Source organism: Gambusia affinis, linkage group LG16 (assembly GCF_019740435.1).
Source record: "Gambusia affinis linkage group LG16, SWU_Gaff_1.0, whole genome shotgun sequence".
Taxonomy (NCBI): Eukaryota; Metazoa; Chordata; class Actinopteri; order Cyprinodontiformes; family Poeciliidae; genus Gambusia; species Gambusia affinis.
This window is the reverse complement of record NC_057883.1, coordinates 18,516,555-18,660,733: the sequence shown is the minus strand read 5'-3', so window position 1 is coordinate 18,660,733 and position 144,179 is coordinate 18,516,555. Positions and strand designations below refer to the sequence as shown.

The following is a 144,179-nucleotide window of genomic DNA, read 5'->3' as shown; positions in this document are numbered from 1 at the left end:
TGGTTTCATGTGACAACTTTCTTACAAAAGCCCTATATTTACGTGAGCATGCAACTGTGAATTTATGGACAGAGCTGCAATGGTGTTATTGCTCACAAGGGTGACTAATGAGCACAAGGTGAGAAGTGAAACTTGTCAGAGTGAATAATAAGAGGAACAAGCTGAGAGGGTCAAGTCTGGTGTGAAAGAAAATGGAGGTGGTGATTGAAACTGCCATGGAAAACTTGAGATATAGGGTTGTGATTATACTGAATGGAGAGACATTTAGGCTCACCTATCATCTAACACCTTGATTGCATGTCTGTCGCCTCCCTGTCAGACTGACTGCTTCATCAAATGTCTTTGTCTGCTATGATTCTCCATTTGGTCCAGGGCTGTTCTCTGGGGACCATATGAGAGTAGTTGGTAAAAAATGTGCCAAACCACTATGAGGTTTTACTAACTGCATCTGCTTTTTTATTTTAACTAGTGTTCGATCAAATGAAACTACTACTTATTTAAGAGCGTTTCATTTCAAAAGGGTAGAAAAAGATTATTCTATAGGAAAATAATGCAAGTTGAAAAATTCTTCTAATTGATTTTTTAGCTCTTAGATCTCATGTATAATGGATGTGTTGTTGTAGTTCTACAAAACTGAAACTGAAATACTGGAGAAATTACCTAATAATAAGATTGTTTAGTTTTGTGTTATACTATGTAGACAGTTCACACACATTAGCATGCTGGAGGCTGACAACATCCCATTTTTGATTAGTATGACTAATAATTATGTAAACACTTAAGGACACTCTGTGCATTGAAATTTTATTTCCACAAAGTCACTTGTAGGTGCCTTCATCTTCCTGAAATATTTTTCAGGAGCTAACAGACTTTCCAAGATGGTACCCTGTAAACAGTTTTAGGTCACAGCCAGAGGAAAGAGATGACGAGGTGGAAAATACAAGTCAATGCTGCAGTTCAGGAAGGCTTATGCTACAAAGTTTCTGTTTTCCTATAAGCAAGAGAATCTGACTCAGCTTTATTTGCAAAGTTTGTGTGCACAAAGAAGTGATTTGACTCGATTCTACTTTGCTCTCAATTTGTGCAATATGCATGGTTTCAATCTGGGCATTCTGTTAAGTTTAATCAGACACAGTGGGGGAAGAATTTGTTTCTTTGGCAGCTAAGGGTGCTTCAGGAATGGTGTGGCATGGATCGGTTGTAGAGGCCACTTTTACAGTTGTAACACACAAAATAGAGTGCTGAACCAGAAATATGTGTGAGGCAAGAATTCAAACCGAAGACCTTCTTGCTGCAAGGCTATCAACTGCACCACTGTGCAGCCACAGCAAATGCCAAAAAGTCTATATTTTCTATTGAATTTCTTAGTCAACTAAACCATACCAGCTCATTTAAAGCACATACATTTAAAAACTAGATAGTCTTTTGAATAGCTCTGTGAAATTGACAAATCTAAAAGATCTGGCTCCGTCCAAAGAACCATAAATTCCCAACTGAACCCAAGTTGCTCAAAAGGAACTGGTTGCAGACATTTCACTAAGTACTCAAATAATAAATAGTAGTAGCTTTAAATTTACTAAAACAGCTGTCAAAGAGCAGGCATACTGACACGTAGCAAAATTAAAAAAGAAAAACATTTTTGAGTGAATTATGCCTTTAAAATGAAGATTAAAACCCCATTCTGAACTGTGTCAAACAGCAAATTATTTCCAAATCGCTTCTTCTTTTAATGTCTCCAATAAAAGGCCTCACAAACGGTTAAGGGGTCATAGGGTCCCTCATCAAAATGACAGAATAATTACAGTCAAGGCTGTTTGGCAGAAATAAAAAGAGTAAGAAGGAACAAGGAGGGTACAGAAGGGACACTGAAGTGGCTAACAATGACAAACAAAAATGCACTTTTTGAACATTTAAAGGACACATTTTAAATGATTTTGTTTTGTGCTGTGAGTTTTTGCTATTTGGTTCTTATTTTAGCAAGGTGTTTGTAGGACTGAAGCACCCCACGCTATTCCCCAGCTAGGAGGTACGGCTCTCCCGGTGACCTCGGTGTGCTCAGTCGGGCTAAACAATGATGCTGGGTCACCTCCTCGTGGCCCAAGACAGATGGCTGGCCAATCTCTGCAGTCCTGACCACGGCCAAGGTCATCTCCCTGGCGCATAGAGCACCTGCACCCCAACACCTCCCTGAACACCTTCATCTTTATTCCTGGAACATCTAGCGTGCACATACACACACAACCCCCAATGTTTAAGAGGAAAAAATAAACAATTGAGATTCTGCTCGTGTGTCTCACAGCTGAAAAACAGCACAGATGCAAACCCCATCAGTTTAGAGAAAGATTACCTAGAAGACATTTTTCATTTTATGCTTTTCTGAATTTCGCACCATTTTGCATGATTTCCAACAATAACAAAAACTGTTGAACAAAGACTTAAATTGCAATGGATGCCTCCCCAGCAATACTGCAAATCAATTGGCACCTGTGTCGTTGCAGGAAATGCTTCACAGCACACTACTGAAGAGGAGGAATAGTATTGACGAGAATCTGTGATCCATGAGACAGACTAGCTGTCACCGTCACAGAAGTACCTCCCTTACCCATTCAATACAGCAAACCATCAGATCAATGTCCACAGCCACAGAACCCCCCCAGCAAAACTAATTATCTGAGCAGTTTTTACTGCCAAGTCCCCTCCACGCTTTGTTTATGCAGGCTGCAATTAGGGAGGCAGTCAATAAGCGGAGGCACCGGTGAACAATGGCTGGAGGTTGAGTCTTAAGAAAGCTGCCACAGCATACATGCTGGGAGCATAAATGAAAAGGCCCAATGTGTGACCACACACAATTTTTCATAACTTCAGAAAAGGAGATGAACAATTCCTGAGAGTTTCTCACAAATCACTTTTGAGCAAAGTTCTCAGTTCTGTGGCATCAGCTTCTCTGGAACGGCAACACCAGTGGGTCTTTATACCACTTCAGCACGCACAATTAAGCTGCTGTGAATATTTATGACAGGTTTAAAAGATGTCTTTCTCAGTCCCCCAGGTGTCACAAAGTGGCTGTAATCAGGATTCAGAAGAGGCTCTGGCTTTCAATCAATAGCCGGTGAGTCACCTGAGAGCTGTAAAATCCAGAGTTCTTCTCTGCCTCTAAAGCTGCAGAAGATCTTAACATTAATTCTACCATTAACTCTGGAAGCACACTGATCAGGCAAAACATTATGGCCACCTTTATAATAGTGTGTTAGTTCTTCTGACCCTTGAAGGCATAGACTCCGTTGGAGTGCTGAAGGTACGGCTCTAGTATGTGTAGGCAGGGCCTCCGTGGATCAGACTTGCTTTGATCATAATTTGGGCAATTTGAAGCTCAAGTTAAAATTTTCTCTGGGATCCATTCCTGCAAAAAACTCTTGAAGCTACAACCAGCTGAGATCTACATGCTTTTCACAATGCATAAGTAGGTAAATAACATCTACATGCCTGGACAATAGGGTTCCCAACCGGACACAGCCAAAAGTATCACATACTGTCATCATAAATTTTACAAACATTAACAAGTGCAAAATTCCAAGTCATCCTAAAAAATAAAGATTTAATCTGAGCTGCAAGTAAAAAACTTAAGCAATGCTGGAATTTAATTAATTTATTCATTTTTACAACAACAACCTAACATTTATTATCATAGAAAGCAGATTTTAACTTACAGCCTTTAGAAAAATGGGAATGAAGGCTTGCTCACCATTTCATTATTCACCACCAGAATTGCAGACTACCTATTTTCAGATGTTAGGAAACATTTAAAAAAAGATTGCGTCATGGTCCTGTTAACACTGCGTATCCTCACTTAGGGTAAAAGACCTTCATGTTAGAAGTGGAGTAATCAGCTTTTAATTGTCCTCTAGAGACGTACTGAGCCTGATCCAGTTTGCAAGGAGCTTCAGACCTTTACCATGCAAACGATGTGTGGTAATATCCTTAATTAAATTAAAACCTTAATTTTCCTCAGCTGACAGTTGATTTCCTGATGGTGTAATTAAACAGGTTTAGAGAGGGTACTGGTGTGGTCATTGTGACATTAGAGCACTGATCCCTGAACATCCCTGAGCATTTATTATATTTAAATCTATTGTTGCCTCCAACTGCTATGATGCAAATCTTCTATTGTACCACATATGAAAAATTTGGTATATCATTCAGATGGGATACCAAATTTCTGCTTTCACATGGCATTTTCATCCACAAAACAACCTTTCACTGGACACTGTCATTTTCTTGCCCTTTTCTGTAAATCCAAGAGATATTTCTGAGATATGCTGAGCAACCTGCCTTATTCCAACAACAACAACAATGACCAGTCATTTAAATTCCCTTTCTCTCTCATTCTGATGCACAGTTTGAACTTCTGCAAGTTGTCTTTATCACATGGAAATGCAGGGATGCTGTAATGTGACTGGCTAACTCATTACATGTGTACTAATTGATGTGCTTAGCGAATGTAAATATTGAACACATATTTCATGTCCTAATATCAATAAAACAGTATATTTTCTGGAAGATAATCTATGGTAATTATAGATGAGTCATGGGCATTTATCTAGTGACCTTTTGCTGCCAGTTCACAACTTAAATATGTTATGCATTTTTGAAGTGCTGCAGAATTGAGTTACATCATTAATGAGGAAGATTGATAGGTCATGTCTGTGACGGCATTTGTGGATGCACATTGGTGCAAGGTGCTGACACGCTCACTGTTTTTACACTACTCATACAAATGTGCTTTGAATATGGGCAAATACGGAAAACATCTACCACAATACATAATCCTAAATCTAAAAAGTCTAGAGAACAAAGTGGCCTCAGACTAGTTCCACTTACATCTCTGCTTACAAAGGTTATTGAAAAGCTTATAAACAACATGGTGGTTACCCCTATAGATGCCAAATTAAGGCATCTATAGGGGCATCTTGCAGCTTGCTTACCAATCTGGTCGAGATGTCAAAGATGTAAAGCTTTTCAATTTGGATTCCAAAATGCCTTGGAGAAACCAAATTTGCATGTAAGGATTTTATTTGCCACATGTTCTGCATTTTAATTGATGAGCTTTTATTTTCTTTTGAATTACTAGACCACCTTTTACTTTTGCTGTTAGATCTTCTTTCTAACAGAGACCAGTGGGGGCGGGAGGGGTTTGCACATGTACATATTCAAGTTAAGGCTCACCACAAGGCTGTGTCCAATTCACATCCTTTTTTAATTATACACAGATAGCAACAGAATGTCTCAAGATAGCTTTTATAATGCAAAATGTCCTGATGACACAGTTCTCCCTTGTGAAGGGTTCAGAATCAAAGCACAGCGAGATCTTACCTGTCTTTGCTAAGTAGTGTAATCTTAATGTGACTAAAACAAAAGGGGCTTATTATTGATTTTAGAGTCAGACTTTGGAAGAGGCAGCATTCACAATGTGAAGGCTGAGATTCCGGACTCCTATTAGTGTCTTGGAGCTGTATTTGATTGTCAGTTAAATTTTGATGTAAACACGAAAAGGCTGAACTCTTTTTATGTTTCTATCTTTAATTGAAAGTATTTTAACCTTTTCCTTTGTCTATTGGTGTAATGGGATGATAGTAAATAACAAAATCAAAATGAATATTATAATATGAGTAGTTGCTCCAATATTGTGGGATTTCACCAAAGAGGCTTCAGCATGCTTTGGAAAAAACAGGTGTCCGTAAAAGCAGAGGATGAGTTTAGTCAGTTAATGCAAGTTAGTTCATAACAGCATGACTTCTGCATCATGTATTATTCTCTGCAACAACCTGTCTTGTGTCGAAGAGGATGCTGTCACCTTCCCTTTTCATTGCTTCCACATTGCTTTTCAAACACCGATAACACTTGCAAAATTTCAGACACAAAGCTTTAAGTGGGAACAGTAGGCTGCATGACAGTCAAAGCTAAAATTAATTTCCTCCCCCCCATTTATTTTCTATAATTGTTTTCTTTCATGCGCAGTAAGTAAACAGTGCATGGCCAGCTAACCAAATTCCACTGCCCTACAGGTATGCAAACAATTACAAAAGCCTGTGTTTGGTATTATTCCCTGCAGCTGCCCTGATGAAGGCAGCAGAGTGGTGGTGCCTTTTAATCAGCACCAATGTAGGGAGCTTCCATGTGTGACCAAAACCCCGCCAGACAATCTAAAATGCGTCAAGGCAAATAAGTGTTAGTTCCTTAATTTTAACAAACATTTTTGCTCTGCTTCTTTCCCTCTACGAGTGTTGCAGTGGACTCAAATATGTCCAGCCTTAGTCATTTCAAAGCACCTTGAGAGACTATTGTTTTTAAGGTGAAAATCGCTCCCCCTTCCTTTTTTAGTATATCTGAGACCAGAAAAGTAATGGCAGCTTTGTTTTTGAATTCTCTACCACTAGAATATACAGAGAGATCCCTTCAAAGAACAATTATTTTTGGTGTTGGTATGGCGACATGTTCTTAAGAATGGGTATGTCAAAAAAACTAACTTCTAAGAGCTGAGTCAGTGATGAAGAGTAGATGGTGGTGATTGGCAAACAAATGGCCGGGGTGCACTGACTAGTCGACCGAATGAACCAAGACGTCATAGTCCGACTAACCAAGCCTTTACCATCTTGTTAAATATTTGATTGAACAGTTTATGGTAGCTGGGATAATCTCTAATTTCAAATAGATATTTTATAGCTTACAATTTGCTTTTGAGTTTCAAAGAAACAGCTGACCAAATTTATATATTCTTATTTAACAATTATATTGGTCTGATCAATAATTGTTTAACTGTTTGATTCATTTAGCAAATAGGTATTATTCAATTTGAAATAGAAATGTTAATCTGAGATTTAATATATGATCACAAAACAATCCTCATTCCATTAATGCAATGTAGGCCTCTGACAGAATTTACTTTTCAGGCAGAATGATAAAAGTAATATGCTTTATTTAATAAGACTAATTTGATTTTTAAACATTAAAATATCTCCCATACAATTATGATATCTCATTCACTACAGAATTTCACGTTTTTATTGTTTTTCATATGTTTTTCAAAAGGCTTTGGTATAATTTGTCTGAGGAGGAAAACAAAGACTTCTAGCTTAAGGAGGAAGCGTCATCCTCCCTCGTCTCAAAGGAAGACAGGCTTTGTTCTGAACACTGTTGTGAGGATCTTTGACAACATCAAATAACTCCACTGCATTTCTTCAACTGGTGTGCTAATGAGAAACGACTGTCTTGCACAAGTATGATTATAGCAGCTTCATTAAGGGGCGAAGTAATATTTTGCATCTAGCTCTGTGTCTGCCGCCGAAGGGAGCTCCTCTACACAGACCTCACATTCACTGAGGATCAGTCAGGATGAGTGACTCTTAAAACACTTGTGATCCATTTTGATCTTTTAGAGCTACAATTAGAGGTGCTTTCTGTAATAAAAAGACCTGTCAACCAGGTTAAGAGCGGTTGACATGCTCTGTAAAAATCTGTATTGCATTAAAACTGACAAAGTTTTCAGCTCTGGAGAAATACTCAGTTGTGTGTGCAGCTGAGCTGTTTATTATTGCTTTGAGAGCTTGAGAGCAATTCACTCGAAACAGAGCAGGAGCAGGAAAAACTGAAATGAGTGGGGTTAACACTACATGTCACACAACATAAACCCAAGAAATCACCAGAAGCCAAAAGAGAGCAAGAACAATGCAGAGAAATGAGATCTTGACCCTGGGTTTAATTCCATTTCTAAGACACGAGAAAGAGTTTATTTTTTTTCAGCAGCCATGCATCACTGCAGCTAGCATCTGTATTTACAGCCTAGTCACCTCGCACCAATATTAAAATGGATTATACTGTAAAATTGCTCCTTGTAATTTATTAGGTTTACGGTCATATTAACTGTGTTGCCTTTTAATGTTAGTGAATGTGTCCGATTATGTCAAGACAACTAAAACCAGAATTTATGAAGCAGTGGGATCAGCTCCATTGTTCTCGCCCCATTTGCTTCATTTCTCCATCAGAATCACAAAATTATTTACTTGAAATACCTACATGAAGAATCCCGCCCGTAAAGTCCCACAGGTGAGAGTAATTAAGAACCAGTTTTTGCATCCGGTCACAGTTGTTCTCATTTTACCCACAAACAACAAGCGCAGAAGTACGGAAAAAATCTTTTACGATTTGATTAATATTTGATTCAACTTGCTAAGGAAGGTTATTTTTGTTGCAGATTTTCTGAAATGGGAGCACTGGGAACCTCAGGAGTGCAAACATTTACTTGTTTCAAATAGCAATAAGCATCTGCCCTACAAATGTGCTCTACTTAAATGTGGATAAAAATAACTAATGTGTAATGTTAAGGCTAATGAAGAGTGGGTTGAAAAGAACAACAAGAATATCTGGAGTTGCTAACAGTGTTAATTTTGGGTTATCAAATAATTCAAGCAGACAGTAACAGTGCATTTTCTTTTTATTTTCTCCACATTTATGGGTCCATTTAAGGATTAGTAGTTTAAATTAATCAGGAAGTAGATCATGTCAATGGTTTAACTTACTGTGATATTTCAAAATATTTGGAGCATCTTGGCTGATGATCAAATTATTTAAGTAAGTGTTAAATACGCAGAACGAAAATGCTGGAGTGTTTTTACCTAACAAAGCCAATTTTATCCTGCCAGTGAAACACAGAATAAAATGGTATGATGGGAATATAAAGATGACTCAGCTAACAATAATTTCAGAATGAATGGGGATCACCTAATCACATCAGAACTCATTCTACCCTCTTACTTGGGCTCCAGCTGTCTGCAGAAAATCACCTGAAGATGGTTTCATTATTCAAGCCTCCTTTAACGTCATTGTCTTCACCCTCATACATTCTCTTATAATTATTTCAGATGCACTGATTCCCCCCCATTACAATTAGCTATATTTATGGAAATTTCTCTTGAAAAAGGCAGAAAACCCCTCTTGCTCAGGGAGATAATGATCTTGATTATTATTATCTCTTAAAGATGCAAAGGCCACAACCTCCAGCTTGCTTGAGGCTAGTCTCACCTACAAGTGGAAATAATTTCCACTCTAAATCCTTAATTATTCCTTACTTTGTACACAACAGCATATAATGATGAGAGATAATTAACAAGTATGCTAATCATATCTTACTTGATAGAGCAATTATTTATAATTTCAATGTAAAACCAAAAATATATTTTTTGGATTGCATTTCATCATTAAAGTAAGTTTATACATTTCTAGGTTCCAGTCAGAATGCATATTTTTTATCTTTTTTATATAAAGAAATGCTACATATTATACAGAACGCAGGAGAAAAACACACAGGCGGATGTAAGAGAGGTGCAATAGCAGCAAAAAAAGCTTCTAGTCTGACACCAAAGCCAACTGGTCTGATATGATCTGCTATTCTCTCAATACCAAGTGTAGACACAAGGGCTCTGGCCTCAGAGGGCATCTATAATTCATCAGAAGTTTTCATGAATTAACAATGAAATAATACACCCATATACAGTATGCATTACATGTGAAAAAAAAAAAACAGGAAATACACAATTATCGCTAATGTACCCATTCCTTTTGATTGGAATCAAAATGGGAAAATGTGCTCTGTGCAACAAAGGTTTCTAAAATTAGCATTTAATTTGTTCAAAACGATTTGAAACAGAAAACATGTCATTTTTCCTTAGGAAGCAATTGTCGTATTTCTCATTTTATTTCCTAAAACTACAAAACAGTTCCAGTACGTGAGGGTGATTATTCTTAAGACTGAAATTACCTTCCCCTCATTGTTTTTGATAGAACTAATCTCCTAAAAAAATTTAACCACAATATAGTGACAGCCCATTCTCACCTGTTATGAGAATGGGCTGTCACTATATTGTGGTTTAATATAGTGACAGCCCAATGAATATATACAAGACCAAAACTCATTTTATTTGTGAAAATAAATACCAATCTGGATTTGGTGGCGGACGCAGCATCCTGGTCTTGGATTTCTGTATGTTTCTGTTTTGGTCGGGCTATAGGCCTACTGTGTCCTGGAGAAGTATTGTGCACCCCTTTAACATTTTGCAATGATACAACCACAAATTTCAATGTATTTTGGGGATTTTGTCTTTTGTGAAAGATGATCTAAATAGGTGCATAATTGTCAAGTGGAGGGAAAAGTATAAAAATCTGAAGTGTGATAAGAATTTGCACTCAGCCCCCTTTACAACACTCCAGTACAACTTACTGAGTTTAAATTTATCACTTATTTTTCAACCTTCCTTCAGTTTCAACACCAGTTAAGGTGTCCAGATCTCAAAGCTTTCATAAATGTGTACCCATTCAGGAATAAGGATGAAGGCATCAGTGAAAATTTGCTCTGGGTGGTCAGCATGATGAGAAAATGTGTAAAGGAAAAGTCAAACGACAGATTCGTGAAATCTTCATTACTATTATGAAATATGAAGGTGGCAGTATCATGGTTTGAGAATGGTAGGATACTGGAAAGAAACTTGTTAGCAACAGGCTCAGTCAGAGTCCAGAAATAAATATAATTAGGAGTTTAATTAGATTCCTAATTATAGTCTAATTAGATTCTATGAATGATAAAATAATTTATTTTCATTTCACTTCAGTTATAAACTCTCTGTACCAATTTCTTTGTTGTTTTTTACTTATGCACAAAGTTAAAAAATGGAACACGCTTATCTTTTTCATATTCATATTCACTTGTGCGTCCAGGTTCTAAAAATAATCTGATCTTAACATTCATTAACATAAAAGGGCCCCACAAAGGTGCCCATCTGTCTCTGTACTTGTGAGGGCAGATGCCCCTCACCCTATGGTCCAGCTCTCACCCTCTGAGCCTCCCTCCTCTAAAAAAGGTCCCTTAATTAAAACATTTCAGCATCCTTCAAATTTCTCCTACGAACTCTCTCTTCCTGTGACATGAGCCAATCCAGTTGAAGGTAGTGCAGAAAACCTGCTGGGACTAAGATGGGATAAGAGTTGACATTATACAAGCACTTCACAGCAGGATGGAGAGAGAGATTTGAGATAAGACTTAAAAGTACAGCTGGCCCTCACCTTAATGCCAAAGAAAACAGTTGAGCACTGCCAAATAGGAAGTTTTTCATTAAGAATTAATCAGGAATAACATATTATTTAGCAAATAGGTTCAAAAGAAGGGAAAAATATACAGTTGTCATCTGTGGTAAAATTCTTGTTCCCAAATTTGGAAATAAAGATAGTGAAAAAAAGTACTCTCCTTTCTTAGTTCATTGTTGTACCAGATCTTCTGTTGTCTTTTTGCAGTTTTTAAATTCTGTCATGGTGAATAGATAGCCCCCACGGTAAAAGTTAAAATGAAATTCTAGGTTCATAAAATGGTGTTTTCATCAGCTTTTATGATGTTTTTGAGATGATAGATCAGACGTGGCTACTGTCTCTCTGACTAGCAATTAGATCCCTCCTGCTGGACGAGGATGTTGCAAGAATGAAAAGAACTATGAAAATTTAGACATAATTTGGAGCCTTGAGGTCAAGCAGACATTGACATAATCTGTGGGGAAAATTGTGTGATGAAATCCAAGCATGAGTGCATGTTACCCACAGTGATATCCTCCTGTGGAATCAAATTAGCATGTCGCTGAGGCTCGCCAGTTAAAAAGCAGAAAACGACAGCAATCAGAAGAAATATTTATCAATATATTTTGCATGGAAAATGTGTTTAGAAGTACATAATCAAAGATGTTGGCTCCTGACACACCAATGCAGACTGTTCATGCTAAAATACACACCCCTGCAAATCAACATTCATTGTTTCCATTTCTAATAAAGATACACATCATATTATCGAATGTGAAACAAAAAAATTCTGAATCCATTCCTGGTTAGAGTTGGTTTTGGATATTGCATTTTAAGATGAATGAGATGTACTTGGACTATATAAAGTCATTGCTTTGTAAATGTGACAGAAACAAAATGCATATAAACAGTCTCAGCTAGGATTATGCTAATTGACTTTTAATGACTACGTAGCAAATTAATTACAATCACTACACAAACAGAAAGACACAAAAACTAAATTAAAATGTTCAATCAATCTTAAAATACTATGTTTCCAAAGAGATACAACATTTAGATGCTCATTCTGGGTCTTTCATGCCATTTTGGCTCCAGATAAAGCACCAATGAGTAAAGTAATGTCATCACACCAGCCTGTCTACCATGTCTAACTCTCTTCCTGGCTTAAATTAGCATTTACTAAGCATACCCACAGCCTCTGAGCAAATGATATTTAGAAAACACTTCATTATGTTCCACAAAATTAAGCCAAATTCTGTGGGCTAAAGCACTAAACAGATATTTGAGTGAATTAAGCAGGTAGGTGTTACTCTTTAGGCGCATATGGAAGAAAATTTTCATACAGGGTTTTGTTTTCTGGCTAATGTGATTATGAAGCAATTTACACCCTCATCGGGGTTTTGCGCTATATTCATCTTCAGTAAAGTGCACACGGTTGAAATAAGGCATGATGATGCCAGAGTCTGTTTTCGAACGCAATGAAAACACTGCTGAATTGTCTGCCATATGCTCCACTGTGCTCAGGTTTACCATCGAAACAGCTTTAAATTAAAGATAATTCATCCCTCATGTTCCTGTTTGATTTGAGCTTTCACTCTAAGCCTACTTAGTCTCAACATATGACTGCTAATTAGTGTTTTTTCATTTTGAGAAACAGGACATCACATTTCTTGGTGGTGAATGTTGACAAGATGTGATTCTTGTCAACATGCTCTAAACTATGCTCTCAATGCTGCAGCCAATGGAGTTTTCCCTCTAATGTTTCTTTGGATGAGTGACTGAAGAGCAGCGGTAAATCACCTGAAGTGGAAATATGTCTACAAACACCATTTAACAATGCCTGATGAATATTCAGTGCTCTCCAGCCCAGGCAGGAAATCCCCATCAGCCATTTCACAAACTATAGCGGATAATTATGCCACCTCTAAAGCAAGAATCCAACACTCAGAGTTGTCTGATGCCCCCAGCTTTTAATTAGCAAAATTACCACATACTTCGCCCTCCATTGATTACTGCTGTGGGGATTGATTATTTCCATTCGTGCACACATGGACACACACAAAATATTGCCACGGGTGGGAAAACTATGCTTCTTTAAATACAATTCTAGAGCTTAAGGTAGTTGAAACTTTAAAATGAAATATTTACTTAGAGAAAATGGAAATAAAGCACAGATATTGTGTTGCCTTTGGTTTTCATTCCAGTATTTCCAAATGAAACCTTTCTTTTAATTTACCCAAATGTACAACCCACCAAGATCCAGAAAAACTGGATTAAACAGAAACACCAAAAATGATTTACACCGCTCAGATTATACAGCTTTGAGTTACTTTGCTCTTCAGCTATGGATCAAAAACATTTTCCGTTAAGTCACTGTTTAATCAAATAATCTAACTAGGGAAATGTTTGTAGCATTTGGTTTTTGTATGCCTTTATGTCTACAGTTTGAATTGACTAATTAGGTTGCAGTCAAAGTGTTTGTTGCTAATCTACTCCTTACCATTGAGTATAACAAAATATATTAGCTGGTCTATTAGTCAGGCTATCTGTTGAGATCTGGTAGAGAACTGATGCTTAATAGGCTTGTCATTCGTAGCTAACATCTGTAGATTTTAAAACAGTGTTATCTTGATAAAGCTGTGTTGTGCTAATTTGGCTTCCACTATATAATTCAAGTTTTTTATTAGCAGAAATAGTTTTTGGAATAGGGCCTACTTCTACATATTGTAATTTTAGCCAACAGCAGCTCCTCTTTGTTTTCCAAGTCACAGTAAAGTCATCACCAAACAAATTGAGGTAAAGATAAGTCCAGATGTCACTTCAAAACTTTTGGACTCATTTTAGTACCAGCTGGTGTGGACGCATAACATGTTTTGAACCCAATGCCAGACTGCCATGTACTATGAACTTTTGACTTGTCGCTAACATGAGAGGACAGATTGGCAGCCATCACATTTGGCCAGTGGCTTACTGGCCATTGTTTTCAATGGAAAGAGCGAAGGTTGTAGCTATACAGTCATGGCACCTTTTTGCGACATTTAAACGATAAGGGTATTTGCAGTCTCTCCAAACATCCTGACATTCAACAACACTGGATCCATGTTATGTTAGGACCCCAGCCCCCTTCTTGTCTCGCTCTTGATTCAGGTTGCAGCTGCCACAGCCCTGCTGTCAGACTGCAACCGCAGCATCTCTCTTTCTCTCTCTCTCTCTTTCTGTCTGAGCCCATGGGGTACAGCTGACAACACCGAGCCAGACAGTCAGCTTGAGCACAGCAAGAGAGCCCTCAGCTAAAGCTGACATATTCCAGGCTCTATTTCAACAGATGGAGTTTTTACAGGTACCGTTTGGGGTAAAATACCTCGCTGGAGGCTATAGCATCTGGTCCATCACAAATTGGATGGCACACCCCGCCTTATTCTCCTCACACTTTACAACCAAACCCTATCACCTCACCCTTTTTTGTTTTCCCCTCTATTATGTAGGAGAAAACCAGCAAAACACAAACGCACATTACCAGAAACTGATACTTTTAAGTAGTAAAAAAATTAATGAATAAAAATCTTTCAGTGTCTTGCCAAAACATTCATATCCCTCAAACATTATCACATTTTGTTATGTTATAACAACAAACTTCAAAGTGTTTCATTTCGGAGACCAGCACAAAGTACTGCCTAATTGTGAGGTGGGAGAAAAAAAAATATGCATGGTTTAAATATTTTTTACAAATGAAAAATCTGAAATGTTTGGCGCTCCTATGTATTCAATGCGCTTTACTCTAAAACCCCAAAATCAAATCTTGTGCAGTATAATCTTTGTAACCATGAAATGTTCAATCCGACTTAAAAATTTTAAAAGTATGTTAGAAGGACAATAAATGCCCAGGCCAAACTCAATTCAACAGACTTTTATGTCCAATCTCCATCCAGTCTGAATAAGCGTCACCTGTTTTAAAAACTTAAACACATTTCAAAACACATTCACCTATGCACTACTTTAAGCTTTTTCTCACATAAAATCCAAGTAGAAACACATTGAAGTTTGTGGTTGAAATTAAAAAAAATATGTGAAAAAGTTTATGCATTGTGAAAACATTCACAAATGGCTGTAAATTTTTTTAAATCTTTCAAACATTGAATTTGCGGACACAATTCAGTCCTATTCAAACGTTTCTCATTCTGCTCCTCGGGTATGGCAGATGTGATGACACGCTGTTGAATCTCATTTGTGGAGAAACTTGGACCAGTACAACCCCCTCTACATCTCTATCACTCACGCAATGCTCAATAACCTTGGAGTTATATTTCTCTGGCAGTGATTTAACGACTTGCAAAATTACACCGCGCTGGGATGAACCAGCGTAGCTGTTGATATCTCTACTCTTTACTGCCCTGTGCGTCGTCAGCCCTGCTTGTGTTATTTATCATGACGTACGCCGCGACACACGAGCAGTGCCCAAACGACCATTCATCTCCACGTTAAATAACACGTGCCAGGCCAGGCAAAGATGAGAGGGCCAAGGTGAGCTATGAGGTTTTGAAAACTGCGGCAGGTGAATTACAGCCATCAAGGAGTTCCTCTGAAGTTGTGCTGCTGTGTATTTTCCTGAGGCCTGACAGGCTGTAAAAGGAAATTTACACTTGTGAGGCATTTACTCTGATTAGATGAGAGCAACCTCATACTGCTGAGTGCAGTTTAAGCGTTTTTATATTGCAGGAAACCACACATTTACCATTGGCTTATGTGGGAACTGATGCAAATTCTGAGGAAAAACACAGAATAGACACTCAACAGGCTTACAGCTGTACTCTGTGCTTTCAGCAGGTTTGTTGTTTTACATAAAAACAACAGTGAAACAAGAAAGAAAAACTCTATATAGCGTTGATGTATTAGTGAGGCAGAATCACCTATTTGTAATGCTATGTTTTTAAATCTTGAGCAAACAGGAATCAGCAGCAATAGTATACTGCACTGTATTTAAGTTTTGCACAAGCTTAGAAGCTGAACTCAGCTGATATTTTTATATAGGGTGAATTATACCAGCACTAGAGTTTACTATAAATATCAGTTATTACATGAAAATACCTCCCAATTCAGATTTCTAGTGAGTATTTATTCACACCCAGTAATTATAATTCAGTGCACAGCACCTCTTCACGGCAATTACTGCATACTGCACATTGCAAGTAATCATTCACTGAAAATGTGGTGCAGCAGCTTGAGCACATAAAAATATTGTATATATTACATAAATAGTTTATCCATAGATTGATACACATTTGTGCTGCGGATATTTGAGCATATTATTCAGGTCCACCCCACCTTGCTGCAGCTTGCTACAATATATCCCAATTTAAAGGACTCGCATGATTACATTTCAGAGCCAGAAAAAAATATTGTAAGTACATCCATCCATTTTCTATACACCCTTCGTCCCTAATGGGGTCAGGAGGGTTGCTGGTGCCTATCTCCAGCTGCTTTCCGGGCGAAAGGCGGGGTACACCCTGGACAGGTCGCCAGTCTGTCGCAGGGCAACACAGAGACACACAAACATTCACACACACACCTAGGGAGAATTTTGAGAAACCAATTAACCTAACAGTCATGTTTTTGGACTGTGGGAGGAAGCCGGAGAACCCACGCATGCACAGGGAGAACATGCAAACTCCATGCAGAAAGACCCCGGGCCGGGAATCGAACCCAGGACCTTCTTGCTGTAAGGCAACAGCTCTACCAACTGTGCCAGTGTGCAGCCCCTTGTAAGTACATAACATAAATAAATTAGGTTATGTACACAATCTGTAACACAATCTGCCATTTATGTTTTTTTGTCTCAAGTTATTTTTGAAATTACACTTTTCTGACATGCAAAGAGCCTTCGGAGTCAACAGGAAGGAACTATAATAATCATGATGATGTGGGGTATTGCACCAGCTGAAAGTTGGCCCCTTTCTAGGTTATAAAAGTTCTTTGTCAAAAGAAGACCATTTAGTGGCAAAACGTTAAGTAGATGTTTAGACACTTATTGGAAACACTGAAAGATGATGTTGAGAACTCTTGCTACAAATATCAGACCAAGAACTGGTTGACATGACCATACATGCCTAGTAGTACACCTTGGGATTCTCGAGAATTGAAGAGTGTTGCTGGGTTCTTCCCTGCTCCCACATCGCTCTTAAGCAGCTGACTGCAGGCTCACGACTCAAGCAGACAGCTTAGCTAATCAACCGGCTAGTGTCAGAATGCTATTATTGAACTGGGCAGGTGTTTAATATATAGTTTGGTTTGAGTTTATGTTTTAAAACAAAAATACTATTGATAAAACTATTTGTCAGGCTTATGACATTTTTGAGAATCTCATATTGACCATAATCTAATCTATTTTGCCATCAAAGTTATAGCCCCTTTTTGAAGGATAAATGGTATGGAAACCAACAGTATCAAATGGGCTTCCTAAAAACAATATTAAAAAAATATGTCATTAGGTCTTTTATTTCTTTGTTGCATCCCAAGAAGATGTGATGGACAGCGCCCATAACAAGATTAATACGGGTATGACAGCAAGACAATCATGGCAGAGAAGTGGCCCTTAATTCAATCACTGGTGCAGGACATGTCATGTCAGTTAAGTCTATTGACTTTGACAGGCTGCGCGAGGTGGTGGCAGGCTCTTATTGACATGGGGAGGCGCACAAAGTGCTGAAGCATCATTGTGTAAATGAGGAGGGGTCTTTTCTCCTTCACCTTTGACCAGCAGCTTAGAAGAGACTGGCCTAAAATCTGAAAAAGAGGGCCATCTCTACATATGAGGTTTCAATGTTCTAATTAGGTTGCAGAGAACAAAACAGGCTGTCCTCCATGCTCTGTTGGAAAAATACACATTTTTTAAAAAATGCACTAAACGACGAACATCTCAGATGGTGCATGTACAGCTACAAATGGCTTTATGTGTGCCTCAGCTCAGCTGCATGCACAGCCACACAAAGTCCAGATGCCATTCATTAAATAATTAACGTCAGACTGAGATGAACTTTGATTTAATGGATGTAGCCAAGCCTTGTGGAGAAAAATTGATGGGCCACATTGTTTGGATTTCCTCCCAAACTGTGAGAAATCACTTTGGAGGTTTTATCGAACAAACAGCAGCAGGAAGCAGAAGCATAGCTTCTTAATGGCAAGACTAAAATTACTAAAAATTGAACAACATAGCTTTTGTTTTGGTAGACTCACAATAATGGGCTATTTAATAGCACCTAAGATCAACAATTTTAGTGTGAATAAGACATGTTTGTTTACTTATATGTTGCTGCTAAAGCTTTGTTGAAAATAAGCACTTCATCAACATACAGAAAAGTACAGGTGTTTGAACGGTTCAGAATAAAGTCACAAGAATGGTTGCGGTAACAGTTAGGAGTGTAATGGCATATTGAATATAGGTTGGTCAAAAGATCCAGCTAAGGCTGGATTTTAGCAATATTAGTTCAACAATAATTGTTCATATTTTAAAAATGTAATACAGATTTAACTAAGGAAAACATTTAATACTAATCAGAGTAGAATATTACAATCTAGAATTGTATTAAAACCATGTCATATAAAGTGTGTTATACGTCTGTCTAATTTCAGATGTCATAAAAATAAAAAAAATTAAAAAAAATCACAATGGTTATTCTCTGTTCAATGGAAATTATCTGCTTCAAGCGTGATCAACGTATTTTAGATCTGAACTCAAAACTGTCTGCTCAATATCAGAAAAAATATAAAATATGCAGCAATGTTGCAATGATGAGATGACTTGCAAAAGTTTTACAAATAAGTATACAGTGGTATATTCTTTCTGCTTCACCAAAAATATTGACTAGATCACCTCAATAATTATTCACCTTACTTATCCTTGTTTGGCATCATGATTGGTAAAGATAGATTATTTTAGTTTAAAACAATGTTGATTTTTCTTTAAAAAAAAACAACAAAAAAACAAGAAAAAATCTCACTGTGTTTGTTCTGTTCTGCATGGACTCCAGAGTGATTGACAAGAATTTTACCAATATTCTATTGCAATCACACTATGGTGCTTCGCAAGACAATCTTCACTTTGACAAGAAATTTGTGTACCGGTAGTTTGAATTTCACAAGCTCTCTTTATATCCCTACTGAAGCCTTTACGCTCACCCATCACACCTTCCGCGGCTGGACTCTCCTCCACCACACTGTATGATAGGGTTCCTCTATAACGCATGCAGAAAGAAATACTGCACACACAGACGTGGGCAAACAAGTCTACACAAAAAGAACTGGAAGGGGGGAGTACACAGGCATGATGGAGTAGACGGCACCGTGCACAAGAAGCTGCTGCATGTGTAAATTGACTGGTGCTGCCCACCCGCCACCCCCCTCAGTCAGATTAACTCCACAGGGCAAGAAAGATGAGAAGGGAGGGAAGAAGTGTGATTGGGGGGGCTGGGTTGTGCCCCTCATCAAAGAGCTTTTCTTTTCCAATTTTGCATTCATTTTGTGGGTGGGAGAGCCATCCACTCCTACTTTTATACCAACAGATTACTAAAGTCTTCAAAACGTTAAACATGGAATAGAGCATCACAGAACTATTTAAATCTTCTTCAGTAAATGAATGGAAGCTGGTGCTGTGGTTGTGCTTAGCAGAGCACTAGAATACCAATGACTAATATGCATCTTCCTCATGACCTATTATTTGAATGTCAACTTCTCTGCCATGTTTTGGTTTGCCAGTTCCAGGCCCCCAGGCCAGGATGTTTTAATCTACTGTGTGGGGCCCAAGGCCATGAGGGCGACCCGCACCCTGAGAGGCAGGTCTGCTGACAGTCCTCTGCTTTCTATTGTGAGGCTGTCACATCCCACCCTCTGATCCCCAGCCCATATCTGTCTCCTTCGCTCCCTTGAGTGGGTGTAATTACATTTAGGAAGTCAATCCATGCCCTGCCTTCCTTTACCTACATCTTCACCCAAATGTATATCTTGTTAGGTCTCCCATAATCCTCACCCAGGGCAATAATAATGACCCCTATCCAGGAATAAAACCCCCTAACAATGAAAACATGACTTGTTCACCTTCTCTAATGGATCAGTAATGGTTGGAGAAGAGAATGTACGAAATTATTAATTGTTTCTCTTTTGGGAACAATTTTCCCTAAATACGTCTCATCTATATAGTCAAACATTTGATTGTTCAGCTGTAGCGACATTGATAAAACATGCATGTTAAGGTTTGAAAGCAGATAATTTAATGGACTCAAGTCATGACAAAGTTAGATTTAAGAGAAGCCAGTGAGAGATCATTGGAAACCAATATTGCTGTGAGAGACAAGTCAAGGATAAATCGAGGCATGGCTATGTCCTGCAAAGATAAATCTTGTTTTAGACAAAGCAGAAGGGTTGAAGTTCACCATCCTAATTTGATCAGGGAATATTCACTCAGCTTGATAATAGCTTTAACAGCCAACCTGTAGTTGTAATTACATCATCTGCTTAATAACCGAATATGGCTTCAGCTAATGTAATTTGCAATAAAGTGGGTAAGGATTGCTCTAAAGTTGTCTTAATTGAGTTAGAAGGTATCATTTTCGGCAAATTTGCTGGTTTCTATTGTTTTACATGGAGGATTTGCTCGTAAACCGAGTCTCCGAGGAATTCACTGCCTGATCAAACATGAAGAAAGAAGCAGCACACCCAATAATAAAACACTCATTACCATGGTTGCACAGCAGCTGCACAATGACGCACACACATTAAACAATCAGCCAAATGTTGGTTGTGATTAAAACTATTTTACAGTATTAATTTAAAGAAGTGTAAAATACAAATTAAAAACATACAGTGCCTTGGAGAAGCAACGAGATCTGTTGAACTGCATGATGTGAAGTTCTTTTGAAGATTTCATTTTTTTAACAATTAAAAATCTGAAAGGTGTTCTGTTCAAATGTATTCAGCCAAGTAGACAGTTTGGCACAAGCTTTGTAGCTGACACGGCAAAGACCTGAAAAAAAAAAACTGCTCCAGACAGACAAGATTAGAATTTGCCTTAATTAAAAAAATGGCAAGAGTTGAAAACTGACCTTCATAGATCCTTTCCAGCCAATCTCTGGGAATTTGAGGAAAGACGTAAAAGTCAGTCTCTAGATAAAGAACCTGCACCACAAGTGAAAAAAGCTTCTACGAAACATAATGACTCAGAGAGATTGAGTAGAAATGCATGCCACATGTTCTGTTTTGTACGAAATAAATAAACACGTGTATGCATATATTTCTTTCCTTTTTACAATTAGGCACCACTTTGTGATGGTCTTTGATATGAAATTGTGAAAATATTCATTGGTGCTTTTAGCTATTATATGAAAAAAAAGAGTTCAGGAGATTTAAATAATTTTCCAATTACTGTAATGCAATATTTTGCAAATAATTTAGAGCAAGCACAAGCAGATACAATGCAGCTTTTCACATTTCATAGCTACCTAAAACCTGCTCCTGAAAAAAAATAACAACACACAATTGGAAACATGCATTTATCTCAACATTTTGATGCCTATTGCAACCCTGAAATAAAAAAATACTTTTAACTCCTTTAAATAAAACAGCCAGTTTCTATAATTGATTATAGAATATATTATCTGAGTATTTGAATCATGGATACTAGCTTTTATTGGAAAATATGGGAGATAGAAGAAAAACATTCCAGCACAAAGCCATGGCACCATCCCTCTCTTCACCTTAGAGAGGAGCTTCAGAAATCTTGATCCATCTTTTGCAGGGTGAAAACAATGAATTTTACATGGCTTCTTTCAAAGGGAAAACTGCAAGGGTTGTGAAGAGAGATGGCACTGTGGCAGCCCACCCCCTCCAATCCCAGAACTCACTGCAGACCCCCTGCAAGGAACTTTGTCTGAAGTTACTGAGAAGAGAGGAGGTGCTTGAAGCACTTCATATTTATGGCTGAGTTTGAGTGGAGAGGACTCATCCATCAAACCCAGCATTTCCTTTCATCGATGTTTGTGATGTTTTGAAGAGGTGATATAAGCCAGTAGTAAAACTTACCATACAGTAGGCGCTGAATATGGGTGAGGGTTATAGCATTTTTCCAAATAAACTTCCTCCTGTTTACACTGAATTCAAAAGAATGTAGAACAGTGGCCTTAGTTTGTGTCTCAGGAGAAAAAGGAAAGTGTTTTTCTGTACATCACACTGAGGACGGAGATCAGGTACACAGACAGATTTTTTATTTATTTGGCTTTGTCACCGTTAAAGGTTTCAAAGGCATTTCAAATAGACAAATATAACCTCAGAGAATATAAAAAGTAGTTCAAAAATTATTTCATTTGTGAAAGGGAAAACATACATCATGATTATTGGACATTGCAGATTTCCCTTGCCTCAGAGACACCTTCATTCTGGGAATCCCAAGGAGTTTCTTAGCCATAGGGGATACACAGTCGTTCTGGCATGTTCCGATCCTGCCTCAGGAACTCCTTGCCTCCAAAGGGAATTCCCCAGTGGGCGTCTTTGGGCATCTTCTCCAGATGCCCAAACCATCTCGCCACTCCTTTCGATGTGGAGGAGAAGAAGCTCTACCTTGAGTAACCTGCTTGTTTTGATGCAGTCATCACTGACACAAAGATACTGACCGCCGTGAAAGAAGCAATCCACTTTTAGTGTCTTCAGTTACCTGCTTTTCAGGTGATACTAAAATGAAATGTGGCTGAACGATGTGCTTGACGCATGCTGTTACAGTAATGAAATGTAAAGTCAGATAAAATAGTGGTAACTGGGGAACAAAAATAAAAAAATAATAAAAGAACAAAATAGGAAAAAAAAAGACTGGAGTCACTTCAGGTTGGAAAATATCTGCTTTGAAATGGGTCCTGGTTTTGCACGCTTGACTCCCCTGTCAGAACTTGTCTTTGTTTCAACAAACACCAAGCACCATTTACCGCCTGCTAACTTTTTTCCACACCATTGAATAAATTCTGTCAATTACTAATGTCTTAAAATACACTTACACACTTAGAACTTATTCCAGTTACCTGCACTTATAGTTCACACTATTTTATGTACCATAACATAACATAAAGTGATTGTATGATTTGTAAGGAAACTCTATTGTAATAGTTAGCCACACTGGAGATGACTGTAATGTTTTAGTCTTTCATTAAACTAACGATTGGATCTTTTTTCCCACCCTGTGTGGATTTTGCGGCATCTGTGCACAAGTGCTTTTCAGCATCTCAGTAAAGAAGATGCACGAGTGTGACTGCGACCGACCTTGTAACACAAGCTATCTAAGGCTTTTAAAACCATTACACAACTACAAAGTCATTCAGGGACTAATCAAACTGTGGAACAAGACGCTAACCAACACCCCACTCGGATTTTATCTTCATAAATTATTTGTCATGTTAACTCCAGCTAGTTGTTACCTTCCCTATCAGAGCATTTGGAAATTTTATGGTGATGTGATTTATATGGGCTTGTGGCACATTAATGATGCCAGGGAGCCTTTGCTTGCCATCCATATTCATGAACAACTGTGTTTAGGGAGCAGTAGAGATGGAGGGAAGAGGAGGGACCGCTGCACATCCGCCAAGTCTCCCAGGCACAAGGTCTGGATCACAGAGCTGCTTCAGGTTCACATGCCTGTGGCTACAGACCCACCTGTCCACCTAGATTCATTGCATTCCCTAAGACATGATACAACTGAACAAAGGAGCTACAGTAATAAGTATTTGAATATTTGGTGCGCTACGTCTTTCTTCAGGTTTGATCAGGCAGTGTTATAAAATTATTAATTTTTTCAAGGTTTTTAAAATGGCACATTATAATGCTCTAAGAGATATAAACTTAATACACAGCAGTCATCTTCCTAATCCCTTTGCGATATTAAATCACCACAACTCCTAAAACGCAAAGATTTTGTTTGCTTGTGGATTAACAGGCTTTTCTAAATAAATCAATAAACAATTTTGCACATTAATCTGTTTAAGACATTAGGCAATGAGCAAGAGTTATATGTCATTAGAATATGTTGTTTGGTAGCCGTACTGCTCTAATACCAATTCGTTTTAGTAGATTTTCGTAGCTATTTTGCTGATATAATGAACAAAACACAATGCTGAGTTCAATTCCACCGTGTAACATTTTGCTTTTTTATTTTGGCATAATTTACAGTACCTTGCAAAAGTATTCCTAACCCTTTTGAAAATGGAAAGAGTACAACAATTTACTCTGGAAAAGAAAATTATTGATCAGAACAGCATCCATGTTGCGGTTCATTTTAGTTCTGGACAAGCAGCAAATATGGATGCAGCAACCATGTGAAGACCAACATTGAACCTTTTGGCTGACATGCAAAACATGAGAATAAACAGCACCCTGAAGCATGAAGTACAGTTAAGTATGATGGTAGAATAAGTGGGAATGATTTACTTTAACAAGGACAAAAAAACTGGCTGGCCAGAGTTGATAGGAAGATAGATGGAGTTTAGAATAGATGGAAATAACACAAGGCTGAAAAGCATTGAGAATCGGGGGGCAGAACAATATTACACATAAAGGAGTGCATCTTTCATAATCTACATATAGTACATAATATCATAAAGTACTATCGGCTGTACTGTATGAATACAAAAAGCAGTGGAATACACAAAGTATGAGGAAGCCAAGACGGATTCTTGGATGTAAACAGTGCATGATTATAGACTTTGAACAGTATGCGATTGAATTTGACTATATTAATGGACTGGAATGAAATGGATTGATCTAAACTGAATTTTGACCTATGTAGACCAAATTCTATAATCTCTTTATTAGATTGGATCTCTGAGTTTTGTAAAGTGTCTGGAGATGACATTCATTGTTCTGCACTATACGGATAAATCTGCTTTGAACTGACATGCAGAACGTCTCATTCAGGTTCTATTAAAAACTCTGAAGAAAATTTTGCCCAAGATCAGTGGTCATATTTCTGGCAAAATCCAGACAAAAAAATTCAAGCAATACGAAACTGTCTTCTGCTGTTCTCCTATAATGTTATGCTCTACCATGGTTTATTTTGCCCATTTGAGTAGAAAAACTCAAGCGGTCTCTGCTGGTGATATAAAACCTGGATTTATTGTTACCTATATAAACACAAGACAGCAAGATTTCACGTCCTGTTAGCGATCATGATCTAATCAATGAGCAACACCTTAAAACTGCTGACAGGTAATTATGAGGGCAGCTCACTCTGCGACATGCCATTCAGGTAACCTGTGGTAATTACAGAGGAGAAGAAATATCTGCTGAAGGTTGCTCACGGTGCAACAAAAGCCGCCAAGAGTGAATTGCATGTCTGCTCCTGGGTGAGGCCTAATTTGCTTCTGAGGAAAATCAATAAAAGCTTTTCATGTTGGTTGCTATGGAACAACATATACTAAAACACAATGAACATTACCTTGGGGAAATTGGCACCAAACATAATCTCTCCATTGCCCTCCTGAACAATGCCTTTTTTTCTTTTGGAATAGAAACAGACGTTTCAATGATATAGTGCTGATTTTCTTATTGACTGTAAGAATTATTCTTACCATGGCAAACACCCAGGCATCATTGATGTAAATTCTGTGGCATCAAACATAAAAAGCATAATAAAATAAAAAAAAATCCTGCAACTCAGATCTTGATGCATCAGGGAATATGCAAACTTCCATATGGGCCTCCACAGAGACAAATAATCATAAAGGAAAATAATAGCATGTTCCTCCAGTAGAATAAATGTCATCCCTGGAGTCTATGATATTCCTAAATCATAAAGTTATTGTTTCACATTAACAGTACGTCATTTACAAATTTACAGATACAATTCAAAAATGTATGCCTTCACTGTTGTATTCCAGTCTGTCGCAGTCATATCTGCCTGTTTAAGTAGTTCTGCTAGTTACAGCTGTAATCACAGGTTGTGCACCTGATGTGAGAAAATGCATGTGGGAATCTGATGCAGGGAAAAAGGTCACACTGGTCTAAAGCAAACTACATAAAAGCAGTTCAGAGAGCAGCATGCTGGATGTAATAAACAAGTACTGACCTCAGGTCACCATAATATTTAAACTACATGAATACTTTGGTTAAAAATGATCATTTAGATTCTAAAATAAAAGGTCATCATAGTTTGGCATGTGTTAGCAACTAAAAAAAAAGAAAACTGACTCCTTTTTAAATAAACCAAGTTTTGGTGATTACATCATGTAAACATCATACATTGTGACATTAACTAGGTGACTATATTTATGCTGAATCAATTTCTTAATGCCTTTCTTTGTACATTAATTCAGCTCACAGTTAAAATATACCACTGAGAACTGTGAGTCTCCTGCAACTGCCTTCATTATTTTTAAAGCTTGTTTAAGAAAAGCTGAAGCCAAATGTGACCACATAAAAATGTATTTACTGTAGTGTATTTAAATGTTTTGACAAAGTATTGGTCAAATACTAACAAAATGTCAAGATAGCTGAATCTGCCAGGAGCATACTCTAAGATGTTTGTTTCTCATTAGAAATTTTTATATATTGTTTTATTTACATTTTATCCAAAAATCTCAAATCAATAAAAAAAATCTTTATAAGCATTACAGAAATCACGCACTTCTTATAGTTGCTGATAAGCATTTTGCTTAATTTTGAAAACCAACAAACAGTATTTTAGAGATTTAAGTTTTCATAACTTCCATAGTGTACAAACTAAACAAAAACATTTCACAACCAAATTTTGACAATCTGACTGGAGTTTTGGCAACTCAGTAAGCCAAAGGATCTTCCCTTTTTGTACATGTTCCATTTATATTCCATGTCCCCAATTATTCTTTCAGGTTTGCGGTGTCATACGCCCTTCCTCACCTGTAAAATGGGAAGAGGAGGAGGAGAACTCGTCAGGCAGGTTGTCAAGCCATCTCTAGCTTAATCAAATCAGTAATAAAAAGTTTCTCACAATTAGAAACAATCGTCAGCCCAGTTTATACTCCGTTTTCCCATCTAATTACTTGGATTAAATATTAACCTACTTCTGTGTTAGTGTTTGAACAGCAGACAAAACGGCTTCCATTTTTACGACTCCAAGCTTTAATGAAGCACAAACACAAGCAAGACTGATGCAGTCTGTTGGCAATTCAAAGAACACATTTATTATCCTCTGGCTATGAATGAACAGCAGTAAAAGAGAAAGGGGGGATTGCACCACCAGCCTGCCAACCAACTCAAAGAGACAAACAGCAGGACGTGCACATCCTGCCAGCCAAGCCGCCATCACAGCAACTGTCGCCACGCAGCAGAGCTGCCATCACACGTTTGATTTGTGCACATGTTGGACGTGACTGGCTACGATGTGAATTGTGAGGCAAGAAGGGGTCTTATTTTTTTGAGTAATTAACCCTTTCACTTGCATGTATTCCACTTGAGAAATTACAAGTCCTGACAGGCTCCTGTCAACAACCAGCACCAATCCCACTCTTAACAATGTGTGAGACAGAGAGTGAACACAAAGACAGCGTTTGGGCTGTCACCAATGGGTGCTTCGGAAACTGCCAGCAGACAATACACTGTATCTCAGCAAACCAAATGAAGGGGACACTCACTGCTTTAACGGAAGTGCCTACAGAGAAAGGGCCTGACAACTCATACAAAGTGACAGACAAAAATGATGCACAATTCTGGCTTATTCAATCTAATATTTGAAGATGTAGCTTTATATGTTACAGCCTTATTCCAAATTAGATTAAAAGACTCAAAATTCTATACATAAATACCCCTCTGACCACAAAAACCAAAAAAATAAATAAATAAAATTACATTTACACAAGAATTCACAGCTTTTGTCATGAACAATTGAGCTGTTCTCACTGATCAGCCTTGAGTTGTTTCTACAACTTAAATGGAGTCTATCTGTAGTATATTCAATTGACTGGAGTTTTTTTGAAAGCCACACTTCTGCAAATAAGCACAAACACCAGGCATGAAATCAAGGGGATTCTCTGTTGACCTCTGAAACAGGATTGAATTGAGGTACAAATCTGCTGAAAGATACGGAAAATGTTCTGTTGCTATTACTACTCTTCCAAAGAACTGTTAAAGTATTAATAATTGCTGAATATATTGTGCTTCTTTGGAGAATTATAACAAAACTTCATGCAATATGGAAAGACTGATTGCAAAGCCAATTTCCTTCTTTTAAAAGTTGAATTGTTATTGAAGAAATAGTTTCACATCTGTCCTACAGAAATAATGACTATCTTGTTTGAATTTTGTTATCTGGCAATTTCTCATAGGCATCAGCTGCTGTTTTAAAACCCTGGACAGAGCATTACAATTTGGCTTTCATTTTCAAAGTGAGAAAACAAATGTAAGGGAAAATTTATCACATTTAAAGGTCGTCAACATGTATGAAGCCATTCATCTTGGCAGACAGCTTTATTCAATGCATAAAGGTTCTTCACAGAGCAATCAAAGCTCTGGGGAGAAAATAAAAATCTGATGTTTCATGAACAATGCAACAGATATGCATTCCAATTATTTTATAGTAACAAAACATATGCCTATTAAAGTCTTATTTCATCAAGATCATCCAGGAGTGAAAGCATGAGGATAAAAAAAAAACAAATAGGTGTTGAAAAACTGAAACCATTCAAGCTAAAACTAGATGTTTAATAATCATCATGTAAATGTGTCCGAAAATCTTTCAAAGCCTTCACAGGTGGCTTCCTCTATAAGCAATCTGCATTAGGTAAATGGTTTCACAAATAAAGAGTCACTGACAGACTTCAGATTACATCCCGATGAGGCTTTTCGTTTAAAATGTACCATATGTGGAAAATAAGGCAGTTTACATGTATTAAGTATTTTATGGCCGGTGTGTGAACAGATTGTAATGCATCCTTAATGAGATCCTGTGACTTTCCTGTGCTTTACATAGTCAGCACAAAAGTGCTTCTCTTTTGATAATCTCTAAATATAACTTCAGTTTTAATTAGAATTTAGCTTAAGGATCATTTATTGTTTAACTTGGAAAGACCTTTTTCAGACCAAAACACAAAAGCAACAAAAAGACTCACAATCACATCTTAAACAGGATGTTGAATGATCAAATCTTTTAAATGTCACTTAGAGAAAGAGTCACTTTTAAAAGAAACACTTTAAACATTGTTTTTGTTTGACAACCTGAAGTAAGATAAGATGATACTCTTTGTCTCTATTAGTTTCCACCTGCTTCCCTTTTAGATTCCTTTTGGAACTGAATTCATGTGCCAATAGCCCCACTGGGACATTAAACCCATAACTCTTTATATATTGGATATTTAAAAGAGATAAACAATACTAGAGTACAGTTTCAAATAAATAAAACTATCAAAATGCAGAACACAAGACAAATAGATAAACTATGCTGTGCAAAATAAAGTATTCAATGAGAAAATGATGGGATTCTCTCAGAGTGTAAAGTAAATACCTTTTATGATCAGCCTCTTGTTTGTGTCCTCGGTGGTGTGGATCGCTCCCTGTAGCTGAGGTTCTGTTGTCCACCAGATGGTGCCCACTGGTGGAAGAGAGCCAGGTTTCTTCCTGGTGATCACTAAAATTTAAGACCAGAGGTGTCTGTTGGTTATAAAGTAACTGACTAATTAAAAAAGTTGTTGTTTTTCCCCTCTATTTATGTTTGCACATCTGTTGAGCATCCACAAGCTGGTAGGATGACTGAGGGTTCAGTTTTTCGCATCAATGTTTCCAGCAAATATTTTTCTTCTTGGTTTTTAATGGCAGTTGGTTAAAAAAAAAACAAAAAACATTAAGTAGGATTAACGCCACCTACTGGCATGGAGTGTGGTTTAAATATTTTACCTCTTCTGTTAGATTATATTTTTCAACTATATGCAGTGGTGTCCAAATTCAGTCCCTGAGGGCAGGTATCCTGCAGATTTTAGACTTTTGCCTAGTTCAACACACCTGAATCAAAATGATATGTATTAAACAGGCCTCTGCAGAACTTGATGACATACCAAGGAGGTAATTTAGCTTTTTGAATCAGTTTTGTTGCAGTAGGGAAAAAGCTAAAACAACACCTTATTTAAAGAAAATAAACCAAAACAGGTCATCAAATGCCTCTAGATGCCTCTTTGATAAACGAATGCACACAAAACCAGTTGTTTCAGGGACTTTCAGGATCAGATTAAGAAAATTAAGACAGATCTTCCGGCTGGCGCTGTAGCCTGTTGAACTGGATGTGCCAAACATGATTGAAACTGATCAGATGATCCTAAAAATATGTTAGCCCGCTCTGTATATAAAAAAAAAAAGTTAATGTCAAAACCTAAAAAACTGTGTGCATGGTGGTAACGGAGACAAAGTGATTAGAAAATACAGGGCTGAGGTGTCAAACTCTTGTTTTAAAGGGCTGGTGTACAACTTTAAGATGACCACACCTGAATCACATAATTAGAATATTAACAAGTCCCCGTAGAGCTTGAGTATATGAGTAGATAATTCAGTCTGTTGAGTGATGTATGTTGGATTTGGGACACTTAAAAAGTTGCAGCATAGGACCCTGAACATCGAAGGCTGAAGTTTCACACTACTGACAAAGGGCTATTAAGTGAGAAACAGAAAAAAATTAAATGAATCCTGACCTAAACTCACAGCTTGAGGTCATGTTCAATGTCTGGATTATCAAAAGCTTTACCATTAGATCACAGAAGAGAGAAACCCAGCAAGGAAGTGAAGTAAATCTCTTGGATTGAAAATCAGCCCCAATGGCAGTGAGGCAGCATGAGTTCTAACAAGGATTTATTTTCACCTCATAATTCCAGCATCTGTGACTTTCCTCGAAAACCTGCTCCATTGAGTAGACGCTTTATAATGCATACAAAGTCCAAAATTCATCTTTTCGGTTGATGATAATCATGTTATAATACAAAGAAATACAATGCACACCCCAATCTTTAAACTTTTTTGTTTTGTTTTGACAATTATTTATTATGTTGTGTTTTAAAGCTGTTTAAGCACTTATTTGTTCAATTTAATTAAGCTTTTTTCACTGTATTGGCCTGCAGCCCATTTAGTCCGCGTTATACGTTGTAAAGTATTTATATCAAGTCTTTATAAAAATTATTTTTATAATTTTTTTGTCAGTATTGTCAGATGGTTTGGATTGTATTTTTGTTTTTACCTGGGTCATCTTATTGTGATGACTTACTTTTCAGTCCAGCCTTAAGAGCTTTTGTCTACATTTGACCTTTAAAAGTAAAATGTAAAAAAAAGTAGGATTGAGTTAAGAGAATAAAATATCTTTTCTGTACATGCTGTGTACAAGCATGGGCAGCCCAGACAGTAACAACATATGAAAGTACAAAATAAAACCAATAAATCATCATATCATTGGCAGAAAGAGAAACTTTATGTTCTGTGTGACATTTCCAAATGGCCTGAATCTGAGAGAGAGGGAGTTAATGGATATATTACTTGGGTCATAAAAAAAAGTCAAAACAAAACCACATTTTTTCAAGGCTGTGTACAAAGCAGCTACCATCCAAACAGTCAGTTTATTTCTACGGGTAGTTTATCCGGAACCTGATCTGCAAATCATTTAAAAAGGAAAGTAGAACATCAATCCATTAACCTGTAGATAATGTTCTGAAAGACAGTAAACCGCTGGCAAACCAAAAGACTTTATCTTGTGTTCACTTGCTACGAACCTATACTACAATGAATATTCATTGCACATAAAATCCAACATCAGCATTCTGAAAGCGGTTTGAAGCAATGTTTCAAAAAAAGCCTTTATGTAAATCAGTGGTTATCTACAAGCGATCTGGACCAGGGGGCCACAGAGCACAGATTAAAAAACAAGGTTAGTGCTTTTTTCGACAAGGTCAGCGCATGATGTACTAACCAAAATAATAATGCAATGAAAAAGTAGTTTGCCACAGACATTTTAAATAACGTAAGCTTGTCTCTGTTTAGAAATGTTTAAAAATCTTCCATGTAAACCCACTTGCTTCTGATTTATTTCCTTATAGTTTTAAGGAGACATTATGAAGAGAACAGCACTGCCTGTTCACAGTCAGACAGCATCAGTGGCGGTCTGTGCGGGTGTCACTGAGTGAGCGTCCTTATTACCTAAACACTCATTAACTTGGCAACTTACAGGCCATTTGAACTCATGACCCACATCCTGCTTCTCATTATTGTGCAAACCAGATAGGCCGGATGACAACTCAGGAAGTCAACACACGGGGAAACAAGGGAGCTAATTCACATAATTTATATTAATATGTTAAATTATGAGCTGTGCGTTATCTACAGTGTTACAGCTTCTGACTGCAATGTCTTCCTCCCTTATCTAAGTGTTTTGTTGCATTAAACACATCAAACATGCTTAAGCAATTTTCAAAAAGTTTGATAAATTAAATTCTCAATGACTAGATTGTTTTAATTTACTCTCTGTGGCAGCATGTTAATAGATCTGAATGACCACTCATCCTAGAAGAATTTACAACAGAGACGGAGGAAAGCTTTCAGGCGAGGTTTCTGTGAAACTCCATACACATGCAGTCTGTTTTGTGGATGGAAATGTCAATAGTTACGACCCCCCCGCCCCACCCCCGACCCCTGCTCCCTGAAGCACAACTGGAGACTGTGTGTGTGTGGCTAGCGTTTTGCCCAGCCTCTGATCATTTAAGGACTCCCTTCCACACCAGCTTGTTGTAATTATGGTGAAAAAGTGGCAGCATGTGGTCAGGTTTATGACTCTTCTTCAAAGAGCGAGTCTGGTTTGCTCAGACCAATCTGGGTGACTGCAGAGCTGTAAATCCCAATCTGAGCCAGCTACTGCCACTAAAAGTGAGTGTGGTGAAGTGAGAGTTCAAAAAGCCCGCTTTCCTCATAAAAATGCATCTGAAGCCCATGATGCTGATTTGTCTCCAAACATGAGGTAATTTAATGTATAATTAGGGAATGTATGAAAAAAAATACATAAAACAGAGACGGAAAGTTGTTTTCTTTGAAGTGTCAATTAAAGAAAAAGAACTCATTTCGAAAATATTTGACTGAAAACATGAAATAGAGAATAAAGCAGCCTTAAAACTGCAATGAGATTTTAATGGAAGAAGAAAATATAGATGGACAATTCAGAGCATCACAACACTTGCTTATTGCTACATTGGTGTAGGAAGGAGGTCTTGACTTTTGAGTGAACTCATTTTTATTCTCACAAACACCCCGGCTCCCCCGCTAATGATAAGAGCCCTGAGGCAAGTCAGGTCATATGGGACTGGCTGTGCTCAGACAGAGACCGTCAAGACATCTGGAACAGCCTCAGCCAACTGTTTCAACTCGGGCACACACAGTGTCTTGTAAAGGTTTTTGCAACCTTTGACCTTTATATATCCTGTATCGTTACATTCTCAAATTTCATTGAATTTTCTCTGCATTTTTCAGCAAATTTGTAAGTATGAATTAAAAGAATGTAATAAGTGATGATCACAGTTTCAAAAAACTGAAAAGTGTGTCATAAGTGTTCATCTTTGACTGGACCATTCTAACTCTGTTTACTAGTTTATTCTCTACATCCTGCTAAAGGGTGACCTTCTGGCTCAGTTCCAAATCTTTTGAAGCTTTGAACGGGGTTCCTTCCAGAATTGCCATGCTCCCATCAAATCTCAGCTTATGTATCCTTCTAAATTTAAGAATCCCCACAGCATTGTACTGCCCCTATCATATTTCATTGTGGAGCTTGTCTCTTCAGGATGTTAGGTTTTATATGTTAACTATAACTGGCATGTTTACATGGACATAAGCAATCAGAATGAATGGCCTATGGGAATAAAAATATGTCATGTGCCCCAAAGGGAATATTCTGAAATTGTACTCCAAATGAGAGGAGTGGTTTATGCCGATTAAGCATCCAAACAGCGTAAACACTTGATTTGATTGTGGCACAGTAACCTAATTGAACGTTACAGAGGGAAGTGCAGTGGTTGGAGTCAGCACAGAACTTTGAAGGATGTTTCTTTCCTCTCAATCTCTCGTTCCATAATACAAGAAGACTAACAGGGTGTGATGCTTAATTTATAATTTAATTAGCGAATGGAGTAAAATCTCAATCATTATTTGAACCTGGCACAGAACAAACATTCTACTGCTTTGAGGTTTTCTGCAGTGGAGGTTCAACACAGATGGAAGAACAACTTCTGTGTTTTTTAGGAAAATTTGACATGTGTCAGTGATTCTATTCTGAATAAAGCCTGGTGTATGAAAACACATCATCTGATTAATTAATTTTGTGCCCATACAAGCGATAATTCAAATTATGTAATCTAAACACATTTTAAGCCATTCAAGGAACCACTGTCTACATGTTTGCTGTGTATCCAACATTGTTTAGGACAAACTTAGGAACTTTATCTGGGTATGTTTAAAAAAAATAAAAAAATTGGTTGTCCGATACTCAGCAACCTCTCAGTCCTGTTCTTTCTTCCTCATGATGTTGTTTATTCTCAACAAAGTTCTGAGTTCACAGAACAACTGTGTTTATACAAACATAAAATCACAAAGCATAAATATTCATTAGGAGCACCTGATTTTATTCAGTGATAAAATAAAAGGAGCAAAATACAAATGTAGGGCACAATTATCTACTACTTTGCATTGATCTTTTCCACAATAAATCCCAAATAAATACATTTAAGTTTATGGCTGTAACATGAGAAAATATGAAAAAGTTTTATAGAGGGAACACTTTTGCAAGGCACTATGCGATTTAAGTTTAACAAGGTAATAAAACAAACTACAAGGGGACAAAAATAATCAATTGGAAATAAATGTATATCCTGTGCAAATTATGTGTTTCACTACACACAGTTTGATAAGATTTGTCAACACAATGAGCCAATCTTCACAATGATGGGAAAAGTGCCAAACTCACCAAACCAGAAAGAAAATGTCACCCCCAGCATCTAAAACATGGTGACCAGCTGCTCTCTCCAGTCAACCAAATTAACCTCTCAGGGTTTTGATCAAAATGGAATTAAAACGGGGGAAGCAAGATGTTATTGCACAGCAGGATTAAGCTTCAAGCTGAATTTATCCACAGAGATACAGTATATTAATGAACAGGACTCTGTATCATATTGAGCAGCAGGTCGTTCAGACAGAGTTATTAATCTCCCCAGACCTGCACTTTCTCTTCTAATCTCATTTCCCATTTGTCAAATTCAACCTTTTTAGAAGTTCAGTATTTGGCCTCTTCTGACTCAGGTTAACAGAAAAAAGTACCGAAAATGCCACCAATTTCACCTCCTGTAGCACATTGAACACTAGAAATGAGAATATGTTAACGTTATAACTAATCCAAATTTGTTTGAGAATTTAAGATATTTATAGGGGAATGGCTAAAAAATGCATTATTGTAGAATTAGGTTACACATTTATAGAAAAGTTTCTGTCATCTTCCTAACTTCTCTGTTTCTATAAATTGAAGGCTTCTTTCTATGCATATCACTAACATATTAAAACAAAAACATACTTTAAAACAGACTGGAGAAGATTTCTAGAACAAATTTAATATGTGGTCATAAAAACAACTGCTCATTTCTTTGCCAATAAATTTAACTGAATACAAATTTGGGTTTTATAAATGAGTTTTTGTTGAAACAATATAATCTTAAAGATTAAACCTGCAGCAGATAACTCCCCTGGCATCTTTGTTTAGTCTAAATTCAGATTAATTGGTCTTGCAGGTTGATGCAACAGCTAGCCCAAGACCAAGCCAAAACAGACGCCTTCCATCGTTTTACAAGTTCACTCTCAAAAACATTTATGTGAGCAGTATTTTATCAACTGAAAGTCACAATGGGTGACTACTTAAGAGGGCGCTGGTGATTATTTACACAGGAAATGGAGGTATGGGGGCGTGCACTAATGATGTGTGAATCAGATACTGAGAATGGAAAAGATATGCTAAAGGTTTTCTGGTGATGACCTTTTCTCGAACAGCAACACTGTTTTAGTTAGTTCAAATATTGACCACTTAGGTCTCTCGAATTATATAAAAAAATTATTTAAGTACTTAACTGATTAAAATTTATTGGTCTGGAGGAATTTTGAATTTAAATATTACTCCTTGAACTGTTAATTATCTTGCATTATTTTATCCCGGGGAATGATTTTTTACGTTCAGCTACTTTTTTTTATTTAGTCTTTGTGCATCATGAGCAGCAAACATCAGTTCTAAATAAACATTTTTTTTAAAGTCATTTCACTATCTTGCGCATGTATGCTTAAATAAACTATAGATCAAATTGGTTTAAGAATAAGTCTGTAAAGTAAAATTATCTTATCTTTAGGAACTGAACCTCAGTGGTTCATCATTGCTAGCGGGCTGCTCTCAGAGAGATTTCCAGGAAAATCATAAAAAATCTTGGTCCAATGGGGAACAGGCAATCCTGACAGGCCTCTATACCCCAAGCGTGTAGAGGGTGAAATACAGTTGATTACATTTCTAAAACCCAAACGAGTCTGGAATATAACCCTTTAAATGGATCAAGGCCTGCAGTCGATCTCATGTCCAGTTGAATGAAACTATGATCAAAGAAACTACCACATGTTCCTCTGCAAGAAGGCAACTGGCACTAACCCATTTTTATCACTTATTGATAGTCAAGTTGGAGATCAATTAGTAAAGGTAATATGCTTGATTTTGTATGCAACTTCAGCATTTGCACTTAAGCACCTTTTTATGCTACTGTTTCTTTTTAAGCAGCTTTTCACAAGCCATTACTCACCCGCTTTGTACGTGCAAAATGCACCCGCCATAGCTTTCACACTCACATCGAGTGAGTTTGTTTCTTCGTCTGGCTGCGAAAATTTGAGCTTTAACTTTGAATTGCCTGTTGTTTCCCGGAAATAACCTTACAGAACCGATGTAAGATTCGTTGGAGAATGTTCTTGCCTGCCAACTTTGCTTCAGTATTGACTGATAAAACCAAAATAACTATACTATTCATCTCCATAGTCCGAGGTTTGCTCTACTTTCGCATGTAATCTTCTGCTTGCTCTTGTATTTTATAGGCTGATGGCAAACCAGCTTAACGTTTACTGGACTGGAGTGTGAATGCCAACGACAGAGGGAATGTATCAATACACAATGGTGCGTGTGAGCATATACATATATATATAACTATTAGGGCCTGCATGACCAAACTTAAGACATATTATTACTTCTTCCATTCCAGCATCATGTCAGTTTTCCTGTGATGAATTATCATAACCTCATTTTAAAAAAAATGTACTAAGCAGATTTGAGGTGATTCTGTGAAAGAAGACAAATTCTTGTAATTCTGTTACCCAAGTTCCCAATTGTCTGGATTTGTATTTTCTTGGCAAAAGTCCTTCAATTTTGGATGATGAAATGATCAAACTTATTCACATCTGTAAGAAGAAACGTTTTATTCACAGATACTGGGAAAAACACAAGCTGCCATATTATACATCTATACACAAGGTTTGAAAATCCTATACAAAAACAAAGATCTTAGAAAATATGGGTTTTGATATGAAACGAGACCTTACATATTATCACATCTTGGAAAAGAAGCTCTTTGTTTGTTTGTTTGTTTTTTTTTATTCATGAGCCCACCCTCTTCCTTTTAGTGAAAACTGAAATTATTGTAAAAAATTAGAATGGTAAAAATGGAGAGTAGAAATCATCTGTAAAAATGGTTAAAAAATCTCATGCAGCATCTTCTGTGAGGGCCTGAGAGAGCACATCTTTGTAAAAGGAAACAAAACAAGCACACCAAGATAAATCATAGCCAGTCTGGTTTTTCATGTTTTTGGAACAATCATTCTCTCAGATCTCTCTTCTTCTCTGTGTGTCAGCCATTTGATTCATAAACGCATTTGGGTGGCTTCAAAGAGCCAATATGATTGATTTTTGCTGGACACCACTACAATCACCATCCATTCCTGCATCCTTTCCCGAGAGGAAGCAGATTTAGGCATTGTGGGAGATGCTTATTAAATGTTGCGATTTTTTTCTAAATAGTCGTGTTGCAGATAAAGATTAACGTTGCTGCTGAAAACCTTAAAGTAGTTACAGTGTAAATGTGCTGGAATGCATAGAACTGAGGCTTGGTAGCACTTGGGAAAAGCACTGTTTAGGAAAAATACTGTACAGGAAGAGGCTGGCACATTGGCACTGTCTCATTTGTGTCTTACATTACACAGTCCAAACCATCTGCAGAGAAATAAGGCTCAAAGATGAGCATCCATAGACCTACTGTCACAACTGAGGGTGGAAAAATCTCTCAATGTCCATCACAGTGCCTTTCTGATTGTTTTTGGCTTCAGTTTTTGATTTCCAGGGAGATAAACATCAGTTAGCACATTTCAAATAAACTTTGCTTGCCATCAAACACACCAGCTGATCCACAGAGACCCATTTTGATAAAGGCAACTGTAGGAAAAACAAATCATTTCCACGCTGTGAGCTTTTACAGACCAGCTGACAGGAGGAAAGGCGGTCTGTGATGAAATAATACAGTCCAGTTCGAAAGTCTAGAAAACTACAGAAATACAAATCAAACTTAAGGCGCAAAGAGGCTGAATGACCATGGAGAAAATGCTGACTTGAGGTTAGAAACAAGAGAAAAGGCAAAGTCTGGGACCGCAATAACATTAGCTTATTGCTTCTTATTTTTTCTTTATTTTTCCCACTTAAAAAAAGGTTAATTGTACACACCACACATTCATTTAAATACACTATACAATGTGGTATAAAATATTTTTTTTCTTAAAAGCAACGTGTTCAGGGTTATGTTCAGGTATGCTTAAAACACCTGCGTTGTATGAAAAATAATGACTCAAAAAGAACATTAAAAAAAGGCACTTCAGGGTGTTTGTCGACTTTTCAGTAAGTGATAGCCACTGCTTTGCCATGAAGACAACAGCGTTTGTGCTCACGCTTCATTCCTCTGCTTTGTCCTAGACAACGAGGCACTGTAGCTCAGATGGTCGAGATCTCCTATGTTTTTCAGTAAAGCTCCACTCTTGTCCCCCATCTGTCTCTTTTGTACTTCATTCCAGTGATATCTATAGACTGACTGCTACATCTCTTCTACCTTTTTCTTCTCACTTCCACTTTCTTTTAGATTCCTACTTGCTTTTGTCCTCAGACTTCAACTTCCCGCAGTCCCTCTTGAGTGCCGGGTGTAGACGGCATGCTGATGTCGAAACAAGTCACCATCATGACGTGGGACTTGCAAAGATTGACGCAAAACTCCAACTCCTCTGTGGCCTGTGCCAAGGCCTCCAGGTACTCTGGAGACTCTTTATCCATACTCTGGTCCACATCAACTGTTGAGACAAGAGATCCTGTCTTAGGGCTTAAAACAAATGTATTTTTTAGGCTATGGACAGAAATATCAGTACACCAAAAGTAACAGTGACTTACATTCTCCAACCCACTTGCTCGGATCCATCATTAGTCGAATCTTTGTGTCCTCTAGCTCCTCCAACAACACTTGATGCTTTGCTCTTAATTCCCTCACCTGCTGTTGCCTTCTCTCAAGCAACCTCCACTTGCTGTTAAAATACACCAGACCCTAAAACAGAATAAAAAGGGGATTATTCATTGTAGTAACCAAAGGATTCTGTAGCATCCATTAAGAGAAAGTAAACAACCAGTTTCTCATTGTGATGAGTATATCAGTAAAGTAAGCACTTTGAATCAAGCCTGCATATTTTCTTTTTTTTTTTGTCTATCTAGACGACAAATTGCATATTGAAAGTGTTATATTTTAAATAAAGTATCAATGTAGATTTGTTTAATACTGAATCTCAACCATTATGAAAAATAAGCGTACCTTTTCAACTTCTTGGAAGGGTTGCTGCAAGAAATTGAGACAAAAAGTTAGATCAGTAAATGAAAGCCATGTACAAACCGTGTATAAATATTGATTTAGTAGTAGCTTGGAGTAAGATTTTGCAAGCCAGTAAAAGAAAATCACATCACTACTTCTGAATAAAGCAACAAGACAGATTTAAAATATACAGTCCCTAGAAAAAATATTTAATTAACTTCAACAAACTACAACATATATTTTAATGGGGTTTGATGTAATAGAGCAACAAAAAGCTTAGCATGACGTCATTCTGAATTCCCTGATATTTAGCTAAATTCTTCTTCCCTACAAATCTATTTCTTTCCTATTACTGTAGAAGAAACACATTGCCACAGCATGATGATACCACCACCTTGTTTCACTTTAGGAATGGATGAAGTGCAGGGTCAGTCTTTCTACTATATTTAGGTCAGTTCTGTATTTTATTGAAGTATGCCAAAATAAAAGATTCTAAATTTAGATTTTAATCTGATCCCAGAAAAATACCCTGAAGATTGTAGTTGTAGTATAACAAAATGTTGAGTGTGCGAACTCTTGTGTAAGACAGTGTAATGGTTTTTTTAATTGGTTTTTCAATCAGAGTATTCCTTTTTTTCTTTTTTTAAAAGAAATATATTTATTATTTTCAACAAATTATTAAAAGATTAAAATAAACCTAACAGGAGAATTCATTTGGCAGTGGTTTTAGTAAAGTGAGAATGTATTTGCATATGTCCACATGGTCACATTATTAATGTTCGTCTTTTGCTTTCATTTTTACACACCTCCCTGGTCTTCTCACATTCAAGTCAGGAAACCCTTATCAGTGCACTAGACTTCTGACATTCGTGAGGAATGCTACCAAAATACCAAGCCCAAAGTCTTGTTACAGACATTTTAATGCCAGGATTTTCTACTGAGCTAACTGAAGGTCAAACGTCTGGGGCATATTATTCTTGTCCTTCTTGTTAAAAGGAAATTAAGTGGAAAAGATTCAGTTATTTCCACAAAGTCCTGTAAATCTTTGTGGCATATCTTGACAATGTGTGGTAATAATGCTGCACTTGCAAAACAGGCTTAACAAGCAGAAGTCACAAGCCCTTCACCCAGACATGACGAAAGTTTAGCAACATGTGCTGCAAACAGTCTGGATTGACCCTGCACTCACCTCTGTGGTTTCCTCCTGACGCCGTCTTTGGAGCCGTTCCACATCATCAATCTCATATACTTTGATCTCAAAGGGCTCCTTCAACTGTCCAGACATAGGAGGCAAGTCCACCCACTGGCCTGCTGGGGCCACCTTTTTCCCCAAAGACGATGTGTCTGGTAGGGGTGCAGGAATAAGTCGCCTTCTCTGGAAGCCTTCAAATACGCATACCATGCAGTTAAATAAGCATTTTCTATGTTTGGTTAAGGACAAGGCAAGCTTACACAATGCTATTCAAAGTGTCTCACAGGTAAATAAAGTGCATTACAAGAATAAAATTTAAGCGTCATTGAAGAAGAAGAAGAAGAATTGAAAACAAATGAATAGCCAAGACAAAAATGAACTAATCAAACCATATTTACAGGAAGGCTGTAGTAAACAGTAATGTTGCAGTGGTTTGAAAGAGTGAACAGTTTCTACACATCCCAGCTAAAGGTTCAGCTGCCATGCTTAATACCAGTTTTTGGAGTCAATATAAAAGTTTCAAAAGCTATACTTTAAAAAGAGGGAACCAGGGCAGTGTTTAAAGACTAATACAATATGATTCATTTTTGAAGTGTAGGTCAGAACTCCAGCATTAGAAATATGGAATGAGCTGCAGTTTTTATCTGTCCTATTTTTGACTTTAATCACTACATTCTGTCAATGTTTTTAGGATGGCCAAAGGCTAATTTAGCAGTAAACTTGACATCCATAACAATATTGCAGTGTATCGCATGCTTTGTGGTCTTCAACCAATAGTCTTTCATTTTTGGACTAAAACCAACAATTTATGTCTTTTCTCTGTTATTCTCTGTGCGTCCATTACATCTGTTATTTTTCTTACCATTAGCTCTTTTCTTGGGATACTTGGAGCTCCTTGCTCTGCCTGAAGATGAAATACAATCAAGGAGCCCTGTGGAAGTGGAGTGGAGCTCACTGAGTGAGCTTTGGATAATTTAGATGTAAATTGAAGGGACCCTTTGGTTGATTCTGGGGATTGGGGGCATCTTGTCAATGACAGTTTACTTGATGTGGCACTGTCACTGTCTTGTTCAGAAAAACTGAATCCACTGTCATTTAAGGAGCTCTTGGCATCTCTTGTGGATGACATACAATGAAACATTTCAAGGGAATCGAAGTAAAAGGTGGACTCTGGCCCTATGTGTTGGGCCTGTGGAAGGAAAACATCTGTTGAATGGGCCCCTTCACTTTCCAAGGTGCAGACACTGACCTCACTCAACCAAGAACTGATAGACGAACCCCTGCTGTCTGTACACTCCATTGTGCTCTCCTGGGAGGGTGTCACCATGGCAATGTTGACCTCAGACCCTCCCATAGTTGATGTGTAGGCATCAAATTCATCATTGATGCTGCTGATGATGCTGACAGGCCTAGAACCAGAGGCCAGGGCCTGAAGTGAGCAGTCACTGTTAAAGCTAATAATGCTTGATGGCCGACCCTTATCTACAATACTGCCAATGGAGAGCTCTTCCACAACAGTAAACACTAACTCATCCTCCCCATTCAGCTCCACTGGCTGCTGCAGGGTGACAGTAGCTCTCAGGATATCTCGATCCAAACACCTTTCCCTTAAAGTTGAGCGCACTTGACACACCTCTACAGGTGCTCTGAACATAGGCGATGTGCAAGGGTCCCTTCTTTTAACAGCTTGGTGGCTCATTCCCACCGGTGGCATCCTGGTGGCTGATCGTTCTCCTTTTTCAGCATTTTCCATTTGTTGTGAAGGAGGTGGAGCTGGCTTCGGCAAAGCTTTCTTGTTGGGATAAACTTTCTCCCTTACTACAGGCTCCGAGCTTATGGCTATGGGAGGTGTTGATCTGTTTGTGGTGACCTGGCTTTCAGACATCAGTACCTTCTCACCATCTGCACTGGTTCTGCATACATTTTGGAAAGTCTCTGCTGGAACCCTTTCTGAAGGCATGCATTGTCTCTTGTTGGCATCAAGTTTGGGTATAACATTGGCACTGCAGGATATTTGAATAGGGATAGATTGTTTAGTTGAGATTCCCTCTTGGTTGTTGTAAAGATTTACTCCAGTCTTTGGTGAATTACAGACTTGGTTTTCCTTAGATTTTTCCGTTTTAGGGCTAGCCTGGTTTCTCTTGCCTTCTCCAACAAAGGCAGTGGGCTCTTCACTACCATCTATACACTCCAATCTCTCCTGCAGCTCAGCAAATGTGTTGCACTTAAAGAACTGGTCTCTATCCTGAGGGCCCTCTTTTGCAGATCTCTTCTTGTTAAGCGAGGGGATTATGGGAACAAAGGCAGGTGGGCCTTCATTGTCACTAAGCTCTCTATCTGAAATTGCAGTTCCCCCAGGTCCGACATAAATGACGGTATCACAAGATTGTTCACTACTTGAAGAGTATTCTGGGTCGCTGAGCAGAGCTGGCAGGTCTGGATCCAGGGCTACTGTCCGAGGGTGGAACGGTCTTAAGTGTGGTGGCCGTCGAACTCTGCCTTCCTCACAGGAACTTTCCCCTCCAGATGAACTGGATGCATACTTCAAAGAAGAGCAAAATCAAAACATATAAGATTGCTATTATAAAGAACTGCTGCTAGCTGTTGCACTTAGCTAATGCTAATCCAAGGTTAGCTAATGCTAACCTTGGATTCTTACTAATAAGATGAGCTGTGTCACAGAGTCAGTTTTAAGTCCTACATTTAAGTCACTCGGTGTAGAGCATGGTTTGTGTACAGAGTTTAAGATTTTTTTTAACACTCTGATGTACATACTTCAAATTTACAGAGGAATTAGTATCCTGTAATTACTGCTTATAGCGATAAAGGCTGTTGCCATCCCTCAGTGTACATTTTGTGCTATAATTACAGCAAGTGACATTTTATTGGTCTAAAACATTAATGTGATGACCATTCTATTTTACAAAACCTTTTTAACTGTTATGATGGATTGCAGATGGGTTTTTAATATTTCAACATGTTTTACATTGCATGTCAATATTTATCTAAAGGTTAAAAGTACACATCAATAGACACATGGAAATTAATGTCAGTAAAACAAATTGCTGTATCTGAACAGCATAATGATCACTGGGACCACAACCAAATAAATACAGGCTGCTATTGGGCCTCATTAACTTTCCCTAATCACATTTACGTAGCCAGTGCTATTGATTACATGCAGAGGAGCTGAGAAAAACTTAATCTGTGATATGGAGTATTATATGGGTGCATGTGTAAGAATCTCATTTTGATGCAGATTTTATCTTGATTAAAAATAAATTTATACCTCAAGGAGACAACAAAACTGAACATGACATGTTCTTATATTGGTGACAAACTACTTTTTCATGAGTACAAAAAAGTCAGATCAATTGCTTTAATGGCAAATACCATAGCAACAAAAAGGTAAAAAGGAATGTAGTCTTACATATATAGAACAGATCTTCAGCATACCTTTGATTTCTTCTTCCTCATACGGTGAATACGAGAAGCCAGCTGGATTGTGTTGAGTGAATCAGCGTAGTGGGCTGGGGAATCTGAAATATGGGCAATCATGGTGGTTCTGCAGTTGATGTTGCCAAGAGACTCCCTCAGCAACATTGTCAGTTTGCTGTCCCTAGAGAATGAATTAAAGTTGCTATTAGAAAGCGGCTCTGTCATGTTTTAAACAATGAAAAAAGTAACTGATGTGTTGTGTTGTCTGGGGAAGCGTCCTTAATACATGAAGTGAAAAAAGCTCCCAGGTGACAAACTGTTAATATTTCAATAATTAAAGTACTATTACAATCTTGTGTTACACGAGGAAAAATTACTGTCTAAAGGCAAATAAATTGTCAACCCACACACTGAAACAAACCCATGATCAATTATGGTTTTCTTACCTATAAGGAACATGTTTTGCTCCATTTGTCAAAGCCATTATGACATTTCCCAGTGCGTTCAGGGAAAGACACATGCCTCCTCCTCCATCTCTGCTTTTACTCAGGACCTTCTCACAGCTTCCCAAATCAATAAGGTGCAGTCTGCTCCGTCCACCTGACACTGTGCCAATGGAAGAAGGGGAACGAGGTAAGCAAAACAAAGACATTCCCCTTTTGAAGTTACAGTGACAGGAGCAACACAGCACTGTGTCAACTGTCCAGTTTGTTTAGGAGAAAGATTCCCACTGAAGTGATTCAGTTATGGAACAACTAGCATTGTGAAGACAAAGGAATATAGCAGGTAGATCAGTAAGTTTGTGGAGAAGTATAAACAATATCCAAAGCTGACACCATCTGAAACTGCTAAACCTACCAACTAACAAATGGAAATGGATAGATTATTGTAGCTGTCGCTATATTGATCAAATCACACTTAACAAAACCACTCTTAATCCAACCAGCTGGATTCCCAAAAAATGTATAACTCTGGCTTTGTTGTTTATGTTATGTAAAAATAATAATAAATCCACCACAATCAGGATTAAATATCTATTCTAATGAATGAATAAATTAAATAAATGATTCCATATTTAGATATTAAATAAGGCATTCATTCTTAAATCAAGCACATCAAATAACTATTATTATCAAAGACAAATACACTCTTTTAATCTATTGCGGTGCAGGAAAATTCACATTTTTAGTGTAAAGTGAAAGCCTGATATGTCAGCATGGAGGCTTGAAGATTTTACAGAAATACTAACTTCCTCCTTTGCCGCTTTTCTCCATGCGATACTGGTAAATATGTAGTGTGAACAGCATGTGCGAGTTGCGCCTTTCATCTTCATCTGCATCTGGCCTGCTGGTGCTGCGTGCGGCGAGGGCTGCGTCCAGGAAGAAGGCGGCTTTCTCAGCAGTTGGGGCTCGAAGCTCGCTCTGGTTCTGGAGCTAAAAGGTTAAAGAGCAGTGGTGATGTGAGCAAAAGAAGGTGTAAAAATGGAGGCGCAGTAAAAGGATAGAAGCCTGTTAATTGGATCCCAGCATACATTAGAGTGTGTCTCCGGGGCAATTAAAACAGCAGATATGCACACAGAAGGAGGAGGATTAGGAGAGTTACGTAGGAGATGGTAGTGGTAGGACACAAATATAAAAAAGGGGGTGGACAAGAATGAAGGTAGAAGAGATCATACAGAAGCCCATGCGAGGCTACTGAGAGGAAGACAAGCTTCACAGGACTGCATTTCCTTTGAAGTCAAAGTCCACAGTTGCCCCCAAAAACAACATCTGTCAGCAACACCTGTGAACACCTTCAAACATCCAGTTCTTACCATCCCCCAATATTATTTCTATTGTGCTACAGAGGCCTGATTCTAATTCATCCATAATAGATGCTGACAGGAGAGTCCGCGTGAGAGAGAAGAAAGCTATCAATAACATAGATGAGTTTGGCTTATACATAAAACATGGATAGAAGAAATATGATCGAGATAGATAACTGGGAAGTCCTGGGAGATGTGGAATAAAAGAGAAACTCACACAGATGCACTAACAAGAAAGTTTAAATCTCTTTGGAGGAAAAAGGAGAGGTGGATCACAGAAAAAAAGATCAATACTCGGATAATACTGGGACCCACAGAGAGAATGAAAGGATCAGTGAACAAAGGAAGAGTGAAGAGCTGTAGCGATACTCACCTGAGTGCCACAGATGGGATCCTCTCTCAGATGGATTCCCGGGGACTGGCCCTCCTGCAGACTGCCTGTTGACACCTCAGACAACAGGTCCTTCAGCTCTTCATCTTTCCCAAAGATTTCCACAGCAGACACACGGACTGAGAAGCGAGTGCCCGTCTTCTCCTTGCGCTCGTTGATGAGCTTGAAGAGCCAGGAAATAGCACAGGGCACAATGCCCAAGCTCTGAGTGGAGCTGTCTTTGCCAATCATGGTGTATGTTTTGCCTGTTGAGTTAAAGAGAAAAGGATAAAAATGAAAATGAAAATGTAACTAGAAACATTTATTCTCACATATAAAATGGCTTGTATTTCTGAACCTTGAATTTTGTTTTTGCATCTTGTCACATTACAATGGCAAATGTAATAGTTTTTATTGGGATTTTATGCAAAATACCAACACAAATTAGTGCCTAGAGGTGAAATTAAATCTTATTTTAATAATCTAAGAAATATGGCACCACCTTTGCAGTTAGTATAAGCCAATCTTGTTGTGTTCTGTGTATTTATTTCTAGTTTTCTTGTGTGTCTGAGTCTCTGTGTTGTCCTGTCTCCCCGTGATTAGTTCCCAGGTGTGTCTCGTTCCCTGATTACCTCTTGTGTATTTAGTGCTCCCCCAGAGACTCCTAGTGCTCCCCCAGAGACTCCTAGTGCTCCCCCAGAGACTCCTAGTGCTCCCCCAGAGACTCCTAGTGCTCCCCCAGAGACTCCTAGTGCTCCCCCAGAGACTCCTAGTGCTCCCCCAGAGACTCCTAGTGCTCCCCCAGAGACTCCTAGTGCTCCCCCAGAGACTCCCTGTGCCAGTCCCGAGCCTCCTCGTCGCCGCCCCCGTGCGGCCCCAGAGACTCCCTGTGCTCCTCGTCACGCCTGCAGGCGGCCCCAGAGACTCCTGTGCTCCCCCGCCGCCGCCTCTGCGGCCCCAGAGACTCCCTCAGCCTCGTCGCCGCCCCCGTGCGGCCCCAGAGACTCCCTGTGCTCCTCGTCGCCGCCCCCGTGCGGCCCCAGAGACTCCCTGTGCTCCTCGTCGCCGCCCCCGTGCGGCCCCAGAGACTCCCTGTGCTCCTCGTCGCCGCCCCCGTGCGGCCCCAGAGACTCCCTGTGCTCCTCGTCGCCGCCTGCGCAGAGACTCCCTGTGCTCCTCGTCGCCGCCGTGCGGCCCTAGAGACTCGTCGCCGCGACGCCGCCGCCGCCTGGTTCCCGCCTCCTGCGCCGGACGCCGCCGACCGCCTCCGTGGTTCCCGCCTCCTGCGCGACGGCCGCAGGACAGCCTCCGTGGTTCCCGCCTCCTGCGCCCGACAGCCTCCGTGGTTCCCGCCTCCTGCGCCAGCCGGACAGCCTCCGTGGTTCCCGCCTCCTGCGCCAGACAGCCTCCGTGGTTCCCGCTTCCTGCGCCGACAGCCTCCCCCTGACCTCCTCCGTGGTTCCCGCCTTCCAGTTGGGTTTGGTTGGTTTTGTTTTGGACTCTAGACCTCGTGTCTCCGCCTATTTACTAGGTTGTTTTTGTTGATTATGGACTTTGGACCCCCATCCAGCTCCCTCCGCCCACCCTCGTTGGGTTTCCGTTTTGGGCGTCTGGGAGCCGCCCGTTAATACTGTTGTGTTCTGTGTATTTATTTCTAGTTTTCTTGTGTGTCTGAGTCTCTGTGTTGTCCTGTCTCCCGTGATTAGTTCCCAGGTGTGTCTCTGCTCTGATTACCTCTTGTGTATTTAGTGTCACCTGTGTGTCTGTCTTGGGTCCTCACGTCAGTGTCAGTCTGTGTACGCCTGGTTACGCCCTGTATTGTCGAGTCCTCGTACTTTCCTGTTGCTACCTGAAGTGAGCATTAGCCTTCCGCTCAACAGTGCTGCCAGGTCTGTGGACTGTTTTCTGTTACTATTCATCATTAAACTCCTCATCACACATCATCTGGAAGCACACCCCTCAGGACGCTGAACGGTGAGGCCTCATGACCCACAAAAGCTGCAAACACGATGATACAGATACCAGTTGATACAATGTACACACTCATGGACAGACACAACAGGTGACACTAAAGAGGATAATCGACACTGCACAGTATTTGTTTCAGACACACTAATTCTCAGACACTTGGGCCTCTTTACCATAAATCACACAGCAAATAAGACCTGTAATATGAACAGCTTGCTGTAGCTGTTAGCCACCAGACATGTTCAAACAGATCTTGGACTGGACTTTGACTGGACCATTCTTGCACTTAATTATACCCATTCCATTGTAGCTCTGGATGTATTTTTAGGGTTGTTGTCTTGCTGGAATGTAATCCCCCACCTCAGTTATTCAAGTGTTTTTCAACCCCTAACAGGTTTTCTCCCAAGATTTTATCTCAGATGTAAAGTCAACTGCCTGGGTTGGAATAAAATTTTGGATAATTAGAAAAAAAGTCCAAATGCACACTTTGCAGATTCTTGAATCCCATGTTAATTTCCTTCTAATTAGCAATTATGTGTTACTATGTGTTTGTCCAATTCAAACCTAATACAACCCATCAGGGTTTGGGATTCTGACCTAACAAGCTGTGGAGGTCTTACGAGGTACAGGTAGTGTTTTGAGGCCTGTAATTTGAAGCTGCAAATATTACCCCGGCTGTCTTTAATTGGCGAGCGTTTTAAACCACATTGAAAATTATGTGAAGGTTACAAGGTTTAACAATTAGTGAAGGAAAAGAAAATGACTGGTGCGGGGCATCAGAGGTAACATAAAGTTAAAATAAAATCAAATGCTAATCCAAGGACTTATTCCAGAAGCAGTCATTCTGTGGAGAATTATAGCTAACAGCACCAAGAGAGAAGCACGCTCTTCATCCTAGGAGCACTGGCTGGACCAATTACTAAGATTTTAATTAGAGACTGAGCCCTGAAGCTTGTATGCAGCACTTTAGCCCTTAACCCCCCTCACCTCAAACCAATTCTTTCTTCCCTCCAATCTCCTATTCCTTGACTCACCCCAGTGCACTGCTAAGCCAATTGTGGACATCAAGCGTAGCTAACAAAGAGCAATGAGAGTTTTTTCCCCGAGACTAACAAAGGCTGTTGTCTAATCTGTTGCCGGTGGAGAAGCTTACCGAGCTTGACTTGGCCGAAGCAGAAGATGCAGCCGTCTGCACCGTTCACCACAGACTGGATGACCTCAGCTACTGTCCCTGAGCAAACCTCAGCCTGTGAGAGAGTGAAACATATACCTGTCACTGTCGAAGTCTAGCTATGACACATCTGAAACAATAAAATAAAACAGGGCAAATACCAGGAAACATGTTGATTTCGGAAGTATAAAACATAAATGAACCACAATCAACCTGTTTTAAGAATTTCTTTTTCTTAACAAAAAAGCCTTTGTGGCCACAAAGTGAGTACCATACATGGATGATGTCTCACTTTAATCTGTCTTGTTTGATGCAATACTGTAGTGCACAAATTTATTTCCAGTTTTAAAAACAAATCTTTAGAAACAAACATAATTTTTGCTGTAATATTATCTTTGCAGAAAACGTGAGTCAGCTCCATGGAAGCAACCAGGTGACGAGGGTGGAGTTCTCATCACCTGCAAGATCTCTCTTCGAAACACTATTTTAAACACCTGGAATATTTTATGTAAGGAAAGTATCAACTCAAGACCAGGAGAAGACGCAAAGCTGCTCATGGCACACTTCATTTTTTTTTCAAATTTTTTTTTAACCAAGCAGATTAAAGCCTGATCTGGACTGAAAAGGAAAAGTTGCAAAAACGATGATAGATACCAGTTGAGGAATTTCTATTACTAAGGTGAGTGTTTGTGGAGGTTGCACTGTGTATTTTTGTTTCAGCATTGGCCCTCTGGGAGCATTGGGCCCTTACCATAAATCACACAGCAAACAAGACCTGTAACAGCTGAACAGCTTGCTGTAGCTGTTAGCCACCAGCAGAGTCATCCCAGAGGCACAATCCAGCAACTTGGCTTCAGCTCTACAGCAGAAACATTTTGACTTCAGCTATCAGCACCATACTTAGAAAAATAATTGTTCCATGTAGGTGGTATGATGGAAGATCTGGGGCTCTCTCTGCTATGGATATGCTCCTCTACACCAGTAATCACAACCTCCTTTACTTGAGTTTATTGTGCCATTTGGAAAACAAATAAAAGAATAAATGGTGATATAAATCTTAATGTTAAATTGCAAATCTGTGCCAAGTAGAAAGCTTGTCTAATCCTCTTCTGCAACACAGTAAATATAATGCTGACCTTTTTTTGTGTCTCAGCGGGAGTTGTGTGGTTACATATAGAGTTTGGATATAAATGGAGTGGATTCAAATCATTCCTCAGACAGCTTAAAAGCCCCAGCTGTTGGGCTCACACTGGTAAGAATGGCCCCTGACCCAAGACAGGCAATTTTCTCTAAGCCCCTAGTCACACCCTGCAAACATAAAGATTGTCCCTTCGTCCTTGAGAGGCTAAATTGCCACCCAACACCTTAAAAAAAAAACACCCACGTGTACATACATAGAGGCTCTTACTTGTGAGGCATCGTGGGTAAAAACAGCATCGAAGGCAAATATCTTTGGGACGGCCACAGTGGCGGATCTCCTGTGCCCTGAGCTGGAGTGTGGGCTGGATGCAGGGTCATAGAGGGTCAGCTGCTTTTTCCTGCTGTCAACTTTTAAGAAAGACTGAGACTCTGAGGAGTCCGCAGCTTCCAGAGACGGACAGATTCGCATCATCACTTTCACCTAGAAGGATAAGCAAAAACCAGGAGGGAAAAAGCTGGATTAGAAAGTGGGAAAATGCAAAATGTATGAAACAGAAAAACGGAAATGGAGTAAGCAGAGATTTATTTCTTGTTCAATGTGAAGGTGAAGAAAAAACTTAGTCTAAGAACCTTTACTCATCTAAAAAAGAGGAAAAAGCATACTGAACATTCTGAATGCATTGTGGGATGCGACTATTTTTTTATTAATTCACCAGTTCCATTTTTTTAATAAACTGGGTATTCAGACAAACATTCTTTGTTTTCTTTTAGACAATACACTTTTTCCTTTTTTGCATGTTACAAACAATAAAAACAAGTTGCCACCCTTTAAAAAATGTATGAATAGTGTATGCCTGCATAAAAAAATAGTCATATACATAATGTTAATTTTATTGACAAATAAAAAAATAGAAAGAATAAAAATTTTAAAAAGATAGGCTCTCAGTTTTGTCAGCCACTGGCAGTACACACAGACACAAATACCAGATTTTTCTCTTCAGCTGTAATCGTAATTTAAAGTTTAAGACAAAAAATGCATTTCTGTTGACTTAAGATATTATTGTCGATGGAAAGCTACAGTCGCAGCAGTATTAGTGTATTTTGCATCAGGAGTCCTTCGACGCCACGTAGACCATTTCAGAGCTGAACTATATCTCAGGTTACCATGGAGACTTTCAGTCTTGCATTGACTGGGAAACTCAACGGGTCAACACATTGCTTAATGGTGTTAGTAAAAGGCACCAAGGTGAGTATTGAAAGTCACAGCTGAAAATGCTGGAAATTGATGTGTGTGAAACGCCCTGCTGTAGGATTATCCGAATCCAGGTTGTTTTTCTAGACTGCAGGCAACTCAACAGCATGGGAGAATACCAGCATCTGCCCCCCACCCTCCAACACCTCCTCCATTATTCCACCTACTCACTCTCCTCCTTCTGTTGTCCTTGCCCTCAGTTGCACAGAAAAAAACAGTTCACTGCTAAAAAGCCTGAAAGCCACCCAGCTGCATTTTGTGGCTTCACATTCATCAAGTGGGCTTTACGGTTTAAACAAATTCCACAGGTCAGCATACGGTTCATCGTGCCAGCATGGAAAACTGAAAACGATGACAGCCCATGCATTAAAGCGTTGACTGAGCACGGCTTTGACGAGACAACTCATGTCACAGGAGTGGAGCCAATCTCCTGGTGGTGTGCAGTTCAACCTCCTCCAGACAAGAGCAGATGAATTTTACAATTTCCTGCTGCAGAGAAACATTGTGTGTGGTTTGTGTGGCTATATTTGAACATGTCTGGATATAAAACACTACGATTTACAAAACCTCTGCTTCAGAAATCCAGACAGCTCCATATTGCTTTACAATCTGACGGTCAGATATTTCTCACTTGCATTTCTCCAAAGGCAAAGTGGAAACATATCTGTGACTGACAGGTGACGGAAATAGCTCTGGGGATGTGTTTAACAGTCCATTCATCTCTTAGAGCCTTTAGTGTTACATTATCTAAATAGTCTGTACACAACTGTTCATTCAAGATGCAAATCAGTCCAAATCAGTCATTTAAAGTACATGTGTTTTCTTTTTGGTATCAAAGCAAAACCTTTAAAATAACTTTGTTCAGCCTAGGGACTCCACAGGACTTCTATGTAAATGTCCTTTCAAATGTTGGATACAGAACTGTAAGGTGTTGTTACTGGAGTGAGTTTACAGCACTTTATTGAAGTATTCAAACTCTGCAGACAACATTGAATACTTACTGAAGTATTCGATGTTGCAAACATTTGTTGTTGTTACACTACAACCACAAACCTCATTGCATTTTATAGAGTAGCAACATGAAGTAATGTGAAGTGATTTTTCACAACTGAATATTTCAAGTGTCTTGGATTTTGTTTTTGTTGAGATGTTGAAAATTATGCATTGTCACCAGTTAACTTGTACAAATGTTCAACAAGTATCTTTTGGAAGGCACATTCGTCTTAATTTTCTTTGCCAAGATCAAACATTTTTTGTTATTTGAATCTTATTGTTTTGTTACAGAAACATTCAAATAAAGACTAAATTACATTTGCTTTGACTTTTAAACTGAGTTTCTCTGTATGACTGCTGAGGTCATTAGAAAAACAAAAGCTAATGTCTCAGCTTTACTTATGTTGGCAGTAATATTAAAGATATTAAAGGCCACAGTATTTTAACACACTGCTAATGGTTTTGGTTTCCCTGCACCTTGATCCCTTTCTGAAATCCATTTGTGTTGCTTGGCACGACTCCATATATAAATGTCTGCAGGTAAGAAGCAGAGAAGTGGAAGTGACCTATATATGACTGATGGAAACCAGCCATTCGCTCAAGTGTCACAGCGCTGCTGATATAAACCAGATGCAGGCAAAGTCAAGCTGGAGAGGGCAAGTGAAACTGTTCTTTCAAGAATCTTTCTGGATGGCAACAAAGAAACTAGACAATGTATTGGTGTATTTGCTCGCTAATAAGATAAAGCTGTGACTCTGATAGGCTAGATCAAAAAATCCCATAAAAAGTCAACTGTCCTGTTAGCAGAGCAGATGTAAACCGCCTGTCTTGTTAGGACTTGAAGAGGATTGTTAACAACAGTTTTTTTTATGATGTCTGCATGTTGAATGGTGATTTACAACATGAGGCAAAATTTCAACCGTCTGGATACCTGGCAGCAGAAGCGAGGGTTTCCTATCCAGGTGGGATCTAATCTTGTTTCGGGGGACTTCTGCTTTATAAATACAGGACGTCGGCTCAGACAAACAATACCCAATAAACCTCAAAGGAAGAGCGACTTGTTTGCACAGCTTTGTTTAATGACTGTCCTATAGCTGCCAGGCCGACTTTCATCACCCTGTACCACATGTAGAATGGATTCAGGAATCCTGCTGTTGTGGTGACCACAGATATGTGAATTACAGCTTTTACTGGCTCTCGGTGTTGATACAGGAATGCTGGTCCCACAAACTGAGTGAATTCATGGCATTCCAGCAGGCTTATCTGACTGAATCTGCATGAACTGGACCAGACGGCATGCTGCCTGTAGACCAGTCTGTCTCCACTCTGCATTTCACCCCTTCAAACAGGGGTCTCTCTGTGTATCTGTGTATGTGTGTGTGATGTTGATGAGGACAAGGATACATCAGTGTGCATTTTAAGTAGAAAAATGTGTTTCTATGTGCGTGCTCTCACCTTTCCCATCCCTGGGTTCTCTTTCACTTTGGACACAGCTCGGAGGACACATGGTGGAGTCGGGGGTGGTGAGACCTGCAGGATGCCACTGAAATTAGTTGGGTAGATGGAGGGCTCCTGTGGGTGGAGCAGGGAGGGTTGGTGTTTCTTCCGTTTGGAGGAGAGGTTAAGCTTCTGAGCTGCCCTAAAAGAGAGAAAAATAGGAAATGAAGGTATGGTTAGATCTAGCATGCCAGAAAGGTTATGCTTAAGGAAATCTTTGTTTCTGTGAGGTGTCATGTTAAGCACTCACACTATGCCACCTCCATAAAGGTGAACACTTTCCCTTTTAGTTTGCCAACATACACAAAAGCACTAAAGTTGCTCTTCTAAGAAACCATTCCCTTCCTTTCATAATTAAAACACACTTATTTTCCAATCTCCCAGTTTATATTCTTTCACCACATGAAATTAGTAATCAGTGTCAGCTGAAAAACATTGTTTAAACTACACCACTATAATATAAACCATCACCAGCCAACTTTCTCAGTCCACTGGGGACTAAATGTAGGCTGCCATAGCTGGAATACAAAGTAAATCTAATCACTTATCTTGATCAGACACAACTGGGCTGCCATGGACATGCCAGGTGAGCACTACTGAAGGACAACCAGATGGGAAATGCATGTCGCCTTAGTAACTGTAGGATGGCTAAGCACTTGTGACAGAAAATGTTCATTCATCATTCAAGTCGCAGCAGAAGAATGAGTTTTCCTTAGGAATTATGTGGCTGAGGCTGGTCTTTACATGAAATACAGATGCATTAGAGATTTACCTGGAAATAGGTTTGGTACATTCAGCTGAAAATTCTCCTCTGTTCTTCAGTGCAAATACAAAAAGATTTCCAATTTCAGTGTGAGTTTAAAGTTTAGAGATGAAGTCAGACATGGAACAAAAGGAGCCTCTGTATTTCTTTTTTTTTTTTCTTTTTTTTTTTGCAGCGTTAGATCCATTGTTCATTCAGGCTATCACAATAGAGAGCTGAACATCGGTAGACAAGAACAGCTCAAGGTATTACAGCAAAGTTAAAGTAATAGGTACATTTTAACCACAGAGCTCTTTCACACACGTGGTGTAATGTCTTCTCCAGTCCTAAAAGGCTATTTCTGATTGATTGCAATAGAAACTGCTCTGAAAGTTTCTACAATACTTACAAAAATAGTCCTTTTTGGAGGTAAATATGTGATACAGTATTTTTGTTTTACCACATTTAACTGTATTTGTAGATTTTTATTGACAAAAAGAGAGAGAAAACTATCTAACTTTGATTTGTTTTTACGAAAATAGAGAAACTAATTTCATTGTAAAATCCTTAAATTGACATCAGAACCAAGTAAAATTGGTAACAAGAGGCTGGAGCTTTACAAAATCGCTGTATCAGCTAAAGCTCATCTGCCAACAATTCAATGTTGGCATATAAAGTACGCCTCCCAGGAAGATCCAATGAACTCAAGTGGTCTTAAGCAGTCAGATTTCAGAGAATGTTTGGGAGGACAAAGAAGTGATTGTTTAACATGAAGGAACAAGTAGCTCAATTTAGCATATGGGATTTAAAAAAACAGATAAACTAGCTTGAGCTAGTAAATAATGTTCAGGTATAAAGTTACATTTTCAAAACCACGATTGATTCTGTCACACTGTCCTTACTCCTACGCGGATTTATCTGAGATGAAACAGCAAATCGCTAACCTAATAGCATAATACCTAAGTCGTTAGCCTAATAGACAACATTTAATAACATAATAACATAACATAACATAAGCTATTTTATGGAGGACAGTGTGGTGTAGCCTTTCCCCTCCCTAACCTATTGCTGCACACTGTCCATCAGAAAGAGGAATATTCCACTTTTACCTCACTTAAAGTCTTTATTGTAAGTGAATGATTTCACTTACAAGATGTTCTGAAACAGAGCATTTCTGTTTTGTTTCAGCACAGAAATGTTTCTGTTCTGAAACATTTCTCATCACAAGAATCAGACAATCATGGTTTGAAGAGGAAATGAGCACCAGGCTTCACTTTCATCCTAAACTAGACTAATTAGCAAGCTAATATAATTGAACTTGAAAATCTAGATAATAGCATCTTTTTAAATACAGATACCATTACAAACTCAAAAATTAATTTTACATTATTTCAGAATCTTGCAATTCTTTCATTTTCTGTTGGATTCAAAACTCTTTTATTCAAAGAACCTTAAGGATTTATTTTTCTTTTATGAATTACAGCAGGTCTGACCAGAAAGACAGCCAGACATTGATCTAGGCCAAGAAACGCCTGACTGGTGCACTCCTAGATTTTAGAGGCGGTACTCTTAAAAAAGGGAAAGGCAGTGATCAAAATGAAATAAAGCTACACGTCTCCAAGTCAGCAGGAGTTCCTCAGCGTCCAGTTTCAGCTCATTACTCCTCTTCCGGGCTCCTCTGGACAGAACTGGGTGGTCTGCTGCAAAAAACCTCGCCATGTTCCCATTCCTATCTAACCCCCCAATCTCTACTATTCCCCTCTTCACTGTAACACCCCCTACAGCGACAGCCGAAGAGCACAATCATGGAACACGCTGCTGGCTGATGGAATAATTATTGCATCCAAGAAGGCTGCAGGAGAAGCGTCTCCCTGGGGAGCTGCCTATGTGCGATAGCGTGCGAGACGGATCATGTGACTGAAAAAAATGAATAAAGACTGGATGGAAGAGACGAGTGTGAGCCAGAAAAAAAGGGAAGGCAATACTACGCCGGAGTCCACGTGGCTGCATGCTGCAGCATGCATGGGTATACATGTGGGAGGTTTCTGAAACCCATCCGTCTGTCTCTCTCGCCCCATTCTGTGGTTTCTCTTCCAGCAGCAGAATAAATCAGATGTGAGCCTAAGACACTGCACAGAAAAAAGGGCACCAAAATGATTTGTAACTGTCCTGACCACAGTGGGCTGGTTACATCCCAAAGCTGAGATGGTAACCTTGAAGTTTAATTGATGCTGCACAATGACAGTCAGTGCGCAGGTGTGCTCATGAATGAAAGGAGAGACAGATTCACATTCACATTTTGAGATTAACTGCCTCTTTCCCTCTCTGCCTCTCCCTTCTTCCTATCTTTGCCTCTCTTCGCCTCACCCAACTATGAACAGGGAAAAGGTGGCGAGAAGTGGCTCAAATTTCATCAGCCCACAACAGCTTATCCACCTGTTCACTCTCAATCTCCATGCAAGTAAAGCTGTTTTCACACACAACTTGCTCCAACTTCTCAAAGCAGAATGTCACACTGAGTAAACCAGTACCTGGGATCTCTCAATTTTCTTTCAAAGTATATTTATTTACATTTGTTTAACATGCACCAATAAGAATGTGCGGCAGTCATGTACTTACAGCTCTTTCCAATCCATCATCTAGTTTATGCTCATAGTCAAAAAACAGACAACTGATTCAGATCAACTTTGAGGTCCGTGTCTGTGCTGTCACTGTTCTCCATTATTTACACATTTGCTACGCTAGCGCAGTCGCCAAGAACACGGCGAGGAGGAGGGGGTTGCTCACTAGTCAGGGCACGGGGCTCCTTCCTACTCCGATCGCAATCATTGAGGTTCCGCTTGATTTCACAGAGGTTTGTAAGACGCCAGAGGGGTGGAGGGAGGACGATCAGGGTGAGGCGTGGGCGTCATAGTAACTAAATGGAACAAGCGGCAGGTGGGGCAGAGATGAGGTGGGCAGGAGGGGTGACCGCTCTGCAAGAAAAAGTAGGATAGGTGCAATGGTGAGAGAGGTGCATAAAATCCAGAGAGTTTCCAAAGAGGAAGCAAGAGGTGGAGCACCCGTTTAAAAAAACATCTCCAACTCTCTTCCACGTGAAAAAGTTCTGCACCACTTCACGGTCTTAAAAAAACAGCTTGAAGCAGTTCAGTTCCCCTCTCCGTTTCTTCATCCAAGTCTTCTCTCGTGCCACAAGCTGCACTGTTTCCTGTCATGGAGTTAATCCTACACGCTCTGTCTGCTGAGTGCGGCTGTACATCCCGACGGTCTTCCCCACAGCCAGAAGGATTGGAAGGGATTCTCTACTCCTGGCTCGGCTTTGAGAGAAGAAGGAGAATTCCTGCTCTTGTTCCACCTCTTGGTCCTTCTCCTGCTATCGGAGAAATTCTGGCAGTTGTCCTGCCGTGTCCTTCTTTCCCTCTCTCTCTCTCTATCTCACATACACACATGCAATCCCTCCTCCTTCCTCTCCCTCTCCCCTTTTTCCCTCAGCCCAGCCCCTTCTCCCTCCGACTGCCAGACGAGGTGTCAGCGCTCGATTGCTGGGTGCTTGCGGCGCAATTTGCCAGCACTCTTTTTCTCCCTATACCCGCACACATACACACACATGTATGTACCTCAAAACACGTCACATGAATACTTAATGCATACAGGAGCCCTCTCTTCTTTTAGGGTCCCACACTTCAAACAGATTTGGTTAGTATGCCTACAGTGCATGCATGCATGAACCCCAGTGTGCACACGTGCTTCTTTTTTTTTCCAGCACTTTTGTGATTCGCTGTCATTGTTGAAGGATGTAATTAGCCAGAAGAGTGAGGGTCTGATTAATCAAAAGTAGAGACACGCAGATAAGCCAAGATATATGGACTGCTCGAATGAGTGATGCTGGGACTCAATTGACAAGCTCTGAGAAGGTAAAAATACCAGAGCAGAGGAAACAGAAGAAGACAAGAGACAATGAGCAGTTGACACACTAAGAAAGCGGATTTATGTTGGCCAGTAAGAGGGAGTTCAGACAGTCAATGGTCAAGGGTAAAAAGGGGAATGAAAGCATGTGAGTAGGTGAGTGCCGGGGTGAGAGTACCCTGTATTCCCTGGGCTGCCAATTTACCAGCAAGCCCTCTCAGCCCCCCTTCTCCTCCCGAATACAGCCAGAGTTGTTTGAAAGGCTGCCGCGTTGGCTGCAGAGAGCCCACTACAACACATCGGCAAACAGAGTGGGTGTGAGACTAGCCAGATGAAAGTACATTCAGCACAAAGCTCTCTCTGACTCTCCTTCTGACACACTGCCCCACATATGAACTCAGCTGGATTAAACTTTAAAAGAATAAAAAGAGAAAAATAAAACCAGAACTCCATATAAATCTGAGGATCCCTGATAAATAATGAAGCTGTTTGATATATCTCGTAACCTTTACAGTCGTCTCTGCAACAACATGCTTACCTCTGCTGTTCTGAAGCAAGTCCAAATTACATCAGCTGAGGTGTTATTGTTTGAGAAGTGAAAAGTCTGGTACAGTCTTCAAAGAAAATGCTGGTGTTGATATTAGAGCTGCTCAATTATGGAAATAAATTATAATTGTCATGGTTACTCACTGAGTTTACAAAAAAAAGTACTGCACATCATGAACATTTTTCCCTATTTTTATTCATATTTTTTTCTGAATACCATGTTTTGCCATTTTTTTTCTTATCACAGGAGTAATATAGTCACTTCAGCTCCTGTTATTTGTTAACACAAACCGCAATCATATGGCAAATCAATGCACCTTAGCATCCATATGTGGTTAAGATAAATTACTAAAATTCAAACTGAGGAATATAATAAAAACTAAAGGATGACTGAGGAAGATGAGCAGTAGCTCAACAAATCACTGCTTATGTAAAGTGTGCAAATAAAAACACATTAAACTGTTCCAACACAATCAATGACAATACTTTTAAAATCATTCAACGTTTGAAACTTTTAAGCTTAAAAATTTATTTTATGTACATAAATAATTTTTACTAACTGCTATATTGTGGTGTTAATAGGGTAAACAACAACTAATTTAAAATAGATGGAGATCTACCATAATTTATCATGTCCCTTCCAAACATCACACAAACTGATGAGTTTGTCAAGTGTGTTTGAGGAAAACCATATTTGTTAGGTCACATCCAAAAATAAGGCATTGTCACACTGCTTCCCTGTATGCCATCTGTGCCTGTAGTTCTAAAGCACATTGATTTGCATGTGTTCCCGGTTTGAGTACAGTGAGCATAATGGGGTCAAGGGTGTGGCATTCAGTGTTCAGGTGGATTGAGGTTTTGCCATGATGTAACCATCTCATTTTTTCTTTCCCATAATTGATGCTCAGGTAATTAAATGTCAATGTTTAATGGGTGTTCCCAAATGTTGAGATAATTATTGTGACCGACTTTGAATAGTTTCACCTTCAGCTTTAGAAATCCTAAGGTGAATAAATAGAGCACACACACACACACACACCCACACACACACAGTGTTGCCTAAGTTGAGGTTATTCTGTTTTTCAAGTTGAAGTTTGTTTTTTAAAATGGGACACTCTGAACACTTACATATAACTACATGATTATAGCCATGTGGATAATTTCCATCTCTAGTCCGATGTGTTGCTTGTTCATTCCTACAATATTTAAGTAGCAGTTGGGCAAATGCTGAATCATGTAGCATACAGGAACATTTTTGGCAGCTTAGCTCAGCTGTGGAATGTTTAGGAAGGGCTGTCTGAAGTACATTTTCCCTGAGGCAGTGTATCTTCCTACACCATTGAAATGCAAAGCAGATGTACATTAATGCGATACAACCTTGTTAGTTTCACAAGGCACTCCTCAGTCAGAAGTCAGGCAAATGTGGCCATCAAATTTAATTAACAACGTTGTTTTGTCAGTTACTTTGTTTTAATGGTTGTTTGGAGATTTGATTAACTGCTCAGCCTACGTTGGCATTGGTCACTCTGACAGAGTTGCCTCATTAGTCCCATTCCCACTGCCATTCCCCTTAGTGTCCTCTCACATGTTATACATCACGAGGACATTAAAAGAAGGAACAGTCACAGTCCGAACTGTCCTGATCGCCTTTCAGCTCAATCACTGTCTCCTTTATGAACAGACCTCAGGGACAGATAATGACTGCAATATATATAAATGAGCCAGAGCAAGACAGATGTAAAATTAAGCACCTTTTTAAAAGAATAGGTCTACTGGTGGCTTTTTTGTCCCTGAGGAAGAAAAAAACAGATTTTGTCCTCACCTATAGAGCGAGAGGACAAGGAGCAGGAGGTCAATGACTGCAGAGAAAAAAGCATAGAGGGGCTGTGTTTGCCTCCAGCTTTCAAAGCTTCACGTTGGCTTGTTGTCAATAATCACCCCAGCCTTTTTCTTCAAGCTTTGTCAAACTGGCTGGAGAAATTCCCTTACCCCACAGAATAATTTGCTGGCACTCCCATCAGCTACATTGTGCAAATTTATCTCTGTTCCCTGATCATCTATACAGTTTCTTGGGTAGGTTCGTTCTGCAGCTAATTAACATGTTGGAGGCATTTCCTATTCTTGACATTTTGTTTCTGTGATTCCCAGCTTTTATTCTCCCTCCATGCACAAGATAAAGCTGCTGTGGCTATTCATGCGGGGATCAGATCACTGGATATGATATCATACTGATTCATCCTCAACTGCCCCTCCCGCTCCACAGTCTGCAAGTCTCCCACTGTTGCTGATTAGCAGCCCTGCATTGCTGTTCGTGAATGGAGATACATGAATGATAATGACCACAGCACAAAGAGCCAGGCACATTCACTCTCAGAAACACTGAACATTTATCCTGGACTCAGTAGTGCTGGCATTTGTGAGATGTCTTTTGTTCAAAAAGTGGTGCATCTTGAAAGCGTTGCTCAATGCCAAACCCAAAATGCCATATCAGCAGTTGGTCACGACTGATTGAGCTGGACTTGTGTTGCTTTATCAGGTGGGGCGCTATGTTGTTGCATGGAAAGATAATCATTACCAATCCTCCCTAGAGCTAAAATTGACTGTCTTGTTGATGGGCTGTCCTCGATGCGATCAAACAGCTCTCTGCACCAGAGGTGTGGGTGAACAGCATAGATCACCAAACTGTGAGAGAAACACAGACTTCAGATAAAGTGAGCACACCACACTAATGTTCAGATAGGCACCACTGCATGGGTTTATGCATGACCAAATTTGGGGAGGATTAAGGCAAATCTGGATCTCTGCATTGCCCTCGTTGGCTGTGATCCCCATCGCCCCACCACCCCCACCACTACAGCCTGATCCAGCTATCACAGAGCCTTAGGGGTAATTAAGCGGCCATGACATCAGCCTGTGAGCACACAAATTCAGAGAAGAGGAGATGATGTCATACACTTAACCGCTACTCCTGGCAGAATAAATAGCCCATCTAGAGAGGATTTACTTGTAAGTCCAGGATGCCAATTGCTCTACTTGAGATACACAGTTTTTCACCTATAGTAGTTGCTTTTTACTTCGAAAGAAAACTCTGCTAGTTTGATGGCAATTTGTATATAAACATGATGCTGGAAACTAGCTTTCTTACTTTAAAATTTACATCAGTGTAATAAATGAATTTGTTCTATTCTTGTCTGATTATAGAACATAAACTTATTGTGAAATAAGGAAAAATTTATACACATAAATAACTACATCTAAAAATAGTCTAATGATTTGTGTGTGAGAAGTTTGACCAAAATGTAAGTCAAAAATCAGAGGAACATTAGGAAATAAGATTTAATAAAGAACTCAAAACAACTTACAAAAAACATGGAGGAATAAACAAGGAGCCAAGGATTAAACAGAGCTTAATAAACATGAGGCAAACAGAAAGAGCCAGTGAGGAGTGAGTGAAGGAGAAGTGGTTAAAAGCTAAATTTTGAAAGCTGGAACAATGTAACAGGGTACAATTTTGGAACAGGGAGCCTCTCAATTCATATTATTTTAATTTTGAACTCTCATCACTGTCGATAGGGTTCCTGCATCTTCCATCTTATAATAAACTTGATTTTTTATGGTTCATAGATTTTTCTTAAATATCCAAATGAATTTACAATCAGAGGTTGATTGTTTGGTCAGATTAGGTTTCCACTCATCCTACACAAGCATCACAATTGGTTATCTTATGCATAAAGAAGGCTAACATTAAACCTTTGGAGTCCCACTGACTTCCACCTTGTTGAAACTGCAGGATTTATGCTTAAAAACAAGATCATTTCCTAGAAACCTATAAATGTGATGCCAGAAGCTTGTTGATTGCCACAAATATGCAATATTTCACCAAATATCTATAAATGTTTGAGTCTGAATGTATACATTTGAACCCTGCTTGTCAAATGATTATTTTTAAGATTAGTTATCTTTGTTGTATCATATCCCAAAACGGGAATAGTGTGAGCGCATCATTAGAAATTAAAAGACATTAAAATAACAGTCATGAAGAAGTCTGACTGGAACTGCATTTGAATTATAGTGGCACTAAAAGCTCTTCTTTTGGTACCTGTCTCTGAGGGCACCTTAGGTCTTTATTCATTAAAGAACTAATTAAATATGCACATCTATGTTACACATTAGCTATAAAATGGGGGATACCAAAGGGACAGGCTGTCTAGTGCATGACAAAGCTAATCTTGTCCTCTTGTGTGGCTCAGACGTTTAGTCAGGTAATGAGCCCATTTCTTTTCTAAAATCTCCCTGCAATCAAGGGGCTCTTGGTGTAAACATTCATTTAGTTTTTTTCTCACGTCCTCTTCCCTGTCCTAAAAGGCTCGAAACTACTGCCTGGTGCTTCAGCCTTGTGAAAACCCAGATTAATCTTCCAATGTGGCAAAAAAAAAGATAATTGAAGAAAAAAATGTGCAATCCCTTCTTAAAAACAGAAAAAAAAAAAACCACAACGGCTACTACCGGGAGATGCTGGAACAGATTTTCCCTCCGTTAACTGGGGTTTTCTTATCATTCAGATAGAGATTAGCTTTGGCCAAATCAGAGATCTTTTCAGACATTTTGAAAATAAAATCTGTTTCCTCTTTTTTTTTTCTAGCAAGCTTCTCTGGCTGTCTGCTGAGTCTTATCAGTCCAAAAGATCTGTAGCTTTCAAATGACTGGAAGCTCGTTTTCTGCTGTTTGGCAGTTGTAACGGCAGTCTGAAGGCTCTTCTCCTGTATGTCAGGAGCCCTTTACAGGAAATACACAGACAGCTACAGGCTAAGATTAATGGTCTTTCTATAAATCCTTAGAAATAGATAAACGCATCCCAACAGAACTACACATCAATAAATGGGATGTCCATTTTGCTGAGCAATATCCGGCCTGGTGTGTTCCAAGCATGTTGGACCAAGCCTTCTGGAAAGGCTCTTTGTTTCAACAAGGTGTTCAGCAAGCCTTTTGTCCCTGCACAGTGTCTGACCTTGCGCACGGAGAATCAAATGGTACATTATTTGTGTGCCGACTGCTGACAGCCCAAGGCTGCTCACACATCTTTGCTTCACCAGTCTCTAGCCAATTAGGTAAGGCCAAATGCATTCATGTAACATCTGTGAATACAATGTGTTGTCACATAAGAAAAGATTCCCAACAAAGACTGGCATTGCCTTCTGCAACTGACTTGTCATTTCTGAATCACTTTGCGTCGTCAAGGAGTGCTGCTATCAGAATAAAACAGCAAAACCCCGCAAATAAAATTCCTATTTTTGCCAGCGGGTTGTAAACCTGTTCTGTCACAGTCTGATTTTCAAAGGGGACTGTGGACTGAGGTGGAAAACGGGACATTAGGGCATCCTCTGGAGAATAGCTTGAATAGCAGGGGATCATTAGAAACAAATGGGAAGGAAGGGGCTGTCACTGATAAACGTTGAAGTAGGCAGTGCAAAGGTACAGCTGGGATTAAAAAATGAATTAGGGGGAACGGACATTAAGAGAAGGATGCAGAGAAAACAGAATAAGGCAGCATGAAAGGAAGCAGCAGGGTGTAAAACCAAGTCCTCTCTTCGATCAGTGAGCCTGGCTCTGTGCCAATGAAGCGCTGTCCACAAGGAGGTAAATCATTTTCTGCCTGAGAAGAAAACTGGGGAGAGAAAAAAATGATTGCTGGGACTATGCCACAGCCAGCTTGGAATTGCTTTATTCCCAGAGATGGGAATCCCCAGTCGGCCAAGAATAAATGGAACAGTTGGTGACAAAAAGTGAAAAAAACTCATCAATATTCAAGAAAGTCTGGTTTGGTGCTACAGTATATCAGTGTAAACAGAAATGCAAGCATTGGCAAGTAGCAACAGCTTAGTGTATTTTGTACATATTTGGATGTAAAGTACCCTGGCAACATGATACGTACAACAACCGTATTCACACCACTTTATTTTTACCATGTTAAATTCCCAGGCTTGGATATATTTCTGAGCCATTTTGTGTCATAGACCAAAACAAAGTAGCACATATGTGTGTACATTTGCATATAATGCTTTGTACTCTGATTCCCCTAAATATAGTGCAATGTAGCAGTCACCAACTGAACTAGACTTAATTAGTTATTTATTCTTGGGATAAATTTGAGTATTCTGTGAAGCTCTCAGCAAAGTGCCGTGTGTAAGGAATAAACACTGTACAGCACCCTACACACCATTTCCAGGTGAGACATGGAGGTGGCAGCATCATGCTGTGGGTAGATGGTAATTATGAGGTGGGAAAACCATGTACACAAATTTGCACTGTGTTGGTCTGTCACATAAAATCTCTGCAAAATACATTGAGAATTGTGGAGAAATAAGGGCATAGGCTCTGAATGTAGATCTTGAACTTCAAACATATGTTTGCTTTTACAATCAGAGCTATGAGTCTGTGCTAGAAAGGCAGACTTATTTGTGATGGATAAGAAAATATTATAGTCCATAATCACCTAGAAACAAGGTAATTTTTTAAACTGCTTTCCTGAAATTGACTGCATCTCTACACACCCTGCACCCATTGACTGAGTCACACATCCACTTATCTGTCACATTCCCACACTGAAAAGCCATTAAGACGTCTCGCCAAAAGGGGGCTTAAGGATGGCTTAAGACAAGCACAGGAAGGAAATATGTGGGTATAATTCCATTCACCATTCACTTTATTATTCTTTCCAGCATTCAGGATCTCATCTTCCTAATGTGGCCTTAACTGGCCACGAAGGGTTGAACAAAGCACTGGGCTTTGACTTGGCAGGACCTTTTGTATGTCAATGAGATAAGCTTACAATTTTAGGATCTATAGAGGAAAAGAGCCAAAGGGTATTTGCAACAGGAGACAGACGTGTGAATGAAGATTTGCAGCAACAGACTACCTGCAGCACTAAAATACTCAGCCTTTGCCTCAAATTTTTTTCCGGCAGTTGAAAGTGAAAATTTTGGAGGTAAGCATGCTTTTCAGCTGATAGGTGACACGTGATGATGAAGATATGCTCTTGCCATCTTCACAGACGGCAGTCTCCCCACCTCTGGCATGCTGATGAAGATTAACAGCTGCTTTCATCTCTCCGTTTTTTGTTGAGGGTTTTTTTTGCATTTTCTCCGTGCTCCTGAGACATTGCTCCTGGTATTCTGCTGTACACTCCTCTCCACGGCTGCGGGGAGGTTGGAACAGCTTCACATCCTTCACACACATGTTGAACTCTAGTTTACCCATCATCCCACCCACATCTTCCCTCAGAAACCTCCCTAGAACCTCAGGCGGTTTTACTCAGGGCACACAAAAAATGTCTTGGCACTCACCTCAAGTCATCACAGGCTGAATGATGTTTCCTGTCTTGAAAAGACATCAACTGGAAGCAGGATATTGCAGACAAAAGACTAAAGAGGTTGATTCACATGAGACAATTCTTCAATCAAATATATTGTCCTTTAATTTAATTCATAACACAACTTAAGACCTTGATGAGCACAGGATTGACAGGCAAAGGGGTAAAAGTCAGCTTACTTCTGCTCCACTTCTCTGCTTCATTAATCACTTTCTGCCAGCGGAAGACACCTAGCGATTATTTATTTGCACTTCTCCGCATAGAGGCTATCACAACAAACAGGCCCACAGGCAGCTAGGAACATTTGGGGGTGATTAATCAGCACACTGACGGGACAGACAGAACGCGTTGGGGGAGGGGATTTTCAACACATGCTCTTAATCTTTTATCTATATTCCAGCCAACATGCAACCCAATGAAAACTAGACAGAGGTTCAATCGAAATGAACTGTACAGTTGTGCTGATAGCCATGATAGTAGGTGCAGGTGTGCTGCATGAAAAAGATGGGTCTAGATAAAAGATGTTAAGTATTTGTATCAGGGTTCAATAAATGCAAGGTGGAATCAATGGAATGGAAGGTTACGAGATTCTCAAGGTGTGATAACCTCAATGCCAACAGTAACAATACAAGTAAAATGTGACTTTCTCTTAGAATTAAAGTCTGGAAGAAAAGTTAAGAGGCACAACTTCTACGATGTTTGAGGTCCAGTGTGAAGTTTTTCCAGTCACTGGTGATTTAACCCATGTTATCTGTGGGTCCACTATGGTTTATCAAGTCCAAAGTTGATGCAGTTCAACAGGATTTGTTACCTGCCCACACTACAAGAAGAACAAATATCTGCTTTAATCATCATGAAAGTGATGATTTAAACCTCTAAACCTCATTGAGAATACATGGAGCATTTTCAACAGGATACTGAGAGGTACTGTAGCAAACAATACAGAAGTTAAAGGCCACTAATAAAAGAAACCTGGGCTTCCTTAACACCTGAAGCAGTAACTGTTAAAAACCTCTGTCCATGTTGGTACGGGTTAGTGGCCCATGCCTAATGTAATCCTGATCTTGAAGAAATGTGTTTGCCGATGTCTCATTCAAATGAAGCAGTTCATCCGCTATCACATACCCATAAAGCCAACAAGCACACACAGGGAGCCACAACTGGAGTATGTGCAGAAAGAGATTAAAAAAAAAAAACCCTGTAGCTGCTTCTCAAATACAAGGTCATGAACTGATTACAGGGTATAATCCCTTCTGTTCAAGACAATGCATGTGGTGACACAAATATCAGGAATAAACTCCCTTTGTAGCTTTTAATTTTATGGTGAGATGTCAAAACATTGAGAGACACAAAAACATTTTTGCATTTTCCTTCTAAAATGTGCAAAGTGGTGGATATATGCAATGCAATTTGCATTAATCACTATGTTTCCTCTATGTCTGTACCTCAATTTATATTAATTACATTAATTTAGAGAGAGGTCAAAGGTTAATTTGTACATTCCCAGATAATAATATATGTCAACACAACAATATGTGCTGCAGCATTCTCATTAGTCCAATAATTTCTTAGTTTGAGTTCCCCACAGTTGCCTGTTTCAACCCTTCTGCAGCAACACCAGCAATAGATGGAGATTAAAAAAGCAGCAATCACAATTAAATGATCTGGCTTTGGAGGATGATGAGACAAAAGCTAAATCGCCTGTCCTAACAATCGCCAATCCACAGTGGTAATCATAGCGCCTGACTATCAAAAGACCAGTCCAACCAGTAAACATTCAGCAGAATAAGATCCTCCAAATGTGCATCTCTTGAAAAATAAAGCACATGTGTTTGGGGAAATCAACTTGCAACTGGTGATTAGGCAGATATTAGTTGTTCCTATTGAAAGGAAGGGCATGGCACAGCTGAGTACTGAGGAGCAGCGATGTCTGAGACGCCCCAGCAGGAGACACCTTTGTTTATCCAGATTGTAGCACAAAAAGGCAACTCACACAAGATCATGAGCCTCTTTTCCACAACTGCCCACAATAAGGTCATAAACTTCGATAGCACACTTTATCTGCCAGTCTTTCTTTTTTCACTCTTACACTGTCTGAGCCACAACGTGAAATCAGCTACTCCTAATGACAGAGATAATAGACTCCATTTGCATGACACCTTTCACTGAGGGGCACTAAAGATGTTTCGATGGCATCCTTGAGCCCCCACAGTCATGACACATAATATCCATTTCACGGGATGGGAGTAAGAGAAATACTCATGATAACTAAACGCTAATGTACTGATCATGAAGCCCCGTGGGTAGCCATCAGGGCTGTTATCCAGTTAGACAGGGAATGTTCGACGTGGGCAGGCAAACTGAGCCGAAAGGGATTGATGTTCAGGGCACGGCCTTTCCTGCCCACATGCAACTAATCGCACACAATTTAGCCTTTTTTTACTGTTGTCACCACAGTCATGACTGACAAAGGCAGCTCTGTGTCAAGTGACATACCTACAATAGATTGAGTTATGTTAGTGCCTGGAATGGGATAAAAACTCAATTGTAAGCTACAATATCTTATATAAGCTCGGTTTACCATCAGTTGATGCACTGTTCCTAAATTCTGCCACATTATGCTGACAACCACAGTTTTTGTCTGGAGACTGGTGTTTGTGAATATTTTTCAGCAATTTTTAGTATTAGTGATCCAATTAAAAAATGAACAAAGAGGAAACACAGAATGTAAAAGTTCTGGTTGCATGCGAGAGCAAGCCTTTCAGCAGATAACAGGAAGGCTAAATGGAGTGCAGCAAAGTTGTTTTGCTTTATCCTTCTTAGGCTTCAGTCTTATAGAAACATGGTGTTTGTGGAAATATTGCCATATTTTATTATATCTTAAGAGTTCAGATAAGTATTTACATGCTCATGCACACACAGACAGCTGGTTTATTTATGCTAGCTACACTAACCTTGCTAATTGTTAATGAGATGCTAAGCTCAAAATCATCACCATCATCTTTTAGCCGATCATGGCAGGAAGGTAAAAATCAATTGTTTGATCTTTTTTTTAATTGCTTAAAGAGAAATCAGAATCATAAAAGTCGGTTGTAGCCTTACGAAGCTGGTGACTGGATATGGCCACAACACTCTGATCAGTGCATCTCTAATCTCAACAGAAAATTAATCTCTGCCACTAATTTCTGTTTGTGAAATGAAACTGTCAGGTTTAGACAGCAGTGCTTTCCCTGCTCCCCACAGGGTTCAACACATGTGGACCCAGGGTGAGTGCAAAGGCTTGTGTCAGCACTTCAGCTCTTTGTTTGTCATCCCCACATTCACTGACCGCTTCAGGCAATGTGAGTGGGCCAGACACACTTCCTGACTCAGGGGATTTACTTGGTGGAGCAAGGGAACTGGGACAAAATATCCCTCTGTTATCAGCGTAATAAAACTTCTGCTATTCTTCCTTTCCAATTTCTGGAGCTTTTCATAACGTCAGGGACAAGTGATTCTGATCTGCCAGTCATAACAAAGCCCAACCCCCGAGGCTGCGAGCGCTGCATCACCAGGACGCACACTTTTGATAGAAGTCTTTTAAATCAAACACGCTCAATAGAAATTTCCAAATAAATCACATTTCTAAAACAAACTACCCACAACCTGCTGTCAATCAACATAAATCCTGAGAGTTTCAGCTGCCTTTCCTGTAAACTGAACACAGAATTCATATCAAAATCTCTCATGAAATATTCAACATGCACTTCTCTGCTGTGTGCAATTTATACAGGTATGCCCCAAAACTAACGTGATCTTTTCCGTCCAAAGGCTCAATACTGTAAACAGTGTTCTAGAGATTTCTCATGGTAACATTCAATTATTTTCCAGACTCAGATTTTCAAAGCAAAGCAGAAATAGAGATGGATGGATGGTAAACGTTTAGACTTTAAATGAAAAAAATCTGGAAATATTTCTGCCCACTCTTCAAAAACCTTGCTGAAATATTGTGACTAAATTTTAGTCGTTTCCATGTTCTTGACTCTGTGCAAAGACTTAATCTGTATCTATCACTAAAAACATTGATGTCTTTAGACTTACAGTATGATTTTGAATCTGTGATGCAACTTTTCGCTGTGTGCAGGTGAATGAAAAAGTGCAGATCCCTTAGGCTGCAAGGCCGAGCTTAACCTTCATCAACACCTCAGCCTTGACGAAACCCGACAGGTCTTGGATGAATTCACACCTGGCATTTTCTGCAGGTTCCAATCGTTTTGCTGCCTCAGCTGGTGCAGCCAATGTTCGCTGCCGCACAGAAGGAACCATTAGTCCCATCAGCCTGATTATGACAGGAAAAAAAAAACAGCTGGTGCTTTATCCGCCAGCAAACAAAGACAAATACCAGCTCAACCATCCCGGCTACCACTCAATACTTCTGATGAGCCACTTGCCGCCGTGGGCATGTGTTGCTCAGATTCAACAGATTGATATGAGTCAATTCTCATTTGTCAGTCTCCAGAGGTACACACAGTATTAACATCTTCTGCCCCATTGTGGCCATTTCCTCAAAAAAATAGAGCCCGGATTTCTGCTGTATGTAATACAGCTACACACCATACAGTGTGCTTACACTCCCTCTCTCTTGGTGGAGGAATCCATCTCGCCGCAGCTTGACAACAAAACTATTAGCCCCTCACCTCGAGGGAGCACACAGTCCAACTCCAGCAGCACAAAACTGCACATTCCACAGAGCAACACAAAAAAGAAAAAAAAAAGAGTGTGACACATAAAGAAAGATAGATCGGGAGAGAGAGGAAAGAGGGAGAAAAACAGCTCACAGGGCAGATTCAAGCCAACAAACACACACAAGAAGGCTCTAACACATCCAGGTGAGCTCAGTATTCACTGTGTACAACATAACTTACTTGACTCCCATGGCAGTGAATCCAATATTCTTCTCCACAGACGCAGACCTCCCTCTCCTGACTCTTTCAGAGAGGAGCATCAGTCTAAGCTCAACTTCTGAATGACAGCATTTATAAGCACATTCATCCCAGGCATTGACTGGCCTGCTCTGAGTCTGTATCCCCCGGCTATGTGGGCCAGACCAACTGCGCTCAGCAGACCCCTGTGCTCCCTGTAATCTATTCTGTCTGTTTGTCACCGCCTAAGATCCCTGCTGTCAATCACGGCGCAACAATCCAAACACAGTCATGCCCTGCTTTGTCTGTCCCTAGAGTCACTGCACGGATCCCCCCTGTTGTTAGAGAATAAAATCACTGCATTTCCTGAAGCTCCAGATGTTTGTCTGTTCCCAGGCTTACACTATGTCTGACCTCAGCGTGTCTGTCTGTCTGTAAGGTGGTCGGCCTAAGTAGAAGCATTTCCTGTTCCAGTAGGAGCCACAACTCAACCACCATGCACAATCTGGCAAAGATCAGTCTCTAGCTGTGTTCCCATTGACCATAAAATTGGGCAAATTGAAATTACAAAAATAAACATGGTTAATGGAAACACACCAGTACGGAAAAACCATGGTTTCTGACAAAAAGCTTTTACGTTAGGATGAAGTGATTTTTCAGCCATATTGAAAATGGTGTATTTCACAAAGCTGCTATTTCTCATTACGCCAGTTTGTACACAGCAGTAATGCGCTCATTTGCAGGAACTAACCTCTTTGGAGAATGTGCAGCTGGCTGCACAAGCGATCTCACAGCATCATTGAGTTCATCAAAAATGTAATTTATCATTCAAAAGTGTTGAATCCATTGTTCTTATAAAATTGCCAACTTCAATTTCTCCAAAATGCCACCTATATAAGTATCCGCTGCCACATATGAGGAGCTTGTTGCTTCAACGCCGGCATAAGGACGCCGATGTCTCCTCTGTTTGTTGTAGTCTGACCTTTCTCTGATGTCAGACTGCCATTATAAGGTGGGCATTCAGCTCCCTGCAAGTTGGTACATATTTCTTCTGGCCCGACATCGTCTTGGAGTTTACCACTGGGGTGCCATTACTGCCAGGATACAACCTCAGATAAGTGGAAGACAATGGGTGGATAGATGGATTGATGCACATTGTGTTTGCATCATTGCCCCCTTTAAAAACAAACAGGATGAACTCCGTTGACTTCATTTCCAACTCCTAAGCTCACATGAATAGACAATAGACTTTAGTAAGTAATCCAACATGTGTTTTTCAGGCACTTGTGACCCCGCAGTGCCTCCACTTTCCAACGTGTGGGACTCATTGATGAGATGTGCATCCCCCGCCCCCCGACATAATTACAGTTCACTGGACGTGAGTGGGCTATTGCAACTTCCTAATTCCCCACTCCACTTTTTGAAAGAAAAATTAGTCACATTTTACTCCCACGAGCTAATCACTTGTTTCTATGGATACTCCAAGCAGCCTGGGGGATGAAGGGCAGAGTGCGTTGCTGACACAAAGGCAGTGTCTTGTGTGAGCAAGGCTAAATGGACCTGCTGCCACAATTACAGGAGGATTTCTGCACAATCACAGTCATTACTACACAAACACTCACCTGGGCAGCAGCTGCAAAACAGCGATGGGTGACCATAAAACCACTTCCTCCTGACGCTCCCCCCAGGGTAACATTCCAGCAAACAGCTGTTTGCCCTGCATCTGCAGCAGCCCACCTGCCTTTAGTGTGCCACCTTAATGTCAGTGGCCCTCTGAGTCATTTTATTCTTTACCTCTTTATGTCATCAGAGTAAGTAAATCAACCATCTCTAGGGTTGGATCATGGCAAAGAAACAAAGTGATAAATGGACTCACCACGTCCTCCAAAAACCCATAAACAAGGGAGTATCAATAAACCATGAAAACAGTCTAATCCTGCTGTGTAGATCTGAGCCTGCAGATCTAACTGGGCTGCAAATTGAGCAGTGGACCCCCCGAGGCGCCGTGCACCCAAAAATCCCACGAGCCCAGCTTGTAGCAAACACAGCGTCACAATCAGCAGGTGTTGATGGGACGGAGATGTGGGTGGAGGAACCTGCGAAGCAGCAGTTAGCTCCACCATTTCACCCCTGCTGAGAGCTCCCCCTGTTTTCATTACACAACACTGTGTCAATACACTAATCATATGCTCCGTCACAAGGCAATCAGTGGTTAACGTGCAACTCAGCCGAACACTGGCTCTAAATTCATTACCCCGTCCCCACCTCTGTAACACACAATGAGATGCGGACACACGCTCCACCCAGTCAGAGCTTGACCGCGGACTCATCCCATCTTCCTGTGACTTTATAGTTAGAATAATTGCCAACTGGCCATTGTTGACCCAGAGGTAATCCTCGCTTCAGAGTATATTTTCTGCGTTTATGAATAAAAGGAGGACAAAGGAGAGGAGTGCCAATTGTTTCAAAAAATGTAAAATATTCATTAATGTATGAAGCATGAAGACCGAGGAGCACAGCAGACAGGTCAGGGTTAGCTTGTTAGCTTATACGTTTTGCTATGATCAGCACTTTACTGGAGAATTGCAAAAAGATCAGAACTACATGTTTCAATAACAGATATTAGCACTTTTAACATCTGCTGTCTTGCTAAACAGAAGCTCAGAACTTAAATTTTCAAAATTGATAAATATCAGAAAGGCCAACTAATTTGGCCTAATTAATGAAATAAAAAAAATGTCACGCTGCAATTGTTTATATTTTTCTGATCTTCATCAGAAAGACTCCTGTTGAAATATGAGTCTAATATTCTTTTCATATCAGAATTGAGTTTAACATTTCTACTAAGTGATGGCAGTATCATGCTGTGGAGACGCCTTTAGTCTAAAAGAACTGCAAATGCAGAAAGTTATTTCCTTATAGGGACTGAATGCAAATTCATCCTACACTTTCAAAAAAAATTGTTGTAAAATACTTTGTAAACCATCAATTTCCCTCTACTTTACATTTTCTCTCTTAGTATTTATCTGTCACATAAAATATCAATAAAATACAATAAAGGTTGTGGTCGCAATGTAACAAAATGTGGAAAGGCACCTTATTTACTTAATCCAAACATTAAATTAATAAGTACAGAAAACATCACAATTGATTAAAGAATCAATTTTAAAATAATTAAGTGATTTGTCTAATCAAGTCACCGAAATGATTAATTGGAGGTAAACAATCACGCTTCCCAATATGAATCTGAACTCTTGCTGTTTTTGCACATTTTGTTTCTTAAAATGTTTTTCCTACTCAGAGGAAATCTTAAACGAAACAAATTAGGTGCAGTTTAAATTAGGTCATTTTGAAAAAAAAAACTAATTGAAATGTTGAACATTATGTTGATAAGGCTGATTTTTCTGTCTCTCAGCAGAAGTTAAACTGGAGCAGGTAGGCTCAGACAAATTGAGATCTAATTGAAATTAAATTTTTGAGAAGAGGCAGTGTTGCTACATGTCAGACAAGAGTCTGAAGAGGAGTTTGTACTCCACTGGGGTACAAACTGCTCTTTGCTTATTCTGCTGCAATATGCTGGGCTTTCAGCATTTACACATGCATGCCACTAATTGAATCTTCAGAGAACAAAAGACGAATACTAATCACATATAAATTTTCAATCAGCCCGAAAATATGATGGACAATTATTTTATTCAATTTTACTCCTTCAAATGGAGTACAGAAGAAGAAAAACACTGTTGATTGATGCGTTTGTTTTTCACTTTTTGGGCTTTAGGTATTAATCAGCAATTACAGAGAGAGAACAGCTGCAGAGGGTCAGGAAGCGAGTGTGCTTCAAATCAAGCGAAAAACATCTCTTCTACCTTTTCTTTATCTGCAGATTCTGACATTGTTTAAGTCTGACCCTGATGATTGTATTTTTGCGGGCCAAGTCAAACACAGAGCTGTTGGCAACAGATTTTGTTTGGGACGAGATGAAAGGTGGACGCGTCTGTCCGATCAGCACCAGTTACAAGGGAAAAAACATGCTTTCGGATTAGAAGGCGAGTTGTGAGCTCACGTCCAAAGAAAACATGAAATTTAATAAATCAAAATCAGAAATTAACCCTGCAGCTCCTGATTACATCCATTGCAGGTAGGAGGTTGCATGTTGAGTTATGGATTTGGGTTGTTTCCTCAGTGAAAGAAAAGCCCTTATGGTTGCACTGATATACTCTGGCGCTGTGAAAACTGAGAAGATAAAGCCCATTTGGACACCTCAGAGAAACGCTTTCCTCCAAACTGATCCCCTGTGGGCTTCCTGTCACACACCACAGGTCCCCTCGCTGCTTCCTTACGCCTCCTGTGGAGCAGGGTTTCAATGCCTCTACACATCGCTCTCAAGCCAGCTTTCTTCTCTCATCAATATTCATCACACTATAGCTCTCTTTAGAGAGAAGAGGCAGGTGACATATGCACTGAGTGGACTGCCAAACCTAGGTGAGGGGAATATTTCATTATAATACTTTGTGGTATTGTGAAACTACTTATTACTTCTATTTTAGGTAACCGTGATGGCACAGCAGTCACTGCTACACAAACGCAGATGCTGCTCACTTGTAATATGCTTCTTTAGTGATTTGTATCACTAAGCTGCACAATATGACTGCATTTACGGTAATTCAAATTTGTCAATATTTATTTATGCAGTCATTGAACAAAGAAAATAATAAAATGAACAATCCAGAAAGACAAAAAAGACAGTTTCATTCATTTTTAAACATCATTAATTGGAAATTATAATGAAATTGATAGATCAAAATTCTTATCATGACCAGAACTATTAATGATAGTCTACCACAAAGAAGATGGATGGATGAATGGAAGGACAGAAGGAAAGTGCTCTGTATTCTTTTTCCATTTTTTAGTGCCAAACAGGACAGAAACAGTTTCCAAGCTCCAATACACAAACAGTTAAGCTGAACTAATTTCCTGAATTAGTGGTTCTGATCTTTAGCTGTCTGTGTAAACAAAAAAATATGACTAAACATAATAAAATACCTCAGAACAGTATTAAGCTTTACCCTAAGCTCCCTTCGTGACACACTCGCTCTTTCTATAAACTTATGTAACTCTGTTATCTATTCAAATTCACTGGTGCCTGTCACTGAAGGTTCATTTAGCTGCATGATGCACATCCCACAGAATAAAACAAGTGAAGCATGGTAGGATCAACATTTCTACTGAATAGGTGCCCTACACTAAGGCTAGCAACCTGAACCATCAACTTCAGTGGGCAGAAAAAGGCAAGTCTGTGCAAACCTTCTCGGTTTTCCGTTTGGAGGACAAACTGGAGCCTGAATGTGTCTGCAAACACATTTTACACCAACAAAATTGATGTACAGCACAACAACACAATCAAATCAGTCCAAAATTTCACAGCAGTTTTGTCGAGGTGCTCACCTGATGAAGAAGGAAGTTGCTGCTGATGAGGAATGAGAGGCGGATGCACTGGTTATGGGTACTGGGACTCCTGGGTGGTTGGGGCCTTTCACTCTGCAGGGCGTCAGCGAGGTGGTGGTACTGCTGCAGCTGCTGGTGGTGTTTGTCATGGTGGTGACGGGCGCCTCCAAGGCTGTGACATCACTTTCTGCATCCCCCATCAAACTACGGGCCTGTTAACACATGGATACAGAGATAAGACCACAACCCAAGCTCATGCCGGCCCTGTTCACCTCCATTCCACTCCATTTGCTCCCCCTTCTGCCCTCCTTTGCCACAGATGGATGGGCAGCTGCTGCGAACTGTACGGGTTAGAGGCAGTCAGCAGTATCCGCAGCAGAGGGATCCCCACAGAACAACAGGGATGCTGCACCATTCATTGATTCTGGCACTGCTCACAAGGTTGCTCTGGATGTAACATACTGTAATTAAGCAATAACCCGCATTTAATTAGCAATTAAATCACTAGTGATTTAGCTCACTCTGCACCCCCGATTATATCTATACCTCCATGGCTAATTTGGCACTCAAGCAGGTTGAGTCAAAATGTCTGAGAGCGAGTTTTAAAGCGGGTAAAGAAATTACCTGTGGTTTGTGGATAGCTTAAACAACTAGGAGGTGTGTGAGCTGTGCATACTGTACAAGTTGCACCCTGTTGAGGAAACAGGCCTCAAAACAGGAATAAACTGAGGTGTGCCGCACCTGATTCAGCGCTTGAGCAGTGTCAGTTCTTGCTGAAATTACATTTCACTCACTGTTATGAAACACAGCCGTGTACGCAGCAGCTACGTATATGACTCAAAAATCCTGAAGCAAGAAACATTCACAGCACACGATATAAGTTCAGGGCGATCAAACAAGTTTAACAAATATTTTTTAAAGTGGAAATTTAACATTTAGTCAATTTTGGGCTGGCAAAAATATGACAAGACGTTAGCTGCAGCAGAAAAAAGATGCAAACTTGTTTTGCTGTATTTAATTGGGTCAATTCCACCTTTCATTGATTCATACTTTTGTAGCAGTAAGTGAACTATGTCGCACCCATGTACTTCAGTATGTTAGTATTTTGGTGAGTTATTGGAATAAATAGCCCTGAGCAAGATTGTTATTGACAGGTCAGAGTTTTAAAAAGATCAGTTATAGCGTTTTCATATTTTGAAAAGAAAAACATGGCTTTTCAACAGTCAAGCAGTTAATAGACCTATTTTGTGTTTAGCAGTCAGGTTTTTGGTCCATCTCTGAAGCAAGAACCAGTTGTACTCCTCAGCTGCAGCCAACATAAATACAAGAAGTTAATTCCCACCAGAGCTCATATGTTATTCAGCAATGGTACTAACAACACACTACAATTATTGATTTTTTGTTGTTCCTGGAGGTATTCGTAACTTTGTCACTTGAACACCAAGTGCTCAGCAACAACCTTTGAATTAACCAAAGACATACTCAGATTAACCACATCACAATTTGGACTGGATTCTTCCTTGGCAACAAAAATAACTTCCTCCAAAACACTTATTATAAAGTCATTACTGACTGACAGCTGCACTAGTTAAATGCCATAACTGCTTATGGCAGACTTATGTTCTAATGTCTAAAAGAGAAACTTGACTCTTGGTGCTTGTAGTGTTGTGTTATCCTTGAGCAGTTGTCAAACAGTGGTATTTTGAGCATGGTAAGGTTCAGAATAGCACCCTTATTTAATTTTTTTTTTTTTTTTTTTTTTTAGTTTTGCCACCTTGAGACATAATGATAGAGAATAAGTTGAATAAAGGTTCAATGTGTGACGTTATAAATAAATAACTGTAGGAATATGCAGAAACACTAAATATGTTGCAGATCCCTGAACTGCTGCTGAAGCAGAGAGCCTTCACACCGAAGCTGGAGTTGGTGACAAGTTAGGAATTCAGCACATACCAGCGAAGTGGACCCATTACACTCTGGCATGAAAGACTAGAGCACTTCACACGCAGCCGTACAGGAAGCTGGTGTGCAGCTCATCACATCTGCTGCTGATTGAGTCATTGGAGGGTCTGTTTTTAAATCAAGTGGCAGCAAATTTGAGGACGACACACAGACAGCCGGGCGGAGGTGGAGCTGTGGTGTAGGCTCAAAATGGATAAAATGCAGACTCAACACACACACAGACACATTTGAGCTTGGGCCCAGTGCCTAGCAGAAATGTCCCTTTGGTATAAATGCAGGAGACTTAAGCTGCACACCCAAGTCGCTCCCTGCAGCCTTGGACGGGTCCTGGCCCTGATTATGGCTGAGGAGAAGAATCTATCCCCCGGTCAGGTAATTAGGCTGTGTCAGTGGAGCCATGTGCGCTCGGCTGTCTGCACCAAAAGTCACTAATGAGCTGGCCTCCCCCCTCACCCCCCCAACCCTTTATCCTTGGTTCTTTCAATGGGATAAAACAGATAAAATAGAGAAAGGAGAAAAGAAAAAGAAATGAAATTTTAAACATAATAGGAAAAGTGAAGGAATGAAAAAAAATGTATAAGGGTTGGGTGCTCTGATGTCCAGAAGTGAGCATTGCAGGTCAGCATTCAATCAACAGACCATCTTCCCTTCAGTCCACCGGGAGTCCTCTGCAACCTTTGACCCCTGCAGTCAACAGACAATTACAGCTGAGGTGAAATAGGCCTTGTGTTGATCTTGCTGTTGTTCTCAGTTGGCTTCCATAACTAACAAAGTCCAGCTGAGTTGAGAATTGACTGCTAAATGATACGGGTTTCCTTCTGGATGAGGAAATAACACTATTCAGGCCATCTTGACAGAAAATACCAATAAAATATTCAACCACATCCCAAGCAATAAAGAAAGAAAACTGGAATTTTCAGCCTTTTTCCTTCCTTCTCTTGTCACCACTGCCATCTGTGGTTCTTTGCCATTCAAGCACAGCTGCAGTAAGGCAGCAGCAGCCAAGATTGTCTGCTGGCTAGAAAATTGGTGGCAGTGGAGCTAGCTGTGGAGGCAGCCAACCACTGTGGTGAAGAGCGGAAATCCTCAAAAGTTGAGTGCATGTAGATTAGTCTGCATGTGGTTTTGGACATTTTAAAGCAAAGGATGAAAAATGTTGATTTGATTCCGTCTGAACAGCTCTGCTCATATTGTAATTCAGTCAAATTACAGGAACCGCTAAAAGCTCTTGTCATACTGAAGCTAGAGCAAGATAACTTTTTGAAATGTCAAATTGTTCTGACTTTCAAAAATAACCCTGAGAATACATGAAAAAAAATCACGCCTAGTTCTACATGTACAGCTCAGAAAATTGAAATAGCTTGGAAAATTTATTTATTTCACTATTTCCAACAGTGAAAGCTATGATTTAGATCCTTTACAAACACAATCATATACTTCAAACATTTATGTCTGTTAGCTTTGATGGTTATAGCTTACATTCAGTGTAACATAACATGTGAATTTTAAATGAGATCAGTAAAAAATGATAATAATAAGATACCAGCCTGCTGAAAAGTATGTTCATGTACTGTACAGTACATTCACTCAACACTAAGTCCAGGCTTCATGCCAAACTAATTATTGCACTAATTCATGAATCAATCTGTGCGAGTAAAGAGGTTTCAGAAAAACATGAGTTAATTTAATGTCTCCTTTCAACTTGCTAGTACTATTGGGTCGAGTATTTTGTCTCTCTTTTGACAAAATCCTTTTTTCTCTAAACTCAGCTTTTCACTATTATTTGGTTATAGCTTTTTCACAACAGCCAACTTCATTGAAAGGACATTTTCTGAGTTTCTCTCCTTGGTAAAAGGGCCAGTGAATGTCTGTCACAAGTTGTCACTGTGATTATGTAGGCCATAACATGGCTATAACATAATTAATAAACAGTATATATGTAATCTTTTACAATGTGTTTTTGAGGTATGTGACACAAATATATTCTATGATATATTACTGTTTGTAATTAGTTTAAATACAATGGACCGCACCTATTCGATGACTCATCTGTGGAACGTAACTTCATCATTTGAGAAAAATGATGGCAGATTTTTAATCATATCTAAAAAACTTCACTTTTTTAATTGAATTACTAAAATAACTTAATTTTCTGATGAGTTCTCACTCATTGACATGCACAGGTAAGAAACTGAACAAACTTTAACCAAAACCAGTAGTTAGGGGAGTAATCTTTGTGTCCTTCCATGTAAGCTGCATACCTCCTCTGTCCTTCTCAGGGTTGTGAGGGCTAAAGCTTATCTTAGACAATGAAAGGTGAGACGTGCAGTTCACTCACGACAGGCTGTCACTTTACAAAGGGTCAACACAAAAAGACAGATGACTAAGAACATGAACTCCTGGAGGGCAAATCAACTTTAGAACACCAAGGTGAAAAAGCAACACCAAGAGAATTTTGTGCAGCCTGAGAGAGAATATCCAAACTCCAGACAGAAAAACTACAGTTGAGATTTAAGAAAGGAAATTCTTTAAGTCTAATGACTAAATCACCTATTATTAAAGATCCCCTTCTGTTTCATTCTAATAAATGCAACAAACATGCTAAACAAAACCCACATGAGAGATTCTGGGTGCTGTGTAATGAACTCCAGAAACCGCGTTTGACATTCCCTGAAGAATATCTGCATAAAACACACACAGTATATGTTTGCCCCTCCTGCCAGAACAGCGCAGTAAACTCTCTCTACTGGGGAACACGAGTGGGAATCTTGTGCCTTTCAGCACTGTGTAACTTCCAGTTCTCAAGAGAGTGTGTGGGCTTTTGTCATTCTGAAGGATCTGGTTTTAATGAAAGAAACCGCTGCGTTTGTAGCTTGATGTCCTGAGGGGACATTTCTCCCAGAGCGAGGACGGCCTCAGCTTCGGCTGCGGGCTTTGAACAACTCACCCAGGCTTCGAGAGCCGCTAATTGCTTTTAGACACAAAGATGGAGAACACGAGTCAGTCTCTCCTGTCTTTGCCAGGGCATTTGGTTTAAGCCAAGCTGCATACGAGCAGCTAAAAGCTTTTGATGGTCTCCCATAAACCATCTCTACAGGCACTTGTTGACATTACTGGTGGGAAAAGAAAATCTGTCTTCGGCTTTTCAAGCACGAGGAAGAAACGAATACCCAGAAACTTCATTTATTTATAATAAAAAAACTGAGCCAGGAAGATTTACAAGTTATAGTGCCTCACAAAAGTATTCACACCCACTGAAATTCTTTGTATTTTTTGTCACTGTACAATCACAAACTTCCTTTTATGTATTTAGTATCTTATGTAACAGAATGGTGGTGGAAAGAAAATTAAACATGGCTTTCTGATTCTTTTTTTTTTTCTTTTAACAAATAAATATCTGGACATTGAGTCAACACATTTTTGTACCCTCTACACACTTTACCTGTATTTAGAGCTGCAAGGTGTTTGAGGTGTGTAAATACATCCAGCTCACTCAGATTGAATAAAAAGCATATCTGAATATCTTTTTTTTTCAAGTCACAAATTAAAAAAAAAAAGGATTTAATTCTGGAAATTTGATTGGGCCATTCTATGCTTTAATCAAAATCAGGGGTCTCAAACTCCAGTCCTCGAGGGCCGCAGTCCTGCAGTTTTTAGATGTGCCACAGGTACAAAACACTGGAATGAAATGGCTTAATTACCTCCACCTTGTGTAGACCAGTTCTCCAGAGCCTTAATTATTCTATTCAGGTGTGGTACAGCACAGGCACATCTAAAAGTTGCAGGACTGCGGCCCTGGAGGACTGGAGTTTGAGACCCCTGATCTAAATCTTTCCAGTATAGCTCAAGCTGTACATTTAGGATTGATGTTCTGCATATATGTAAGAGAATGTTAAGTTAGTCAGAGTGAGAGTTGAGGATGCAGAAGATAAGACTAAACAGAGACAGATGATTTGCTGGCGATCCCTAAAGGGAAAAGTAGAAAAACAAGAAGATGCTGGTTGTAGATGAACTTCCACTCCAGACTTCAGTTTTTTGCAGCCTGTTAAAGGTTTTCTTCCCATAAAGTTCTGTATTTAGCTCTGTTTAAATTCCCATCAGCTCTGACCAGATTATATCTCTATGCTGAAGAAAAATATCACCACAGCATGATTCTGCCACCACCATGCTTCACAGTGGGTATGTTGTGTTCAGAGTAATAGGCAGAGTTACTTCTAGCTGCTTCTTTAAAAATGCTGCTTTTGGCAAACTGCTACAGGACTACCCATGGGTTTCCTTGAATAACGTCTTTTGTCTTGTCACTTTCCAACAAAGGTCAGAGTTCTTGGGTGCACAACTAATGTTTGCTCTGCTAACAAATTATCCTGCCTGAGTTGTTGATTTCTTTCATGGGCCTCTGAGTTGTTTCTCTGATTAATGCTCCCTTTGCCCAGCATGTTGCCATTCTTCTTCTTTTTGTGTATAAAGAAATAAACAGTACTGGGTGAAATGTTCAAACCTTCCTTGGACTTTATTTTGTAACTCAACTCTGCTAGTAAATTCTCTCTACAACTGTATCCCTGACCTGTCTGCTCTTTCTTGGTCTTTATGATGTTGTTTGTTAAATAATGTTCTCTAAGAAACCTCTGAGGCCTTCACAGAACAGCTATATTTAAACTAAGATTAAATTAAACACAGCCAGGCTGCAATAACTAGCTGACCTCTGAAGGCAATTGCTTATATTGTCATTTTTTAAGGGTGTGAAAGTAAAAATGTTTGAAAACAAAAGCATGCAATACTTCAGGCTTTACATTTGTAAAACAAAGAAAGAAAAAAGTGCTTTTTCTTCTGTTTCATTGTGCTCTACTTTGTGTTAGTCTATCTAGTACAAAAATTCAGATAACATTCACTGTTTATTGTGACAAACGCTCACATTTGCAAGTCACTGTTTGCTAATTTCTTAGGTGCTACAGCGTGAGATATCATTAACATATGTTGTTTAATCTGAGTAGAGCCTGGCAGCTGCAGAATGTCACATTTGTTTCTCAGTTAGGTCTGACAACAGATGTCACCGTCTTTGCAGGAAGTAACTCTGCAGTAAAGCAAAGCGCCTTCTTATCAGTAGGCAGAGATAAGCTCTGAGATGCTGGAGATCACATCCTCTAATGAAACAGTTTAAATCATTTAAAAGATTCAGCTTTTAATCATGACAGCAGGTCAAAAAAAAAAAAAAAAAACTATCCACGCCAGTCACACATCTAATAAACCAAAGGACACATAAAGAGTTATGGCCCAGGTTATTTAAATACACCCTTGAGGATGAGGTCAGCAGAATACTGCCGGGATGACCTCTGACCTTAGATCAGTCAGAACACCAGGCAATAAGAGGTCAGCACTCCTGCAGAGCTTTGAGTCAACAGCTCTGTTCAAGGCTTCATCTCCTCTAAAGGAAATTGAACATTTGTGATGGTTGATGTGATGAGAGCTGCAGGGTGATGTTTATAATCTGTAAGTGAAAATAGTAATTGTGGCATTTTTTGGTTTACATTACAGAATATGTACATCACTTAGCTTTTTTTGCATGTGATATTGTTCAAATATTAGATGTTTACGCTAAACTACCTTGGAAAACTAGTTTAATGTTCAAAAGTACACTTCTTGAACGTTTTTTTTTTTTTCTTTTTTCATTTTGTCAGGTGGCAAACATGAAATTCACTGTACTTTATTGGAATTTGCTGTGGAATATCAGTGCAAAATAATGGATACTGAAGTGGAAGCATAATGATACATGGTTATGACTTTTTCCCACAAATGAAAATTTGAAAGTGTGATGTAAATGAGTTCAGCCCCCTTTATTCTAATGCCAGTAAATACATTTAGTGCATCAAGCTGCAAAACACTACTGGTACATCCACACAAAGAATCACGGTGTTGGCTGCATCATGCTAAGGATGTTGTTCATTTATAGGGAAAAGGAATTAATTACAGAAAACGATTGAAACCACTTATCACGTGCCTTCCACTTCACAATATTATTACATAAATTGATCAATTTTGTTTGGGTCCAAATGTTCAAAACGACAAAGTACATACACACTATTTCAAGATATTAAATCAGCTTTTTCCACTTCAAATTCATTATGCTTTTGCCATCAGTAAAGTAACACTGATTTGCAGTCGGTTTGAAAACTAGAATTTTAAGAAGTGTAAAAATGTATGCAAATAATAAAAAGGGGTGTTTTGAGCAGTGCAGAGATGTTTTTATCAGACATCAGGATCTGTAAACAAATTGTGCAAATAGATTGTGCAATTTCCATATTATACAGACATACCTGCTTAGGCTGAGCCAGAAAGTTATTGACTCTAGAGATGCTCCACATCCCATCGAGGTACTGCTGTGCCTGGATGGTGACGGTGCTCAGAGATCCAGTAAGCTGCCCTCCTGCCACCGTCACCTGCACACTGGTCTTGGACCCCGAAGAGGCAGAAGGGCTCTGGGCCCAGCCTGGAACTTTATGCCGCTCCCCCAAAGGCAGGATAGAGCGGTTCGTAGGCTGGCCTTTCACTAACTGCTTGGCATGGACACTTGCGGACGAACCAGTGATTCTGGAAGGCTGTTGCTGAGTGGTCGGTGTGGGCAACGCTGCCATGTCTGAGCCGAAGGCGAGAACAGGAGAGTGGAGTGCCTGCAAGGCCTCCTTCCTCAGCTGGTGAAGAGGCGTGGAGCACACCTGGCAACAGTCAGGTTCATGATTCCCAGGTGTTTGGAGCTGATCGAAGAGGAAAGTTGCATATCCAGGGTCCTGCAGGGAAAGAAATTATACGAGTTAAGTCAGGAGATGGAGGAGGTCTGCATCTGCTCATCTATTTGAATAATGTCTGTTGCATTTCAGAGATGCAGAATATCAGAAAGTAAGACTAGAGAAAAATTTATTTTGTTGTTGCATCCTGTATGTTTTTCTGTATTATAACTTTTAACGAGAAATATAAATTAGCTAAAATTGGTGTTGGCAGGTTAATGGTTTACAAAACCTGGAGATCAGAAATCTGCCACAAACATATGATTGGATCATGTAAGCTTAAGATTTAAAAGAAATTCTGAAAGTTTTGGGGAAGGCTAATTCAGCATGAATAAATTAAAAATATTCCTTCAAATACTTTGTAATGCTGCAAACTTCAAATTTCAGAGATGGCCTTGTCCTTTCACTTTGTTTCTAAGGAGGCTCCCCAGGCTGTCCATCTCTGCTTAGAGTGAGTGATAAAACAAAGTGACAGCGCTCAAAGCAAAAATAATTTACATATGATAAGTCTCCCAACATGAAAACATATGATAAACCACAAAAAAGCTGAAAATAACTAACTCCACAAGTAAGCAGGAGATGTACAGAGCGGTGATTAAATTATTCAAAACATAAGTAAGAATGAAATATAACTTTTTGTCTACATACACACCATCAGACACATTTGGTCTCTTAAGAGGCATAAAGTGGCACTACAGGCTGCTGCCCTGTGGAGTCATGGCCTAAGACAGGAGCTCACAGCCCGCACATAAATGTTTATGAGACCTTTGCTCCGCAGAATCTCTGTGGTGATCAGGAGGAGAAAAACAGTGGGGAAAAACAACAATCTACTGCTCTAATGCAGTACCACTTAATACAGCTAACCCGACAGGCACAGAGAGCACAGAGGCTGGTCGAGGGACTCTAAATCAGCTCCAGGTGAAGGCAGCTCAATACACAGACAGCCCCGCCAACACCAGCCTTATGAGACATAATGGACACATATCAGCAATGCTTTTCACTGGCTGTCAAACTGCTGCCTAATTGAGCTTTACAGGATAGCCGCAATAAGGTTTACATAAAGGATAGTCGTGCGTGAAGTCATAGTGAGCCCAAGTCTAATGTTAACTAAGTGGCTCAAGTTAATTATTTACCAAGCTGCCTATTTTGCATGTAAACATGGACGGGATGAAAAAGAAATGTCTCGTTTAGTCTCACTGTAAACGGCTCAGCAACTGTCTTATGGATTAGCAAGTGCAGTACAGTCACAGACGGACATTAATGCTTCAGCCTTATAGTCTTGTTGAGGGATTTAAATGTAAGAAGCTTACAGTTAAATGTGAAACAGTTGTGGGAGCTAAATAAGTCGGCCCTGAATCCGACTTATTTCACTTATTTGAATTTGAACTTATTATTTCATTTGAACAGCATTGTTCAGAAGTGTAAATACATTATGGCTGTGAATATTAAATTAACATGTGGCTTTTAAAGACACTCTTAACCTTGTAATTCAATGAGGGTTTTCTTCAGCCCACTCAATATGAAAATAAATCTACAGATGAATATGTACATAAAACCAAACCAATATTTGGAGAAAATTACCTGTAATAAATAACAAAAATGTAACACTTTTGGCAGCCATCAGAAAGCTTTTCTAGCGATGCTGGCCAGATTTTTGACCATTTGAATTATTTAGTTCCCAGCCACTTGCCAAGCTTTTAAACAAAGCCCATATTTTTTTAATAGGATAGCTGTGAAACCAGACTGCTCTGCTCAGCTTTGCTGTATGTTTGGAATCACTATCCAGTTGGATCATCAAACCATATCTAAGTAACTCTCCATCCAGGAAGAACCAAGGTTCAAGTCTATCATAGAGCTGTCAGTACAAACAGAACAAAATCACTCTGGGAAAGGATTTGCTGTTAGAGGAGACAAAGGGTTGAGTTGTTTGGTCTTATTAACTATGCTTAAAGTCGTAAACAATTTCAACAACTCTGCCATGTATGATAAGAAGAGAAGTCAAATTTACAGCTGAATTTATGCCAGAAGCTTGTCGATGCTTGAATGGTCCAAATGCATCGCTGGGAGCCCAAAATCCCATGACCTATCCAGAGCGCACATAAACTGCTCACCAGAACTGTATTTTCACCCAGGCAGCATATCTAAACACAAACAGGACAGATCCACTGACAGAAGATGAAACGGTTTATTACAAAGCAGAGTGCAATGTTATCACATTGCACTCTGCAATGTGATAACATTACAAAATGCCGCTGGCAGCTATTTTTACAGTTTGGCCTCGTTTCATGTCCACGTTTCCGTATGCAGGAAATTGAAGGAAAGTCGTAATAAATAAGCCCCACCCCTTCACCCTTTACCCTCCGACCACTCCTTTACCCACTCGGGGGACTGGTAGATGAAATCAATGCCCGTCTTCCTCTTCATGCTTTGTTAGGCATTGATTTAGGGGCGCAGTAAAAACGAAACACAAAGCTGAGTCCATCTGTTATTCAGTTTGGCTTCTGGAGGTTAGAGAGTGGGCCTTCTCCTGTAAAGCTGTCCATAAGCTTTATGCCCAGCGGTGTGAAGAAAGGGTCACGGCCGCAAGGCAGGATAGGTGGCACAGATTATGAGGATGATGATGATGATGTTGAGGCGAATGATGTGATTAAACTGAAGGCCACAGAGGAGAAGAGGTGAAGAAAAGCGATAGAGGACATCAAGAGTGGCACATATTTCACCCAAGTCTGGTTATAGAAAATTTTCAGGAGCTATGGTGGTATAAAAAAAAAGTTTTTCTCCCTTCTGAAAATACCTTTTTGTTTATCACAGTCAAATGTTTCAGATCAGACCAATTTTAATATCAAAGATAACCTGATTTTATTTATTAAGCGAAAAAAGGTATAAAACCAACCTGAACCGATGTCTAAAAGTATTTGTTCCCTAATAACCTAATACCCAGTCATGTACCGAGTGCACTTTACCTTAATTGAACAGAAATTTCTGAGAGCTGAGTTTATGACTCCAGCAGTTCTAACAAGTTTTTCAAACCAGGAAGCAACAAAACGTCACCAGACCATCACTTTTCTGCTACCATGCCTGACCATAGATATGACGTCTGGGTTGCTGAGCTTCCAAATTGTTCCAGTTTTATCTTGTCAATCCACTGAACATTGTTTTGTTGATCATCAAGAATTTCTTTGGCAAATGTAGAAATGGTCTTTTTGTGCTTTTGAAATAATTTTGTTCTCTATTTTCCCCCATTGTCGATAATGATTCTTATTGTCGCAAAGACCCAAAGCCAGAGAAATGACTTTGTGAACCATTTCCGATTGTTTCTCAGCTGCTCTTGACTTTCTTTAGCTCTGCACATGATGTATTGCCTATTCCAGGTTGTCAGACAGGTTCTATTTAAATGCTTTCTTGACTTTAAAGGCCTGCTAGAAATCAGGCCAGGGTGTGGCTTTTGAAAGTAAACTATTCTAAACACGTGGTCAGGCAAAGTGTTTATGGTCTAATAGGAGATTAATGCTTTTCTTGCATGGGGTCAAATTGGTTTGGATATCCTTTTAATGTCAATGTAATAACCTTTAAAAACAGAAATGTTGGGTTTACTCAATTTATTTTTGCCTGGTTATAAAATACTTCAACTATAGGCAGCAGCTCCAACACTTTTCTCATATGCTGTTTTTATCCTGCTCCAGCTAAACGCCTGAGAGCTTATCCATAGGTGTAAAGTAGAAGCATGGAGCATATGATGCATGAGTGCGCAAGCCCCAAAGCCATACTGTTTCTTTTATTATCCGTTTGATATATTACTGACAGGTGCAAGTGGGTGTGAAGGGTAGCATCGCTTCAGAGAAGTATGTAATGCAAGGCTTCGGCACAGTCTGAATGCTCAAAACATTCCCCGTGCAAGGCGTAGAACCTCTGCAGCTCTTTGCGGCCATTGTTAATACAAGAGCTGGCTGTGGTTTCCAACTTGCGGTTTCTAACAGTGGAGAGTGCTAGACTGCTGCATAAGAGGTTCAGGGAAAGGTGGGAGGAGGCAAGCAGGGGTTGTGGACCTTGCCTGGAGGAGTGTGGATGGTTGTGTTGGTTTACTGCTTGTCAGTGGTGATCTTTATTAAACTCTGGGGACAAATCTAGTCAGATACTGTGGCCTTATTATGGAAACGAGCTGCACTGAGCGCCATGGAGAGAGAAAGCCCAGCCGGTGGAGTGAACCCTTCACGGTCCTTGGAGACTGGAGTTTGTCTTCGTCCCTCACACTAACTGTGATGAAAACCAGGGCGGCGGCAGCAGAAAGAGAAACGAGCCAACTGTCTCCATGAGTTGATGGAGAGTGTCATCACGGGCAGGTCATGCCCAGAGGCTGATGGAAACAAGTTCAGCCGCAACCACTTATGGAAGAGAGCACCGGGAGAAAGATGGACGGGATTTCTCTCCCGTGTGTCCTTAGTGTGCAAACAGAACTGAAATCACACCTCATTTACCTCGTCTTAACGCTGCACCCTTTCTCTGACAAGGCAAAGCAAAGACCTGCCATCTAACTGTTTCTACATTCAGTGTCTGATGTAGCACTGATGTGAAGCACCGGGCCAGATCCAACCAGCTGACCTAAATCAAGGGAAGGTCACAGTGATTTGAAATGCATGAGGCCCCTCGCTTGCCGATACACTTTTAGGCACGCTCGATTGAAAGTAAAATACTCCGGGACACCATATTTTCTATTCCAGTTGAGCCCGACAGATATTTTCCGAGCATGAAAGCTCACTGTGACCCTCTCCAAGAATGGAAGAAAGAAAATGAAGTGAAATTGTTTCAATCTGCAGACAGGGTAGGAAGAAATTTTAGAAAAAGATTGAGATGTTCGTAAAAACGTCACCTAAAAGAGTCTGAGTTTATTTCGTTGACAGGTTTCTGATTCATAGTGTCCTGCTAAAGTATTCAACTTTGTCACATTTCATCACATTATAACCACAGACTTCAAGGTACTTATTGTAATTTTGTGTTAGAGCAACAGAAAATGGTGAATTATGCCTGAAAAGTGTTGCATGTATTTATATTCAATCTCCATGAGTCAATAATTTGTGGAACCACATTTTTCAGGCAGTTTTAGGTCCAAGTCTTTTGAGGTATTTCTAAATGAGCTTTACACATCTAGAGGTGGAAATTTTTGCTCATTCCGGAGCAAAGGCTCGTAGGTTCAGTGGGTGTGGATATTTTCAAGTCTAGACTTTTACTTGGCCATTCCAGTAATCACTGGGTGAGAGGGAAATCCCAATAAATTTACAAAATGTAAAAAAGCTTAAAGGGACAGAATACATTATCAATTATATGAGTTGACATTAAGGAATTCACAACTGTATGGTTCATTCTCTGTCTCTCCCATTAAACTGAAAAATAACCCTTTTTAGCTCCTGATTTAGATCTAACTGCTCAATCACTCCTCACCCCCTTCCTTAACGTCCCATGTATTGTTCTACCGGTACGGAAACATTCCTGAAAAGTAGTAAGTACAACACCACACTGCTTTATATCTTATTCTCACACCAGTGCCAGTCCTGTTTACACATCACAGTTCTTAAGTACTTCCTACCGACTGCATTTCTTGTAAAATCAAGACCACACAGAAACTGGCGAACCTTTTCAGCTTCTAACTGTCCCTGAATGTAAGAAAATCATCTGGTTACTCGACCTGAGACACGTTGACCTAAAACGCACAGACCCTCGATAGATTGGTCCCCCAATAAACCGCAGGAGCCCCCCGTTCGGGTTCCAGGGTGATCACGGGAGCATGAGGCTGACTCTTTTTCCCACAGGTTAGCTGGGCTCACTCTGACAGCCAAGTTGGAGAAAAACGAGCACAGCTGCTGGCCTTGCCCCGGGTGAACACAGAGCATTAAGGCAGATTACGTTCCCAAGATAAAAGCAACACATCCAGAGGTGTAATCCCTCTCAGACGCCTGTTCCATCTCAGCTCCGGAAACCCACCAACTCTGCTCAGATTCCCCGAGTTCGCCTGTGGCTCTGATTAGAAATCAGGTAAAGCTTTTAGAGCCACAGCAGATTGGGGATGCAGACCATTAAATTTAACCACTGCCTGCTCAGAGGCAGAAACAGACAATGACTCAGGATGTCACACTAGCATGCTATTTAACTGTGGGAACGCCTTTGGTGGAACACAAAAAGGGACGGTACAACAAATCACATCAAACAGATGTTTGCCCATGGTCTGCTGACTTGACAACATTAAACAAACCTGTAATAAGACTTTCCCCAAACAAAGCGTCTCAGGAAACACAGGATGACTGTCATTACCTACCTGACGACAGCCTCGGAGAAAACAAGCAGACAACCGCAGCGACAAATTCAATCATCTGCAGTGGATGTGAGCAGGAATGCCACCTGCTTGATTCATCCTGAGGATTTTACTGTAGAAGTCCAGTAACTGACACCACAAAAACACAAAATCTTATCAAGTAGTTTTGGTCTAGTTTCTAGTGCAAATATCTTAGAACACTTGGACAAAACTAACTTACAAGTAACTTTTCAGCAAGATGTAGGACCTTGTTTTAAGCCAGTAACGTCTTAATATTCATGAAAATGTATTAGATCCATTGGCAAATTATTTCACTGATAATACGAGAAAAATGTCTTATTGTTAGTGAAATAATTTGCCACTGGAACTAGCATATTTTCCATCAAAAATAAGGAATTATTTACTTAAAACAGGTTTCTATTTCTTCCTGAAAAGTTACCCGAAAGCTAATTTGTCTTAAGTTTTCTAAGGTATTTGTACTAAAACATAGAGGGGAAAAAAACTTAAGATTTTTTGTTTTTGCAGTATAAGGGTGGAAGTTACAACTACTTTAAAGTAAGGTTTTCAAATAAGCAATTTTCCTTTTAAAAATGACTATTTCAAACTATCTTCAGAACAAAGCACCAGATCATAATCCCCTCTCCAACCTATTTACCTTGTCAGGATCTGAGAATCAGTCTTCCTTTAATGAGCATCTAAATCATCGCATCTGAAGATGCAAGAAGAGCTCAGGGACTGATGACAGCCCTCTGTCTTCTCGTTGTTTCTTTCTTTTAAGCTGGCACTGAACTGTTCACAGAATGCAAATAGGCTTTACCCTCTGTGACACTTTTAACACATGATAGCATCACCTGCCCATAACATCACACTGTGAAACAGGGGGGAGCAAACCAGCCACTTGATGAAGCACACAAAGATTTAACAGAAAAGAAAAGCTGTGACCTTCTTGTCCTCTCTGAGTTAGGTCCTGGCTGACATGCTCTATTTTTGGAAATTTCATGCACAGTGATACATCTCAGAGTAACCTACATTGCAGTCTGCAGTTCCCCACGACGTGCATTACCAGAGACATCACTGTCCGTCAAATCTGAAAAGGCTGTGAGTTTTGTTGACCTTCAACTTCACATGTGATCACTCATAGGTTTTTGCTAAACTGTACCGAACTCACCACTGACTCAAAGTGCAGATGTGTCATCTTTCCATATGGTCGACCCATTTAACAGTTACTGCTCCTCCTTTCAGTGGCCACTATACGCTATTTGAACTTGTGGTCCATTGGGTTCCCTTCAACCTTTTCACATCTGCAATGCATTTTGTTTTGATTTGTGTGAAAGAGAAACACAAAATAGAGTCAAATTGCATTCAAAACTGATAAAAATAAAGTTTCTGGAGAAAAGCAACCCCAACATCATGATGCTGCCACTACCATAGGTTTTCCACCACACCTGTTTTTTTGCATGCACTAAATAGGTGGCTTTGTAAGCAGTTAGCTGCTTTGTATTTGATTTAGGGGGATGGGAATAAAAAGCCCCTAAATACAAATTAATGCTGCACTTTTAGATGTTTTCCACCAAATGTTTTCATGGTCATCTGACCAAAATATCTTCTTCCACATGGATTCTGTGTCTCCAACTTTGCTTGTGAAGAAATTTATATGTGATTTATGTCTTTTGAAAATTACACAACAGTGTGACATTTGAAGAAACTTGGATTCCCTGTATTTTACTTTGTATATAAAAGTAAAGGGAGAAGAACAAAAATGCACATTGGATTATGAAAATATAGTAAGTAAATATGAAAACCCTGCATTGTTTTCCTTCCATATTACAGTTGTGCACATAAAATCCAAATAAAATAAATTAAGATTGTGTCACAATAATAAAGAGAGTGAATATTTCTGGGAGGAAAGAGAGAAAATGCAAAAAATATGTTTGTTTATATATATGTGTGTATGTTTGTGAAGCCGTCTCTCACACCCATCCATCACTGTAGCCTCTCACCACTTGGCCATTTAATTACCTTTTCCTGTTCTCTTGTGCACTTAAAGAAAACAAGCCTTTTCAGACTGTTTGGACAGACTTCATTCTTCCTGTCCCCCACCTTTTCAATATATTTCTCTGCTTCTCTCTCTCTCTCTTTCTTTCTGGAAAGGCAAGGAGGCCTCAGCTGGCTCAAGCTCTGGGTGTCTCAGCCCAAAATCCATCAAGCTTTCATCAGCTTTGACTGGGGTCAGAGTGTTGGAGGGCTAAGACAGATTCACCACTGGTAGGAAGGGAGACAGATGCAAGAAAGGATGTCTCAATTAGACATCTGGTGGTGACTGATCATTAGTTTAGTTCAATATGCGTCTGATTGGAGAGATTAAACAATGCTTGCACAGAGGAACCAGCCATCGTTGTGAGAATTGCTGGATTTCTAACTGAAATTGTCCAAAAATCTCTTTTTTCCCCCCAAAAAAAACATGTTAATCTGTGAACTAATTTCATAGTAAGTCTGTAACAGGCCAATATTCATGTCCCCCCTTTTTTAAATGTACATTTAAAAATGCAATGTTTCAGTTAAATAAGCCATTATCAATTCTGTTCCACACTTCATATTCAAATTAGTATTCCCATACCATCTGCTTGAGCTTGCTTGCTTGTTTTTTGTCTAAGTGCCCACTCTATTACACACGATTCTCGTACAACAGTTCCAGCAGCACAGCCATTCTTGTTAGTCAAAATCATTTTCATACTGTAAGAAGCGCTGACAACTGCCTGCTTTTCCACGGCAGTTTGCTTAGCAGGAAAACATTTTGACTGGGAATTGCCGCGCTCCCAGTTCCCTGCAGTTTACTTAGAGGGGAAAACAAAAACAAACTGCTGCCAAGGGCTTATGGCGATTAATCTCCATTCGTGGTTAAAATGTGGCTGCAGTGAACACTCGGAGCGTGTGTTTTCAGTAGTTAATTATCAAAGGAAAAAAGGGAGTTACTCATGCTTAAACTGAAGTAATTACGTACAGCACATGCATCCTCTGGACCAATAAATGTAAAAGAAATACATCACATCACATTTACATCAACATTTAAATTGTGTTTTTAAATTACAAGCAACACATTTTGAGAACATGCGGAACGGGTTGATTATTATGCACTTGGTTTGGGCCTGTTTACAGCATCAATGTAAAAACAGAATTTTCAAAAGTAAAAACCACTAAGATTCTGAATTAAATTGCAAATAAAGCCACAAATTGTCATCAGACAACCATATTTTATTGATTAGAAACTCTGCAAATATGGAAGTGGTTCTAAGTATCTGGCCAATCGCATGCTAATGTTAAAAGACATAAAATGTTAAAATCAAAACATACAAGAACCTGTGGGAATTTGTCAATAAGTTCCTTAAAAAATTAAAGATGGTAAATTAATCCTTTCATCCTTTTAAAGCGAAACTTTAAAGAGCGTAAAACTAATAATCTCAGTTTTTATCACAATGACCCCCTCTGAGTTGTCTATCCAGAGGGAATGAGGAAATATAAAGATGAGAATCACTAAAGTGAGTTGAAACAAGCTAACCTCAATCATTCTCCTATAATGTGCTTTTATGATCCATGATCGTTTGTGATTCCTTCCATTTTTCCCAAAATATCCAATATACAGAACATTCATTTTAGTGATATACATATATTTTGCTTTTTGGTGATTGAAAAATAATCCAGTTTCCATTATAATTGTTCCACTGCATGCAGCAATTTTTGTTTGAAATTTGAGTGCAAACAGCATGAAACTGCTCAAGCTGACACAGAGAATTTCACACTGGCTCAAGCCTAATATGAACCTGACTTTATGTTCCTGTTGTAATAAATAAATATATACTCCTGGATCTGACCAGATTGCTGGGGAGGTGGGGACAAAATGATGTGCTGAGTATCCTTCATTATAAATTCTGTCCACTTCTCCCTCCAATAGACAGTATGGTGATTATCCTGGAACGCTGCCACTATAAAGGATAAATATTCATATTTTTCTGTTGCTGAGAGTGTCTGAGTTTCAGTCTCTCTCCCACCATCTCTCTCCACAGAATCATGGTGGCTCAGTAGGTTCAGTGTGTGGGGAGAGAAGCACATAATGAGGCGCAGTAAGTGCTTATTGTTGAGCGTGGCACTTTTTTTATTTGCCTGATGTCTCAATTTTCACCTTCCTGCGCCAGTAAAGATATGTGAGCGACGGGCAAATTGGTTAACATCATAAATGTGTAGGGGTTATAGGAATACTCATTCTAGCTCCTTATATGCTAAAATTCTGAGCTGGGCTGAGCATTCCTGCCTCATCCACATCCAGTCTGCAGAGCGGTGTCGCATGGAGTGACACACATTGTGTCTCAGAACAATGCAGCAGCAGAGTCAGTCTGGTAAAACATTATAGTGTAGGTACACCACAGAGCGGGGGTACTAATTTATCATAAAAGATGTCATTACCATGCCAATAACTTGTCAGAGAGCACAATTATTTCTAATAATAGAAACACAAAACATCAGGCCAGAGCTTTCAGTCAGGGATGATGTATTAATGGAAAACTGTTGTGTGTTTATAAAAAAAATCCACACTGACAGCTGGCAAGAGTAAAAGATAGAGATAAAACAAAACAACGAAAGATAAGCTCCAACCAGAATCTAGTTTTTCTTCTGCTAATTGAGAAGTCTAGACACATTTTGTGAATCTCGGTGAGATAAGGAAGTAGGCTGAACTGTCTCTGTGGAGAATAGCACAGACTAATCCACTCATTGACTCTGCAAGATTTTCATTCACCATCACTGAAAATGCTTAGCTTATCAAAATTTTTCCACAAGCACATTTTTTCACTTTGTGTTTTAGGAACAATAGCAGCCTGCAAACAGAGTTGTGGACTGCAAGCCAAAACTCCTTAAACATTTTCTCCAAAAAATTGAAATATGCAAATTCAGATGTAGTTTTCTAGGATTTGGTGTCACTCTCTGCAGTTATTTCATCTATACCTTTATTTAAAGGATTTTATTTTCCAACCATTTTTAATTTTGAAGTATTGTTTGTGTGAAACACTTTATATTTCCATTGACCAGTAAGGGGATTGAACCACTTACTTCAGCATTAATGGCACCACACCTCATCCAGCTGAGCTAAACCCAGCTGGACAGGGTTTTCTTAAATACATGGTAACTCATAATGTCGAGTTTCCATGGATTTAAGAGAACTTATATGATCTTACCTCAATGAAGATTTGAGTAAAGAGCTCATATTCTATTGTTTTTCAAAATCAATGTGCATAATGGTTTAATATACAGCCTCCTGTTATTTTAAAGTGTTGATTTCCTGAAAACTTAATATTTCAGTTGGCTAGTGTGGGGATTGAACCCATGACCTTGGCATTATAAGTACCCTACTCTGACCAGCTGAGCTAACCAGCCACGCAAAATGTTGAGTTATCATTAATGTAAGAAAAACTGACATGATCTTGACAAAAGCAGTGAAATTCTAAAGTTTTTCAAAATGAACATGAATTATGGTTTAATTTGAAGCCTCCTGCTACTTTGAAGAGTTGATGAACTGAAAGACTTTATGTTTCAATTGGCCAGTGTGGGGATTGAACCTATGACCTTGGCTTTATGAGTACCATGCTCCGACCAACTGAGCTAATTTTGCATCTTCGTCAACATAAGAAAAACTTACATGATCTCACTACAATAAAGATTTGACGAAATGCAGCTATGTTTTTCAAAATCAACATGCTTAAAGGTGTATTCTCCAGCAATATTTTTATTTTGATGTATTGATTTTTTTTCCCAGCCATTTTTATTTTGAAATGTTGATTTTATTTTAGAGGCATTTTTTAATTTGAACTGTTGATTTTAGGCCTGTCACAATAGCAAATTTTGACGATAATGTTGTTTGAAGAACTTTGCACACTGATTTAATGGAAATGACCTAATAATGCATGTGATTTTCTGCCAAAGATGGATAGATTTTGGCTTCTCTCCACAATCCAATACCATGCCTGTTAGTACATCACTGTAAATTGCCCTTAGGTGTGAGTTTAAAGGAGCTGCAAAGATCAACAGCTTCGATTTGAGAATCAGTTAATAAATCTCTCCATTTAGGGAAGAGAGCCAAGAAGAAAGTTACAAGAAAAGATTAGAGTTCATCACAATCAGTGCAGGGCAGCGAACATGTGCAAGAAGCTGCTATTGTTCGATTAGATTAAACTTTAACTTTTTACATGCAAAATACTAGGTGTGGCATTTTGAGATGTGGTGGTAAGAACGGGTGGTGGCAGTGTCAGGCTGTGGTGATATATTTCTTTAGGAATAATAGAGGAATAAGAAAACCGACACTACATAAGACTTGAGGCTGAGGTGGATGTTCCCTTTCCAGCAGGAGGTCTTCCCAAACATTCAGCTAGAGAAACAATGGAATGTTTATATTGTAGCACAATGATGGTCTAGTCAAAGTTCAGACCTAATCCAATTATAAATCTCTGTCAGCACATTAAACTTGATGTGTAAAATGCTCTTAATATATTCTGACCAAGCATGAGCTTTTTTGCAAAGGAGAATTTAGCTTCTAAGTCCCAGTCCTGACAAGTCTTTGTGACTTGTATAGGATCGATAAATCAAACTTAAATTCCAAAAACAGTTGCAGTGATGGATGAGTCCACAAAGTATGAACTCAGCTGAGTTAAACACATTCACGATACACCCTTTACACTTTTTTAAAAATTGATAGTCAACAATAATTTTCCTCGTACTTCACACAATTACTCTCCTTTGCGTTGGTGTACCACACAACACCCTAATAAAAAATGCAAAAGTTTGTGGTTGTAAAATGACAACCATGCTTTGTGAATACTTTTTCAAGTGTGTATGTCAAAGGCACCGACAAGGGAAACCCTGAAGTCGGTGCTTTCTGTCTGCTCACCTAAATTGTCGGAACAACAGATCTCAGAAAAAGTGGAGGAATTCAGATTGATGGGAAGACGTGTAATCCTTAGACTGCAGCTTAGACGGCACAAGAAGAGGCAACATGATGACAGGATGTGTCAAAGTGAAAGCTTTCAATCTAGAATGTGATTTGTATATTTTGTTGAATATTACAACAGTATTTATATGAGTGGGTCTGTTGCTGTATTCATGAATGATACTTATTATTGCATGTAATATAATTAAACACCGGTTTGAGCAAATAACCATAGAAGACAGAGACTTATGAGACTGAGACAGGGATACCAACCTAAAGGTATCAAGTTTAGGATGCAGTTTCATCTCCTTGCCTCTCAAGAGTTTCTTCTTACAACTAATGACTTCATGCAAGACTGAATAACATGTTACATTTCTACTTTTTCCAGACACGCATTCACAAAGTCAGATGTGAAGCAGATCAGGGGATGCAGAAGCACGCCCTCGCCATGTTCAGGGTTTGATTGTTGGAGCGAAGGGGTCAAAGGGCAGCTAATTTCACAACTCACAGGGGTCAGCTCTGGTGTGGCCTTCTGCCGGAGATCGAGAACCCCAACTAAAGCCCTGTCAAGAAAGACAATTGAACTCCGACCTCCATGCTGATGGTGTTGACCTCAGACAGAGAGCACACACGTCTTAATCTGGGTCATGGAGAGAAGATCAGGTCCCCCGCTGCCAATCTGGAAACTACACGCTGAAGGAGCAACTGCTGGTGTTTACCGTCTGGGTTTTGTTCATCCAATCAAACCATGAAAAAATGGCACAAATAACAGGAAACGGTGAATCTTTTTCTTATCCAGGATGTTGTTGTGGTCACTGAGGTCTGTGTTAGATGAACATTTAAGATCACGCCATGTATCCTTGTGGATGGGTTGGACATTTACCTTATTCTGATTAGTTATAGGGATCATCTGAAAACTTGGCAATTAGTATGTAATGAGTAGTATTGTCATAACAGGTGCAAACAGGCTTTAGTCAGAGGTCAGTTCAGATCTGTAGCAACATAGACTGCTATAAAAGAACTCTTCCATCCCTAAAAGAAACATCTATAATAACTCATTGTCCAGGTTTCTTCTACATTTAATTTGTATGAATGTTTGCAGTATTATTTCATTTAATTAAATGTTGATACTTACAACAAATCACTAAATTAGAGTAAACTTGCACTATGTGAAGTAAAAGTGGCCCTGCCTGACCTTGGGATCTCACTCTAATAGTTTCTTTTCTGATTGCTGTGGATAAAGGCCAGTAGTTCCTTTTTCCTCTTTCTTCTCTTTATTGCTGGGCAATTAGTTGGGCTTTCTATTTAGCAGCTAGGCTGTCGTTGATTACTTAACTCTGTACTACCTGAATCTTTTATCTAATGCATAACACATTATTACCCAACAGACTCAAAAATGTACACAAACTGATAATTTGAACAAAAGACATAGGAGACAGAAATGCAGCTGTTAAATTTGCAAATTAGCTAAATATGAATGAAACGCACCACTAGGTGGCAGTAAAGAACTCCAACATGTACTTTGCATCTGCATGTATGTGTTGTATATGCATAATGAGGCATTAGAGGTATAAATACATACATTGCCCTAACTTTGTGATGGTTCGAGGTAAATTTGTGACAATACTCTAGAAGACATTAACACAAAACAATCATAGTTTTAAATCAATGTTAACTAAATAAAAATGATGAATGAAACTTTTTTAGTTTCCACTGTATGATTGTATTATTTGATAAATGAAATATTTTCAAAGCCAGCCTAGTTTGGCTAATTTGTATTCAATTGTAACGAGTAAAAGCCGCATTTCAGCCAGCTGACCAACTGTCTGCAGTAAGGAGTGGAGGAAGGGAAGTGCTTGTGCTCCATAAAGAGACATCTCAGACACTTTCTCTAGCATCTCTATTAAAGGATTTTAAACTATAAGAGCATGTCTAAAATGGTAATGACTTTGAATAACACCTAATGTGAATTGACAAGGTCTTGTCCTTTTGTTGACTTACTTGTTTTTCTTACCTGATATTTCATCAGCGCTCTCATAGCTCTCCACTAATCAGAATTTCCTCAAAGCTGCACTCTAAAACAAAGCTTTTTGCAGCTCTGTTCTGTGCCTGCACCATCCTGTTGTAAAGATCTGCATAACGTGTGTGATGGATGGATAAAATCATTTGACACCTCCAGCCTGACGGAAAAGGTATTGTGATTGAGGTCTAGAGATCACCCAGAGAGAAGGAGTGTCTCGCTTTTATGATTAACATCATGCCAAAAAGGATTTCCCTTCCTAAACAGAGACATGTGAGGCTGCCAGCCAACGGGACACGGCCAGATGGGATGTCTCTTAGATCTCCTGCACTGTTTTAGAGACAAAAATTACCCAAACCTGTGTCAACAGCTGGGAAAGGCATCCCCCTGCTGCGCTTTGTGAAAGTGATAAAAATAACGCCGTGAAGTATCCCACTGTGGGTTACACCCAGAACAGGTCTGTTTTTCCTGACTGGGAGGGTCACCGTCAGCCAGAGCTGGACCTCCAGCCAACATACATCAAGGCAACACTTTCCTACTCCTCCATTTTCGCCCCTGTCCTTTCCTGTTTTGACAGGAAACAGGAGATGATAACATAGTCGCACAAAACAAGCAGAGATTGCGTCCGACCTGCTGCCATGCTGTCCTCGTGCAGCAGAGGATGTCTGTTTTCTTTAAAGAGGCTCGTGTCCAGGCATTAAAAAAATATAACACAACGATGTGTTCCAAAAACATCACAGAGGAGCATTCACACACACCTGATGCACACCTGTCATCCAAACAAGCTTTCAAAAGCCTGTCACAGTCCATTGTCCAAAATAAACTGCCTCAGTCACGGACACCAGACTGAGACAGGAAAGATTTAAGCAGCGGCGTTCACTGAGGGAACCCAAACATCAAACTTCAAGGGTAAGCAGAGGATAAACGTCTCGCAGAGAGAGGAAGGCTGGAGAGGGGAGTGGTTCACGACTTGGATCTCCTGTCCGAAGCTCTTTTTGAAATCTGCGTCTTTTATGTTGTCAGGAAGCGCACCACAGTAAGACACAACAACCAGGGTGACGGAGCCATTAGAGATGGCTTTGTAGACGGTGTGAGAATTTCAAAGGAGTGAGAAACTTTGATTGCCCTTTTTGATCCCCCACTAGCCTTTGTTTATGAGCTAATTAAGCATTGTTCCACTGCTCTAGGGGTCTTCAGCTCTCCATCCAAATAGCACCATAGCATGACTTTTAAAAGCTACTTTATTGCTTTTATGACACCCTCTAGCCTAACAATTAGAATGGGAATTACTTTTTATATCACAATCTAGTGTGGGAACCACCTTCTGTCAGGAAAGTGCAATTAGTTCCTAAGTTGTGCAAATGTTTGTGTGCCGAGTACACAAAAGAGACAGACACACAGGCGAACACATCAGATGGGTCAAATTCAGTTCAAACCTGGTCTGTGGTGTCGGCATCTGTGGGAGTTCAAGTGTGTCCAGCATTCAGCCCTCGGCTGGACTGTGCAGCCAAAACAGCTCTGCTCTCACAAAGAGATGAAGACATAAAGGCCCAGCGTGGGGCAAGGGAGCACCGAGGGGTCAGCCTTGGACCAAAGGGGAAGGAAGGGGGCAAAATGGACATGGTAATGACCGTGTGACTTTGGTTCACAAGGCCAGAGGAAATGTTAAGACACGTCTGAGCAGAAATGTTCAGAACCTATTTTTGTCTGAAAGTCACACGTTACTAGAGACGCAGGTGCATCACAGTGACGTAACTATATCATTGAAAAGTTTAGCTGTTCAACTCAAATGGATAAATTCCAATAATATATAGATTCATTACAAAATATTTCAGGTAATTTTGATAACTGTATTTCTTTAAAATATCATAAGACAACAGAAAATATTTTAAATATAAAATATTATCCCTGATGTGATTGACACAATCAAGGAGAGACTACTGACAGCTGTCCATCAGACAATCACTGACATCCTCCACATCTGCCACAAATGATCATTGATACAGAACAGACAGGGTTCTGTGTCCTGGCATATAAATCGAAACTTGAGTGGAAGGAAAAAGGAAAGCGTGGTAGAAAATCTAGACTAGTACATGGGTTTCACCAATTAGTGCGTGAACGTTAGTATCATTCCATTTTTGACCACAATAAATTTAATAATTAAAAAGTTGTAAAATGGTGATTTCTGCATAAAATAATCTATAAACATGATATATTAAACATTTACCTTTAAAAAATATCATATCAGGTACAACATATTTGTAAAAAAAAAAAAGAAAGAAAAAAGAAAAGAAAAAACACCTCAAATCTCATTTCAACTATGTTATTAAGAGCAAAATATCAAAGGTGTGAGCAGCACAGCATCAACTCCTGTTCTCACCAATAAAACGTAACAGGAATTCATCAAATTCACAAGCGCAGGTGTGCTTCCCAGGAACTTCCACCCCTTTAGTGCCAGGAATCTGTTGAGGGACAGCATTTCCGTGTTGCACAGACATGTTCAAAGGCATTCCAGTGATGTTTTCGTTTGATGCATAAATTTAGAGCAGTAAACAACAGTTACGATCTGTCATTTTGATTTAGATGTCACCGAGACAAGAATTACTTAGGACCCCTGAAGCCTGTTTCAAAGATTAGCTGCAAACCGAAAATGCACAACCTAAAGATGGCACAAAGATCGACATGCAGGTATGAAACCCCAATAAAAACCAACTTGAAATGAAAGTTACATTTTGAGATAACCTAACTTTACTAGATTCATCCCCCAAACAAACATTTTACTAAATGTAGGAACGTCAGAATCCCCAACTATTAGTTTTTGATGCCTATTAAGCCTTTTTAAAATGACTGATATAAAAGACAATCATCCATCAAAAGAACACAAAAAAGATATAAGTTTTTTTTTCCCCAACAATGAAAAAAGAAAATCTTTACTGAAGAAACTCTGGTTATAGTGGCATCAGATTATTAAACACTTTAACAACTCAAAACACACAAAAAATCTTGACTTTCCTAACTTAAATTAAAAAAAGGTATTTGGATAAGAATAAATGTGGGGAGCCACATAACAGCCCACACTCTTCACAGGAAATTCTGCAAGCTTGATGTCACTCTCAGCATGGGAGCTGTTCGCTTCGCTGGGGGGGTCTGCACCACAAAGTTCCCTGAACAAGCAGGATGCCTCATCTTTTACAGGCGATGCTGAGGTGAGCAGGAAACGTAGAGAGACGGGAAGAGGCAGTTTGAGACTCGTAAACAGAAAGGTTTAAGTTTAAGTGCTTGACACACATGAAGGAAATAAAGCAGCCCAGAGCTCTCCACCAAAGAGAGTGACATCATAAAACAGAACGGCGACAACAAGAGGGGAAGCATAAAGGACATATCTATTAATGGGAGGCCGGTCATAAAAGAAAGAAGATGGAAGGTTTACTTCAACAAGCATCAGCTGGGAGTCATGACAATTTCAAGATGTCAACATTTTTAAGGCAGTAAAGCTCTGCTATTTGAATATGAATCTAATTATCCATGTGTGGCTGTTTTTAGGAACATCAGTAACTCTTGGTCCAAGTCACTGCAGACAGGAGAGCAAAAGACAACAAAATATTTGGTGAAGTCAGCAGTTTCATATGGATGTGATGGCAGGATGCTTCCTGGGAGTCTTAAAAACAGCTTTTGCTGTTTCTGTGAAAGAATAATAGGAAACCAGATTCAAACTGCAAACACCATTTTATTTTAATGTCTTTTTGGCTACATTTTTTCAACCAGTTGTTTTTTTAAAAATCTGGCAAATAAACCAATATTAACAGGTTTTTATGTGCTATATGATGACATTAGACTCCACATAGGGTGACTGTCTTAGTGATAGAGTAATTGTTTTGCAATCATAAGGTTGTAGGTTCGATTCCAGCTTCCTCCTGTCACATGTTGATGTGCCCCCGGGCAAGGCACTTAATCCCATGTTGCCTACTGACCTATAGGTAGGTTGGTATGTATATTGTTTTAAAAATGTGTGCGCATGTTGGTGAATTTGGCCCTGGTGAAAGTTTTCTGCTGCCAAAAAAACATTTCTACGTGTGCACTGGAAAATGTTTCAACATCTTCTGAGTTCTCCCTGCTCACCGCAGTGTTGTTTTATCAAACAAAGCATTTTTACAGGCAAAAAGTCAAAAAGTGCCCTTTAGATACTCTATTTCCTAAAAGTACAGAAGTTTGCTGAACTGCTTCAAAGAACGTAAGGTGCCAATCTCAGAAAAGCACACACCTACTGTATCTTTATTGAGTTTTTCTTCAAAAAAATCCATTATGAAAATCCATACAGCTGCAGATGACCTTTTCAGTGCTCTGCTTGTTGAGAAATTCAACAACACATTTTTTTATGGAAATAAAACCAACTTGGCTGCCATTTTGCAGAATGAAGGGCTATGCCATTTCCTTTCAAATGTCAGCAGACAAATTATTAAGTCAGGCCATTTAAGGCTGAAAGAAAAATGCTAGGTGAACAAACAGCTTTCTTTTCTAAAGCAATGTGTCGTAATGATTTGGAGCAAATCTAGAATCCAGAATATTTCCATAAAGGGGATTGAAGTGTAATTTATTTCCATGTCCTTGAAAGCTTAGAAAGTAAAAATCTAATAACTAGCATAACTATCTGAGCTTTTCAAACATAAAAGCAACGTCCAGCCACAATCTCCAGCAAACAGGTCACCATCAGATATGTGTCTGTGTGTCACAATGAGGACAAAAGCCTGACTGTAATAATGCAATCATAAATTGGTAGCAGTTACGACCAGAGAGATGGATGACTTCTGCTGCAAAGTGGAAAAGATGGAGGGACTTTAAGCGAGCTTCATCTTTCTTTTCTCTCTGGTGCTTACACGCACATCCGCACATCATCAATACACACAGTCGGCCTCGCTCGCAGAGCTGGATGCTCAAGCATGAAATGAACATGAGCAATGTGAACTTTGACTGGCATTTTCACACCCCGCCAGGATTTATGGAGCACTATATATACGTATCAGAATGAAGCCGCTGATGATAAAAAATAGCCCAAAGCTTAGGTAGGAAGTCCAGGGAGATGAGTTAACGTTACCTGTTTACCAATCATAACACAGAATCCATCAGCTATTACACAAATAGAATCACTGGAAGATGCTTGTGTGCCTCCTAACAGACACAAAAGGAGAAATATGCTGTGAAAGCAAACTGATGCACTAACACAGTTTCCACAAACCGCAACCACAGCGTACTGTTGGTCTGTAAAAGGTTCTTTAGGGAATAAAAAAGAGATATTCATCTGCATCCATACACTCTTTCCTGGTCTTTAGCTTATCCAAAATCAGATCCCAGATAACAGTTCTGGACATCCCTCTCCCAGGTCCAGGCTAAATTCAAAACAAAGTCCCTCCAGCACGGTCTGGGTCTTTCTCAGGGTCTCCTGATTCTGGTGCAGTGGCGGCTTATCTCTGAACTCTGCAATGGATGATGAACCTGAGCCCAGCCCCCATATTAGTGAGCTAATTTACTTTTTGGCTTTACTCTTTCTTCCATCATTACTGCAAATGAGGCCCCAGTCAGTTTGTTCATCTCTCACTTAATCTTACGAAACATCTATGAAGGGATGTCGGCTGTTCTTTAAATCAAGATTGGAGACTTCACATGCAAGAAATGCTACAGCAGTTGTAGCCAAGCTGTTTGGTTTTACCTTTCAGCGCTTCACCTTTTGCTGTCTTTTAACATGCTGGACTTGGAAACGTTTCTTAGTATTAAAATAAATGGGAAATATTAAGAACAGAGATGTGTAACACCACTTTATGCTCCTTTAAACATGTATCTTATCACCTCTGACAATTAAATTAGAGCTTTTTTCAGACACATGGATTTGGACACAATTGCTATTTATTTTGAAATTATCTTTTGGAAATACAATATTATCTATATTCTGAAGAAAAGTTAAAAAAGGAAATGAGGTATGTTGCTATTCTTTTTAGCTATATTTCAAAAATTTAATGCATCATTTTACCTTGCACAAAATTTTTTTTTTAATAGTTAACGCTTCAGAGGAGCAGAAGTTGGCTTATTGTGTCTCTTGTAATAAATAGTTATTACATAAAGCGCCTTTATAAAAGCAAATCCCAAAAAGGCTTGCCTGGCTGGTTATTTCTGAAAGTACATGTTGCCAAATGCTTTTAACCTTCTGAACTGACAGATGACATCTAATTTCTTTATTGATTCTGTCAAAGGAATAAAACAAACAAGGCTAAGTCAGCTCCAACTCAGGAATCACACTCTGCTAAACCGTTGTTTGCCCTGAACATGGGAGCCACGCCCAGACAGCTCAGAGTTTGCTGTCTGCATATCCATCTTGGCAACGATGCACAATGCTGGCATTCTCTTTCAGCACATCGCTATAAGCCAGGCGATTTGTCTGCTACCACAAGGCCTGCTGTCAATTGAGCACATTTTATGGAGCCAGTAGGAGATTACCTCCAGCCTATTGGTGTCTGCGTACCATGCTGAAAATTTATCTCAACAACAATGTCTCTCCAATACTCTAAATCAGACTCAATAATTGACTGCAAACCGCCCGGATTGTGCGCGTCTCACTCCAGTGTGACATATAGAGCTGAACGCTGGGAGATCCAAGACAGCAAGAAGAAAACACTCATTCAGACTTCAGACTTTTACTGTTACATATTTAGATCCACAAAGTCAGGCTGATGCATTTCCAATGGTTGCACATCTTGTTTCATTTGTGTTCTTTGTTCATTGACATTTCTGCCTCTCCCGTTCTGTTCTCATGCTCTGTAGATCTGTGCAGTGCTGTATCACATCGCCCTCTCAGACTGCGATTCAGCTTCATTGTTCATTTCAGTCTGGCTCTTTGTAACTTGTAATCCTTTGCCAAACAGCAGCAAACTCTTTCAGGCAAGGGTTGTTATGTACAATAATCATTCTTCAAACACACAGAGAGTGGAAGACAGTGAGAGGAAAGGAGGTGCTGGAGACTGCTGCAGCAGAACAAGGAGCACTGCCTACCAGTTATGTAAGAACGATCCAGAATAAATGCAGAGGAATAAACTCAGATGCACGATCAGAAGATAATGTAATTGAACCAGTAAAAATAATTATCACGTGATTATTTTTAGCAGGCTTGAAAAGAAAGCAAAGGATAAACACTTCAAATTCAACATCTAGCATAACAACTTGCAATCTGTTTCTTCAGCAGGAAAAGGGAAGCTGACAGAGTTAGAGAGATGATGGATTTAGCTGAAAAAGTTGCAAAACAAGTTAGAGACGGGAAAAGATTTTTGACTGGGCACAAAGGTTCTCCTTCTGGATAAACCATTATAGTCAAAAGTAGAATGGCTTCCAGTGGTCTCAAACTCCAGTCCTTAAGGGCAACTTTTCGATGTCTCTCTGCTTCAGCGCACCTTGCTCCAATATTAGCTCATTAGCAGAGCTCTCTGGAGCTTGACAGCATGCTAGTGAGGCAGTTTCACCAATTAATTCAAGTGTGCAGGACAAGGGACACATCTAAAAGTTGCAGGACTCTGTCCCTTGAGGAATTCAGAGATCAAAGCATGCTCATGTGTTCAACATTCAAACTTTAAAAATGACCACCAGCCTAAGTAAAAAGAAGCATGCAACTGATTTTCACAAAACTTATCCTGATCATGGTGCGTGACCAGAAACTATGGCAGCGACACAAATGGAAACTTTCCAAAAATTTTCAGGCACAAACTTGATGTCATCAAGTTACAGTGCATGTTACAATGAATCACATCCTGAGTCAGAAATATCAGAAGTGGGATTCAAACTGAGATTGCAACCTGAACACAGATCCTTAGACCACTTGGCCATCCTGACCTCCATCAGCTGTGAGTAAGTTGCCTTCATATGCAGTATGCACAGGGGAGTGAAGATCGTGAGTCTGAAAAGGACTTTATCAAACATTTAGCGTGTAGCAAACTGCAAAATTTAACGCATTTTTGTCAAAATTGTATGTTCAGTTTGTATTTCTTCAATGGCCCCCATAGGTATTGTGTGCATCCATGTGTGCCCAACCCTTGCCGTACAGACAAGGACAACATTATATACGGGCATAGATCTGTGAATTTGAATGCCTGACATTTCAAGACTTTAATCGACTTGAGAGTTTAAATCAAGACTAGAAAATGTTACCAATGAACATTTGAAGAACTCGTGTAAGATGTTTTGAAAACTACTGAACTGATGTATTCTCTTTATACCATTTCCAAAATAAATGAGCCATTGCAACCTTTCCAAGCTCCAAAGGAGTGAATATCCACGTTTAAGCATGCTCTCTTTGACAGGTAACTCTGGGAACATCTGGACGACTTTCTGCAAACATTACAGCACCAAAGACACAACAGCAACAACCAGATGGCCCGAAAACGATGCATCCTGATAAACCTGTGAATGTGGGTCTTGTTGTGTGTTTGTGTGTCAGCTCCTGTTTCATCCTGTTCGCAGTGGAGCCGCTCATCTGAGCAGCCTGAAGTGCAGCGTAGGCGGAAAGAGTGGCAGTGATTCCAGGTGTTGCATTCCGGCCGATTCCTGACGAATGGGGATGAGCATCGGCCTCACTCTCTTTCAAACCAAAACCCATCAGCCTCCTGCAACTGCACGGCCTGAACCCATTACCAGCACTAACTTGGCAATTTGCCCCTTGCAATTGCAATAAGTAGTGGACTAGCGAGCAACAACTGGGGCTGATTCACTTTCCCCGTTCAGCAAATGAAAGATGTAGAATGAAGCTGCAGCGGACACAGTAAAGATTTGACCGTCACTCCAGAGTTGCCCGGAGGTTAGAAAATGAGGCTAGTGGCTGGTGAAAGTGCTTCGAAAGCAGAGCCAGCTGTGAAAATCTGCAAGCAGCAAGTGAATGAGAAACTCACTGCACTGCACATAACAACTGACACAGTTGTTCCACTATTTAAAAAGCATGGTTGACCTGGAGTGTTTGGAAGAAAAGAAAAAAAAATGAACAGCAGGTTAAGATTTATTAATAGATAAAGACTTTTGCTGACATGTCAATTCTGATTGTCAAAAAATCATTAGAAGTGAATTTGATCTGATCAATTTGAGTTTTTTTTATTTACAGTAATACTAAGTGTGTTAAATGCAGAAACATCCCATTGCCAAAATACTGACAGAGTAGTACTTTGTTGTGGCATGAAAAGTAATTACCGTACATTGATTAATTTTAAATAAAAATTTACTATAAACTGCCAGTTATGCTTTACTATCAAAAAGATGAGCAGCTTAGGGACATAAGTTAAAATTTTATCTGTAGTTTATAAACAAATAAAATGGATAAAAGTAATTTATTAACCAAAATTGTGTTCAGAATCTCTGATTACATCCAGATATCACAGTTTGACCTTTAAAAAGAAGGTTTCACAGCCTGATACTGAAAAGTGATTCTTTGACACAAAAATCTATCCGTCCGCTTGAAAGAGAATGTATAAACATCTACAGAGAGCAGTAAATTGGCCTAAAACAACTGCATGCTGCTACTGCTCAAACATACAGTGCTGCACGGTAGCACCATGACTGATGTCTATGGTCTCTGCACCACTTGACACCAGATTATTGCTCTACAGTTTAATATAGCCACATGCCATAAAGTAGAAGTCACACTGCATGCAGGGATGAAGCAGGAGCACAGCTCATCTCCTCTCTTCTCCTGCATCGTTTCTCATCTCCTCCCAGGCTCTTTGCAGTGAAACAGGCTGCAGAGCACACACACACGCACACACACAAATATGACAGAGAGCCTCTGGGGCTCAGGTGTTTAAAGGTGCACAGAACAATATGGCCCTGAACTGTTTTAACTCTACGTTATCTCAGGTTTCACAACCGGGAGGGCTCTTCAAAGTCTTTCCTTCCATCTGCCTACCAGTCACTCCATCCTGCTCTCCTGCTGCGAAATTGGCAAAGCACACCTGTTCCAGCAACCCCCTGGCCCAAATGCTAATCTACCAGACATTTTACGACAACTGATTGCAAGGACAGAGGTCAGCAATCGAGGAAGAAGCGACAATCTGCGTGAGAAACCTCGCAGTTAAATCGAGCTGACTTTTTCATGTTTATTGCAGTTGCTTGTACATCCGCATGCATCCATGCGCATCACTGTTATCTTTAAAGAAATATTCCAATAAAACTGAGCATTTTGCCTTGGGCAAAAAGGAAAGGCATGCAGCTTTGACGCAATCTAAATGCATCAAACACAAGCTTCTCTGCTGCTTCAGGAACCTGATCTGAGGCACCTACAGACACACCAACATGACTTACATTTGAATGGATTGATGATCAAATGAGGAACAAAAATGAAACAAATCCAACATGAATCCCAGTGAGTCATTTATGAAAATTATTCTTCCCATAATTCATTAATTCAAAGTAGAAAAAAACCTGCAAGAAGTCTGATGGTATAAATTAATTTGCGCAGCCACATTCGTAGTCACATGGTTATACACGATCCATAAGAGCCGGAGACGCTTTGTGCATACATACGAGACATGATTAGCTGTAGTGTACTTTTTCTTCATGTACAGGATCCCACTTGGTTGTAGATTCAGTAGATGGTCTCCAGTGGCCTGATTAATGGTAAAGGTTTCTGATTCCACAGTGCAAAGGTCCCAGGAAAGGTGAGGCTGACCTTAACCTCCAACAGCTTCAACCCTTCGCAGGCCTGCAGGACATTATCTTTTAATCTCGCTGCATGCTAATTTACCTCACAAGGTCTACTGTTGCTTCTATATTCATAAATCTCAATGTTTAATAGGAACTGTTACAGTACCAGTAGAAGCAATCTGCAGTTTCTGCATTGCAGCAAACTCCAATGTACCATTGGCTCAGAAAATAGAAAGCACTGAATCATGTTGATGAATCCAAGTTTCTATAATCAGTATAAACATATTATAAGACAATTAAGAAGCTATAAAGTGTATAATACACCAACTTATTACTTGAACATTAAAAGGACTGATATCACTACGAATGTGTTGGCAAAGTATTTACACCCTGTGTCAAGTTTTATTTTTTGTAAATTTCAAAGTATTTTACTTTGATTCCAAGCCAAAAAGCACTCAGCAACTTTGGAAAAACTGCAGAGATCCTCATCTCAGGTGGAACAATCAAAATTATTAGACACAAATTTCCCATACTTGGCCTTTATGGAAGAACGGACACAGAAAGACATAAGAAGTTCAATTTGTCGCAGTCGATAAAGGACACAACAAATGCATAGAAGAAGGTGCTACTCAGATGAGGACAAAGTTGAAATATTTAAGTTTAATGCAAAACATTACACATGGTAGAAAGCTAACACTAGCATCACCCTAAAGACCCAATGCCTGTTGTAAAATATGTATTTCTTTAACAAATAGTGGGTGAAAACCTTTTAGAGACAACTAATGACTTGAGACTGAGGGCGAGGTGCCAGCTGGAAAATGGTCCTCTAACACTCAATCAGAGCTGCAGAGGAAAATATATCAAATTGTATAATGTAAAATATTAAGAGCAAAATATTGTCAAATAAAAGTAGGTCTGTATTTTTCCACTTTTCCACTTTAGTTTTAACAAACAATATTTAAGATTTTAGATGTGCCTGGGGTCTAAAAGAAATCCAACCTTTCTGACTTTCATTCTCTCTGAATGTTATCTCTCAGTGAGCTCCACAAATACAATTAAAGGATCCCTTTCAAACAGGAAAGATATACATTTTTGTGTGTTATCTGGGCTGATTTGCTCCAACCTGGCCTGAGGCGAGGAATAATAATCTTTCCTGGCAGCGGGTGATTTGTTACATTTATAGAGGTCTGTGAACTAACTAATTTAGGCCTCCCTCTGCTCTTATGCAAACAGCTCACAGAGAAGATGGCAGGTCTGCAACGGGAAAACAATTTGGTTGTTTTTCCTGCATCTAATCAAGATACCAGTGTATCTCTTAACTTCATATTAGGGATTCTTTCATGTCAGAGATTTTCGCTCTGCAGTGAGACGTTGTGGGCGGAGGTTCCAGTCAAACTCCTATCGGTTTGTAGCAATTGTTGACAGATCCTCTGATTACAGTAAGAAGCTTAGTGGTTTCTTTGATGTGGAGTTTTAAGCACTAATCTTTTTCTAAAAATCATTCCTTAGCCACCATGTTCAGCCATAATAAGCTGTTTAAAATTATTCAAATTAAGGAACACAGGCAGTCTACCACTAATGACTGAATCACTCATCATCACAGTTTTAGGTATGCAAATCAAAAAGGTGAATTCCCTTGATTCAATAAAGTATGGGGGTTAGTACCTACATTTAGACAGAAACATTTCATGTCTGGACAACATGAAATGTGTTAAGGCATCCAGCATGAAGGAAAGAAAGAATTGTAGGACTGCAAATAAAATAATGATTATTTAGTGAAATGTTCTTTTTTGGTATTGGTGCCAAATGTGTGCAAGCACAAAAGTGCACATAGGCATGAGTCTCTGCAACTCTGCATCTTTGTGTCTGCACAGGTGTGCATGTAAGCATTTTTTGGTGATGATGGTGGCCAAAAAAAAATTTCAGTGCAAGAACAGGGGATCCCAGTTAGAAGTTGTGGACCACTGCTTTAAAGAATCCTGTTTTTCTCTGCATTTGCAGTGGCAAGTTTTCAAAGAATGTCTCTACCAGCTTTGCACATCTCCAGACTTGCATCTCTTTTCTTTGCAAAATAGCCCTAGCTCATTCAGATTGGATGAAGACCATGTCCAGATCTCAATTGGATTTAGACCTGGATTTTATTTTTTTTTAATTGCATCGTTGTACTTAAACTTTACAGCCTCAATGTCATTGTTCTGTCATATAAAATATCCAGAAAACACATTTAAATTTGTAGATTTATCATTGCATCATTCAAAGCATAAATTTTAATATGAATACTTTTGCAAGCTACTTTGTTAACCAATTTTTCCTTGCACATTGTTTTCTCACACAACTGGTGGCCTTTTTACAAAGCTGTGCTGAATTGCCGACATACAGGGAGAGGCCCTCGCTTCCACAGCTTTCTTGTGGGACATACTGTAAGCACGTTCCTCCAGACCCAAACAGGAAAATACAAAGAAAAACTGTCTGGGAGGCTTCAGAGTGTGTGAAAAGTCAACTTTCCCTCCAGCAGGCTTGATGTTGAAAAGCACATTCACTCTTCCTTGAATTTTAGTCCTCCTGATACTACTACTGTATTCAAACAATACAGTATACAAAAAGAGGGGATGTCTGGGAACAGAGTGACTTCCTCTTAAGAAAAAAAAAGAAAAAAATGGGTCTGCAGGCAGATTGGGAGGTGGGGAAGCATGACCTCGGGTAAACAGTCTCCACTCTCGGTTTTTCCCAGGACAGACCCAAACACTGTCCAAATCTAAGCAGGTTGCAGGATCCCAGACACACCAGCAGGCCCCATGAATGATCCTGCTGACCTTATACCCTCCATGGAGGAAGTAATTTGGAACCAATCATCCATCCTATGAGGCCCAACAGGTGAGCTATTCAAACCTCAAAAAAACAATGAGGTTTTTATCCTTTCACCTAAAGGAGGCCATACCACAGCAACTGCACAACAACAGTATCCAGCCATCACTACTTGCCACCCTGGAATTAAGGCCTCATTTAGCCATCAACAAGAGCAAATAGTGGGTAAAGAGGAGGTCTTCTTCTCGTTCTTCCTCATAGAGCACCTGGAGAGAGCCACAAAGTGCTGCCAGAGGGTCTGTCACTAAACAAGAGGTCAGTTCCAATGACAGATGACAGGACTCAAGAGAAGCCTTTATGGACATATGAAGTGGATATACCTGATAGCTGAATACAGATATGCTCTGAACTTTTCATAATGGACAGACCACACATAAGGAGTCCAGGTGGTTGAGAAATGTCCCTAGTCCCTTTGAACAGCTGCTCCTGGGTGAACCACAGGTGCTGTGGGATTACAGGTGAACCCTAAAGTGATGTAACTCAATCTCATGTTGAAATTCTCCCCCCTTTAATGACAAAAAATTAATGACAAAGGAGCACGGACCAGAGGCCAAACCCAGCCCGCCACAACAGTGGGGGCAAGACCTATATTTAACAGTGGTGGGAATTGTGGGAGCAGCAGCACAGGAACACTTTCAATGGACATCGAAGGCCGACTGGGACTGAACTTCCTCCTTAGCCTCCAACGTGAGCGGCCACTCGTTTCAGGCCTGTGGACCCCCCTTATTCCCCCCCACACCCGACAGCGACATAAAAAAAAGATAAGCATTGTTTGGTCGAACAAAGGGGCCACTTTAAATGTCTCAAAGCATCCAGTTTCACATCCAAGGCCAGTAATTGAAGTCAAGTAGAGCAATAAATAATGTCACAAGAGAATGATGAGAGTCTTCTAGGTTCTGTTAGAAAATAGCAAGTGGAGCTTCATTGTCCTTCAACCCCTGGTGAATAACAAGGGCAAGAACAACTGAAGGAGACAAATATGTTGAAAGAAGAACTCAAAGTGAGAATTAATAATCAGGAGTTCAAAACCACCTTTTCTACACATATGTTCACATAGGGGCCAATATTATAGGATATTAACTAAAAATGATTCCCAGCTGATATTGTCCACACGTTGCAAATTGTGGTTAAAACAATTGGAACTAATATGGTACCTAAAAGTGATGTGCAATTGAGATTCAGGTTCTTTAACAGCCAGCCATCACCCATGTAGAGTGCCAGATTAGTTATATTTCCATCCAGGATGGACCACATGTTGAAAGTCTACTTTAAACTCCTGACTAGCAATTCTCTCTTTGAGCTACACTTATAGGACTGTTACAGGTTTTCCTCAATTGAACCTTTACAAGCCATTACCTGGGGGCCATTGTGTGGCCTCTGAACCAACCCATGTGGGAACTATTGTCAGCCCATGTCTAACCAGTATTGTACCCAACACTGTTTGGGATTCCAGCTACCCCACATGGGTTCTAAATCTACTGTACAATTTAAGGTGTCCAATTGGTTTTACCTTATAGCAGGGGTGGGCAATTAATTTCTTCAGGGGGCCGCATGAAAAATCTGAAATATGTTGGAGGGCCGATCCAGCAATGACTCAAATTTAATCTTGACTCATTATTCATTTTCTCATACCTCTTGTTGTAATAAAATATTTAAATCATATTCTTTTGTTAAGAAGAATATTCAGTAAATATTAATAAAAATTAATTTGTGGTTTGGCTGAAGTGAGAATTAATACTATCAAATTAATAGTTTAAAAAAATATCACATGTGAATTTATTTTTAACTTTTTAATCTCTCCACAATTGAAATGGTGTGTGTTATATTAATCAACTGATCAACTGCATATATGAGCAATAAATGGTTTTAAGTGTTGGAAAAAGCCTGACGAACCTGCAGTGCTGCAACTTGAAGGACTAACACAAAAGTACCTCCAATCAGATGCAAATGAATGGGAAAACAAGTACCACAAAGTACTTTAAATGCAGCAGAAACTTAAAGAGGTACACACAAAACTAATATCACTTTAGGTAACATTAAAATAACTCATTACAAAATGTAATTACAAAATGAAACTGTAATGACTTGAAAACTTGTAAGAACCAAAACTGAAATACTACAAGGAATAGACAGCTTCAAGTATCTTTGTCCTGGATTCTCTTTAATAAACCAACTTTTTTCCTGTGAGATTTGGACACCCATCTGTTGTCACGCCCACCAGTTTGTCCCAGTTCAGACCCAAGCTTTCCAGACACGCATTTACCTCTACTAAGAGCTCACTCCCTGTTGTTGTCCCTTTCATTGACCGCATGCCTGCCAGCTCCTCCGTGATGCTAAATTCTGCATTGATCCCGCGCGAAGATGAGCAGCTGGGCAGTGTCCCGTATGTCACAGCTCTCATCCAAAGCCAGGGAAAAATACCGGTACTCAAAATCATTCACGCTGTCTTTCAGTTGCAGCACCAGGTTCGTCGCGATGTCCTCAATACTTCTCGTTACGTTTGCGGCGGGAGAGGGAGATGTTCTCAAAAGCGTCTTTATTCTCAGGACATATTAGCACTGCTTAATATACTCTCCGTCAGAGAAAGGTTTGCTCTTCCTAGCAATCTTGTGGGATATGACAAAACTTGCCTTGACTGCAGCTCCTCTAGATGCCAGGCGTTTTGTAAAAAGTGTTTGTTGAGCTTGCAACTTGGCTACGAGTACAGACGACTCAGTGACGTGCTCTTTCTCTGAAAAGTTCTTGTATCTCTTCTGTGTTTGGTCACGTAGTGACGGTGGATATTATATTCCTTTAACACAGCCACCTGCGCACCACAAACTAAACACACGGCCTTGCCTTTGACTTCAATAAAGAAATATTTCGCTGTCCATGCCTTGTTAAAAATGCAGAATTCGGAATCAACTTTTCTTTTTTTACCGTGAGATGACATTTTGTGGGGATCGTGTATTCGGCTGCTAGCATCACCTGTTGCTGTGCGTTAGCATTTACGTACGTGCATTCATAAACGGTGCGTCAAGCCCTTTCAAAATAAAAGACAGCTGTGTCGCATGCACACGAAAATACGGTGTTTTGTTTTGACTGGGGGGACGCGGGCCGGACAGGCATGCCCAACGGGCCATATCTGGCCCGCGGGCCTTAAAATGCCCAGGTCTGCCTTATAGGTTGTATTGAGTAAAGACAATCAGGGTTTTTGTAAGCACAGGCCTACTTAGACCCAACCAGATTGAGAAAACCCCATGGGGCCAACATGGGGTACTTACTTGCCCCAATATATGGTGAGGGAAATTAAATAGGGAAGGGAGATTTCACGGAGGGAATATAAACTAACCTTTAAGGAGCTGTGGTCTGCCAGAGTTTGCGCCTGTTTCTTCAGTTCGGACATGTTCTTTTGGCACTGCTGGCAAAAGCCTCCTTTCTCCTCCGACTCGGTGATGGAAACCGACCCGGCGCCCTCAGGTGGAGGACGGCTGCTGCATCGCACTTCCTCCGCGGAGTGAAATCTTTTCCTGGGACTCACCACGGACTCTCCACTGGGACATCCCTCCACCTTCAGCACAAGATAGACAAGTTTATCAGGTGAGCAGTTCATACGTCAGGTGCGCATAGGTAACAGTGGTAAACCTGAGAACAAGAGCACCTTTTGAGTGTGCAAAACAGAGAGATGCAGGTTAAACGAAAATGGAGACATAGTCAACAGTTCACCTCGACTGTGACACACTTACAGTGAACACGCGGCTGTGGAGGTCTTCTCCATCAGAAGACAAAATGCCCTCAAACGTTCTCATTCTCCCAGATCCGAGGTTTACACCTTCAGGAGAATCTTTCGTCAAAGTCAAACTGAAAAACGCGAGGCAGAGCCATAGGCTACTCTGAAGATTAGACTCACTGTCATCTGTCACATTGCACGTTGGCAAGAGCTGCACAACGAAAGTAACAAGTGAGCTTGTCCATAAGTTTGCAAGCTGCGCAGGAGTTTTTGGCAGCTCAATAGAGGAGGCGCTGTACTCTGCTAAAGTGGGAGGGCTAAACAAACTTTCTCCCCCCCGGGGTGGGGTCTCATTATTCTAGAGTAGAAAGTTTAAAAGCTCTTTCGATAGCTAAATTATTTAAGATGTTATTATTCTCGTATACGTACGTAAACATGTTGCTCTACGCATTAAATGGAAATATGGAAATTAAAAATGATCATTTATAATCCTGAAATTAGGTCAGGTAGATTAACTTTAGATGATTAATCTTAAACAATAATTTAAATAATAAAAAAGAGAATATATTATAACTAGGAAGGTAGTTTAACAAAAATTAGATGACTTTCAGTCTTTTCATTTAAACGCGCCCCTGCGCGTCGTTAGTAGGACTCTGACGCCATCGTCTGGGTAAAGAACAAAATGGCATTTCTCAGACTGAATTAAAGGGCTTCACTACGGGTTTAATATTTAATTAGTAAACTTTGAATATTTCATGTGGGTGATGTCAGCCACAGCGGCTACCCCTGAAAATGGTTTCTAAATTGTCCCTGTCCTTAGTTTTGTACGTGTTACATTGTCATATTACAAACTATATGCCATGTTAAACTCTAATTTAAGCCAGAAAACATCTTCTCTAGTAGTTTTGAGGTTAAATAGAGATAATCTGTAGACCTTTAGAGCGTTGTAGATTCAGAATAGAGAATTGTGTTCTATATAACAATCTCAGTTTCACACAAACATGTCCAGAACGTTTTACGATAATCGTCTTCTGATTTTCTATGTCATTATTCATAGTGTTGCGTTTTTGTAGATATTTATATAAATTTTGGGTTATATTTCTGAAAAATAAAAAAACTGAGATTTAGAATTTCCCCCCAAAAAAATAAATAAATGAAGAGTTTGAATTAATCTGAGATAAAGAGAATGGATGTTGCAAGATGCGCTCGAATCCCGGAGAGGAGCGCTCCTGCGCGCATCATTTTTCTGGATCCCAACTGTTTTTCCTCATCATATTTCCTCAAGTATTTATTCATCCCCGAAGAGTCGCTCTTACCTTTGTTTTTCTTCTTAGCAGGTGACTTGTAAAGCCAAATATGATGTCCGAGTCAACAAAGATAGTCCCCAGGTCTATGACGTTGGGGCTGGGCTTCCCTGCGTCGGGAGAGCCCGGTGAGTTTGGTAAAGCCATGCCGGCTGCAAGCGCTGCCCTAAAATAGATTTTACTCCTATTTGGTGCTTAGATCCATTAAATTCACGAGTCTCATTGTGCCAGAAAAGATCCGAGAGGTGTTTTAATCCCAACATCCAGGGAATTGCGTTGAGCACGTGTGCGTAAAATAATAACCTCCTGGGTTTCCAGTGATCTGGAGTCCAAGAAACAGACAAGTACAATCCACCGGGTTTGTATCCACTGTAAGACGCTACTTTTCGAGGTTGCTCATGTCTAATCTGTGACTGATGCTGCTACAGATCTGAGAGCGAACAAGGAGCACCTTGTGCATCTGCTGCGCACTGATCTCCTGCCTCTCTCCATCTCATCACCCAACTCTCCCTCTCTCACTCAGCCGCCCTCTCTCTCCGCTATAAGCTCCCCCCTGTCAGGCTGTGATGACCTGCTCTATCATCCCCCTCACGAAGATGTAAAACACAGAGTCAGTCCTGCCTGTAACCCCACACACGAGATCACCTCAGGCTAATTATCTTGTATCTACTTACAAAGTGTCACTGGAACACAAGAATGCCTATATTCGTCTTTTTGTCTTCTTCGGGTTAACAAGCCTTCAAAGTTAGACTTGTATAGAAGAAAATTTGACATATTATTATTATTGTAAAAGTTATCTGCGCAATAAATTAAATTATTCAACTAATTAAATTAAAAATGTGAAACTTGTGTTCAGTTGTAAATTTAAGATTCTCTATGTGCAAAGCGCTAAATCTCAAGTACTTATTTTTGTCAAATTTGATTAACATTACTTGGAATGAAAACCTCAAAATCTGTTTTTTTTTTAATATTAAAGAAGATCCGTTAGAACTCGATTTTTAACACTCAAATTTGTTTTTGCTGGTATACTGCTGACTTGACAATTGTCCAGCAGACTTCTCAGAGTCCAGCCATATTAATGGGATGTTTACTAGAAGGAAATTATGAGGGAAATAAAGATACACATGCAACATAACCGCAGCCAGTATCGTGTAATCTGCTTATTCTGGTACTTGTGTTTTCTTAGTTCCACTATCCATGCTCCCGCCCACTGACAAGCTTTATTGAGATAGTTATTTCTTTTCCAGTTGGATTTCAAGTCTGCCCACAAAGCCCAAAATTACAAACACCTTCTTTACTTAACATTGTATCACCATGCTTAGTCAACCAGTGAACTGATTGGACAGAAACCCTGTTTAGAGCCTGTTGGTACTGTCAAAGGGAAGTTGAGAGACGCCAGAATCAACAATGAGGAATAAATGTCACTATTGAAACAAGCTTCATTAACACCTCTGGAGAACACAGGCTGATCACCTTCATCTCACACATGGATACAGTAATTTATGCAAATGCCAAACAATATTACATTAATTTCTTCAACCTGCTTCTTTTTGAAGCAGGTTGAAGCTAGTTGTGGAACAGATTGAGGCTGAGACCAACAGATGGTTTCCATTTCATTCATAAGAACCATTACTGACGAAACAAGCAATAACAGAAAAGGCTTTTGACAACATGGCTCACTGCTCAGAGATCAACGAGATATTTATCATAGGTTGCCTAATACTTTTGATTTCTTTCAAATTTTCTCTCACACAGTTTATAGGTTGTGGAGTATTATTACTATTTACATCAGTCAAAGTACTGAGGAGCACATGTCCTTCAAAAATGCCACTACTGAGTCCAGTGAAAAAAACTTTATTGCCATTTACAGTAATCAAACTCTTGTTATAATTATTTGTTTTTGTATGTTTCCACTGGTATTTTGATCATTTACTTTTGGTAATAAGCTCCAATTTTCTCTGTACCTTCATCCTAGTCTTTATCATCCTTTATGAATCACTTTTAATATGGGCCTCCAGAGGGCACTAATAAAGCATTGAATTTTAATCCTTAGATGGTTAAACCTTAAATATGAGAGGGGAAAAAAAAAAAAAAACAGCAACATCACAGCTAAAACTACATACCGGGTCATCATTAAGTCGAACAATGTGGATTTCACATCCTTCATCCCAGTGTGATTCTGAGATATCTGAGTACTTCTAATAGATATGTCATAAGAAAACATTGCTGCTTGGTAATGTTTTCTCATTTACTATTAAAATCATAAAACATTTTTATTTTATTTTACCGAATGGTTTCTAAAGGGTAATTAGATGGGGACCATTATAACCCTGGAGAGGTGCACTAAGGCCAAAATATCATAGCAGAATTTCTGGAGTTTAATTTTGTCATCAGGTGACCTCTCTACAGGTTTGTGGTGGTAGAAGTGTGTAACAGATATGGCCTGCTATATGGATGAGATTTTTTTTTTTTTTCAATTAAATAAATATTGAAGCTCACTAAAACTGGTTTCCTTTTCTTTTAAATTAATTTTTTTTCATATATTTGGCTGGGGTGGCCAGCAGATTTTATAGGAGTGACTTACTGCTCTTCATGAATCTCCTATCTTCGTCGTGGCATCCTTCTACCGTAATAAACCTTATATGGGGGGAGCTGATTTCTAATTTCAAAGCGCTGTTCTGGGTTGACCTTAAGGTTAAATTAGATGAATAACCGGAAGGGGATCATGATTTACGCCGTTTTACTTTAAAATAAAAAATTTTATTTGAACTTTTAATTAAAAAAAGTTGCAAGACAAGTTTGGAAGTTTTAAGCTTTCCACCCAGCAAGAAGTCAATTTCCCTGCAACAAGAACAGTTTGACAGGTAAGCACCGCAGATTGGGAAGGTCAATAATTATTTCATAGATTAATCAATTTTGATTTAAGAAAAAAAAAATCTATTTTGTGTGACTTCAGTTGTCACTGAAATAATGACTGCAATCCATAAAGATGATTTACAATGTTCGTCTCCCGTCTCCTCCCCGCTCCAGGAGGTCTAGGTTGGACTCGGGTCTCCCCCTCTGGCCGCTGATGAAATTCAGTGGACCCCCCTGGGATCCCCCCCTGGGAATGCCTGCGCTTCTACATCTGCTGCCCTGTCCCTGCGCACGAACACTTAAAGCGCTCAGGGCTTCTCATTAATGCCTCTCCTCGTGTCTTATCCCTTCTCCTCTGCAGCTCCCCCGGTGCGCGGTCAGGCTTTGAGGGAAACGTTTAGCAAATATTGATAGCTCTTGGTGCACGGAGGAGATCAAAAGCAGAAAAAAAGAGAGAGGAGGGCAGTCTAAAAAGTGGAGCGGTGGATAAATGGTGCACAGTGCTTTCATGAATGATTTATGCGGTATAAGGTGGGTTATTGCTCAGGAAAAAAGCATTTGATTTTTTGTCAGTTTTTGGACGCACCTGACAAAAATGTGCATTTAGAATTTAAGCTTTAGTAAATGCCTTTCCTGTAGGCATAGATTTAAAATAAAAACTGAAAAGTGGTTAAATCAAATAAATTGCAGATTATTAATGGAGATAAAATAGGAAGATTCATTTATCTCAAACTTTATGTAATATATAAAAATGCATTTCTTTGTCAAGTGGGTGAATTTATCATTTCAACACAAAACCAATTTGCCGAGCTTTGGACAGTGACCCTCCCTGCAGACCACAGGTCTATCACCCCCCACAGACTCGTCAGAGACAAATGGTTCTTTATTGACTTGTTTTAATCAGTACCTCTGGAAACTAGGGACAGAAAAGCAGTGAAAAAGTGAGAGCTATGCTGCAACAGAGCCATTAAAATGTTGCATTGTGCCAGCAGAATGAAATTACTGAGCCCTAATCATTTTTATAGCCCCCCACAGCTCCAGAGCTGCAGGTGCTGCTGGGACACAGTCAGGCAAAGATGACAGGGAGACATCAAGGAGGCTGACAAATATGGTAAAAACGATGCAGTCATTCCCAAATTTCTCCAGATTCAGGCTTTCTTTGAATCTGGCCAGAATCATCTGAGATGGCAGCATTTGTCCAACTGCTCAAGTGGTCCTAAACATTTCACAATTTTCTCAAAGAACTGTTGAACTGTTGAGAACCACTTGATCAGAATGACTTTGCACTTCTTCATTCGACGCTCGTCCTTCAAACTGTGGATTCAGCTGGTGAAAGAAAGAACAGCAGCTATTGTTAGTGAAAGGCAAAAGTAAATGCGATCCTACAGCACTTTTCTGAGGTTAATTCTGCTACAGAGCAAATCAGTACAAAAGCAGAGTAAAGCCAAAGCAAAGCACTTCTTGATCAGAGAGCTTTTACCTGACGAAGGCGCCTCTCTTTCTTGGTAGACGTAGTGTTCCTTGGTGTGATCCCTGCCAAGACTGACTAACTGAAGAAGCAAGAGGTGCTTATATAGTGTTTTTGGGCTTGGCTTTTACAAGAGTCTCGTTTAAGGAAGAATGAGGCTCATGCTGGTCCGACCTGATGAGCCAGGTTCCACCAGCAAGGAGCAGGACAGGGCAGATACCCTGAAAAGGAAAAAGAAAACAGATACTGACGAGTGATATGAACAGATGCAGTTTTATGTCATCACTGCCTTGTGAGTTTGTGTGATTTCTGATTAAAAAAGATTAAATTTATAGTCGGTAACAGCATGCTGTTCACTGAGCTTTATATTAGGATAGTATGCAGCTATTCTCTAGAAGACTTTCTGCAGTCAAAATTATTCCTTTCAGCAGTCAGAGCGTGTTTCTGATGAGAATACAAAGGAAACTGAGCTCAGAGACAGAAGTGACCTCCAATGTTTGAAAAGATCTTAATTTATTCATTAAAAAAGAGAGTTGGAAGCTGCAAAGACAAGGCAAGTTTACTTGTGTAGTGCTATTCATACAGAAGGTAATTCAAAGCTCTGAGCAAAGATAAAGAAAAATACATTAAAAATAGTACAATTTATTATCTCATAGAAAACATGCAGATGAAATTTTAAACAGTAACTGATCAAATTTGACTTTTATGGGAAACCTGTGATAAAAAGTGATGTTTTCCCTCCTGATTTGAAAAGACCTGATAACTTCTACACATTTCAGGTTTTCAGGAAGTTCGTCTCAGAGCTCAGGGCTCAACATTCAACAGTTTATTTGTGTTATACCTGTGTAATACACAAAAAAAGGCTTTCTGAATCATTGTAACTTGCTTGCAACACCAGACAGGATGGAAAAATAAATGAGGAGCAAAGAAACTCAAAGTTGACTCCTAATGTTTATTCACTTTTCAGTGAAGTTTGAGTCAAAAGGTCTGTGATGACTTGTTGGGTTTTGATGGTTCATACCAGAGAAGAAACTGTGAGATGTACTTAACCTCAAAAGGATTTAGTGCTTTATAAACCAATAACAAGATTGGAAACTTTTTCTATTGTCTAAGTGAGGAACTGCAGTGATTTAAGGACTGCTGGGATTTTTTTTCCCTCTTGCTGTTGATCAGGATTCCAGCAGCAGCAGTTCCAGATGCATGTCAGCAGTTTGACAAATTCTTCATTAAAAAAATATTCGGTATACTTAACCACAGTGAGCCTCTAATTTTCTAGTTTTCTTTTCTGAAAACAAACATAACACAGATTTTTGATAAAAAATGGCCCAAGAAAAGAGCCTGGAGGAACCATACATGTGAGTTAATATGACATTGTATTATACTCATTTAAATTAGGCATTCTGAGACTGTGTAGAATGTGGCAGCAACCTGAACTACATAACCACAATATAACCTTAATGTATTGTGGATTTACTGAAGCCCCAGTCTTCATCCCGGCATCTGAGATTATTCAGCTTGATGCTTCTGGTCGTTTCCTGGACTCACTTTAAGATCAGTAGAGACTTGCATTTTCAGTCAGGCTGTGACTCCAATGCTTTGAACTTTCTTCCACTGAGATCAATGTTTACTGACTCTTTAAAAAAAACTCTGTAAGCTATTGAGCTGTGTATTTCATATACAAATATAATTTGTAGATTTTATTATTTCTTTTATTTTCATGAAATACTTTGTGATGTTTTTATCTATGAAAGGTGCTATCTAAATAAAAATTACTAGCAAAACAGAAAATGTGTCCTTTGATCTGAAGACAGCTCTAAAATTACATATTACATCTGCTAAAAAGATTTTTTTTTTAAAGAGAACTTGACATAAAATAACTTAATAGAAAGAGTTACATAATGGTAATGATATTTTCAGAATAAAAAAAACTAATTTAACTATAGTAAATCTATTTTTTAATTATTTGTATGATAAAAGATGTTGGAATACTCCACAATCTGAAATAGAAGAATTACACAGAATCCACTTTGAGTAATAGTGATTCGAGAAGTTTTAAAGATCACCATTTAGAAATCCCAAATGGCAGAGTCTTGCAAATAGATCAGTGCAACGCAACTCTCAAATGTTCAATCTTTCCACTGGTTTGTTATGATCAACTGTTAAATTCAGTTATTCAATTATTATTTTTGGGGTGGGGGGAGGGATGGCATTGTGTTAATTTTTGTGTTGTGTCTTTTTTTTCATGTTCTTTTCTTGTAAGTCTATATAGCAGAAAATTCTAATAAAAATATTTTGGGAAAAAAAAAAACTGTTAAATTCAGGACTGAGTTGTACTAATTAATGTACCTTGATTATGTTTAATTAAAATAAAAAAGATCATTGCAGTTTTGAAGTACTGATGTTTTGCTCTAGCAAATAGGGAATATACTTTTTTTTATCTGCAATATTTTAGAAGCAACATTACAAAAACCAGAGAAAAAAAGACTACTTGTGGTAAGACAAAATATTTTAACAGGATCAACATATTTTGTTTCATCCAAGTGTGTGAGACATCAGCACGCACACAAGGTATTTCTTTACATCAAAGGTTTTATTCCTGCTGTTCTTCCAACAAGGTAACAAGTTACCATCAGACAAAACTCATTACAATGCTTTTGTAATACAACGAGGTGAAAGAGAATATTCCAGACCATTAAAATAAGTGAAAAAACAAAAGTGCATTAAAAAAAAAAATCTAAAAAATTAGAGCAGCACTGGATGATGTGAAAAGCCATAGATACAATAATTTTATTGCTGAGGACATTAAACAAAGTCATGAAGTAACACAGAAACTGGTTTTCCTTTTAAACTGCTTCACACAATAGTCTGGACTTCCCCTTTCTGGTTCAGGGTGCAAGCTATGCGACGCTTCCAGTTCGACAATTAGCCTAGAAACAGGCTGGATGAGCCTGAGGAGTAACTGCAGCTTGTTTTTTCTATTACACCTGTAGAGTAGCAGGAAGTGGGGGGAAAAAAAGCTGCATTTCAGAGTTGTTTGGCTGATGTAGACAACATTCATTCAATAAAATATTGCTTTCATAATCCCACATTATGTTTTCTACAATTTGACTAATAAAAGAACTACAAAAATAAAATCAGTGATTTTACACTGCCATCAGAAACATTAAAAATACTTAGCTTCACAATCAGGTAACATTATTTTCCAACGTCACAGCTTACACTTTTGTAACATGAGACTCACTCCAATTCCCTAATTTAGGGGTTACTTTGAGCAGAAAAGTAACAAATTTGAACATTCGGCATTGTAACACGATATACAACAAACATCTCCATACATGTAGTACTTCCTTTTTGAGGCAGCATGAATTCAAACCAGAGGTGATATACACACATTGGACGGATTAGGTGATATGTGCTCATATTTAAGAGGTCAAACAACAAACACAAAGGTGGACAGGAGGTAGAGTCGGCTCACAACAACGTTGGCTTGGCAGTGAACTCGATCGCTGCGCCGTTCTGACAAAGTAAAGGATTAGAAAAAAGGAAGGATTAATACAAAGTACTAAAAGGGATGACAAGTGATTCAGGATTTCCATAAACACACTGACACACATGTAAGATTAGTGTGAGCAGGATTCTATGTGAGTTTTCCAACAAGTGCTCAAACATGATTAGAAATTGTATTGTGGAATTAAGCTAAATTTGAATGGATTGTTTTGGTTAAAAGAAACAAGTGTTTATTTATTCTGATAAAATTTGAGAAAAAGCTACAAGTCTTCACTTTTAAGACACCGATTCCTAATAAAAAGCTTTTTTGCTTGGTTATTGGTCTGGAATCTGCAGAGACTCAAGTGGCTCTTTGGTCCTTCATCAAAAATTCTTAATAACTTTGGCTAAAAATAATGACTAATAATTTAAACAAATTTGGCCTTTATGGAAAACTGGCAGGGGAAAAAAAACATGTCATGCTATTGGGATAAATTCCTTCAGAAGGGAGAGGAAAGCAGGTCAGCTCAAAATCTGGCAGGACTTGAAAACTGATCTTTACAGATTCAAGCAAGCAGACATTTCAGTTTCTAAATGGCCAAAGTAGTTGAAACATGCACCAAAAGACTTAAAAAGTGGTTTTCTACAGACTCAGGTTTACTAAATGCAAGCCACACTTTTCAGATTTTAGTTGTAGAAAATCTCTTTCTTTGCACATTGCAGCCATGTGCTACTTTGTCTTGATACTACATGCTAATTCAAAATCAAACTGTAACAGGGGCAAATATAAAAAGTTCTAGAGGTTTCTGGAACAATAACATCTTCCTTCCCTTTCTCATTCCTTCTCTTGAAATGTGAGTCAGATCATTTGACCTGGTGTCACTAAGATGATCTGGACGAGCATTTTAATGACAAGATCAGCAAAAAAAGCACCCAGAACGAAGGGGAACTCAGGCCATGCTCGCTGTGGGAAAGGAGCAACAAACTGGGAAGTTCACATGTCATTTACCTCCTCATCATCATCATCAATATTATATTCGTCATATTCATTTAGTTCATCAAATACGGGCTGAAATAAACAAGACAAGCAATTAATAGGAAGAATTAAGGAGTTGGTTTGATTTAATTTAGGCTCATGTCAGGATTTTATACAAGTCTAAAGGAAGATGGGAAAACTGTTTACCAAGGTTTTGCTGTTCACGTATGAGTTTAAAAACTCCACCATGTCCATCCTGCCTGCAGCTTGAGCCTGAGACAGAAGAAGAGGGATTTATTAGACTTTCTGAACTGACAAGCATTATCACAGCAGACCAAGTCTCCCTCAAACCCACCACTTCAATAGCCATCTTCCCGTCATAGCCTGGTCTGGTCAGATCTGCCCCAGCGATTCTCCAGATATCAAGGCCCTCTTTATCGCCACTGGCAGCGAGGCTGACTCACACACACACAAACGTAACGCTTTTATTAAAGCAAAATCAAAAATCAGAGGAACAAATCAACAGATAAGTTTCGTCTTAACTGATGGAACACAAAAAGTGCGCTTGTACAAAATAGGTCCTGACAAAACCAGTTGAGTATCTTGTGTAGATAAATAACAGAGCTCAGTCTGCATTGTGTGCTTTGGAGATGCAGATTGGGTCCACAACTATGCAACTAAGTCACATTCTTAGTGCACGTGAAACACTTGAGCAACTGGTTGAACCTGTGTCAGCTATGCAGGATGGGTCAGCGTGGACGGTTCAGAAAACCGAGCAGTGTGGGTAAAGTCCTGAAACGTCTTTCTGGTTGGTCTGACCTGCACAGCTCACTTCCTGCTTCCTCTAGATGCTCTCTCGAGAAGTGGGCACCGGTCCTCCTCAGCAGCCTCACCACTTCCTTGTGCCTAAATAAGACAAAAACACAGAATCTCATTTAATTCACAGTTTAATATGATGCTGCACAATAAAGACATTTTATAAAGCTATTATATAATTTTAATATCAGCTCATTAAAAATGGTATCACCTCACTGGAATATAAGTTATAAGTTCCTATAAATAGATATTTTTGTACTTTAACCAACTTGTAATATGAATTTACCAACAGCTTTAAAAACAACATGCTGGAGTGTATGGGAAAAAAATTGAAGGCAAGATCTACGCTTTTTTTGTTTTAGTGGAAACAAAGACAACAGAGTATCTTCATGCCTTGTTAAAGTAGAAGTTAAAGTTTTCAAAAACGTTTAACTTCTGCTCAGCTCATTTGCTGTTTCATTCAATGTGAGACTTTAAAAACATACCTAGGATGGAGTATATTAACCATTAGAGATAAAAGAAAAAGAAATTGCACACTGATTGAAAAAATAACTAAATTGAGATTTCACATATTTCCAAGAAAAAAAAATGCTTATATTTAATGATTTAATGAAGAAATGTATTGAATCTAGTATATTCTCCAACATCTCAGAGGTGCAGATTCAATGCACCATGTTGCAGTTTCTTCCTCAGGTGTTTATTGCGGATCGTGTTTGAGATTTTTATGGTGAGTCTGCACAAAGTATGTGTCATTCTGGTTCAATAAAAGAATGTCCCGCTTACATTTTGGAAAATATCTAGATGTGCATACCCTACATTTTTCTACCTCAGTGTTAGTGGACCTCTGTCATTTGGTGTCTCAAATGTCTGACCCTATAATCTCAGAAAACATCTTGAGTTTCTGACTTCACAATGTCAGAGAATACGCCAGTCTTAATATCGTGACATTATGCCTTTAGTCATGGAAAATTTACATTTTCTTCCTCACAAATTTACAACAGCAAAGGCTAGCCATGTTTTTCTTGTAAACATGTGAAAAGTATCTCAGAATGTAAATTATTTTGGTGGGATTTTACTTGTCATTTACAATGATCTATTACTATGTATAGTACTTTTTGCCTCTTTCTTTAATAGTTTTGGACAAAAAAAAGAGTTCCTCTTAGATTTCTTTAGCTTCATACAACCAGAATGTCCTCAGTCAGAGGCTTCTTCAAATTCACTGTAATACTGACTGCTGAAGTGGATCCTTGCTTCAGCAGTGGACTTCGAAACACACTTTTTGAAGTTGTGTTATACACAACTTCAAAAAGTGTATAACAACTTTTTGAAGAAACCTGAATAATACGAGTTACAACAGTAGTTTTTATAACTGAATTTGGAAACATGTTACACTTATATCTTTTTTTTTCTCAGAATCACATTTAATTTAGGCAAAATCTAGGTAAAATACAAAAGATGAAATCATTGAGGGTTCAAATAAAGTCTTAAAAACCATATAGGCCTTTTTTGTGGTCAGTTCAAACATCACAGAATTAATTTTTATCTGTTCACAAGAACCTATAAATTAACTGTCCACTCAGAGACATCGCTTTTGTGCTTCTGTAACGTTAAATCATTTCACAGTTGAGCAATATTTAGACTTGGACTTCCTTCAAGCAAATATTGCGCTGCAGCATTTAAGACTTTACACTGAAGTTATTGAGCTGTTCAAAGAATTAGTGTGGTTGTAGTTGTTGTCTGACATGTTAAGACAGGTTCCTTATCCCCCACGTTGAGCCACCCACACAAGAGTCACCTGCAGGGACAGTCACTGTGACAAGACACAGCAAGTTAGGCCTAATATCTACAACTGTTTACCTTTGTGCACCAATGTCCATAAAAAACATTGTTAAAAACAACAAGGCAACATAACTAAAAGCAATTTGTTAATTCTATAGATTGTGTGACATAAGAACCACAGAAACTCCTGGAACGACAAAAGAGACTAAAAGAAGAAACAAACTAGTATCTTTCATCGTTGAAACTGGGAGCAAGCTGGTAAGACTGGTTATTAAGGCACTCCCCACATTTGTTCTTCAAGCTTTCAGTCTGTACAACTCTTAGCTTTCCCTTATATGGACATCAGGATGCTGGGTGGTGTGCAAGTTCTGTGGCAAATACATCAGCGATACAGACAGCACCTCCAAACCTCAGCTCTGTTGGGCTGTTTGCAGTCGTTTCAATAAATCCATTAAGGTAGGAATCTGCTGACAGAAGCCGTGCGACATTCTTCAGGACGTGTTCGGTAACAACGGGTCCCTGTGGCCCGATGCATCACTCCAGTATCACAAAGGAAACAAGTCCATGCTTGCAGTGCCTCAACCGTTAAAGTAAGACAAGAGCAACATGGTATAGCTGTGACACACACCGTCTCCCTCCTCAGGGTTAATCTTCGCTCCAACATGGAAACGTGAAGCATGGTTTTCACCGGCAGACGTGCAGAAAGATTTCAGAGGAAAAAGAAAGCATGTGTAAAAATAAACACTCTTTAAACTGTCAGATGACAATTAGCCTAATTACTTTGTAATTATTGTTGGCCTCTAAACTCCATTATGAGTCTCTCTTCTGATTTCCCCCCCCCACTAATACAGACGCTTTTCCCTCCTCTTCATTTAGCCAGAACCAAATTCCCTGCCTCGCAGCAGCTCATTTAATGAAATCTCTGCTATAGCAGCTATTAACAACATGTTTTCAGGAAAACACTTTTGAGGTCTGTGAGGAATGACAATTGTTGCTAATAGCCAAGAGGGGGGGTTTATGCATCTGCAACTTCATAACTTTAATGAGCAGATTAAAAACAAACACATCAAGCGCTCGACATGGCTTTACCTGAAGCGGACGGCGTTGCATAGGGGTGTGTCTCCATAGCGATCTTTGGCATGGACAGAGGCTCCCTGGTTGAGCAGGTATTGCACAAGTCTGAGGTGACCCTCACAAGCAGCGACATGCAGAGGTGTGCGACCGTCAAAGTCGCCCAGACGTAAGTCGCTGCCCTGAAACACAGGAGAATCAGCCCTGCAGGTTGGCTGTCCAAAACAGTAAAATCAGGTGCAGGGTGTGTTGATGTCTCTATCATAAACGTCCATCCATCCAACTATCCATTTTCTGAACACCCTTCGTCCCTAATGGGGTCGGGAGGTTTGCTGGTGCCTATCTCCAGCTGCGTCCCGGGCGAGAGGCGGGGTACACCCTGGACAGGTCGCAGGATCATAAACGTCCAAATCAAATAAATACCCAACAGCCACACAGACTGGTCTTTATCATGAGCAACATAATTTAGAACATAATTTATTTAATATTCTAAATAAATTCTCAGGTTCACATGCAGAGATTTAAGCAATATGACAAAAAACATCATTTAGCAGTCCTCTGTATTTTCAGAAATATAATATGTTGAAACTTCAAATAGTTTCAACATATTATAAAGATGCTATCCAGCAGTGTATTTAGTTCTAATTTAAAATCTGTTTTCTTTTGACAGATTTTGACACAGATCATGATGCACTCAGGGTCTATTTGAGGTGCAAGAGGTTTGACTTTTCTTAGCAAACGCACAAACTGTAAACTGAAAACAAGCGGAAATTTTTCACTTGGGAAAATTACAAAAAAATGTAATTGCATAAGTGTGCACACTCTCTTAGCTTTCAGAATTACCCACCATTTTTAAACTCATGTTAAATAAGAGTTAGCAAACACCTGCCATCCCTCATAGTTCCTATTAGGCTTTTCCTGATATCGTCTTAGTTGTCCACACATACTTTATGTGATGTCACAACAGGCATAAAAGTTTGTGTTTTTCAGTTCTTTTTTATGGGGGTAAGTAATTTCTAACAAAAAGGTATAAATTGTTCTACAAATGACAAACTATATCAACAGAATGTTTGGCTGAATTAACAGAAAAGTACAGCTGGTACCAAAGCTACATAAACACCTATGTTTATGTTTCCAAATTCTATTTGACTTTGTGTGAACTTGGACGTCCAATTTTCTCAAAAGAGTAACATAGATTTTTTTTTTTGGCAAATTATCAATGAGAGTTTTAACTGTGGACTCTGACCCTGCTACTCAAACATGAGAAGATAAGAAAGGTCAGAACCTGTTTCTGCTAACGTACAAGGTTATAGCTACAATGAGTAAAAGTGTATCAAACAGTTTTTGATTATATGTCACAATGAGAGGGAATGGATGCTTACCATTTCCTTAAGAGCTACTAAAGCTTCTGTGTCCCCAATTTTAGCAGCAGCACATGCCAGCGAAGGAGTCAGGGCATCACGGATGGCCTCCAGTTCCTTATGGATGTCAAGATATGTAAGAGATTAAAAAAATATGCTTGATAAACGTGATAAAATCCTCTATCCAAAGTTTGTAAATTGTAATAATTTCAAACACTGCCAATGACAAAGTCCCAAAACCTAGAAGTAGGGTTTTGGTTTTTTTACAACTTTTATCAATAAAAAAGTATGACTTTACATATCAAGTGTCATGAAGTAGCCCCTTAAAAAAATAAATAAATATCACAAATTGATCTTTGCAAATGTTTTTTGTTTGTTTATGGGGCATGTGGGGCAGTGACATGCAGTCAAAGTCATCCAACTTATTGCCCTGAAAGACTGCATTGGATTGTTTAATAATTTATATCCTTACCTTTATTTGTTTTGCATCAAATATTATAAAATACTGTGAAAAACTTTCATCATTACTCCAAACCAAAATGTATTTTATTAAGATTTTCTTAAACAGACCGTCTATAACAGCAAAGTGGAAGGAAAATGGTACATAGTTTTCATTTTTTTATGCGTAGGGTTGTTGTCCAATTGAAAGGCGAACCTTAAACGTTTTGTCTTCCGCTTCACAACTATGCACTACTTTGTGTTCGGTAACCATATAACATCCCAATCAAATACTTTGTGGTTTTAACAGGATGATACATGAAAAACGTTCATGAGGCATTAATACTTTCATCCTTCCTCCAGAAATATATCAAGAGCTGCACAGACTTTTCCACAGTTTCATAACATTTCTAACAGACAGTATTTATTTCATGTAACATGTCAATGTGACATTAAGCCTTGAATGAAAAACTGGAAGGACACAAGCCCCACTGAGTTTTCCTGGGAATCTAAATGAAAAAAAACGAACACAAAGACAAGTGTAAGAACTTAGGACTTGATCGTCCTGTTATCAACTGGTTTGCTGAAAATCCTGTTTAGCTGTTGTGGGGGTTGAAACGTGCGTGGGTATCTGTCTGCCTACCTCTTTGCAGCTAACGCTCAGAGACTTGGCAATGACCTGGATGAACCTGCTGTCGCTCAAACACAGTTGGGCTCCTTCGAGGTCGGCACTCATCTCACCTCGCAGGTTTTGAGCCATCATCTGGACGAGAGGACAAAATAGTTTTTACTTTTATGACATTCCTTCTTTGAAAAGTTCACATCAACACCAAAAAAATGAAGCCTTTTGAGCAAATAACCTTTTTCTGAGCATCTAGAGTGAGCTCTTTCTTAGCCAGAACGTAGGACAGTTTTGACAAGGCAGCCTCAGGGGTCATGTCACCTCCAGCTAACAGACCGGCATCCATCAACACCTGAAAAGTCAGAAGAACCAGTCACTTGCAGAGCAGATTGTATAATAATTGGAAAAAAACCCTGCTTGCATGAAAAGTTAAACTGTGTTTATGTATGTAATCACTTAAACAGACGGGGAACGACATGCATGAAATAAAATTCTAATTTCTTAAATATTTGAGTACTTCATCAATTATATGTGTCTGTTTAACGAGACACAAATATTTGTTTTTAATGAAAGACTGTAGCACAGGAAATATGAAATATTTTTAATACATAATAAATTCAAAGCAATATATCTTTGAATTTGTATATATGAATTTGGACTTCCACAGCAGTAGATGATTGTTAGAAATTTTAAAGACCAATCTGCTAGTTTTACAGTGATATGAATACCACACTCTCAGAAAAATAAAAATAAAAACATGAGCAAGTCACAACAATATTAAACAGTTATATTGCAAGTGCACGATGTTGTAATTATCATTAAATAAACTCCCGTACCCTTCCAGTGGCATATGAGGCTGAGACTGTCCCCCTCAGACATTGGGTGCAGTTAACTATGATGACACCAGAGTCGGTGGCCTTACTCAACTCCTCCAGAAGATCAGGGCGGTTATCGGGTGCGTTCCCACTGCCGTAGGTCTCCAGGACGACGCCCTGCATAGGCGGCTGCAGGAAAGCCTTGACCTGGAGACAGATGTGAGCCGGCTTGAGTTGAAAACAGCCCACATTTACGACCGCATCAAGTGCATAGCATCAAATTGAGAAATTAGTATTCCGTGTTATTTTTCCTGCAGTGCTTTTTACTCTTATGCACAGGACTATTCCCTCTACTAAAAGCCCATCTGGTGCCTTCTCTAAAACCAGTATCTCAATCACCGGTTGGCTGGCAGGCACTCGGAGGCCCTATAGCACATCATTAACCGTGGCATACGACTAGAACAGCAGATGACTTCAACGGCAGAAAGGAGAGCAATTAATCTGAAGCCATTAGAGAGAATAAAGTCACTTGGCGAATAGCGGTGTGAGGGGAAGGTGACATTTAAAGTTCGGGGTTCAGTCAGTATTTTTGAGTATAATTAGTAGTTTGACAAGAAAGGTCTGACAAAGACCTCAAATCACGCTTACAGCAGGGATGGTGAATATGCAGGAGCCGCCTGGAGCCTAATCAAAATGGTGCCTCATAAAGGCCTTTAAACGTGGTAAGAAAGCCTTGATAGCAGAGCTGGGTAGGGGGAGCAGATTGAGACAGTAAAGGAGAACTGCCCCCGCAGGTTCTGCAGGGGGGAAGCTCAGCTAAATGGGACGGTATCAGCAGCATTTCTCTCTCCTTACAGGGTGATTGGACATGGGCCATAACTTTCTCTCATCTTTTTCTGGCCAGAACTTCCACTGCAGTTAACAAGAGCAGATAAAGTAACAGTGGAAAGGTAATTACATAAAAGTAACTGTATTTTATTGCAGTTTGACAAAAACAGGGCTTTCCCTGTATTCGAAAGACATTTATGTTTTAGGTGTGAGTCAATTTAATTGTAATCAAACTTAATTTTGAGCAGGCATTGCTTTATTTGCCAAACCCTTGTAACTCTGTGTTAATGTTATTGTTAGAGTTTAGATTTATGACAAAAGTCCAAACTAAACCTGGTAAGGGGTAAAAAAAAAAAAAAAGACAAAGTTGTATTAATCAACTTAACTCTGCTAAGGAAAGAAAGACAGTAAAATGCAGAAGTTCATTAGACTGCAACAAGCGCAGTGCACTGAACAGAATAATAGAATGAATAAATTTCATCTTGTGAAGCAAATTCATAAGATTTCACTAAAACTGACAAAACTGAAAAATAAAGAAATAAAATAATCTTTAAGTGAATCTTACATAGCAGTGAGAATCGCCACCATGGTCCCACCGTAAGACAGAAATCTAATTTTCTTACTGTTAATGCAGTGATTCCTGGGAACAACCTGAGCAGACCCACGTTCCTGTTCAGCTCCGTTCTGACTTGAAACTTTGCCGTGGTGTTTGCCCTCCACACAGTATCCCAGTTAACTAAAACAAAAATAATTGAATTGCTTCAGCCACAGCAAAAATTACACATCTTCAGTATGAAGAAATATTTTATCTGACTAACTTTTAAAATCCACTTCCGCGGTTGCTAAAGGAGGCAAATTGGGCGAAGTGAACGCATTGAAACTGCCAGCGTCCACCTTAGTAACACGATTTCCTCTGTAGAGCTTGTTGTAGAAATACAAGCAAACCTGAAAGAGAAGAGATCTTGTTCATGACCAAAATTTGTTGCAGATCAAATCAGTTTCTACATTTTCTGTCTTACTCTTTTTTTAATGATTTACTTGCATTTCTAGACAAATGTCAAAAAGTAGACCATTGTAGGAAATAAATACCAGAAACACAGAACCTTGCTAAAGTATTCAAACGCCATTTTTCTTTTCATTTTGTTACAAACACAAACTTCTGCACATTTGATTGAGATTTAATGTGACAAATCAAGCCAACATTGTACATCATAGTCAAGCAATGGAAGAAATGCGTGGGTTTCAAACGCTTTGACAGGAGTCTGAGAAATCTGATGTGGCTTCTTTTAACCTGACACCCTGAAATAAAATCCAGCGTATGACACAACTGCAAACCTGCAATGAGACAGGTGCCAACTTAAACTGATAGGCAAGAAAGAAGAGTAATAATCAAGAAAGAAGCCAAGAGATCCACAGCTCAGGTGGAACAGTCTGTCACTAGGGAATTGATGAGTCGTACACAAATGTGGCCTTAATTGAAAAATGCCAGAAATAATACTGACTGTAGAAAAATTTCCTCTGGTTCCATGAGACTAAAACTGAACTTTTTGGTCTACATCCAAAACTAAAAGTGACAAAAACTAACTTCACAAAACCTTGTGAATGCCATTAATGAAACATGGTGGTGGCAGGCTGGTAGGATGGTACTGTGGGTGAATACAAATAATTATCATTTGTAAAATGGGAACAAATCATGCAGATTTCTACCACATAAAGCTACTCAAATTTTCACCTGATGTAAAATTCATGTTCACATATATTGGATAGATTCAATGGTATAATCTTTACACTAAGTGTTTTAAAGTGTTTAGATTAAATGAACAAAAAGCTGCTCAGTTTGAAACACTTGAGAGCGTACGATGAACAGAGTCAGGTGCTTTTCCTGTTCTGTTAACTATTGCGAAACACTCCCGGTCATTAGAAAGAATTCCTTCCACACCCATCTCTGAGGTACGTGATGTATTCTCTCTGCATATCTAAATTTAATTAATTTAGACATTAATTCAGTAACGGAAAATACTAAAACATTGAGCAACTGCGACTCCTTATATTAGGTACAGAAATTAAACCAAGTTATTAAAACATTTAAAACTATAGAGGCTTTTCAAACCTCAGGAATGACAAACTGGCCGGCGATTAGCAGCGCTCCCAGCAAGTTGTCTCTGCCATCATTCCTCAACTCATAGATCGGCACCTAAATACAGAAAATAAACACGTCAAAGTTAGCAGCCACGTTTCATAAACTGGTTGGTTAAACTCTTGAAGACAGGTTTTACCTGAGAGCCGGTGAGAACGATTGGTTTTCCCAAATGCTCACACATGAAGGACAAAGCAGAGGCTGTGTAAGCCATAGTGTCCGTGCCATGAAGAATCACAAACCCATCAAAGTTTTCATAGTTTTTCTGGGGACAAAAAAATTAAGACAGAGACATTAAGTTACAATTCAATGCTTAGTTTTATATCCTTTTATCTTTTATGACCTAGAAAAATAACTACCCTAAAATAAAGACAATACATTTTAATTATTATCAAAAAGTTAATTTATTTTAGTGTATTGGTTCAAAAAAATTAATTTGATTTGTTATATAAATTCACTACTCAGTAAAATTACAAGGAAGATACACCACAAAAGGCTGTTGCTTAAGGAGCTGGCTACTAATACAGTGTTAATAATATCCAATCATATTAATGAAAAGATTAATGAAAGAAAATGTGTGGTTAAGAACCCACAGGGATAACCACATCCTCAAGAATCTTGTCAATTAATGTGGAAAATTGTTGTAGCAAATAAGGGAAAATGAGCCCCAGTCACGTACTGAGTTCATATATTATACAGTAAAATTGCCAATCTTCTGTTAAAAATGTGTTTTTATTGATCTTATGCAATATTCTAATTTGCTGAAAAAGTGAATTTAGGGTTTTCATTAGCTGTAGTGCAGGTTAATCAATAAAAATAAACACTTAAAATATATCACTTCATGTGTGCCTTAAATAATATGAGTTTTCATTTTCAACATTTTGCTGATAATCTAATTTGACGAGATAAACCTCTAAATGTACCTCAATGTCTTTTCCAATGCGCCCCCAGTCATCTGTGGTCATGTTGGAGGAGTCGAGCAGAGGACTGTACTCCAGGATTGTGTAGATTATCCTCTTATTTAATTTACTTGGCCTTAGAAGGAAAACAGTTTACAAATGTAATATTCAGGAAAGCAATATGCACAGATGTTAGTGGAGTTAGTGCAAACACATTCACCACACAAAACATAAACATAAACAGTGTTAAGGCAAATATTTAAATATGACATGATAAATTATTATTGATGTTCATGCTGATCTTTTTTGTATTTCAGTTCTGATCAACAAAAGAAAGTAAGTTTAAAGAAGTAGAAATGGCTACGAATAAACAAAAGAGTTGGTGAAGAGACAGTGTTGTTTTTAGCTGGGCCTTTTGATCAACACAGAAAGCTGCCAAAACCTGTTTCAAACACAGAGAATGAATCCTGCAGGTGGAAAATCAAGGTGTGTTGTCATGTGGCTATGGTGAACACAAGGTTTGAACTCTCAGGCCTAGGTTTTGTTTATACTACTGATTTAATTTCAGCAAAACAACAAGTTTAAAGGAACACAACTAATGCTACATTCTTGGTATTTCATATATGTTTACAGGGGAAAAATATGTTTTCTCATTCATGAGGCTGGAGAGGCTCACGTCACCTTTCAACCTAAAGAGCCCCACCTGCAACACTCACATGTAAAGCAGCGTGACAGCCTCATCAGTGACTGAAAGATTTCCCCGCTAATCTGTTTTTTTTTTGTTTTTGTTTTTTAAAAGAACAAGGGTGTGACTCCCTGTCTCCCACCCCCACATTATCATGGGCAGCCTTATCCCATGGAGATAGGAGCTGAAAGGAACAGCAGGGGGAAGAGCAGGCGGGCCTCAGCCCATCCAACCAGGGGTCTTCACTAACACTCTTCCAATTAGCCTCTCATCCACACACAACCCTGTGACATATGTTGTTGATAATCTGAGAGCTGAAGTAGCAGAAGAAAACACTATTCAAATCCCAAATTATTCATCTTTCTGGCCTGAGGTGCATCAAAGCTAAGCATTAGCAAACCCGTGCTAGGAGGCCTAATAGTTAAAGAATAATAAATTTGTCTATTGTGTATGTGTATTTTTATGAATGGTGTTGGGGGTTGAATAAGGATGGTCTAAGTTTGCATAGATATAATTCAGTTAATACTGGCTCACAAATAAAATGTTATTTTTTTCATTTATTTAAAAAAAAAAAACATGTATTGTTAAGAACAAAGCTATTCAGACCAAGTGAAGGTTTAGATTCAAAATTATTTCCCCTCAACCAAAAGGTTTGTTGCTAATAGAAAATAACAAAGGTGTCTCTAAAAAGATAAAACAACGTAAAAAATATATAATTTCTCTGTTTTCATTTATATATGATTTTAAAAAATTACGTGACTAAAATCATGGGCGGATCAGTTTTTTACATGTTTTCAGTTTCACTAGTATTGTCATTAATGTAGGTAATGTCCTCTCAGTCTGATGTTAAAAAGTCTCTGTGTGCACAATTATCTTTGACTCTCTCCATCCACTTTTAGATCAAACCTTTTGCCAAACTGCCACAACATTTTTTTTACTTGCAGTCTGAACAAAAAAGTGCAAATTTAAACCCAAGTATACCAATTTTTGGCCAAATTGTATTGTATAGATTCTTTAATGTCACAAAATGAGACATAAAAGCAATTATTTTAATTTTATGCATTAAAACTTAGCATTGTTCAGCACTGTTTGAAACACAAGGACTCTGACAGTTGTCACTATATCTTGTGTGTCACTCCAGTCACAGTCTAATCCTTGTCAATCCCCCCAATAATTCAAAGATGTTTCAATTTCTATCATACCTTTTTCTTTAACTAAACTTTCTATTAATGTTGGGTCAGTTTCTGACACCCAACACATTGGCTATTAGGCCATAACATGACTTTTTTTTTTTTATCCATCTATGGTAATATTTAAATTTTGTAAGACATCAAAATAATCATCATGAAATTTACCAAAACTAAGACTTTTAACTAAGACAAAACTAAGATATTTCACTGTGTGTAAATAAAATTACTTTCTGGGTCTAATTATTGAAGAAAGTTTTTGTTTTGTTTTTTTGTTTTTTTATTAAACTGAGATGCACCTTCATAAACTTCCACTGACAGGACATTAAAAACTAAAAAGTTGTTAATCAGCTAGGAGCTCAGTCCATTCTGATTAATGTGCTGCATGTGGGCAGGACAATAAGACAAACTCTATCAAACATGCTGACCAGCAAATTATTGTTTGGTTTTTACAAACTGATGCTCCAAGGAACGTCAGATTATCTCAGCCCGGGTTATTATCGTTCACACATTAAAGCAGCTGAATTACAGGAAACCGCGCACACATTAGCTCAATCAAGGGCATTAAAAATATTCAAGCCAACATTTATGTGACACCATTCTCTAGTCACCACACCATAGGCAGAGAAATAAAAATACTCTCAAGCATGTGTCATGTGTCACCGAGGGAACTGGAGATCGGACCGGGGCGTTGGCTTTCTGTTGAGGTGACAAATGCGGGTTAGAGTCATAAAAAGGAATCTGAGCGTTAGAGGAACAACTTGCTCCGAATTCTCTTTTTCTAAGTTTGGGTCAAAACTAGATGAAATAAGGAGGTTACGAAAGCAAATGATATAAAATTGCTACATTTTAGGAATAAACAAAGTGTTAGTTAAGAATCCAACAATATTAGATAATCTTTAAACCGTGTCATACAAAGCAAATTAATGGAATTAACACAGAACATTTTGCAAGAAAAGTAAGCATACAGTAGATGATAATTCTTCTAGTGAAAAACAATAGCACCAACCTTACAAGATGCTCACTGGGTTTTTCCCAGGCTCAGATTAAAACAATTTAGAAAATGTGTCCATTATTCAGCTTTTTTCAAATTCAAATACTTTTTATATAACTAACAATAATCTATAAAACAGTTATGTGGCTTCTATTGTAAATTCAGCTATAGTACATAAAGTGGCATTCAAAGGTTTATCTTTAAGGGCATGAGTTATGGCTACATGTTGACTGTTGTTGAACTTACGGCAGAACCAACGTGTTCTCCAATCTGTAGTACTCATACAGGGAGGTTTGATGGGCATAAAGTTCATCGTGTAGGATGGGCAGCTTGCGCAGACTCTCCACAAGAGTATTGGCTGTAGGGGCATAACCTGTAAAAGAAAAAAAATATGAAATGTTGTAACATTCTTTGTACTGCTTTTGTAATTTGCCATTGTCAATAACACACACACAACAATAGCAGTCTTATACTGAACCCTAGAGGTAACCTCAGAAATTACATGAATACAATTTTTTTTTTTAATCTTAACAGGACTTTTTTTTTTTTTTACAATTTGCATCACCCATGTTTTTTGTAGGCAGGCCAAGGAAATTAGCTGGAGTCTGTATTAATTTTCACAAGTCAGTGTAATTTATTTTGGCGACATATAAAGTTGTGCAGTGCTGAGCTCTTTCATCCAGAGTAAACACCACAGAAAGAGCAGGGTAATCAGAGAACATTATGGTGTGGAAAATGTTTGCTGCCTTACCAACTTCCTTTTATTTTTATGTTTGTCACACTTATGTCTTTCACAAGATCAAACCAATTGAAATGTAAATGATAAAGAACACAAGTAACCACAAAATGCAGTTTTTAAATGAAGATGTTTATTTTTGAGAGAGAGAAAAAATCCAAACCATGAATGGAAAAGTGATTTCACCTCTACCCTCTCCACAACAAAACACCCTGATGGGGTACATTACCCACTTATAAAGAAATTATGGATAAACTATGAAGATGGCACCAGGGTCATCACAGCTCATATGGTGGATGGAAGAATCATCACCCATAGCCCAGAGATGCCAGTAAGCTTGCCCTTCATGCGAAAGGAGAACAAGAGCACTCAAACAGATTGCCTGCTTGAGACCTGTGATGCAAAACCTGAAGAAAAATCCAGCTGTGGTCACTGATACGACTAGCGACCTTTAGACCTTTATTCCCATCTTTACCTTTAATTACTGCTAAAATAAGAGTCTGGTCAAAAACATTTTTGATGTGATTCCGGTTTTAATGTGAGTCACTCACCCACACATAAATTATGATGATTCTGTTTAGCTGAACCAATAGTGAGGATATCTGCTAGGGTGCGCCGATTGCAACTTTTTGGCCAATCGCTGATTACCGATCTTTTAAAAAGCCTAACTTCCCGATTCCAATTCTGGCCAAAACCAGGTTTTTTT

General features: G+C 39.2%; 2 protein-coding genes and 1 non-coding gene across 6 annotated transcripts in view; all 3 read right to left on the bottom strand.

Annotated features, from left to right (window-relative positions):
• Nucleotides 1-37,581: 37,581 nt before the first annotated feature.
• Nucleotides 37,582-120,643, bottom strand: kif26ab (kinesin family member 26Ab). Its single transcript, XM_044143267.1, is given in 17 exon segments — nucleotides 37,582-39,504; nucleotides 39,602-39,752; nucleotides 40,014-40,037; nucleotides 41,200-41,393; nucleotides 42,065-42,119; nucleotides 42,122-43,744; nucleotides 44,659-44,821; nucleotides 45,087-45,246; nucleotides 45,890-46,073; nucleotides 46,818-47,080; nucleotides 49,936-50,029; nucleotides 51,362-51,574; nucleotides 54,794-54,977; nucleotides 77,745-77,956; nucleotides 86,018-86,488; nucleotides 118,638-118,856; nucleotides 120,332-120,643. Coding segments are annotated over 17 exon segments (4,530 nt in total). The 5' UTR covers nucleotides 120,467-120,643; the 3' UTR covers nucleotides 37,582-39,319.
• trnai-uau lies at nucleotides 98,140-98,213 on the bottom strand. Its single transcript has one exon. It is a non-coding gene; the product is annotated as a tRNA-Ile (tRNA).
• A 6,571-nt stretch (nucleotides 120,644-127,214) lies between the features above and the next one.
• aspg (asparaginase homolog (S. cerevisiae)) overlaps nucleotides 127,215-144,179 on the bottom strand; it is an 18,860-nt gene continuing 1,895 nt past the window's right edge. Inside the window, exons 2-18 of one of the 4 annotated variants that reach the window (XM_044143844.1) lie at nucleotides 142,984-143,110; nucleotides 142,407-142,442; nucleotides 139,896-140,007; nucleotides 139,112-139,237; nucleotides 138,946-139,029; nucleotides 137,654-137,780; nucleotides 137,459-137,571; nucleotides 136,029-136,214; nucleotides 135,431-135,544; nucleotides 135,214-135,333; nucleotides 134,154-134,249; nucleotides 132,790-132,953; nucleotides 129,925-130,011; nucleotides 129,461-129,560; nucleotides 129,313-129,378; nucleotides 129,139-129,198; nucleotides 127,215-128,159 (exon numbers count right to left, since the gene is read on the bottom strand). In XM_044143844.1, the coding sequence (XP_043999779.1) occupies nucleotides 128,115-128,159; nucleotides 129,139-129,198; nucleotides 129,313-129,378; nucleotides 129,461-129,560; nucleotides 129,925-130,011; nucleotides 132,790-132,953; nucleotides 134,154-134,249; nucleotides 135,214-135,333; nucleotides 135,431-135,544; nucleotides 136,029-136,214; nucleotides 137,459-137,571; nucleotides 137,654-137,780; nucleotides 138,946-139,029; nucleotides 139,112-139,237; nucleotides 139,896-140,007; nucleotides 142,407-142,442; nucleotides 142,984-143,110 (1,763 nt within the window). In that variant the 3' untranslated portion in view covers nucleotides 127,215-128,114. The remainder of the gene's footprint in view (nucleotides 128,160-129,138; nucleotides 129,199-129,312; nucleotides 129,379-129,460; nucleotides 129,561-129,924; nucleotides 130,012-132,789; nucleotides 132,954-134,153; nucleotides 134,250-135,213; nucleotides 135,334-135,430; nucleotides 135,545-136,028; nucleotides 136,215-137,458; nucleotides 137,572-137,653; nucleotides 137,781-138,945; nucleotides 139,030-139,111; nucleotides 139,238-139,895; nucleotides 140,008-142,406; nucleotides 142,443-142,983; nucleotides 143,111-144,179) is intronic. The other 3 variants (XM_044143845.1, XM_044143846.1, XM_044143847.1) reach the window with 3 other exon arrangements.